Source organism: Hypanus sabinus, chromosome 22 (genome assembly GCF_030144855.1).
Source record: "Hypanus sabinus isolate sHypSab1 chromosome 22, sHypSab1.hap1, whole genome shotgun sequence".
Lineage (NCBI taxonomy): Eukaryota > Metazoa > Chordata > Chondrichthyes > Myliobatiformes > Dasyatidae > Hypanus > Hypanus sabinus.
In genome coordinates, this window is record NC_082727.1 from 35,535,837 (window position 1) to 35,680,015 (window position 144,179).

Sequence of the window (144,179 nt, forward strand, 5' to 3'; positions counted from 1 at the left end):
GAGATTAAGAATATCAGTAAACACACCTGCCAGTTGTGCTGCACACATCCTGAGTACTCGCCCTGGGATGCCGTCTGAAAATGCTGTCCTGAAACTGGTAGTGTGGGTCCTGAGGCTCCTGTACCTCCTTCCTGGTGGCAGAAGTGAGAAGCGAGCATGGACGGTGGAGGGAGTCATGGGCGATGGATGCTGCTTTCCTACGGCAACGCACTTTTTGTTCGAACTAGTGTCAATGTCTTTCAAAACTTCATTTGCTTGAGAACAGCTGTTCTTCAGTGTTTTAGGAGATTCATTGTACCTTGAAGCCAGATTTAAAATATTTAATGTATTTCTCTGCTTATTCCCCAGTGTATCTGCTTGCTCAGTCTGGAAGGGAACTTCTGCTAATCTTTTCTTATTCACCTTGAAAGCGTCAGTAGAAACTTTCAAACTTTATTTTTTTTCTTGCTCAATGACTGCCAAATTCCACTTGCACTTTCTTTCTCTATTTCTTAGTTGCCTTTTGCTGATTTCTGAAACGTTCTCAATCATAGCTGAACAGATCATGGAAAATCATTGGAGGTGGTGTATTTGGACAAACAGAAGACCTTTGATATGTTATTATACAAGTTCTTATTAACCAGAGGTAACTGAGGTATGCACTGATGTGGAATGAGAACTGTTCAATGAAAACCAAGAAGAATTCTCTTCTTTTTTCGCAACAGTGACGGCCTTTTCCTTCAATTTATTACTACCTTTAAGTTTTTTTATAGCCATGGTTTATGCACTTTTACTGTTGGATTTTTTGTGCCTCAATTGGATCTGTTCATTTGTTGTAAACTCTGTATTAATTATTTAAAAGTTAGTCATTATTTGGTTCTGTCATTTCTTATAATGAATATGATATCTTATCTTAATGCTGCTATTTAGCACCCATAGAAAAATCCTGCCATTGTTTTCCTCTCTTTGTGTTTGCCTTTGGCTCCACCCAATCTGATACCGCTTTTTGATTTTCTAAGCAGCAGTCCTTTTTCCCATATATTATTATCAAGACAACCTGTCCTTTTTGTCTTTTCTAAAGGTTGAGTATCCTGGAATAATTCATTCTCAACCCTTTTCGCTCTGTAACCATGTCTCTGTTAGTCTATTCGTGCATTAATTTGCGTATCTTGTTACAAGTGCTGGATGCATTCAGATAAAAGGCCTTCTGTGGGAATTTTACCATTTTGTTTTGCAGCTCCAATTCTCAGTGGAAGAATACTCTTACATCTATCTGTGCAGTCTGTCCCTTGATGGCGGGCTCTGGTTATCATAATGTATGTATATCAATATCCTGCACTGTCAGTGTGCCTCCCTTGTCAGCTTTCTAAATTCAAGATACAGGATCCAAGTTTATTTATCACACATACATCAAAACTTAGTGAAGTGCATTGGATGGGTTAACAACCAGCTCACATGAGGGTGCGCTGGGGGCAGCCCGCAAATGTCTCCTCGCATTCTGGTGACAACATAGCATGCCCACAATGCTCAGCAGAACAGTGCAGAACACAAGAAGCAACAAAACAACAACAGCAAAAAAAAAACCCCATTCCTCCCTCACACTTACGCACCCACATTGTCCTTTAACCCCAGGACAGGTCTCCAGAGGACTCCGGCCTGTAGACCTTACGTTTCACTTCCCTAGCGGTCTTGACTCTAACAAAAGGGCCTGGACTTCCTTTCTTTTCTTTCTCAATCTTTTTATTATCAATAGTAATATGGACAAAATACAAATGATATATTAATAAAAAAATTACAAACATGCAAATTCCATTATAGATGAAAAAAGACATAAACAATGGTTACAGTATAAATGGGTTTACCAAGACATGAACCATACAGTATATGTATGAACATGGTAAGTCTAGATATTTCATAATATATGATATAAAAAAACAGAAAAAAGAAAAAGAAAAAATATATAATGCAAAATTAACTAATCTACTAATCTAATGACTAATAAAGAAGAAAAAGAAGCAAAAAAAAGGAAAAAAAAGTTGGAAGAAAAAAAAAGGGCTGTTTATAATATCTCACAAGAATAAATAATCATCAATGCCATCACCTCCGGTCCTCTCAACATACATAAGCTAAAAGCTGGAAAGTCAAATGAACTTGGAACGGGGTCATATTACATCATATGAAAATGTTGAATAAATGGTCTCCATAACTTTTCAAATTTCATAGAAGTATCAAAAACACCACTTCTAATTTTTTCTAAATTTAAACATTACATAGTTTGAGAGAACCAATTAAATACAGTGGGAGGGTTAATTTCCTTCCAATTCAACAATATAGATCTTCTAGCCATCAGAGTTAGAAATGCAATCATTCGACGGGCGGAAGAAGATAAATGAAATGAGTCCATCATTGGTAAACCAAAAATTGCGGTAATAGGATGAGGTTGTAAGTCAATATTCAAAACCGCAGAGATAATGTCAAAAATATCTTTCCAATATTTTTTCAAAAACGGACATGACCAAAACATATGAGTTAAAGACGCGATTTCAAATTGACATCTATCACAAATAGGATTTATATAAGAGTAAAAATGAGCTGATTTATCCTTGGACATATGGGTCCTATGTACGACCTTAAATTGTATTAATGAATGTTTGGCACATATCGAAGATGTATTAACTAATTGAAGAATTCTATCCCAATTCTCATTAGGAATAATAAGATTAAGCTCTCTTTCCCAATCCTTTTTGGTCTAATAAAGGGGCTCTGAACGTATCTTCATAATTATATTATAAAGTTTTGAAATAAGCGCTTTTTGAAAAGTGTCTAATTCAAACAAGCTCTCCAAAATATCTGAAGGCACAAAATTTGGAAACGTAGGGAGTACAGTACTTAAAAAATGTCTAATCTGTAAATATCTAAAAAAATGAAATCTAGGCAAGTTATATTTGTTGGATAATTGCTCAAAAGACATAAAACAATTGTCCAAAAATAAATCAGAAAATCCTAGCAACCCCTTAGTTTTCCAAGCCGAATAAGCTTGATCTATAATGGAAGGGTGGAGAAAGCAATTAGATACAATAGGACTATTTAAAACGAATTGAGTCAACCTGAAAAATTTCCGAAATTGAAACCATATACGTAAAGTATGTTTAACTATTGGGTTGTCAATTCGTTTCGGCAATTTAGAAACAGCAAAAGGGAGAGAAGTTCCTAAAATAGAACCCAGAGCATAACCTGATACAGATTTAATTTCTAAACTCACCCAATGAGGGCCGAAAGATCCACCCCAGTCTTTCAACCAACATGATAAATATCTAATATTAACTGCCCAATAATAAAATATGAAATTAGGTAATGCTAACCCACCTTCCTTCTTTGTCTTCTGCAAATATATTTTACCTAACCTGGGATTTTTATTCTGCCATATATATGAGGAAATTTTTGAATCAACATTAGTAAAAAAAGATTTCGGAATAAAAATTGGTACCGCTTGAAAAATATATAAAAACTTAGGTAAAATAACCACCTTAATAGCATTAATCCTGCCTATTAGAGATAAAGATAATGGTGACCACTTAGTAAACAAGCCTTTAATCTGATCAATTCAGGGTAAACAATTAAACCTAAATAAATCTTTCTGGTTTTTTGTGATTTTGATCCCTAAATAAATAAAAGAGTCATTAACTAATTTAAAAGGTAAATTTCCATATGTTGGGACCTGTCTATTCAAAGGAAACAATTCACTCTTATTAAGATTTAACTTATACCTAGAAAACTCACTAAATTGAGCCAACAATGATAAAACTGTTGGAATAGATTTCTCAGGGTTAGAAATGAATAATAATAAATCATCTGCATACAAAGATAACTTATGAATGTCTGTCCCACGATTAATACCCAAAATATCCTGTGATTCTCTGATGGCAATTGCCAAAGGTTCTAAGGCAATGTTAAATAGTAATGGACTAAGAGGACATCCTTGTCTAGTGCTCCGAAATAGGCGAAAAAAGGGAAATCTTTGATTATTGGTATACACTGAGGCTACTGGAGTGTGATAAATCAATTTAATCCAAGAAATGAATGTCGGACTAAAATTAAACTTCTCCAACACATTAAATAAGTAAGGCCATTCAACTCTATCAAATGCTTTCTCCGCATCTAATGAAATCACGCATTCTGAAGTGCCATGTGAGGGAGTATAAACAATATTCAGTAATCTCCTAATGTTGAAAAAAGAATAGCAATTTTTAATAAAACCAGTTTGATCTTCTTAAATAATTTTGGGTAATACCAGGGCCTGGACTTCCTAACTTGTGATTCAACCCTCAGCATCAATTCCAGCACACGACGATCACCAAACACTAGGCTTCAAATTTTTTATTTGTCAGTGATGAGACACCAAACACTAGGCCTCGCATTCCAGTCTCACGGATTCATGCACCTAAAGGGGTCAATGGAACTCTCCTTCTCACTGACAATCAACACGGTACACCTCAAGAATGAATGCTTAGTCCGCTGCTCTACTCTCTCTATACTATTGTTGGCAGAATTTCAGATTGTAACAAGGAGGCATATCAAAGCGAGATACATCGATTAGCTGAATGAGTGGTGTCGCAGCGATAACCTTGCTCTTAACGTCAGTAAGACCAAGCAATTGATTGTGCACTTTAGGAAGGGTAAGTCAAGGGAACACATGCCAATTCTCATTGAGGGATCAGTAGTGAAAAAGGTCAGCAGCTTCAAGTTCCTGGGTGTCAATTTCTCTGAGGATCTAACCTGGTCCCAACATATTGATGCGGTTATAAAGAAGGCAAGACAGTGTCTATACTTCATTAGGAGCTTGAAGAGATTTGGTATGTCAACAAATACACTCAAAGGCTTCTATTGGTATACAGTGAAGAGCATTCTGACAAGCTACATCACTGGTATGGGTGGGGTTGGGGGCTACTGCATAGGACTGAAAGATGCTGTGGAGGTTCATAAATTTAGTCGGCTCCATCTTGAGTACTAGCCTGCAAACTACCCAGGATATCTTCAAGGAGTGGTGTCTCAGAAAGGTCCATTACTAAGGACCTCCAGCACCCAGGGCATGCCCTTTTCTCACTGTTACCATCACGTAGGAGGTACAGAAGCCTGAAGGCACACACAGAGCAATTCAGGAACAGCTTCTTCCCCTCTGCCATCCAGTTCCTAAATGGATATTGAACCCTTGAACACTATCTCACTTTTTAAATATATATTACTTCTGCTTTTTACATGATTTTTAATCTATTCAATATACGTATACTGCTATTTATTTATTTCTATATAATGCTTTGCATTGAACTGCTGCTGCTAAGTTAACAAATTTCACGACACATGCCTGTGATAATAAACCTGATTCTGATTCTGAAAGATGTCCCATGTCTGCATTGCTAACCTTTAAGCGTGGAGTAGAGACCTGGACTCTGGCCTGACCTCTTATTCCTCCACACCCCTGTCTCTAAACCCTAACCTGCCTCCCTAACTCTCCACTCTGTCCCCAATACCACTTAAAAACCAAAAAAACTTTCAAAAAAACTAAATCTGAGCTACAACTCAACAGATCCCTTCCACTACTTATTTTAAGCCCAGGTGAGTGAACCCCCTCCCAATGGAACAGTTCCTTTACTCCTCAATAGTGGTGTCAATATCCCATTACTGAAACCCACTTCTCCCACACCAACCAATGACTGAGTCACAAACTTACCCATTTTGATCAGGGTCTGGGGTCATTGTGCAGGTAAGCTCATTATTCCCCATATCTATTGCCTCTTGACCTGAGTGACTTTCTGAGCAGTTCTGAGGTATAAAGTCCATAATATTGCTGGGCATGGAGTCACATATACATCAAATCATATGAGGTTAGCAGATTTCCTCCCCTGCACAGCAATCATGAACCATATCCAATTTTAATAATCCAGTTATTTCATCAATCAAAGGGACAGTATCGAGGTTCATCCCCAGCAGCTGTGTAACAGAGGACTCTCTGAGATACGGGCTGTTCCCGGGGACGCACACCGAGACCAACATCCGGTGCGGCTGGCAGATCATCAACTCGGTGAAAGATGCTCTTTGGTCGGCCTGAAACTTGATGGTGTACCAGCACACGGAGATGTCCGTGAGGGAATGCTGCCAACTGGCACATTCTCGGCTGCAGGAGTACGTGCTGAGGGACGCAAACTCAGTGCAGCCACCGCAAAGGCCCGGTGGGGAAGGACCACAGTCTAGGGTCCTTCTCCCGTGGGAGTTGAGGGGTGGGTGGCGGGGTGTATACCCCTAAACCACTGTATGTAAATATGAAGTAACTGAGTGCCACCTGGGTGGCAAAAGTGTGGGAATGTAAAGACTGTAATGGAAACATTTTTTAAAGGACTGAGAGTCATGGAATGGTTTATTGTACATAATTTTATTTTTGAATAAAGTATATTTTGATTTAAAAAAATATATGTTTTTCAATTCCAGGTTATTAACCAAATTTAAATTCCCAGCTGACATGATGGGATTTGAATCCATTTCTTTGGATTGTTAATCCAGTTTCTGGATATGTAGGCCGGCATTTTAACTGTAAAATGGTGGTATACCCTTGTATACACTGGTCTAATATTCAATGAAATGCACAAAGAGACAATTATCTTTTGTGGTTCTGCATATTAATTTGAGCCCAGCAACTTGTACTTCCTCAGGCGGCTCCCATTTGAGACCTTTAACCAGAGTTGGCATTGTCAGCGAGCTGTTCATTACATTAAGGCATGTCTCAAAAATCTCCTGAAGTTCTCTCACCCATAGACTAATCTGTTGCACTATCTCCTGCTGATGTTATACATCTTGAACTGGAGATAATAACATAATGACATAAATCTCTTTCCTGGCTTTGGGTTACAATGCGTGGACACGATCTGCTTGGAACAAGTTGAGTAAAAGCAATCTAGCTGCTTAACACACACACCAGTCGTCAGGCTTGTTTGCAGACTGTCACTTTACAAATTGCCATCACAATGATCCTGCTGCCACAGCAAGATGGCAGTGTGGTGAACTACGTGTGCCTGTCTGGACACGCCCCCGCTGACTGCTCCTGTGGCTCCTCCCACAGGCCCCTGTATAAAGGTGATCTGAGGCCTGCTGCTCGGCCTCAGTCTCCAGGATGTAGTATGGTGGTCACTCACTGCTGGTTCCTCCTTCCAGTCAATAAAAGCCGATATCTCACCTTTACGTCTCAGAGTGAGTTATTGATGGTGCATCAATTTTATTGACTGGAAGTTTTAAAACATGGAAACCGTTTTACGTCCAGAAAGGTTGGATTTGGACCCTCAAGACCCTGACGCAGTTCTTGCTTTTGAACACTGGCTTGCATGCTTCCAATCATACTTGGAGGAGGTTCGTGCGACTGACCCTGCCGTTATGCACAGAATTCTCCTCTCGAGGGTCACCCCAAAAGTTTATTCCATTATCCGGGACCTGCCGACCTACGAAGGGGCACTGGACACCCTCAAAAGACAGTACCTGCGGCCAGTGAACACCGTCTACGCAAGACATCGTTTAGCTACCCGGCGACAGCAGCCTGGCGAATCGAGCGCCGAGTTTCTTCGAGCACTACAGACACTCGTCCAAGCTTGTGACTGCAAGACGCTCATGGCAGAACAGCATGCGGAACTGCTGGAGCGAGACGCCTTTGTGACGGGACTGAGGTCAGTGTACGTGCGCCAGCGGCTGCTGGAAAACGCCAATCTGACCTTACGCTCGGTGATCGAGACGGCCAACACTCTGGAAGCTGCTCTGCACAACGCTGTCGCTGTCCAGTCGCGCGATTCCCCGCCGGTTCCGTGGACACCTCAGACCCTGCCACCGCCGGCTCCCGGGAGCGAATTCACCAACGCCGCTACCAGTCCCGATTCCACGAGCTCCCTGAACCCAACCACGGCTGCGGCCCGTCAGAAGCCCATGCTTTGTTATTTATGCGGACTCAAAAAGCACCCCCAAAAACGCTGCCCAGCGTGAGAAGCGACCTGCTCCAGCTGCGGAAAGCGGGGCCATTTCGCCAAGGTCTGTAAGTCTAAACTACGAGCGGAGTGCAGCGCTGCGGGTGAGATGTGGAGGCCACCATCTTGCATGCCCGGATGTGGGCGGCCATCTTTGTCAGCACCAGCACGCCCCGCCCCTGACCCTCCGATGCTTACCGGGTACCCCGGATGTGGGCGGCCATCTTTGTTGGCGTCAGCATGCCCCGCCCCCGACCCTCCGATGCTTACCGGGTACCCTGACGGCTCAACTCTGGCCACTGTAACCCTCGACCAAAGCGCCCCACACCAGCTTGCAAGGTCCATTATGGACATCCTGGTGGAGGGGCACAGGACTAGATGCCTGTTTGACATGGGCAGCACTTAAGAGTTTTATTCACCCGGACACAGTGCAACGCTGCGGACTCGCAACACGGCCGGTAAGTCGGAGGATCAATTTGGCTTCTGGGTCGCATTCCGCAGACATCCGGGCGGGTTGTGTAGCGACATTGGTGGCACAGAATATTGGAACTTTGCGCTACTGGTCATGCCTAAATTGTGCGCACCTGTGCTATTGGGGCTGGACTTCCAGAGCCATCTTGAAAGTGTGACTATGGTATGACGGGCCCCTCCCACCACTCGCTGTCCGGAATCCTCAGTTTTGTGGGACTTCATCATTACTGACCACACACACACACATGGGCCCACACATCCCATCCAGCACCATGCCGACAGCTGCGCTACCGACACCACTTGCAGTCTCTCCACCCTCAAGGTCCCTTCCCCACCGCAGTTCACCAACCTGACCCCCGATTGTAAGCCTGTGGCAACTAAAAGCAGGATGTACAGCGCGGGGGGACAGGGCCTTCATTCAGTCGGAGGTGCAGCGGCTGCTCAGGGAGGGGATCATTGAACCAAGCACAAGCCCTTGGAGGACCCAGGTGGTTGTTGTTTGGACTGGGCAGAAAAATAGGATGGTGGTGGACTATAGTCAAACCATCAATAGGTTCACGCAGCTTGACGCGTACCCCCTACCCCGCATCGCGGATATGGTCAACCAGATAGCTCAGTACAAGGTGTACTTGACCATAGATCTGAAATCCGTCTACCACCAGCTCCCCATCCGCCCAGAGGATCGCCCCTACACCACCTTCGAGGCGGGCGGCAGGCTCTATCACTTCCTGCGCGTCCCTTTCGGTGTCACGAATGGTGTCTGTCTTCCAGAGGGAAATGGACTGGATAGTGGACCAGTACCAACTGCAGGCCACATTTCCCTATCTGGATAACATCACCATCTGTGGTCATGACAGGCCAGATCACGACGCCAACCTCCAACGATTTCTCCAAGTGGCCGCAGCTCTGAACCTTACTTATAACAGGGACAAGTGTGTGTTCGGAACCACCCGACTCGCTATCCTTGGGTATGTCGTGGAAAACGGGGTCATTGGCCCTGATCCCGACCGTATGCGCCCCCTGTTAGAACTCCCTCTTCCCACCACCTTCAGACGGTGCCTGGGTTTTTTTTCCTATTACGCCCAATGGGTCCCCCATTACGCAGACAAGGCACGCCCCCTGGTCAAGTCTACCACTTTTCCCCTCTCTGCCGAGGCCTGCGCGGCCGTCAGCCGCATTAAAGGGAACATTGCCAAAGCAACGATGCATGCGGTGGACGAGACCATTCCCTTCCAAGTGGAGTGTGATGCCTCCGATTTCGCTCTGGCTGCTACCCTCAATCAGGAAGGCAGGCCAGTAGCATTCTTTTCTCGTACCCTCCAAGGCTCTGAAATTCGGCACTCTGCGGTGGAGAAAGAAGCCCAGGCCATAGTGGAGGCTGTTAGGCACTGGAGGCACTATCTCGCTGGCAAAAGGTTCACCTTGCTGACTGACCAGCGCTCAGTTGTGTTCATGTTCAGCAACCAACAGCGGGGCAAAATCAAAAATGACAAGATTTTGCGGTGGAGAATAGAACTCTCCACCTACAACTATGATATCCTGTACCGGCCTGGCAGACTCAATGAGCCCCCTGATGCCCTATCCCGGGGAACGTGTGCTAGCACACAGCTCGACCAGCTATACGGCCTTCATGCACATCTTTGCCACCCAGGGGTCACCCGATTTTACCATTTCGTGAAAGCCCGGAACCTGCCGTACTCCCTGGAGGACATCAGGACGATGACCAGGGACTGCCAAATTTGCGCTGAGTGCAAACCGCACTTCTACCGTCCTGACACGGCGCAACTTGTCAAGGCCACCCACCCCTTTGAGTGACTGAGTGTTGACTTTAAGGGCCCCCTTCCCTCCACCGACCGCAATATCTACTTTCTCAACATTATCGACGAGTACTCGCGGTTCCCCTTTGCCATCCCCTGCACCGAAGCCACTACTACGTCTGTCATAAAAGCCCTGCGCCAGCTCTTCACTCTGTTCGGGTATCCCTGCTATATCCACAGTGATAGAGGGTCCTCCTTTATGAGTGACGAGCTGCGCCAGTACCTGCTAGCTAGGGGCATTGCTACTAGTCGGACCACGAGTTATAATCCCCGGGGTAATGGACAGGTGGAGCGGGAGAATGCCACGGTGTGGAAGGCCACACTTTTAGCCCTTAAGTCAAAAGGGTTGCCAGTCTCTCGATGGTAGGAGGTCCTCCCCGAGGCACTCCACTCTATCCGCTCTCTGTTATGTACGTTCACCAATGCCACCCCTCACGAACGCCTATTCTCTTTTCCCAGGAAGTCTGTCACTGTGACCACCCTACCAGTTTGGCTGACGTCCCCGGGGCCAGTGCTGCTCCGGAAACATGTGAGGAGTAATAAATACTCCCCGCTGGTGGAGAGGGTTCACCTTCTACATGCGAACCCCCAGTATGCCTACGTGGTCTTACCTGATGGGCCGGAGGACACGGTCTCCATCCGCGACCTGGCGCCTGCAGGTGCAGCAGACCACTACCCTGAACACTCTCCGGTAACTATGAACCCTGTACCTGAGGTGACACCGTGCTCACCAGGCCCTACACAGACTCCTCACGACACTTATATACCGGGCGTTTCGTATGCATATATACCAGGCGCCTCGCACATGCGTGAGCTGGAACCAGCACAACCTCCGTCTCCTGTGCAATCACCAATGTCGCCGGCATCTGTGCAATCACAGCCGGTGCTACGTAGATCGCAGCGACTGATTCGACCACCTGATAGACTTAACCTGTAAGAAACTTCACCACATGGGGACTCTTTTTAAAACAAAGGGGGGGGGTGAATGTGGTGAACTGCGTGTGCCTGTCTGGACATGCCCCCTGCTGACTGCTCCTGTGGCTCCTCCCAGAGGCCCCTGTATAAAGGCGATCGAGGCCTGATGCTCGGCCTCAGTCTCCAGGATGTAGTATGATGGTCACTCACTGCTGGTTCCTTCTTCCAGTCAATAAAAGCCAATATCACGCCTTTGCGTCTCAGAGTGGGTTATTGATGGTGCATCAGGCAGCTACAAACCTAACCTGGGAAAAGAATTACTTAACACCTAATACATGCCAAAATATTTCTAGTCTGAAATCTAAATCCTCAAAACTAATGAAAAAGCTTCAAGACCTTGCCCTGAATACCTCCTTGTGCAATTGGATCCTCAATTTCCCCATCTGCAGACCCCAGTCAGTTTGGATTGGTAACAACATCGCCTCCTTGATCTCCATCAGCACCGGTGTACCACAAGGCTGTGTGTTTAGCCCCCTGCTCTACTCATTTTACAATAATGATTGTGTGGCTAAGCACAGTTCCAATTCCATTTTCAAGTGATGACACCACTGCTGTGGGCTAAGTCAAAGGAAGTGACAAATCAGCATGTAGAAGGAAGATTGAAAATCTGGCTGACTGGTGCCACAACAGCAACCTCTCTCTCAACGTCAGCAAAACCAAAGAGCTCATTATTGATTTCATGACGAGGAAATCTGTGGTCCATGAGCCAGACCTCATCAGCAGATCAGAGGTGGAGAGGGTCAACAACTTTAAATTCCTAGGTATTATCATTTCAGATTATTTCTTCTGGGCACAACACGTAAGTACAATTACGAAGAAAGCATGCAACACCTGTACTCCCTTAGAAGTTTGTGAAGATTCAGCATGACATCTAAAACTTTGGCAAACTTCTATAGATGTGTGGTGCAACACAGCCTTTTATGGAAACACCAATGCCCTTGTATAGAAAATCCTACAAAAGTAGTGGATACAGCCCATTCCATCGTGGATAAAGCCCTCCCCACCATTGAGCACATTTACATGGAGTGCTGTTGCAGGAAATAAGTGTCCATCATCAGGGACTCCCACCACCCAGGTCATGCTCTCTTTACATGACTGCCATCAAGGAGAAGGTACAGGAGCCTCAGGACTCTCACCACCAGGTTCAGGAACAACTATAACTCCTCAACCATCGTGCTCTTGAACCAGTCGGGATAACTTATCTCAACTTCACTTGTCCCATCACCCAACAGTTCGCACAGCCTATGGACTCACTTTCAAGGACACGTCATCTCATGTTCTCAGATTGATTGATTACTTATTCTAGCACAGTTTGGCTTCTTTTCATGTTGGTTGCCTTGTGAGTCTTTGTGTGTAGATTTTCACTGATTCTATTGTATCTATCTGTTCTCCTGTGAATGCCTGCAAGAAAGTTAACCTTTGGGCACCATTTGGTAGCATATACAAACTGTGACAATAATAAATTTACTTTGAACTTTGAGCTTTGAACATTGAAATTCGGGAAAGTGAACCATTTGCAGATCATTTGCTCAACAATCTCCACCTGTGCGCCCCATCAGTCCTATCGCAACTGCGCAACTGAGTTGGATGGTTGAGACTGTAAGAAGTCCATCACCAATAATCTCATTGAAAGCTACTATGAACTTTTTGAACATTGCACTCAAGCATATCTGCGTAGATGAATTTACAAGGCTTCTTCATCTATAACTGGCTTGTGATCTCGGATGGAAATGATCAAAGCACTAGATGGCACTCCATTCCATGTTTTGACCCAAATGGAAGAAGTGATCCCTAATATACACTTCTCTGGCATTTCCTCAATATTGAAATGCTGGTCCTTATAAACAAAATTTAGAATAATTTTCAAAAAAGCTGCTCTTTGGAGTTTTATCCAATTAAGGAAAAGTCCCAGTGGGTGGACCACAATAGATCAGAACAAAGAGCAGAAAAGCTGAATTTGAGTGGAGTTGCAGGACAAGTAAGGAAATGGTGGAAGGGGCAGGTTGGGGGTTGGGCCTCTGTTCAAAGCTGAACTGAGGAATCCAGGCCTTCCTGGTCTGGAAAGGGTGGCACAGAAAACAGTGTTGCTGCCTCACAGTTTCAAGGATTTGGATCACTCCCACCTTGGCTGCTGTCTGTGTGGAGTATGCACGTTCTCACCTCGACCATGGTCCACCAGGTGCTCTTGTTTCCTCCCTCTAGTTAGCTGGTGACTGTAGATTACCTCTTAGTATCAGTAATTTTCATAAGAACCAAAAGCAAATTAATTGACGTGTGAGGGAGCATGATCTGCAGGTCTACAGAAGAAAAGGGAAGGGAAGTGAGACTGTTGAGAATGCACGGCTGGGGCTAGTCATGAACTCGATGGGCTTAATGACCTCATTCTGTGCCAGAATAAGTAAGTGTAAACAGCCTTGCTTATTAGAATAATCAAATTGCAGTGGGGTTAACATTATAGTGGTCCCAGTGAAATTGCTAATGCCAGGATTCTTTTGCCGGGAAACACATTGGCAACCTGAGGAAGAATTTCAAAAAAGAATATTATTGTTCATTTCTTATGTTAGCACTGAGAATGTACTTATCTGGGCACAGCTCTACTGAGGTAACTTTGGAAACCCAGTGAAAAACTGGGAGAAATGCAGTTGAGAATCTGACAATCTGGTGCATTTTTCATCTCATTTTTACTTTTACTGCACCTTCAATTGCAGGCAAGGGTAAGAAGGAAAAACGGCTTGTTTAGTTAAGAAAATAAAATGCTCAAATTACCCATTGTAGAAATGAAGTAAGTACCTTCTCGCAGGCCTCTCTCTATGTCTCATGCTAGTGATTTGAGTAATGCTTTATTCTGCATCTTATACTCTTTAACTGGAGCAAGAATCAAGCTCTATGCATGAGAGAATGAACTGTGACATTCACCAGAACAATCTGTATCACAGGGCAACCAAACATATAAGCAGCAGAAAGTAATCATCAAAAATATTCTGTGGTAGCACTCTATCCAGATGTTTAACTTCAAAAAGACCACAGTGTAATAGGAATAAATGCAGATCACCTGGCTTCAATCCAGGTAGAGGATCTCATATTTCAAAGCCAAGCAGATTCTGTAATATCCTTCTCATGAACACTAGGAACCTAGGCCAAAGTTGAGAAGGAAATATTCTGACATGGGACAGAATGGCACATTCAGTAAGCTCTCGCTAGTTTGAAATAAAAATGTTTGGTGAAGTTAATTTTTGTTTGCAGTTTTGCAGTACCAACGGACTGAGCCAATGTTTAAAGCTTCTCCCTCCCAGTCTCGGGGTAACTCCTCTGCTGTCAGCAGGACAGATAAGATGGCAGCACAAGGACCCCTCTTGCCATTCTGGGAGAACAAGATGTTTCATGGCATCAGGTCAAACTTACGTTAGAGCAAACAAAAACAAAAGAGATTTTACTGTGTTACGAACCCCGTAACTGGGTCACTTACCAGCAAAGATAGAGAGGTCCGTTGAAGTCTGATGGTACTATTTTTAAAAGTATTTATTGAGAAAGGGGCATAAAAGTAAGATTAATGCAAACATACAGATAATATACTTTAGTAATAATTTAGATAATTTAGTCATCAATACTAAATCTAAAAGCGCGGGTATAATAATAATCAATAAGAAATAGCTCGATCGTTGTCTGGGGATAATGTATTGTCCGATAGAAATATAAAAGTCACTGTTAGTTCGTTCAAGCTGCAGCATTTTGGGTTTAAGAGAGAGACAGTTTAACTTGCCCAGGTCTTTTATGATGCCAATCCTTTGAGTCAGGGAGTTGGTTTTCCCGTTGTTAGCTAAAAGCCATTTTCCGTGTTACCAGCCACCAGTCCCAGGCAACGGAACTGAACGCACGTGGCCTTCTTCAAATGGCTTCCTGCTATCACGGGAGTGCTAGCATTCTTCTGGTGCGTCTGAGGGGCTGTTTCCCCAGACCCTCTTTTATCCTGACTCGCAGGGTTGCAGATGTCAATCAGGTTGGTGGTGATGCAATCCCTCCCTCAACCAGCCCACTTTGCCTGAGGGCGTTCACGTAGCAAAGTATCTCCAATCCACAAATTCGCCTTCCGGAGACAATGGCCAAGTCCCGTAGCTTTATATCGCCGGGGGAACGAGACATTCCGCATGTCTCTCTCTCATTTCCTGGGCCCCCTGACCCAACCCAACAGTGATCTTGCGATTCTCACAAAGGAGGGGGCTGCAGGCATAACAACTGTGAAGTAGTCAAAGTGGTCATAGTATTGATGTAGTGATGAGGGCTGTGCCAGTTGGTTCAAGAACCGAATGACTAAAGGGGAATAGTTGTTCTTGAACCTGGTGCAGTGGGACTTCAGGATTCTGTACCTTCTGCCTGATTTTAATGTCAGATACAGAAGCCTGAAGTCCCACTGCACCAGGTTCATGAACAACTATTCTCCTTTAGTCATTCGGTTCTCGAACCAACTGGCACAGCCCTGCATTACTTCTAACTGACTTAGTTCTTATCTGCACTACATGCATGTTCCCCACACCAGCATAAAACTGGGGTGAAGCCAAACTCTGAGTTTTGCACTTGCTATTATGCTGTACCTGCATCATTCCGAGCAGGACGTCCAGCCAGTTCCTGGAGAACAATGCTGCCCCTCTGGAAAGAGCAAGATGAGAAAGTAACCTTCTCAGACCTCACCCTTTCCTGCAGCATACGGGTGTACTCATACAGGCATTTGTGACAGTGACTGTTACATAATCTATATGGAAACAAGGTTACTGCCTCACGTTGCGTATTGCTGTAAATGGATTCGGTACAGATCTCTCAGCAAGACCTTGTGGAGTTGTTGTTGTTGAGTAGCAGGGTTGGAAGTGGTCACTGCAGCACCAGGTGAGGCTGTCTGAGATATGAGGACCGGATAAAGGGTCTAGAATGCCACCGGAAACCCAGCAGGCTGTCAGTAAAAGCTTGTGACAATCTGTTGGCTCCTTTTTCACGAGACATAGGATGCAATTACTGAATGGAAACAAATAACAAAACACCAGGGAGCACCGTGGGAACTAATACTGTCAAGGAATGCATGTGTTAGAGGAAATCAAGGCCTTTATCTGCTTGTGGTGTTGATTATGTCTTGTCATAAGTTGCCATGTCACAATAACACAGAATAACATGGTTACGGACAGCTTCTAAAAAACTCACTATCATGTGACTGGGTTGATTCAAAGCAATTGATGGGCAGAAAGAAATTGACCGAAAACTTAGAAGTTGTATTATTTGGCTGTGTTTGAAAAGCACCTGGATTTAGTTCCTTGCGTGTAATGTCGGTTGCAGCATCTCTTGTACCATCACTACATCCACAGCATCTGTATCTCTTGATTTCCAATGGCATGACTGCCGGGTACTGATCTATAAACCGAGATTGCTTTATAAGTTACGGAAGAATCAGTAATGACAAGTAGGCTGAAAGATGATATTATAAGATAATGTAATGGGTGACAGAAGACAAATATTGTTCATAATAGAAATTGTTCTACATAATTCACAAACACCATCACTGAGTTCTAGTGACTTTAAGAGATGGCGTCTGATGTAAAGACATCTGTGTAAGCTGACTGTTTTTCTTTGTTGGCAATGGAAGTAAAGGCTTGCAGCTTTTGTTCGCACATACAGTGCCTATAAAAGGCATTCACCCCCTCTCCCTTGGAAGTCTTCATGTTTTATTGTTTTACAGCATTGAATCACAGTGGATTTAATCTGGCTTTGGTTGACACTGATCAACAGAAAAACTCTTTCATGTCAAAGTGAAAGCTGATCCCTACAAAGTGATATAAACTAATTACAAATATAAAACGATAAATAATTGATTGCATAAATATTCACCCCCTTTAATATGGGACACTAAATCATCACTGGTGCAGCCAATTGGTTTTAGAAGTCACGTAACTAGTTAAATGAAGATCTGCTTTTGGGGACCTGTGTGCAGTCAAGGTGTTTCAATTGTAAAAACGCACCTATATCTGGAAGGTCCAACTACTGTGAGTCAGTATCCTGCCAAAATAAAATCATGTAGACACAAAAAACACTCCAAGCAATTCTGCAAAATGGTTAATCCAACTGCACGGGCATCAGGTTCAGAGTAACATTTATTTATCATGTGTACATTATACAGAGAAATGCATCATTTGCATTAACAACCAACACAAATAAGGATTGTTGGGGGCAGCCTACAAGCGTCACCACTCATTCCAGTGCCAACATAGAATGCCCAGAGTGCTTGGCAGAACAAAACAGAACTCATAAGTAATAAAACAGCAACAACGAAACAAGCCTCTTTCCTCCCTACCACATACACACACGCTCAGTTCTCCAACTCCTGGACTGGTCCCTGGGCCTCCAGGCTTTGCCCATTGGGCTATGACTCCTTCGTCTACTAAATGACCTCTGGGCTCATCCTTCAGTATCAACCCCTGGACTAGCTGAGAACACAACCCTGTGACTTAAACACCAAGCATTCCATCTAACCGGCTCCCCTTTGTCCCCGTGTCCACATTACTGGCCTTCGGGCGCGAAGTGGAGGCCTCAGTTCAGGATGTCCTTAATTTCACATGTGCATCCAAGGCCTTTGAGCATAGAGCAGAGGCCTGACCACTAACACCCCACATCACTGTCCCTAACCCTTAACCAGACACCTAACTCCCCTCTCTGACCCCAAAATCACCCCTATGAGCTTAAAAAAAACAACTAAATCTGAGCCATGACCTTGACAGAGACTGCAGCTTGGTGCCATTTTGATACACATGCTTGCATTTGCACGTTTCTACTGCTTGTGACTGGTGTGTGCATGCCATCAGGCATGACTAGAGTGGCAGACTGTCTCGTACAATCCATCCCTTGTCCATTTGTAGCCCCTTGGGTATGCTTTGACAAAGAAATGGATGCTCTGCTCAAAAAATCTGTACTGTTTACATATATTCAAATCCAAGCCTCTGGGTGGGGAGCTGTCACAAATGAGCTCCAGTCTCATAATACTGTTTCTGAAACAAAAGCAGGGGACATGTAAATACTGAGCAAGTCAGGCAACAATGATGGAAATTACAGCAGTCAAAGATTGAGGTCATTAATCTCTCATCAGAGCTCAAACATTGGCTGTTACTCCCTCCCTAGATGCTGCCTGACTTATGAATGTTTTTAGACTTGTTTTGGTTATTATGTTGGTTTCTTAACAGACTTGGATTCTGCTTTTGGACTTCATTCATGGAATGAAGTTTAAGTCAGAATGCCTTCCTCACGGGGATATGAAAGACCCAATGGGTCACATTCGAAGATATTGTTGTCAGCCTTCATTAACATCCCCAAAACACATTCTTTGTCTGAACATTAACATATTTTGTGTGATTTTGCACAGGGAAACCATCCGGCCCCTTTGCTACATTGCAATTGTTACTAAACCTTGTATTGTGCGAATGGGAAAAATATGATATAACTGAAGGGTTTTCTTTAACTATTAATTTGACTCTATATTGTTGGGGTAGTAGCTGTAAAAATGTTTAATGACCCTTCTTGCTATCCTATTAATGAGATACCCATTGGAAAGAGGGTGGAAAAACAAAGACAGAAACAAACCAAAATCACAAAATAATTCCTTTCAGGAAGGAGATTAAACATTTGGTTGAAATGGTGCCACAGCAACAACCTCTCACTCAATGACAATAAAACTAAAGAAATGATAATCATCTGCTGGAAGCAGAAATTGAAGGTACATGAGCCAGTCCTTATTAGGGGATCAGTGGTGGAGAGGGTCAGTAACTTAAAATTACTTGGCATTTTCATATCAGGCGATCTGTGCTGGGATCATCAAGGAAATGCCGTCACTAAAAAGGCACAATGGCACTTCTCCTTTCTTAGAAGTTAGCATAGATTTGGCATGTCACCTAAACCTTTGACAAACTTCAATAGATGCACAGTGAACAGAATTGTTCACTGCAATGTTGTGCCAAACCAATTAAATTAGTAATGAAATGGCCAAATAAACTGATCTCTTCTGCCTTCACAATGTCCACCTCCTGCGATTTCCTTCACATATATCTGCCTATCTAAACATTACTTAAAAGTCCCTGATGTATCAGATTCCATCACCCCAGGCACCCACCACATTCTATGCCCCTCACGGCTTCTCTGAACTTACCCCACCTCACCTTAAATGCTAGTCCTCTGATATTGGATATTTCCACCCAGGGAAAACGATAACCCCTGTCTGCTTTATCTAATCTTACAGACCTCTCTTATATCTCCCCTCAGTCTCCTCCGCTCCAGAGAAAACAACACAAGTTTGTCCATCCTCGTTATAGCATGTGCCTTCTAATCCATGTAGAATCCTGGGAAACCTAAACTGCACCCTCTCCAAATCCCCAACATCCTTCCTATTATGGGGCAAGCAGAATTGTTTGCAAAACTTCAGATGTGGTCTAACTAGAGTTTAATAAAGCTACAACATAACTTCCTGATTTTGAACTCAAAGCCTCAACTAACAAAGGCAAGCATTTCGTATACCTTCTTAACCACCCTATCAACCTATGTAGATATTTTCAAGGAGCTTTGAACTTGAACCCCAAGATCCTTCTGTTCATCAGCACTGTTAAGGATCTTGCCCTTACCAGTGTACTGTCTCTTTACGTTTCACCTGTCGAGGTACAACACTTCCCACTTGGTTGGGTTAAACCCCATCTGCCATTTCCCTGCCTAAATCTGCAACTGATCTATACCTTGCTGTATTCTTTGCCAGTCTTCCATGCTATCAACAATGCAACCAAATTTTGTATTATCTACAAACTTACTTATTCACCCAGCTACATTTTCATTAGGTCATTTATGTACTCACAGATAGCAGAAGTCCCAGTTCAGATCCTTGTGGAACATGACTAATCACAAACCAGAATAAGTCTCTTCAACCACTACCCTCTGTCATCTATGGGCAGGCCAGTTCTGAACCCAATCGACCAGTTCACCATGGATCCCATGCATTCTAATCTTCTGGATGAGCCTCCCATGAGGGATCTTGTCAAACGTCTTACTAACATTCATGCAGACATTTTTACCTTCATCAATCACCCTCGTCACTTTGTCAAAAAACTCATTCAAGTTAGTAAGACACGACTTGCCCTGCATAAAGCCCTGCTGGCTGTCCATAATTAAGCCATGGTTTTCTTGATGTATGTACAGTATAGAATGCCTTGGGATACTCTTTAATCCTACTTGCCAAGACATTTCATGGCCCCTAATGGCAAGTTCATTAACCAACACTAGGTCCGGTACAGTCTCTCCTCTTGTTGGACTATCTATATACTGATTTAAGAAACCCTTTGGATGCACCAAACAAATCTTGCCCCATCGAAACCTCTTGCACTAAGAAGGTCCCAGTTTATATTATGGAAGTTGAAGTCCCCCTAGACAACAGCCCTATTGCTTTTACACCTTTCCTTAGCTGCCTGCATATCTGTTTCTCATTGTCCTGGTGGCTATAGGTGGTCTGTAGTACAATCCCATCAGAGTGATTGCATCATTCCTATTTTTGAATTCTACCCATATAGGCTCACTGGATGAGTCCTCCATTATGTCCCCTCTGAGCGCAGATGTGATATTGCCCTGGATTAGTTGTGTAACTTCCCCCCACCCTTTTACCCCACTCTGTCTTTTCTAAAACATCGAAACTCTGGGACATTCAGCACCCATTCCTGTCCTTCTCTCAACCAAGTCTCTGTAATAGCCACAACTTCATAGTTCCATGTACTGATGCATGCTCTAAGCTCATCACCTTTACATATAATACCCCTAGCATTAAATACACACACTTTGAACTATCTGTCCCAGTATATCTACTACTTTGCTCCTACCTGTTTTTACTGTTGCTAACATCTACCTTCCTCTCCATCCCTCCAATATCTGACCTTGTACTCTGGTTCCCATCAGCCTGACAAACTAGTTTAAACTTTCCTGAGTAGCATGAGTGAACCTTCCAGCTAGGATACCAGTTCTCTCAAGTTCTAGTGCAACCTGCCCGTTGTGTACAGGTCACCCCTGGAGGGAGGGTCCAATAATGCAAGAACCTGAAACCCTGTCCCCTGCACCACTTTCTCAGGCATTTATTCAAATTTACTATTATTCTCTTCCTGCCCTTACTAGCATGTGACATTGGGAGTAATCCAGAGATTACCACCTTGGAGGTCGTACTCTTCAACCGCTCTCCTAACTCCCTGTACTTACTGCACAGGACCTGTCTCCCTTCCTACCTATGTCATTGGTACCAATGTGCACCACAGCTTTTGGCTACTTATCTCCCCTCCCCCCGGAGAATATTCTGAGTCATCCTAGACTCCAGCACCTGGGAGAGAATGCTCCATCCTAGTGTCTTTTATGGCACAGTGTCTCCTGTCCATCCAACTATCAATTCTTCCATTGCTATCACTCTGCCTGACTTTACCCCTCCCTGCTGAGCCTCAAAATCTGCCAATCCTAATTGGTTGCATCATGACCGGGCATGGGAACACCAATGCTCATGAATAGACACATCCACAGAAAGTGGTGAATGCACCCCAGTCCATCATAGGAAAACCCTATCTACCCCCCCCCCAACCGTTGAGCACATTTACATGGAATGCTGTCACAAGAAAGCAGCATCCATCATCAGGAACCCCCACCTTCCAGGCCTGCTCTCTTCCCACTGCTACCATTGGGCAGGAGGCACAGGAGCCTGATTTTCAACAGCACCAGATTCAGGATCCGTTGTTGCCCTACAACCACCTGTCTCCTACACAGCATGGATAACTTCACTAACCAAAACTCCACAACCTGCAGGCTCACTTTCAAGGACTCTACACCTCATGTTCTCAATAAAAATTTTTTAATTTTTGCACAATTTGTCTTCTGCGCATTGGTTGTTTGTCAGTCTTTGTTTCTGTATAGTTTTCATAAACTATTATATTTCCTTACTTTCCTGTAAATGCCTACAAGGAAAAAGAATCTCAATATATTATATGGCAACAAATAAGCACTTTGACAATAAATTTACTTTGATGTGCTTTGAGGTCATAGTGAACACAGCACCATACACAACAACCCTATGATAATGTGTATTAACAAACAAGAGAAAATTAGCAGAGAAATTTTTCACTCTACCCCTCATCTTTTTTTCTCCAGTCCTGCTGAAGGTTCTCGGCGCTAAACGTCGACTGTACTCTTTTCCATTGATGCTGCCTGGCCTGCTGAGTTCCTCCAGCCCTTTGTGATAATGTGTCATAAATCCTTGTGACTGTAACCTGTGACTCACTGGACAACTGTGAGTTCTGATGTCACCTCACATTGCTGGTGCTGTTCAGTGGCAAAGCAATGAATTCATTGGCCCTACTTAATAATGCCTCAGACTGTAAGATATCAGAGTAGAATTAGGCCATTTGGCCCATCTGATCAGCTCCACCATCTCATCCTGGCTGATCCAGTTTTCCTATCAGCCCCGATCTCTTGCCTTCCCCCTGTATCCCTTCATGCCCTGACCAATCAAGAATCTAGCAACCTCTTTCTTAAATATATGTAAAAGATTTGGGCCTCTACAGCTGCCTGTGGAAAAGAATTCCACAGATTCACCACCCTCCAGCTAAAGAAATTCCTCCTCGTTTCCATTCTAAAAGGACTCCCCGCTATTCTGTGTCTGTGTCTTCTGGTCTTAGACTCTCCCACCAGAGGAAACATCCTCTCCACATCCACTCTATCAAGGCCTTTCACCATTCAGTAGGTTTCAATTAGGTCAAGCCTTGGTCGCCCCAGGACCCTCCTTGGGTCAGCAGGTTTCCCTGCACTCATCAAGGCGAGCCTGGAAGGGACATATACACAAAATATGCAGCCTTTGATGAGCAACAAACCATACTAAATGCCAAAGAAACTAAGAAGGCCAGGCAGCATCAATGGAGGGAATTAAGCAGTTGACGTTTCAAGCTGAGACCGTTTATCAGGTCTGGAAAAGAAGAGAATGAACAGTGTCAGAACTGTCTGGAAGCAGCATGGTTTTGAAAGACACAGTTCTTATAAAATGCCTCCACCAAACTATAAATTCCTCAAGCATATAAATTTTACTGATTATGTTCCAATTTGCAGCTGTATGGGGAGCAGAGTGATTCATTCAAAAGCCTTGCACGCCACAAGGAAACGGGAATAGTCCTGACCCAGGAATGTTCTGTGCGGGGTTTGTACATTGCCCAGTGACTGTTTTGATTTTCCCTGAGTCCTGTGGTTTCCTCCCACTTCCTAAAGAAACGCTGAGGGGTTAGAATGCTGTTGTAACTTATCCATCAGTGTAGGTGAAAGGCAAAATGGATGAGAGGGACACTGATGTGTGAGAAAGATAAAGTTGGAGGGGTACAGGAAAATAAGGAGAGAGGAAATGGAATTGATTGCTACCAGAAAGGAGGTACCGGGTCCTGAAGACATACATGCAACACTTTAGGAACAGCTTCTTCCCCCTGCAATGAACCCATGAACAGTTCCCCACTATTCTTTTGTTCTCCTCTTGCACTATCCATTTAATTTCTAAATAGATTTCTTATCATATTTATGTGTTGCCCTCTACTGGTGCTGTAAAACAATAAACTTCATACATACTTTTCAGTTTATATGTCAGAGATAATAAACCTGATTTTGATTCTGTAAATGAACAATAGACATGACGAAGCAAATCGCCAGCTTCTGTACTGTAAGATAAGTTAAATATAGCTGTGCCATTAAATGTACGACAGGTAGAGTAATTTCTGGTGCAATAGCAAGATGTCGGAGGTTGGATCTGATGCATTGGCTATGGAATAACAAAGCTCTTTTCCACATGACGACACTTCTGCTTTCAGTATTCACATCATCATGTGCCTGGAATCTGATTAGATTAACTTGGTGCAGCTCCTCTTAGTCCTACACACCTCCTTGAACCACTTTAGTCCCACTCGTCTTGGAATAGTTCTGCTGATCCTGATGGCCAATCGTTCCACGGGTTGTTAGATTTGTTTTGAATTTCTGCTTCTTACAGTAGCAATCAGGTAATAAGATGTGAAGCTAGAACTTTATTTCCTAAAGGAATGTGTGCTATTTGTTGTACCAACATACTCTGAGAGAGGAACATCTGCGTCAGGTTTAATTGATTCACTTACCATCTGCTGAGGGGCCAGCCTGGTGTCTCTCTAGCCTATAACCATATAACAATCACAGCACGGAAACAGGCCATCTCGGTCCTCCTAGTCCGTGCCGAACTCTTAATCTCACCTAGCCCCACCTGCCCGCACTCAGCCCATAACCCTCCACTCCTTTCCTGTCCATATACCTATCCAATTTTACCTTAAATGACACAACTGAACTGGCCTCTACTACTTCTACAGGAAGCTCATTCCACACAGCTATCACTCTTTGAGTAAAGAAATACTCCCTCGTGTTTCCCTTAAACTTCTGCCCCCTAACTCTCAAATCATGTCCTCTCGTTTGAATATATTCCAGACTCATTTATACTTGGCTCTTCTGAAACGCTCTTTGGATAGACATTGAAGGCCTCAATACAACATATATTCATGCTTAATTTTCTCAGCACTTCTTCTAAATGAACTTTAATGTTCACGTTCTTCTGATGCTGACAGTGTTGGTAGGTATTTCATAACAATATAACGGGATTTAAGAAGGGATCGTAATACTAGAGTCTAGCATGTTGGCCTACCAGGATAACTCCATGAGTACGTGTGTCAGACCATTGCTTGACTGAGCCATGGGGTGGCTCTTCCAGTATTGGCATGTCCTCAGCCAAGTGTCTGTGGGGAGCACTTTGCAGGATGAACTGCTCTGGCTGTTATTCTCCTCTTCTTCATCTTCTTAAGCTCATCACTGGGGCACTGGCCACTGACTGCAGCTTGCTGGAGTCCTCTGTCCAAGTTGTCACCAGTAGGTGATAGGCAAAATCAGGGGAGGGTACTTTCATCATTCACCATTCCCATTTCCCTCTCTCACCTTATCTCCTCACCTCCCTCTGGTGCTCCTCCTCCTCCCCTTTCTTCCATGGACTATCAGATTCCTCCTTCTCTAACCCTTTATCTCTTTCACCGATCAACTTCCCAGCTCTTTACTTCACCCCTCTTGGTTTCACCTATCACCTACTACCTTGTATTTCTTCATCCCAAAACCCCACCTTCTTACTCTGACTTCTCAGTCCTGATGAAGGCTCAGCCTGAAACATCGACTGTTTACTTTTTTCCACAGATACTGCCTGGCCTGCTGAGTTCCTCCAGCATTTGCAGATGTTCTCTTGTTTGTAACATATAGGCTAGGACAGATATGGATAACAATTGTTCATACCTAAAGGACGTTAATTAACCAGATGGTAGTTTATAATTACCTACAGCCACTGAACCAGACTTCTAACCACTCTGGCTAGCATTGTGCATTATTCATTCTTTGGTGACCACAAGTGCCAGAAAGGATGGCAGCCAAAGACTTTGATCATGACTGAGATGAAAAGCGGTGTCACATGATCTGATGTAATTTACTCATCAATCAAAATGGAAGACAAAGACCTGTGGAGAAGCTCGATCACTTCAAGCGTCTAATACCATGCTGTCAGTTAAGGCAGATTAATCCTATGGGTGACTTAAATTGCACATATGGTGATAATGGTTGGGTTAAAGCTTAAACATGTGTGATCCAACAGATGTTAGATCCACATTCCACCCACCATAGTCTTGCTAGATCCTCGAGACTTCATCTTCAAATTATGAAATATTGAGAGGCAGCGATTATTTCGTAAAGATGCAATGTGTTATTTAAAGAACAGTGTTCTTTATTTTTAAACAAGGATATATCTGCAATTGTTTAAAAAGTCTTTCACATGTACTCTGACTAAGACAGGTCCATGATTTCAAGCCTCCTTGTGTGGCATTTAAGCCAACTAATTTTAAACTTAACAGAAATACAACTACCCCTTGCAATTATCTATCTCCATCAAATCTTATAATTGATAGTTACCTCAGGATTAACATTTTCAGATGACATGGATCATTTAAATATTATTTCAAATTTTGTGATTGCCAATTTCAGGCGATTATTGGTGGATTATTAATGATCTACTAAGTGATCTTTCATTATAATCTATTTTCTGCGGCAGTACAAAATTAGTCTGGTGTTACTCTATTGGTCCACACCAGAATAGTGTGCCTCATTTTGATATATTATCCAAGCATGTACATCATATAACCATATAACAATCACAGCACGGAAACAGGCCATCTTGTCCCTCCTAGTCCGTGCCGAACCCTTAATCTCACCTAGTCCCACCTACCCGCACTCAGCCCATAACCCTCCACTCCTTTCCTGTCCATATACCTATCCAATTTTACCTTAAATGACACAACTGAAGTGGCCTCTACTACTTCTACAGGAAGCTCATTCCACACAGCTATCACTCTCCGAGTAAAGAAATACCCCCTCGTGTTTCCCTTAAACTTCTGCCCCCTAACTCTCAAATCATGTCCTCTCGTTTGAATCTCCCCTACTCTCAATGGAAACAGCCTATTCACGTCAACTCTATCTATCCCTCTCAAAATTTTAAATACCTCGATCAAATCCCCCCTCAACCTTCTACGCTCCAATGAATAGAGACCTAACTTGTTCAACATTTCTCTGTAACTTAATTGCTGAAACCCAGGTAACATCCTAGTAAATCGTCTCTGCACTCTCTCTAATTTATTGATATCATGGACTGATTATGTTTCACTTTGGTTTGTCTTTCATTTTATCATCCAAGTGTCTGCAGTACAGAAACCTTGCTTGAACCAAATTACTAAGGAGCCACGAAGTTGTGTTCCACTTAGTCGAAAAGGCTTGTGAACAAGCTTGTGAAGGCTTGTGAAGGCTTGAACAAAGTTCATTCACACCATAGAGTTGTGGGTTGGGAAGAGTCAAAGCACCAGGTCTCTCAGAAGTGACGAGTGATACAGCTAAAGTTTGACTAACAAAATGGAAATGCAGTAGGCATTAGAAAATCAAAATTAAAGCATAAAATGCTGGAATTACTCGGCAGGTCAAAGAGAATCTGTGGAGAGAGGAGTTGAATTAACATTTCACCAGAACCAGAAACTATTAGAATCAGAATCAGTTTTATTTTCAGTGAGACATGTTATAAAATTTGTTGTTTTGTGGCACAATACAGTGCAATGCATACGATATACAATATACAAGACCATAAGATTATAAGGCACAGGAACATATAGGCCATTTGGTCCTTTGAGTCTGCTCTGCCATTCCATCTTGTCTAACTTATTATCGCTTTCAATCCAATTCTCCTGCTAGCTCCCTTTAACCTTTGACATGCTTACTACTCAAGAACCAATTGAGAGTTTACTGTATATAGTAAATAGATTAACAACTATTAGAAATGAAACAAGTTTTATGTTAAGGAGGAGGTTTGTGTAGGGGAAAGATAAGTGTTTTGTGTTAAGAGAACAAAAGCTTTCAGTGATAATGTGGATACCGGGGAAAAGTTGAGTGATATATCAGGCTGAAGGGGGTAAACGTGTGTCTGCGGGAGGTGTTAAGTCGAAGGGGTGAACAAACTAGGATATATTTGAAGAGAAAGGACAGTGGTGCAGTTTGGCAGAACTACTGCTCTACATTGGGTTCAATCAATGTTATCTGTGTGAAGTTTGCATGTTCTCGCTGTGATTCATAGGTTTGTTTCTTCCAAGTGCTCAGGGTTCCTCCCACTTCCCAATGGACTATAAATTGCCCCTCATATGTAGGCGAATGATAGAATCGGAGGGAGTTGAAAGTAATGTAGGGGGAATTAAAAAATGAATAAATAAGAATAGCCAGTGCAGACTTTATAGCCTTAAGGGGCTGTTTCTGCGCTGTATTTTTATCTGACTGAAGCCAGTGTGACCTCATCCATATGCATTGGATTGTTGGGTTTCCCAAGTGAATCTCAGTCCCAATGGCGTTTTCCTAACAAATCCCGTGGAGAAGACAGTCTGGTTGTTTAATCAAATCCAGAAAACTCTGGTATGGTAACTCCTAAATTGCTATTCCTGGTTCAGAAGATAAATTCAGAAACTGCTTCTCGACACACATTCCCTCCTGGAAAGTTACCCATGTTTACATAGGTAATACACACAAAATGCAGGCCAGGCTGCATGTATGGAAAAGAGTACAGTCAATGTCAATTTTGCCTCCAGCTTTCACCCTGCCCTCAAACTTACCTGGTCCATTTCTGACACCTCCCTCCCCTTTCTTGATCTCTCTGTCTCTATCTCTGGAGACAGCTTATCTATTGATATTTATTATAAACCCACTGACTCTCACAGCTACCTGGACTATACCTCTTCCCACCCTGTCTCTTGCAAAAATGTCATCCCCTCCTCTCAATTCCTCCGTCTCTGCCACATTTGCTCTCAGGATCAGGCTTTAATTCTGTCGACATCCCATCCTTCCGCCAAGCTACCAGGGATAGGGTTTCTTTTGTCCTCACCTACCAGCCCACCAACCTCTGCATCCAGCACAAAATTCTGCCATCTCCAACGGGATCCCACCACCAAGCACGTCTTTCCCACCCCCACTTTCCACTTTCTACTGGGACTGCTCCCTATGGGGTTCCCTTGTCCATTCGTCCCTCCCCACTGATCTCCCTCCTGACACTTTTCCTTGCAAGCAGAACAAGCGCTACACCTGCCTCTACACCTCCTCCCTCACTACTATTCAGTTGCCTCACCAGTCCCTCCAGGCGAGGTGACTCTTCACCTGTGAGTTTGCTGGGGTCGTTTACGGTGTTCGGTGCTCCTAGTGCAGCCTCCTGTGTATCAGTGAGACCCGACATAGATTGGGAGACTGAGTCACCGAGCACCTGTGCTCTGACCACCAGAACAAGCAGGATCTCCCAGTGACCACCCATTTTAATTCCCATTCCCATTCTGACATGTCAGTCCATGGCCTCCTCTACTGTTGCGATCACTCAGGTTGGAGGAACAACACCTTATATTCTGTCTGGCTAGCCTCCAACCCGGTGGCATGAACATCCATTTCTCAAACTTCCAGTAATTCCCACTCTCCCTCTCCTTCACCATTCCCCATCTCCCTTTCCCTCTCTCACTTTATCTACCTGCCCATCACCTCCCTCTGGTGCTCCTCCCCCCGTTTCTTTCTTCCATGGCCTTCTGTCCTCTCGCATCAGATTCGCTCTTCACCAGCCCTGTATCTCTTTCACCAACTTCCCAGATACCCCTTCCTGCCACCTCGTGTTTCTTCCTCCCCTGCCCCCACCTTCTTTCTCTGCCTCCATTTATTTTCTCCAGTTCTGATGAAGGGCCTCGGCTTTATACGTCGACTGTGCTCATTTCCACAGACGCTGCCTGATCTGCTGAGTTCCTCCAGCAATTTGTGTGTGGAACTTGGCTTTCCAGCATCGGCAGATTTCCTCTGGTTTGTGATTGGACTATATTACATAGGCTTTTTTTTAAAAGACTGCTCACTGCTTCAGTGTTTTGGAAACGTTTCCCTCCCTTTCCCTGGAAACCCGGTCTAGTCTTACTCGACTGGGAACTTTTTGAATCCTGGTGTTTTGAATCATTGGCGCTATGGCCTCAGTTGTTCAATACTTTTCGGGACCTTGCAGCCAAGTGATACTAACTTACTGACGAAGACAGTAACAGGATTGCAAAGTATTCGCTACGATTTAAAAAAAAAGATATGACAGAGGTCAATTTTTAAAGTCGTTGTAAACAGAAAGGAACACGACAATGGATAGAAAGCAGGCCCCGAGAAAAAAAAAACGGGGGAATAAACTGCATACGTATGAAAGCTGAACATTGTGGGAAATTACTGGATGTGAGGTGAACTGAACCGAGAAAACCCCTCCGCATCCCGGGGATTGGCACCGCCCGCGGTGTCAATCACGGATCGCAGCGGGTTCAGTAGGAGGGGAAGCGGGCCGGCGGCCGCATCTGTTCCGCTGCTGGGGAAGGGGAAGGGGGAATGGAGCTGCCGGTGCGGCTCTCGAAGAATCTGAACGGGACGGTCGCTGAATAACCCGGCCCGTATCGGCCCCGCCGGGCAGATGCCAACCTCGTGCCCGCAGTCCGTCCACGTTTGTTCGAAGAGAACAGTGCCAGGTGGCGGGATGAGTGGCAGATCGCAGTTTGCACGTTTACTTGCGGTGTAGTATGATACCGTTCAACCGCAACAAGCAGTTAACAAATAAAAGCCAAAACAGTTCCACAGCTGGCCAGGAAACGCCGGGAACGCTTGGTTTTGATTCAGTGATACAGCAAACTCATGCTGTGTGGCAGTTTTAACCTGCGGCAATTTTGTTTGTTTCTGTGCACAGAGGAAATAGCCTACATTTATTTCAAGGCGTAGCTACAGCCAGCGAGCAGAAAAATCAACTCCAAGCAAAGAATCTTTTGTTGATGTCGTTTTCGTATCGATTGGGTTACCGCATTCAGTGACGCGAACTGTGATTGCGCTAAGTCCGTGCATTTTCAATAGATTTACAAAAATATGCACTATCTTATTGGGATGGTTAGATGCATTCGGTCACTCAACCTCCCGTGTCAGCACTTGGTTACACATCGTAGGTATTGGTGTTACATTGGGTAGGCGAGATCAATAACAAAAGAATTAGAGGCGCTAGGTGCGTCACGTGACTTCCAGCAGGAAACTATTGTGAGTTTTGTATCTCAAATGTTCTGGACTGGATGTTTAGCCAGCAGTCAGCGTGTGTTACACCGACACTCTAGCAACATTCCTCTAAACTGGTTTTAATCTTCGTCCCGAGGCGTGAGCGCATTAAAGGAGCAGCAAGCTCTCAAATAGTAAGTGTCTTGCGTGCGATGACCTTTGCTTTCGAACAGGAGCGGCAAGCATGCGTCGCCCTTCCGTTTGTTTGCCGAGGGAGAGCTGTGATGTGCTGCTGATTGTTAGATTACCGGGCGAGGAAAGTCGATTGCGCTCCGCGCTGTACCTTAAGCCGACTCCACGCAGGGAGAAGCAGCGTGCGGATTTCAAACTCTTGATGCTCGTTTTGTTTCTGCAATGTAAGCTGCTAACGCTTGTTCAAGTGTGAGTCTGCATAAGTGACGTTCAGATTGATACATCCAAGGTAGGTGAGGCGGCCCTTTTGTACGTTCCCGGAGGGGGGGGGGGGGAAGAAGCAATGAAGTGAGTATGTAATAGTGTTAGATCTGAAATGCTTTAGCAAAGAAAACAATACAGATAAGATTGAATTAATCAGGTAGATTCAGAATGGCCTTGTGTTACTGCAATCGAATTAATGTTATATATATGATAATACCATATGGGGGTAGTGTGGTGATTAGCGTAACACCTAACAGCTCCAGCAATCGGGGTCCAATTCCTGCTGCTGTCTGTAAGTAGCTTGTACGTTCCCAGCCCACCCAGCCGACCACCTGGGTTTCCTCTGGTGGGCATGCTGCAGTGAGCTTGCGGGCACATCCTCAAGCTGCTTGTCGTTGACGCAAATGAGTCATTTATATGTATGCTTTGATGTTCATGTAAACAATAAGGCAAACCTTTTAAATCTTTAAATCCTTCTGGATTTGTACAGGGGATGATTCAAAACCAATGCTGAATTAGTTCTACTTAGAAATTCTCAGTGGTACCGTTCAGGAGTGATTGATGCCACAAGCATATTTTATAATTGATTCAAAAAATGTACAGATCTAATGGGAGTTACTGCAGGCATGAAATGGTACTTTAGGTTCAATAATTGCATATACAGCTACTTTGGATGGCTTTGTGCACAATTTAGTGGGTATCAGGATTTTACTGCATATCAGGATCAGAATTTTATTGCATATTGAGTTTGAACATTACATTAGCATTGTTCTCCAGCTGATTTTAAACGTGTTGTGGCATTAACCACCCAAATGCATTTATATTTCTGTTAGAATGTGAGTGATGGGAATCGGAATACTGGTTGAACTTGGATGTAGTTTTGAAGAAGTTAACAGTGTTGAATCTGGGCGTGAGCATACCCAGTTTTTTTTTCAAAGTATTTGAAAAAAAATAAATGAAATTATTTCACAAGAGTTTATATACATAAAATTGTTGTGATTTCAAGAATCATTTCAAGTGCAGCTTGTCATTATCAAAAGCATTTTTTTTGTGAAAATAGGATTTTTAAAAAAGTGATCTTCTGGTTAAGTTTGTAGTTGAGATCACTTCATGTCAACCTCAGTCAAGCCCTCCAGCCGCCAAGTGCTCAAATATAGAATGTATTGGGGTATGAGGTGCCTCACAGTTATGAAGAGTGTCACTAGTTGTGCATACTGAGGTTGATTAATTATGGTCTGGTGCTTGTTGGGCTGAGGTAGAGTTGATTCATGCTTCTGTAGTCTTCCTTCTACTCTTTGTTGTCTTTTCATTTCTCTTAAAGGTGTCAATTTGTGAGCTGTTGTCATGGCAGCTCTTCAGTACATCATTGAAGTGTCCATTTTGCAATGGAGGACCTGAATGTGGTGTCTCCGTCAGCCTTTATGCATGGAAATGGTGGTGCTCTGAATGCTTGAACTCATTTTAGTGAGTTCACTGAACATCAATAAGAAGCAAGAACTTCACATGATTGTTCTAATCCTCTAGGAGGCCACCCTTGTTGAATTCAGCACTTGATGTGATCTTCTGGTGCAGCACTGAAGGAACTTAGTGTATGTACCTTGGAAGAGGGAATCCTCAGAGGAACTTGAATAAAATTGTTTCAAGTTGCAAAGATGTATTTAAATAAGGATGGCTTAGAATACGTGACTGAAGAGGAATCATTTCTGGTGGCAAAACAATTTGCTATCAGGATGACAGATTTACGATAACTGACATAAGAACCAGAGACAAATATTGCACCGATAGTTGTTATGAAATTACTGCCTTTAAGTATTTTTTTTGAAGTACTCTGTATATTTTAGTGCAGTCTGGTACTGGGGCCCTGTGGTCTCCAAGACCTATACTTCCTGGACTTGGGGAAAATGAATGAGGATCTCACTGAAACATTGTAAACTCTCATGGGGCTTGACAGGCCAAACATTTGATGTTTACCCTGATTTTGGTGTCTGGATTGAGTAGCACCAACCTTTGGGTGGAAAAAAAAGGGTTAGATATTCAGGACAGCGAGGAGATTTTCTTTGTGTGAGTGGTACTGAACCCTTGGAGCTTCCTGGCTGGCTGTGGAGGCCTTTCTGCTTAGCCTGTTCATTTGGATGTTAAGGGTTAATGCAGGAACTTTGGTTCTGAGCTTAAAGATTGCTGCAATTTTTTTGAATGCTGAAGGGGTTGAATGACTATTTTCTACTTCTATTTCTTGTGAGTTAATCCACATGCTGATCAAACATTTTTTAAATTGATTTTTTTAATGATTTCTGTCTCCAGAAATGTCAGTATCGTCACTTGGTTGTGCGCATTCTGCTGAAATTACCCTGCCACCCAGGCTGTTAATAATCCCTTTACAGCTGCAGCATTTCTACCGGTCAGAGACAATCTAAATAGCCCTTGGGTGACCTTCTAATGCAGCATTTCAGAAACGCTCACCAATTCCTTGTTCTTATCCAGTCAGGGTTAAACTGATATTATTTGCCTTTGTCAAAGGTGTGAGTGCACTTTATGTAGATTTGATAGTCAATAGTGTGTTTTAAACCTATTTAATCTTGGTCTTTCTGTACTATATCTTGTTTAATTCTTCACTGTCATCTTGTTTAGAAGGATTACCCAATTCAGTGAGCCTTGGGTCAAGCATCACCTAGATAGAGTGCAGTTTAGCACAGGAGTGCATGCTATTGTGAGGGGAGTCCTTTTTCAGATGTAAGCCACTTTCTCTGCTTTTAAAGATGGATGTCATGGATTCTGTGATGGTATTTGAAGTGAACTCTCCCGCACTCTGATCAACACTCTTAGCCAACCAGTGCCACAAAAACTGGCTTGCTCATTTGCCGGTTTTGGCTATTCGAGTCATACAGGAAATAACACACAACCCTTTGACCTTGCTGACTATTAAATACCATCTATATAATTCCATTTACCAGCGCTTATCTGCTGCCTGCTGTGCCTTGGCATGATGGTAATTGGACCATTCAAGATTTAAAGTTATTTTAATTCTTCTGAGATACAAAGTCTGAGTAGTGCATTCTAGTTAACCATAAAACCATAACACATAGGTGCAGAGTTAGGCCATTTGGCCCATTGAGTCTGCTTTGCCACGGTTGATCCTTTTTCCCCTCCTCAGCCACACTCCCCAACCATCCCCCCCACCCCCCATAACCTTTAATGCCATGTCCAATCAAGAACCTATCAAGCTCTACCTTAAATACACCAAATGTCCTATAGTAATAGATTCCACAAATTCGGCACCCTCTGGTTGAAGAAATTTCTCCACATTGCTGTTTTAAATAGACACCCATCTATCCTGAGGCTATGCCCAATATCTCCATAATTGAAAATTTTGCTGAGTGGTGTCATAGCAACGACCTCTCATTCAATGTCAGTAAGACCAATGAATTGACTGTAGACTTAAGGAGAGGGAAACCAGGCGTCCACGATCCAGTCCTCCTAGGAGGATCAGAGGTGTAGAGGGTCAGCAACTTTAAATTCCTAAGTGTCCTGGACCCAGCACCTAAGCACAATTGTTAAGAAAGCACTGCAGTGCCTTTACTTCCTTAGAAGTCTGTGGTGATTCAACATGATGTATAAAACTTTGACAGACTTCTATTTAGTATGCAGAGTATATTCACTGGCTGCATCACAGCCTGGTATGGAAACATCGATGCCTTTGAATGGAAAATGCTACTAAAGGTTGTGGGTTCAGTATATCATCAGTGAAGCTCTACCAAACATTAAGCACATCAACATGAAACGCTGTTATAGGAAAGAAGCATTCATCATCAGAGATCTCCTCCAACCTGATCATACTCTATTCTTACTGCTGCCATCACAAGGTACAAAAGCCTTCGGACTTGTACCACCAGGTTCAAGAACAATTACTACCCCACAACCATCAGGCTCTTGAACAAAGGGGATAAGTACACTAATTTGCCCATCCATTGAGATGTTCCCACAACCAATGATCTCACTTTAATGACTCTTGTTATCTCATGTTCTAGCTATTTGCTCGAAGGGCCGAATGGCCCACTCCAGCACCTATTTTCTATGTTTCTATTTGTTGCTATTTATTTATATTTGGATTTGCACAATTTGTTGTCTTCTGTACTCTGGCTGATCTTTTATTGATCCTGTTAGAGACCGTACATCTTTGGAATATGGAGGAAACCAGAGCACCGGAAGGAAACCCACACAGTCACGGGGAGAATATACAAACTCCTTACAGGCGGCATCGGATTTGAACCCGACTCCAGGTTGTCGACCTGTAATTGTGTTATGTTAACCTCTGTGGAACCATGCTGCTGTTAAGGCATTGAAAAAGGTGTAAAGTAGGCTTACTAGAAAGTCCCAGAACTGAGAGATGTGTTCCACAGATCCTCTCTAGGTTCTGTGTCCCTGATTTAACAAACAAGGCTTGGGAGACTGGCAAGATGGACAAGGGTGGATTTGCAGGCTGTTGCGGCACTGTGGGCATCTTCTGGGTGAGAACGGGACACTTCCCTCTCCCTTCTCCCGTAGAAGCCACACCAATGAAGATATGGGTGAAGCTGATCAGAGCTGCTGGTGCTGAGCAGATTCACTCACTGAGTCAGTGGACTCAGCTGACAATTGCTCACCCCACGCTTGTTCATTCTGTCCCAGCTGTTTCTGTTCCACTCCAACTTGTGGAAAGTTTAAGTAATGAACATATCTTAGGAACTAAACCCCATGACATCCTGTGAACTACCAGGGAAAATTGAAGACATTGGGACTTTCCCCACCAGATAACGGTGGAGCTTTTTAAAAGTTTTTTATTTTATTTAGAGAAACAGCAAGGAATAGGCCTTTCTCGCCTTTTGAGCCTTGCCCCTGACAGCACCAATTTAACCCTAGCCTAATCACAGGACTATTTACAATGATAAATTAACCTATTAACTGGTACGTCTTTGGATTGTGGGAGAAAACCATAGCACCTGGGTAAAACTTATGTGAACATGGGGAAAAAAGTGTAAACTTTCTTACACAGGAGGCTGAAGTTAAACTCTGAACTTATAACAGCGTCGCACTAACCACTGTGCAACCGTGGATCGTGAATGGACTGATGAGGAAGAAGTAGAAGAGATGTTTCAAATTGTAAATGGAACCAAAATTAGAGTTTAAATATAAGATGATCGTTAGTAGCAAACTCCTCTTCCAGAAAATTTGAGCGTGACGGGGGGCAGAAGTGGGTGTAGTTGCTATTACTGAGGAGAAGGTTCATGGGAAGATGAAAGCTCTAAAGGTAGATAAGAGAAAGAGGTGACTGAAGAGATTGTGGAAGCATTAGTAGTGATCTTTCAAGAATCTCTAGATCCTGGAATGGTTCTGGGGGACCGTAACATTGCAAATGTCACCTCACTCTTTAGGAAGGGAGGGAGAAAGGAACGGAAATGATAGGCCAGTTAGCCTGACTTCAGTGGTAGGGAAGATGTTGGAGTTCATTAAGGATGAAGTTTCGGGCTACTTGGAGGCAGGTGATAAAATAGGCTAAAGTCAGCATGGTTTCATTAAGGGGAAATCTTGGCTGACAAATCTGCTGGAATTCTTTGAGAATTCCAAGAGAGTTCCACACGGTAGGCTTATTCAGAAAGTCAGAAGGCGTGGGATCCTGGGAAGTTTGGCCAGGTGGATTCAGAATTGGCTTGCCTGCAGAAAGCAGAGGGTCATGCTGGAGGGAATACATTCAGATTGGAGGGTTGTGACTAGTGGTGCCCCACAAGGATCGGTTCTGGGACCTCTACTTTTCATGATTTTTATTAACGACCTGGATGTGAGGGTAGAAGGGTGGGTTGGCAAGTTTGCAGACAACACAAAGGTTGGTGGTGTTGTGTTGTAGAGGATTGTCAAAGATTGCAGAGAGACATTGATAGGATGCAGAAGTGGCAGATGGAGTTCAACCTGGAGAAGTGTGAGGTGGTACACTTCGGAAGGACAAACTCCAAGGCAGAGTACAAAGTAAATGGCAGGATACTTGGTAGTGTGGAGGAGCAGAGGGATCTGGGGTTACATGAACACAGATCCCTAAAAGTTGCCTCACAGGTATATAGAGTAGTTAAGAAAGGTTATGGAGTGTTAGCTTTCATATGTTGAGGGATAGAGTTTAAGAGTCGTGAGGTAATGATGCAGCTCTATAAAACTCTAGTTAGGCCACACTTGGAGTACTGTGTCCAGTTCTGGTCGTCTCACTATAGGAAGCAAGTGGAAGCATTGGAAAAGATACAGAGGAGATTTACCAGGATGCTGCCTGGTTTAGAGAGTATGGATTATGATCAGAGATTAAGGGAGCTAAGGCTTTACTCTTTGGAGAGAAGGAGAATGAGAGGAGACATGATAGAGGTATACAAGATATTAAGAGGAATAGATAGAATGGACAGCCAGTGCCTCTTCCCCAGGGCACCACTACTCAGTACAAGAGGACATGGCTTTTAAGGTAAGGGGAGGGAAGTTCAAGGGGGATATTAGAGGAAGGTTTTTCACTCAGAGAGTGGGTGGTGTGTGGAATGCACTGCCTGAGTCAGTTATGGAGGCATACACACTAGTGAAGTTTAAGAGACTACTAGACAGGTATATGGAGGAATTTAAGGTTGGGGGTTATATAGGAGACAGGGTTTAAGGGTCAGCCCAACTTTCAGGTCGAAGGGCCTGTACTGCGCTGTACTATTCTATGTTCTATATAACAGGTAGGGTAGACAAAAGAGAGCCAGTGGATCCAAGAGGAAATCTGCAGATGCTGGAAATTCAAACAACACACACAAAATGCAGCAGGCCAGGCAGCATCTATAGGGAGAAGCAGAGTGGATGTCGTTTCTTTGGATTTTCACAAACAAGGTACTGCACGTGAGGCCAGGAAACAAGACAAGAGCCCGTGGTATTACAGGAATGATACTAGCATGGATGGAAAATTGACAGGCAGGAGGCATCGATGGGAATAAAGGGGGCTTCTCTGCTGGTGACAGGTGTTTTGCAGGGGTTGGTGTTGGAGCTGCTTTTCACATTACGCATTTGGACGATGGAATTGAAGGCTTTGTGGCCACGTTGTGGATGGTACAAAGGTAGGGGGAGGGGCAGGTGGTGTTGAGGAAGCAGGAGCCTGCAGAAGGACTCGGACAGATTGGCAGAATGAGTAAAGAAGTGGCAGATGGACTATCGTATAGAGAAGTCTATGGTCATGCACTTTGGTGGAAGAAATAAAAGGGTAAACTGTTTTCTAAACTGGGAGCAAATTTAAAAATCAGAGGTGCAAAGGGACTTGGGAGCCATTGTGCAGGATTCCTTAAAGGTTAACTTTCAGGTTGAGTTGCTAGTAAGGAAAGCAAGTGCAATGTTAACATTTATTTTGAGAGGACAAGAAAATAAAATCAAGTATGCAATGCTGAGGCTTTTAAGGCATTTGTCAGACTGCAGGACTGAGCAGCTTTGGGCCCCCTATCTAAGGTCCTGGATTTGAGGTGGGTTCTGTGGAGATTCACAAGAGTGATTCCAGGAATGAAAGGATTAATGTATGGGGAGCCTTTGATGGTTCTAGGCATGTATTTGCTGGCGTTTAGAAGAATAAGGGGCGATCTCATTGAAACCTATCAAATATTGAAAGGCCAAGGTAGAGTGGACGTTGAGAGGATGTTTCCTGCAGTGGGGGAGTCTAGGACCAAAGGACACAGCCTCAGCACAGAAGGATGCCCCTTAAAGAACAGATAAGGAGGAATCTCTTTAGCCAGAGGGTGGTGAATCTGTGGAAATCATTACCATGGGTGGCTGTGGAGACCAAGCCACTGGGTATACTTAAAGCGGAGATTGATAAGTTCTTGATTAGTATGGGCATCAAAGGTTACACGTAGATGGCTGGAGAATGGGGTTGAGAGATATAATAAACCTGCCATGACGGAATGGCGGCACAGACTCAAATTGGCCGAATGGTCTAACTCTGCTGCTATGTCTTATGGTCTAAAATGGTCAAATTACAGATCTTCTTGTCACAGGTGCACTTTAGGGGAAGCAAGGTAAACGTAAATGGGTGAAGAATAGAATATGATATGGGGTTTGATAAGGAAAGATGAATGGGTTATTAATAAAGGCATGAATCAGTAGAGACGAATATTTCTGGGCTGTGGAGAATACTGTGTAATAGCATGATCCAAACCTCAAGTATCTGTTTTAGCTCTGGGAATGTGTTTATTATTGGGGGAGGAGGTGGAGAGATGTGATCTCACAGGCACTTGGGCAATGCATTATTTTGTTTGCACTTACTGGGTCCTATGTAGTGATGTCAAGCTGATAATTTGCTTCAGTAATATGGGTTGAGTGATGAATATCACCTAGAGAACATGACCAGATGGAATAATTTCAGTGTTTGAAGTTGATAAGCCAAACTTCAAATTTAACAGCATTAGCAGAATCAAAATTATGACCCTTTCCCTTGTGTCTTTTTTATTTTGAAGTTGAAACACGGTCTCAAGAAGTAAACTAACATTTATTTGTCTGGAGACGTGATAATTTTGTTCCTGAGTGGTCCTATTGCAAAGATGTTTGTCGAGTCATTTCAGGACATGTCTAGGGTTTGTATCCAGCTAACAGAGTAGTGCTTGTAGATCACCAAATGGAGTGTGGTACGCAGCTGTTTGGAGGGCATTTGTGCCAGTTGGTTTGCCAATCCATTACTCTGGCTCCTTCACTCGCTCAACATTTCGAGGTACCTTAACCAATGGGTACAAGGTGATCCAGGTGTTCCCCAACCCCTTCTTTGCCCAGGCAGACTTTCTGATCGAGTTCAAGAGTAAAAAGTGTTGTGAGATGATTTTTTTACCTTTCTGAAGTCCAGATTTCCGAGGCAAACTCTTAATTTTGCCGTTGCTGTTTTCCGTTAATTTTTCCATTGATTCATGGAGAAGTCCAGTGCTGATGGTGCGGAGTGAGGTGAGTCGCTCAGGGGATATACCGGTGGGCTAGCCAAGATGACCATTCAGCAGATAGTCAGGGGCTCTGCCTGAGCTGACTGCCTTCCCCACTTCCGGGGTTACATTCGTGCTTGAGTGTCCCTAGAGAGGGAGCATGCGATTGCTCTGAGCACAGTGGTGTGCTGAGAACAAATGGTGGGCCCCATGGGGAATTGGGTATTGTGTGGATGATAGTAAATATATTTCAATTTTCAATTGTAAAAGGTTTTGAAAAATCACTTATTGCGTGTTTTTTGTGAGTGAAGAAACTTCTGTAGTTTTGTAAGTAGTTTAAAAAAAGAAGTCCTTCAGGGACCAAGTGCTCATCCATACACTAATCCTTCTCTAACCCATTCTGTTACTCCCACATTCCCATGAATGTGACCAACTGAACTATCATTCTGCAATATTTGGTCACAGGGAAAGCAAACTTCAGGCAGAACGCATCAGAGGTCATAATCGAACATCGGCCAACTGACGCTGTGAGGCCTTGGGCCTAAGTTGTGCTTTATTTGATTCTTTTAAACTTATTCACTGGACACCACAGGAGCATCAGGAAATGGTTATTATATTTAAGTCAAGATTTGTTTTTTTTTGTATTTCACTTGGTCTCCACCTGCAAATTCATCACAGGCTTGTTTTGTTTAATTTCAACTTTGTGGAAAATTTTATTTTTATCCCATGTGTTAATCTTTAAGTGGCGTGCCACTTGGGAATTTATTTGCTCAGCCCTTTGTTATTGTGATTTTTCAGGCCACATGTGGGGAACTTGAAACAAAAGCCAGCTATTATATTACAGCAGTTTCATTTTAAACAAAACATCTATTCTGGTTGGGGAAAAAAATCCATGTTCCTTTGTTCATCATAGTGTGAAAAATGGCAGCACTTTTCATCATTATCATTGAATAAAGTTGAGCTGTTCGGGAAATGAGAACTTAAAACAGTTTCACTTTGACTGCAGTCTTTATAAATATAAGAAGATTTTACGGTCTGGAGTCAAAGTGGTACACAAAAGTATACTGAAAGATTGAAGCAAATGTTACAAGTAGGCTGTTAGGAGAAAATACGGAGTTTCTTTTTTAAGTAGATAGCCCATCTTTTTATAAACTTGCAGTGAAAGTGGAAAATTCAAGCATTTTTTGTCATATCAGATGTCGAAATTATGCCCTTGAAGCTTCTCTTATCTCGTATTAATATACTTTGAAGGTTTTTAGATATGTGCTGGTAAAGATTATATTTCAGAGGTGAGACAGCTGACTCGGTGCATATTGCAAAGACTCGAGCACTGAGTCTGCACCCTCATGTTATTTTCCCCTGGTTTGTTCTTTGTATTGTGAGCTAATCAGGGACAAAGAGCAACAAAATGTACAGCACAGGAACAGGCCCTTCAGCCCATCGTGTGTGTCACACTAAGTGGACTAATGACCTACAATCCCCTTTGTCTGCTTCTGGTCCATACCCCTTCATTCTTTGCATTTCCCTTGTGTCTCAGAGCCCCTTAAATACATCTGTTGTATCTGCCTCCACCTTCATCCCTGGCACACTCGGCACCTTGTTTCTAAAGAAATTGGCCTTGCACATCTCGTTTGAATTTACATTGTCACCTGAAATGCATGCCTCCCAGTATTTACGCTGGGAGAAAGATACTGGATGTCCCAGTGTTGCTTGGCTCATTACAGTAGCATTTTCAAATCTCCTCGAAGTTGAACTTCTTTTAATGCTATATAATGAGAGAGATGTTTTGCATTGTGTGTATGCACGCATGCTTTCAGGTAACAAGGTGGGCGCGGAACGTTGGCCCTGATCCATTTTGTCAGTAGTGTGAAGCAGTAAGTCTCTCAAGAGGACCACAGCCATGTCTTGGTTTGGTGACCAGGAGAGCTGGGTTGCTGGAGTTGTGGCCTTGTGCTTTGGCTCTTGGTAGGGTCCCTCATGCCAAACAGGTCAAAGGGTAGAGGCCAGACCAAATCATCCACCTCGTTGGACTAACTATCCTGACTGGTAAAAACAAAATTGTTATGAAGAATCCTTTTACATCTGCGTGTGACAGTGTAACGGAGTATCCACCCACGTCTTGTATGGCTGACAGTGCTGAAAACCAGGAGGAAGCTACTGGCACGATGAACACTGCCAGAGATGGGTCCTGAAATGCCAGCAGTGTAATGGGCAGTAAGTAAGCATGCAGCAAAAAGGCTGTTTAACAAAGCTCCCAGTTTATTCCTTTCATTCACTTAAGTCTGGAGTTAAATTCTAAAGTAGAGAAGATGCCCATTTAGACTTGAAGCAGTGATGTACTTGCAGTGCACAAAGTCCGCAGGGTAGAGTTAAAAACTAAAGATATAGGAAAGGATGTATAGGGATGACTGCTGGTGACAAATCAGGATGATACATGGCTAAACCAGGTCATGATATTAGTGGATGAAGAGTATGTGCAGTGGATGATTCTGAACTCTATGTACAAAAGAAATAGAAGCAGAAGTTGGCCATGGTAGCCTTTCAAACCTTTTTAAGTAGTTTTTTGGGACCAAGATATTACTGCTGAGCTCAACATGTGTTTGCACCTTCCCGGTGCCTCTTGAAGTGGGTGGTATGCTAGGGCATTTCTGAGGACGTTTAGGTCGAGTCAGATGAGGATAGCTGATTTCCACCACATCGTCCAGTCAAGATGGCGCCAGCGAACAACGCTACCTTAGCCGACATCTTCTAGGTACTCCACAAAACTGTTTCTTTTGCTTCTTCTCTTTTAATTTTTAATTGTTTTTCTGGTATTATAAGAGCCTGTGATCACCGGTTTGAAGGTCGATTGCGCGACTTGGAATCTTGACTCTGAGAAGATTCTCGAGGGCGAGAGGCACGAGGCCAAGAAACTTAGAGACAGGACAGGAGCTCATGATCAACTCCATTTCTCACCGATTAAAGCATTGAGGAAGATTGAAGTATTGAGGCGAGCGAGTGTTCTACTGGCCTCTTGCTCACTGCTGCCGGAGGAAGGTATCTGCGTTTGATGGTCTCTCACGGGGGTGGTTGATTTTGTTTGTACAGCCTCCACGGTTTTCTTTGATTCACGGCTGTCTAGAGAAGACGACTCTCAGAGTTGTATATTGCATACATACTTTCATAATAAATATACCTTGAACTTTGAAACACTAGTGTAGTCAGTACATTTTTAGAACATGTTATTGGTTTTATTATTACTAAAGATTACTTTGTTTTTAAAATCCAGAATATAAATTCCACAACTACAACAGTGGATGTGAAATTGGGTCTCTTAATTATTAATCTTGGTTCACTTGACTACCAGGCCTCTGGATTACTGTCCCAGTGATGTATTTATTGCACCATCATTCAATAAAATTATTGTTAGTCTGATCTTGGCAACCTTTCTATGTAGTCCACAGATCCTATTGTCTCCGTTTTGCTTCGGGTCTCTGAGAAAGAGAATTCCAAAGATTCATGATCCTCCTTAAAGCTTTCTTATCTCTATGCAAAATGCAGGTTGTTTTTTATTATGAAATTGTGCCCCCTGTGCAGGAGTCTCCCTTCAGCGGAAATAACCTCTCACCTCTGATCCATCAAAGTTCTCTTCCACCCCCCACCCCCCCCCCCCCCAAACTGAGAATTTTCAGTACAGTCAACTTTCACTCTTTTTCAGCTTCAGCGAGTACTGGCCTGACTGCTCAGATTTTCCTCATAAGGCAGTCCCTTTGTTGGCAGTTTGAACTGCCGGAATAAAGTATATCCTTTAAACAGTGAGAACAAGCCCCACATGTACTCTCTCTAGTACATTGTATTGTTGTAGCAAGACTTCACTGGTTTTATACATCTACTGTCACTTGATTTACCTAGTGTATTTTTGATAGACTCGCCCTTTGCAATAAAGATGACATTTATCTTGCTGCTGTTGTGTGCAAACTTTCTTTGCTTCATCAAGTCAAGTCACTTTTATTGTCATTTCGACCATAACTGCTAGTACAGTACATAGTAAAAATGAGACAATGTTTTTCAGGACCATGGTGTTACATGACACAGTACAAAAAACTAGACTGAGCTACGTAATAAAAAAAAAACACAGAGAAAGCTACACTAGACTACAGACCTACACAGGACTGCATAAAGTGCACAAAAAAAGTGCAGGCATTTACAGTAAATAATAAACAGGACAGTAGGGCAGTAGGGTGTCAGTCCAGGCTTCAGGTATTGAGGAGTCTGATAGCTTGGGGGAAGAAACATAGTCTGGTCATGAGAGCCCAAATGCTTCCGAGCCTTTTCCCAGACGGCAGGCGGGAGAAGAGATTGTATGAGGGGTGCATGGGGTCCTTCATAATGCTGTTTCCTTTGCGAATGCAGTGTGTAATGTAAATGTCCGTGATGGCTGGAAGAGAGACCCTGATGATCTTCTCAGCTGACCTCACTATCTGCTGCAGGGTCTTGTGATCCGAGATGGTACAATTTCTGAACCAGGCAGTGATGCAGCTGCTCAGGATGCTCTCAATACAACCCCTGTAGAATGTGATGAGGATGGGGGGTGGGAGATGGACTTTCCTCAGCCTTCGCAAAAAGTAGAGACGCTGCTGGGCTTTCTTTGCTAAGGAGCTGGTGTTCGGGGACCAGGTGAGATTCTCCACCAGGTGAACACCAAGAAATTTGATGCACTTAATGATCTCTACCGAGGAGCCGTCGATGTTCAGCGGGGAGTGGTCACTCCGTGCCCTCCTGAAGTCAACAACCATCTCTTTTGTGTCAAGACATGCAAATGCCTCTGGTCAGCATGTTGTCTCCAGTTAAACAGAGAACAGTACAGTACAGGCCCTTCGGCCCATGATGTACCTACCTTTTAACCTACTCGAGGATCAATCTAACTGTCCCTCCTACATAGACCTCCATTTTACTGTCATCCATGTGTCTTTCTGAGTTTCATAAATGTCTCTAATGTATCTGCCTTTGCTATCACCTCCTGGAAGGTTGTTTCTGTGTAGAAACAACCTGCCTCTGCCATCCTCCCCCTACTATACTTCCCTCCAATCACCTCCCCCCCCTCCCACACCTGCTCCTGGTACTGTATTAGTTGTATCTGCCCTGGGGAAAAGTCTGTGGCTATCTACTTGATCTGTCTGTCTTATCATCTTGTACACCTCCATCAAGTCACCTCTTATCCTCTGCTCTAAGGGGAAAAGCCCTAGTTTACTCAACCTTTCCTCAAAAGACATGCTCTCTATTCCAGGCAGCATGCTGGTAGATCTCTGCACCCAAACCTTTCACATCTTTCCTGCAGTGTAAGAGAATCTGCAGATGCTGGAAATCCAGAGCAACACACCTCAAAATGCTGGAGGAACTCAGCAGGTCAGGCAGCATCTGTGGAGATGAATAAACAGTCGACATTTCAGGCCAACACCTTTCATCTTGGCCCTGAAACATTGCCCCTTTTCCACAGGTGCTGCCTGACCTGCTGAATTCCTCCAGCATTTTTGTGTGTGGTATATTCTTCCTATAATGAGGCGACCAGGACTGCTCCCAATATTCAAAATGTGATTGAAATGCTGTTTTATTTTTCTTCTTCCTAAAATGGATAGCATCATGTTTCCCCCATCTATTAACATTTTACCCACTCATTTGAGCTATCCGAAGGGCTGGGTGCTCTGTCTTTATTCTATCTTGATTTATAAGATACGGTATGTTTGACTTTCACTAAAACTCTGGTTACTTATAATGTAGGCAACATGGCATCACTGTGGGCCAACAGTATTTGCGTGGCTGGAAAACTAACGTTTGGAATAGAGTAACTGATTGTAGCTCCAAGGCTGTATTCACAGGCACCTTTTTATATTGCTGAGGTAGTCTTGTTTGGCAAAAGAGCTGTCAGACATCACCTTAAATTGTGACGAGATTGCTATTCACAGTCGCATATACTATCTTGTGTTTTTGATACCCTTTCCACAGGTGTTTTAATTGTAAAAATGGGCATTTTAGTTAGTATCAGTTGTAAACAATTTATACAATATATTTTTAGTTTTGCCATTTGTTATTAAAGTCTTTGAGAGTGTGATAGGCATTACTACAAGAATAATCCTTCGATTTTTTTAGTGCCGTGCAGTTTTTGGTACTTGGGGCATTTGGATGTTGATGAGATACTGACTGTATTGACTCAATTATTCATGCTTGCAGACCCATTTCAGGTTTAAGGGAATAATCTTTCTCACTGGCATTTTGTCTTGAGCAGCAGATGGTTCTGCAGCTGTGCTGTGACTTCCATTGACTGATGGGTGGAAAGAATTTTTAAATTTTGCAGACTGCAGGTTTCCTGTCATCTTCTAATGCTGGTACCTTAATCTAATTATCTACACCCTTCTGTGCAATAACTACACAGCCACAGAGTTTCCTCTAACTTTTAAGTTATTACTTCCTTTTTTTTTCTGAAACTTTTTTGCCCAAATCAGTAAAACCAGATTTAATGATATCTGTAGACAGTCTTTCAGTACTGATCACCTTAATTTTGTCAGTTAAGGTTAAAGTTTCGCTTTGTCACGTATATTAAAGTATATAGTGAAATGTGTTGTTTGCGTCAAATCAAAATTCGTGAGAATTTCGCTGAGCTGCCTGCAGTGTTGCCATGCTTCTGGCGCCAGCTTAGTACGCCCAAAATTCACACCTGTTGGGTATGTGAGAGAACCAGTGCCGCTTGAGGAAACACGTTCAGTCGCAGGGTGAACACATAAACTCCTTAGAGACAATGGCAGGAATTGAACTCTGATCTTACAGCTGGTGCTGTAAAGCATTGAGCTTACAGCAACGACACTGCGCCACCCTACTTAAAATACTTAAAGCAGGGTTTCAACCTTTTTAATGCCATGGATCCCTATCATTAACTGAGAGGTCCGTGGACCCCAGGTTGGGAACCCCTGACTTAAAAGATCTGCAGAACTTTCTCCCCTCAGGTGATGAGAACTTTTAAATGTTATTGGTCTTTCCAAGTTTCTCTTTACTTTTCGTTTCTGTTTTGCATGTACTTGTTGCTTTCTTATGTGTGTGGAGAGGCGCTCTCTCCCACTCTTTCTTTGTCTCGTAAGTTCCTTTATTATTCCATTAATTATTTTCAAACACAGGTTCATAGCATACAGGTGCTGCATCAATTTTTTTCCTGAATATTTAGCCCATTTTCTGATTTTAAGAGCATGTAGTAGATAGGGTACCTAAGACTTTTGCAGATTGTAAATCTGCCAGAAGCAAAGAAAATTGGGAATGGCGAGGGTGGGATGCCGTTAGAGGGGTGCGGGATAGGTGGCAGAGAAGGAGTGCTTGGGGGAGCGGGGGGGGGGGGGGTACCACTGATGCAGACGCACCCAGCCCTGACACAGGTGAGGTCATTTGATTTTAAACAACTCGTTTATTAATTATCGCAGAATGTCTCTCTGGTGTTTCCCGCACCCTCCCCTCTCCCTGCCCCTTCCCACTCTCAGTCTACAGGAGACCCTGATCAGAATTAGGTTTATTATTACCTGCGTCATGAAATTTGTTTTTTTTTTATGGCAGCAGTACAGCACAATACATAAAATTACTACAGTACTGTGCAAAAATCTTACACTCCCTCACTGTATGTAAGTGCCTAAGACTAAGGGGGTGGGGTTGGTGGTGGTAGGAGTGCAGTGTGTTAGTGCAAACACTAATACAGGGTGCAATGACAGGATTAGTGTGTGAATGCCTACTCTTAGTCCAGGTGGTGCATTGAGGGTCTTGATGCAGACACTGGCCTTGGGGGCAGTGAGGATCTCAATATACACACTGGCCTTGGTGTGTTAGGGTGGACTCTGATCCTGGGTGCAATGGTGGTGGGGTTTTAGTACAGACATTATTCCAGGAGTAGAGGGGAGGCATTGGTGCAGACACTGTTCCTGGTGTTAGGTGTGTTCGTATAGACACTTGTCCCAGTTTGGTGAATGTTGGGCAGGTGTTTGGGGTTAGTGAAGACACTGGTCCAAATTATGTAGCGCATATTCGTGCAGACACAGGTCCCGGCTGGTGCACTGGGAGGTTTAGTAAAGGTGGGGTGTATGCAGTGGGCGCCCAGTACTCACACCAGCAGCAGAGCAGCTTGGCTAGAATCGAGTTTCGAACCCCGCTTCCTGGCGCTGGAATCACGAGGGTTATTTTTGGAAAGTAAAGCGGGCGACCGGCGTCTGACGTGAGTGAAGGTCACAGGCTTTGTGGCAGGAAACAGCCTCCCTCTTCCTTCACTCCCCCTCCGTGTCCCGGCTCGCTGCAGGACTGGGACCCGCCAGTTGGCTCTGCTCGGTCCTGGACTCAGGTCGGTGCCGTAGAAGGATGTTTTCTTTAAAATCATTTTTAAGGATCTGAGCAATAGGGCCAGCCTGTGCTGACTGCCGAAGAGAAGGTGCAAGTAAGCCAGTATCTTGAACTACTACGTACAGTCCTTCTCATAAAGGGACTCTGACTGTCTGCTGTTAGACAGGCAGTTCCAGGATTTAGACCTAGTAAGGATGAAAAACTGGTAAAGTTGGTAACACAATAATTACACTCTAGCTGCCCTCATTATCCCAATTTACCTGCCTTACTCTTATGACAGACATTCTCATTGTCCTATCCATCTTTTCAGTCTCCTTCTCTGTAAGTTTACAAATGACATTTTTCACAGTTTTGATGAGTGCACTTTGATTTCATTTTCCAGAGTTGCTGCCTAACTTGCCGAGTATTTCTGGTGTTTTGAATTTATCTCAGTGTTCCAGCATCCGCAGTTTTGATTTTCCTTAGTTTAGATGTTATTTTCAAAATTTACATTTGATTCCATTTTCATTTGTTTTGCTCAGTTTTTAAAAAAAATAGTTCAATTGTAATGATGCAAAAGCAAATCGCCACAAATGTTGAGCATCTGGTATAAAACAGAAAATGCTGGAAGAGTTCAGCATATCAGGTAGCACCTTTGAATGGAGAAAGAGTTTATGTTTCAGAACTTAGATATTCGAGATAAAAACAGGTTTTAAGCTGCAGAGTATGGGTGATGACTGAGATGGCAAAAGGGAAAGTCAGTATTTCTTTGTTATTTTTAAGATTGCTCATGTGAGGGATAGCCCGCAATACAATTTAATCTTATCATTACATTATCTTCTCTAGGTTGAATAGCCAGAATTTAGGTTAACATGTCTTGAGACACAACTGTGCTTCTGCCGAACCTTGTTTTTCAGAAATAACTTTGACCTTGTATGAAGTACATCTCTTCTCTTTGTGAATGAGAGATCCTACACTGATTCAGTTTACCCTCTGACATCACTTTGATCTTGTACTTTGTGATTGATGGCTTCCATCAGGAATTGATTATGCCTTGAGGCATCTCTCAAAATGTGCCAGTTGTTCCACATAAGTCACGTAACTTTTTGAGGCGGTATTGATTATTAAGCTGAGAAATGCGGTGCACATCAAGGTTTCATACTCAGTATTGAGGTGAAAGAGTGTTAATAGTTTCTGGTACTCCAGTCGATTAGGCTTCTGTTGCCTTGAGACCTTTAACCTCTATTTGAAAGCTGAAGTAATCAGTTTAACATAGCAACCAAATTCTAGAACCTTCAAGAGTACAAGGCTCTCTTCTGCATTACAGTGGTTTCAGATCAAGTCAGGAGTTTTTGGGTCCATTGTTACCTTGCTGAAAATATTTGCTTCTCCGGTGGGCTTGCCGCTGGTCATGTGGCAAAGAGGTCAGTTGCCTTTAGTGGTTTAGCCTCTTTCCACGAGTTACGAGGAGGTCTCTGCAACTTGAACAAAAGTGATCAGCACACGGGAGTACACTAGCAGCAGAGGAGCCCACAATATTAAGCTTGCCAGCCTGACTGGACTTAAAGAGCAGGTAATATGGACTTGCACAAGATTCATTATGTCCTCAGTGGCTGCCCTGATTCAGAGGAGGTGAGCACAAGGGCCCTTCTCAGCCAGGTGAATTGAAGGGGATCTTCCTCCACGTGGGTGCCGCTTATGACAGCTCAAGGACTCACTTGGAGTTCCTTTGAATTTTTTATTATGCTATGATATTATTAAACTCGAAGGAGTCTAGAGAAGATTTATGAAATGCTGCCAGGGCTGAAGGACCTGAATTATAGGAAGATAATGGCAGACTTGGACTTCATTGCATGGAGCATAGGAGACAGAGGGACAGCTAAAGTCATGAGGGGTGTAGATAGGGTGAAAAAGGAGTTAGCAACCAGAGGACATGGGTTAAGAGAGGGGAAAGATTTAAACAGGACCTGAGGGGCAACTTCTTCACACAGATGGTAGTGATGAGCTTCTGGAGAAAGGTACAATAATAAACATTTAAAGATGTTCGGATAGGTAGATGTCTCAGAGGAGAATAAGCATCAAATGTGGACAAATGGGACTAGTTTGCTGGGCACCATAATCTGCATCGACACGTTGGGCTGACTGGTCTGTTTCTATGCTATGCACCTCTGTGTCTCTACGACTTGCCATGGAGTTCCATTGACACCCTTTCAACCAGGAGTTACATGGCCAAGCTGGGCTGAAACCTTTTATAAAGTTGACTAAAATTGGTTATAACGAGGCTTAAAATTGACCCTGATGAGAGGAACATTCAACAGCACGAAAGGTCTGGGTGATAGAGGGAAGTGGTAACTCAGTGTGGCAGCCAGAGAGGAAACAAAATTCTTAAGACCCATGAACGTGTTTCCTAAGCCTTTTATTTTGTTTCCAAATTCATTATAATATTGTCACATGGTGCCTTGCGGATTATTTACACAAAACACTGTACTGTTTATACATAGCATATTGTTTGACTAAAGGGTGCCAGGTTTTTGTTGTGTTCTGATGATTCAGGCAGTTCACGGTCCATGTTTGTTGTGTTCACTAGGGGGAGAAGGTGCTTGGGTACTCTCCTGCATTGGCTCTGTTCTTGTTCATTGGCCACACAATGTTCCTTTAGCTGTCAGCTAACATTTATAAGCCCGTTGTTTCTGATTTGTGCGTTTAATACTATTAAGAACATCTGTATTGCAAAGTCCAGTGTTTGTACCCCTTCACCTAGCGTCACCTATCATTTTCCAGCTTGTACTCATTTCCCTGACCCCCCCCCCACCTTCTTATTCTAGCATCTTCCCCCTTCCCCCATCCTGATGAAGGGTCTCAGCCGAAAACATCGACAGTTTATTCCCCTCCATAGATGTTGCCTGACCTACTGAGTTCCTCCAGCATGTTGTTTGTGTGTTACTGTGGACTTCCAGCATCTGCAGAATCTCTTGTCTTTATGTTGATGTACTGATGCGGTAATAGAGCTATATCAGGAGGTTTAATATTTCTGATGATTAGTCTACCATTTTGATGTTGTTGTTTACGAGAGATTACCTTGGCAACGTTGACTAGTCAGTATTGCACACCACTGTTTTACTTGTAATATATTGTTTTTTTTAATACTTCCCATTGGTTCAATGTCTTATAAATTCCCATGTCACATTTTAATGTGAACTGCCCAATTAAAGCCTATCTTGCTGTAAATACATATTCCACCCCAGTTGAAGTGTTGTGGGGTGTTTGAAGAATATATAGAGGAGAAGAATAAGACCTATAGGGGGTATGAGAAGATAAGTATCCAGATGTTCTCACCAGTGGGAGAACGTCAAATGAAGGGACACAACTGGGAATCAAAGAGGTTGGCATTCAAATTTGAGGTCTTCTCTTAGTGGCTGGTGAAATGTGAAAAGATGTTGAATCTTAGAAATGATCTACTCCAGTGGGTTATAATGGTGAGATCATTAGTGGTTTAAAAGAGGAAGTATTTATCCTTTTGAAAGTGGTTGAGGGCAAGGGGAGCTGGCACAATTGGGACAAGATCCTGGGGTAGGTCAGCCGTGATCATGTTGAACGACAGAGCTGACTTGAGTGGTTGAGTAGTCTACTCCTGTTTTCCTCAGTTCCTGCAGCCAGTTTGCATTCTTCACTTCTGTCTGATTATTTCTGACATTGAAAAGCACTCATAACTATTATAGCTGAAACAAAAACTATAAAATCACAATTCAACTACTTATGCAACAGATTAGGAGCTTCTCTAATGCATGGAGTGCATGTTCTTTTTATTGTCTGTGTTTTTTGCATAATTAGTTGAATTGTGTTTTAATAAGAAAATGTTTTGCATATCTTGATGTTAGTGTGATCATGATTTAGAACAATTCTTTGCCTCTGTCTAAACAGAATGACAACAGAACTGTTTGAAGATGGGAATGTGCTAACTTTTGCTTTCTTCCTCATAGGTGAGGTGAGGAATCGAAACATAAGAGGGAGCTCAGAACCTAATTCACGTGCAGATATGGAGTTTGATCAGCCTTTTACATTCATCTCTCTGGTATTACTTATGTATTAATAATCATAGAATTAAAATTCACCAAGGTTGGCATCTGTAGCATTCTTTTGGAAGTCTTACAAGCTGCCTTGACAGGATTGGTTGGGAAAGTTTCCTCCTAGCAGAAATATTGCTGTGACAGTTTTTCTCCTTGAATGTAATGATCTTGATCAAATTGCACTGGATTGTCTGGTTTCCTGTTGATCTTCATCTACATGGTGGAACTTTTAGAAGTGGATTTAGGGCAAGATGTAATTGGATGACATTTGGCTTCAAAGATTGAAAACAAACTGTGCATCGTTAAAAGATGGAAGTAATAGAATTGGAGAAAAAATTTTTTACAAGTCTAGCTTAATTCAAATAAACAAATATTTTGGAAAGAGCTTTCAAAATTTTCAATTCACCGTTGTATTTTTTTTAAAAGGACAATACATCTGATGTTGTTGACAATTGTTTCAGTAGCTTAGAGAGTTTGTGAGGGAAAAATTCCATTTATCTGCTGTTTGATGAAAAATTTGAGAAATTTCCTGTGCAGTAAATTTCTAATAGTCTGCTGTCTGGGAATTCAGAATTCCTAAAGGCTGTGTATCTGACTGGCTAGATTATGTTTACCGCTGTCTCTTCCTCTCGCCAGAGACACAGTTCCAGTGCATCGTTTCTACTCACCTGTGCATCAATTCCTCTGTTCTCTTGAATGTAATTGAAGGGAATATTTTCACTTCCATGGCATTACTGTGACTAATTGTTTAACTTGGCAAAAAATATTTTTTCCATCACTTCTTTCCACAAAGAGCAGGTTTCTCTGCTTCCTCCTAGCTCTAATCTTTTGCTTCAGGAATTAGCCTCTTGGCTTCTCCCAGCATTGCTTTCAGTACACTGTTTCCCTCGTTCTTTTGCTATCTGGAGAGAGCAACATATTTCAGATGAGCTCTGACTAGATTACTCCAGTTTAATTGCAAACTTTTGCCAGTGTTTTCCTGTCCAATCCACTTAATTTAATATTTGGTTTGCTTTGTTGTTGTTACTCTGCTTTGATGCTGGATTTTCTGAAGGTCTTTAGCACTCCTATTGATTCAAAGTTCAAAGTAAATTTATTATCAAAGTACAGTGTGTGTGTGTGTGTATATATGTGTGTATATGTATGTGTATGTGTATATATATTTACACACACACACATCACCATATACAACCCTAAGATTTAATTTTTTTGGGACATACTCAATAAATCAAATATCCATAATAGAATCAATGAAAGATCATGCCAACGGAGTGTGCAGAAGATAATAAACTGTACAAATACTAACAGAAAGAAATAATAATAATAATAATAATAATTAAGCAATAAATATCAAGAACATGTCACGGAGAGTCCTTGAAAGTGAGTTCATAAAGTTGTGGGAACAGTTCCGTGGTGCAGCAAGTGAAGTTGAGTGAAGTTATCCCCTCTGGTTTAAGATCCTGATGTTTGAGGGGTAATAGCTGTTCTTGAACCTGGTGGTGAGAGTCCTGAGGTTTCTGTACCGCCTTCATGATGTTAGCAGTCAGAAGAGAGCTTGACCTGGATGGTGGGGTCTCTGTTGATGGGTGCTGATTTCCTGTGACAATGCTGCATGTAGATGTGCTCAGTGGTGGAGAGGGCTTTAACGGTGATGGACTGGGTCGTATCCACTTCTTTTTCGTAGGATTTTCTGTTCAAGGACATTGGTGTTTCCGTTAGTGATGCAGCCAGTCAATATACTATCCACATCTATAAAAGTTTCTCAGAGTTTTAGATGTCATGCTGAATCTTCTTTCAGAGTTCTGCTGTTCTTCGCTTTCTCTTGATTTGCAGATTATTTTAGACTTGTCTGCATTAAATTAATTCTGCCCTTTTCCTGTTATTTTGCCCTAAGACAATCTTATAAGATTTAAGAGCAGTAGCAAGCCATATGGCCCATTAATTCTACTCCACCGTTAAGTAAGATCAAGGCTGATCTTGCCCTGGACTCAGCTCTACCTATTTACTACTTCCCCGTAACCCTTAATTCCCCTACTATGGAATAATCTATTTAACAGTATCTTAAATATATTAAATGAGGTAGCCTGTACTGCTACCTCATTCTCAATTTCTCAGCTTTTCCCCTTTGACACCACTGCCTTCGTTTCTGTGGAAGCAGTAAGTAGGCCAAGTTTGCAGGGATTTCTTTTAGTGAATCAGCTATGTGAAGGAGAGGCCTGCATAGTCCAGAGGATGTCAGTCTCCTCAGGAAGTAGAGGGGACTCTGGCCCTTCTTGTACACAGCCTCTGTGTTGGTGCTCCACTCAAGTCTGTCATCCAGCTGCACTCCCGGGTACCTGTAGGTCCTCACCTCATCCACGTCCTCACTGCCAGTAGTAACAGGGAGCAGTGTCAGTTTAGTCTTCCTAAAGTCCATCACCATCTCCTTTGCCTTACTGATGTTGAGCTGCAGATGATTCAGCTTGCACCATTCGACAAAACCTCCACCAGGGCCCTGTGTTCATCCTCCCATCCTCCCTTTATACACCCAGCTATTGCTGAGTCATCAGGGAATTTCTGCAGATGACGTGACTCGGTGTTGTATCTGAAGTCCGAGGTATGCAGGATAAACGGGACAGGAGCCAATACAGTCCCCTTTGGCACCCCAGTGTTGCTTATAATATATGGAAAATAAGATTCCAGTAGGAAAATATTTCTCCCTCCATGTATTTTTTCCTCTACTGGCTAGTCCTTGTCATCAGTCATGCGTCAACCTAGAAGATCAATCTTTTCAGCTAAGTTTATAACTTATCAGCTGAGTCATGAACGGAGTTATTTGTGAAAGGTACAATCCAGTTGTGAAAGTCAGAAAAAGATTACAACATCTTGTTGATTATACTAGTGGTATTTGACATCTTGAACTGCTTATACAGAATCGGAGTTGTTTTGCTTGAAGAGGGATGGGCGCATTTGTTGTCAGCAAGAGCAGAACGAATACTTCTGTAAGTTACTGAACTTACTACAGATGATTTGGCCTTCAAGTCACTTGCACTAGTTAGTCTGGATGAGTTAACGGGAAATACCCTGCTGTGTTGCCAGTGCTCAAACATTTATAGTTAAAATGTCTCTGTCTGTGATAGTAAACGCACAAGGTTGGAATTCTGTGTCAGATGGAGTGCCTGTACTCCACACTGAGCCAAATACAAACTTCAAATGCAACGCCATTCTGGGTGATTTTGTTTTTTGGGTCTGACTTCAATGTTTCATCTTGCACTTGGATCATAGAACATAGAATTATACAGCACAGATCAGGTCTTTCGGTTCATGCTCTTATGTTAAACTGACTAAAGTAGTAATTAAATGCCGAACTGAATTAATCCCTTCTGCCTACAGAGTCCTCATCCTGCCTTTCTCACCTTAACTGCAGGCTCTCACACATTAGACATTTCAACCCGGGGGGAAAGAATGATACCGGATATCCATGGAAGAGAAATACCACCCCACCTTGATCTCCTCCCTGCTCTGGATCTTGTCAGTGCCAACTGCTGACGGGACATCAACTGTTTTGACTTCATTTCTCTCTCAAATTCCAGCCTCACTCCTTCCAAACACTCTGCTCTCCACTTCTCCCGTATTAAGCCTAAACTTACCATCAAACCTGCAGATAAGGGGGTGCTGTAGTAGTCTGGCAGACTGACCTCTACCTTGCGGAGGCCCAGCGACAACTCACAGACTCCTCCTCTTACTTACCCCTCGAATAGGATCCCACTGAAGAGCACCAGGCCATTGTCTCCCACACCATCACTGACCTTATTAGCTCTGGGGGGTGTCTCCCATCGAGTGCCACGAACCTCATAGTTCCCGCACCCCGCACCTCCCATTTCTATCTCCTACCCAAGATCTGCAAACCTTCCAATCCAGTTAGAGCCATTATATAGCTTATTTCTGACTCATTGAATGCATATCTTGACTCAATTTTATCCCCCCCCCCCCCCCCCCGGTTCAATCCCTTTCTACTTACTTCAAACGCTCCTGTTCTTTTCAATGATTTCCAGTTCCCTGGCCCTGAGTGTCTTACTTTCACCATGGATGTCCAGTCCCTATACACCTCCAGCCCCCACCTGGAAGGTCTCAAAACTCTCCGTTTCTTTCTGGATGCCAGAACCAACCAGTTCCCCTCCACCACCACTTGCCTCCATCTAACGGAACTTGTTCTCACTCTCAATAATTTCTCATTTTGGCTGCTCCCACTTCCTTCAAACAAAAGGTGTAGCCATGGTCACTTGCGTGGGTCCCAGCCTGTCGGCAGTGTGGAACAATCTATGTTCCAAGCCTACACTGGTGTCACTCTCTAACTTTTCCTATGCTACATCGACAAATGCATTGGTGCTGCTTCCTGCACCCATGTGGAGCTTGTTGACTCATCACCTTTGCCTCCAACTTCCCTGCCCTCAAATTTACCTGGTGCATCTCCCAACACCTCCGTCCCATTTCTCAATCTCTCTGTCTCTATCTCAGCAGACAGCTTATCTACTGATGTCTATTATAAACCTACAGATTCTCAAAGCTACCTGGATTATACCGCTTCTCACTCCGTTACTCTGTAAAAATGCCATCCACTTCTCTGAGTTCCTCTGTCTCTGCCGCATCTGCTCGCAGGGTGAGGTTTTTCATTCCAGAATGACAGAGATGTCCTCTTCCTTCAAAGAAAGGGCGTCCCTTCCTCCGCCATCAATTCTGCCCTCAACCACATCTCTTCCAATTTGCGCAAGTCTACTCTCGGTCCATCCTCCCGCCGCCCCAACAGGGATAGTGTTCGTCTTGTCCTTACCTACTACCTCACTACCCTCCGCGTTCAGTACACAATTCTCCTAAACTTCCACCACCTCCAATGGGATCCCGCCACCAAGCACGTCTTTCCCTTCCGCTCCCCACCCCCACTTTCTACTTTCTGCAGGGAACTCCCTTGTCCGTTCATCCCTGGCACTTATCTTTGCAAGTGGAACAAGTGCTACATGTGACCCTACACCTCCAACCTCACTACCACTCGGGACTCCAAACAATGGCGACACTTCACCTGTGAGTCTGTTGGGGTCTTGTATCTGGTGCTCCCAGTGTGGCCTCCTGTGTGTCAGTAAGACCAGGTGTAGATTGGGAGACCACTTCGCTAAGCACCTACGCTCCAACTGCAAGGACTCTTTCCATCCTGCTCATGGACTGTTTGAACTGCTTCTGTCTGGTGGGCGCTTCAGATCCCTCCAGACTAAGACTAATAGGCACTGGAGAAGTTTTTTCCCTACTGCGGTCACTTTGCTGAACAGTTAACTGCCGGTTAATTGTTGGCTAACTATTACTTGGATTGCACTACCTGTATGTATAATCTATATTTTCATTTATATTTATCATTATTATTATTATGAGCAGAGAGACAACATCTGCCGGAAGTAAATTCCTTGTATGTGTACAGGTACTTGGTGATTAAAGTCTGATTCTGATTCTGATCTCCCAGTGGCCACCCATTTTAATTCCACTTCCCATTCCGATATGTTTATCCATGGCCTCCTTTACTGTTGCGATGAGGGTGCACTCAGGCTGGAGAAACAACACCTTATATTCAGTCTGGGTAGCCTCCAACCTGATGGCATGAACATCGAATTCTCAAACGTCTGGTAATGCCGCTTCCCTCCTTTACCATTCCTCATCCCTATTTACCTCTCTCACCTTATCTCCTCATTTGCCCATCACCTCACTCTGGTTCTCCTCCCCCTTTTCTTTCTTCCATGGCCTTCTGTCCTCTCCTCTCAGAGTCTCCCTTCTCCAGCCCTGTATCTCTCTCACCAAACAACTTCCCAGCTTCTTACTTCCCTCCCACCTCCCGGGTTTCACCTTTCACTTTGAGTTTCTCCCTCCCCTCACCCCCATCTAACTTTGACTTCTCGTCTTTTTTTTCTCCAGTCCTGCTGAAGGGTTTTTGCCCAGAACGTCAACTGTACTCTTTTCCCATAGATGCTGCCCGGCCTGCTTAGTCCCTCCAGCATTCTGTGTGTGTTACCAGATATCCATTCTATCTATACCTCTCATAATCTGATAAATTTTGTTCAAGCCTCCTCCACTCCAGAGAAGACAACCCAGTTCTGTCCAATCTTGCCTCTCCGTTCGTTCTGGTAAACCTCTTCTGCACTCTCTCCAAAGCCTCCAAATACTCCCTGTAATGGAGTGACCGGAAATGAATGTGAGGGATCTGAGACATCTTGGGGTCCGTGTCCATAGGACACTCAAAGCTGCTGCGCACGTTGACAGTGTTGTTAATGTGTGTTGGCATTCATCAACAATGGGATTGAGTTCAAGAGCTATGAGGAGAGAGTGCAGAAGAGATTTACAAGGATGTTGCCTGGATTGGAGGGAATACCCTATGAGAATAGGTTGAGTGAACTCGGAGTTTTTTGCTTGGAGTGACAGAGGATGAGAGCTGTCCTGATAGAGGTGTATAAGATGATGAGGGCATTGATCGTTTGGATAGCCAGAGGCTTTTTCACAGGGCTGAAATGGCTAACATGAGCGAGCATAGTTTTAAGGTGCTTGGAAATGGGTACCAAGAGGACGTCAGGGGTAAGTTTTTCACGCAGAGTGGTGGGTGCGTGGAATGCACTGCCAGTGGTGGTGGTGGAAGCAGATGCAATAGAGTCTTTTAAGAGCCTCTTGGATAGTTACATGGAGCTTGGAGAAATAGAGGGCTCTGCGCTGGGGAAATTCTAGGCAGTCTCTAGAATAGGTTACACGGTCAGCACAAAATTGTAGGCTAAATGGCCTGTAATGTGCTGTAGATTTCTATGTTCTATGAATGTAATTAATCAGATTCAGCCTAACCAGACTTTCAATGAACCATTCAAAAGGTATGAAATAGATGGAAAAAAGAAACGCAAGAAAATTTAAAATTTTATGGAAGGTCCCAACAGCACTGTAACGTTGCCGTGTGATTCTTCAATAGATATGGTGGCACCACTCAAATGCAGTATTTCCTCATTGGGTGCATATCTTTCTTTATCAGATTTGTCTGGGTTTGTTTAGTCTCTTTGTATAGTGTATATTAATTGTTTCGATGTAATCTACTCTGGCCAACACTTGAAGCTGGGATTCTTGGTCTCAGCTCCACAATTGGATAAAAGATGTTTAGATCATTGGGGCAAATACTGTACCCTTGCAGGCTAATGATGTCTTGGTAGCTGGGCTAAGAATACTTTTCAAGTTGGGCAAATAGGAGAAAATCTGCAGATGCTGGAAATCCCAATACACACAGAATGCTGGAGGAACTCAGCAGGCCAGGCAGCTTCAATGGAAAAAAGTAAGGGAGTTAACCTGCATTTGAATTTCCATAATGGGGTGCTTTGATCATGTCAAAGCAGACGTTGGGTGAATTTTTCATTTCCAATGGGATGGCCACGTGAGAGGATAAAATTGACAAGACTGTTCAGTAACTTGCTGTGAAATTACCAAGTGGACAATAAAGGGGAGCCCCACCTGCTGGCCAAGCATTGCACTTCATTCAGGAGGGAAGTGCATAGGATTTAATGAGAAATGGTTTTAAATCATGATTTTAGTGTCATTGTTTAGTAAAATGCATTATTTAAATAAGATAATCTATATTCAGTAAAATGAATTATTAGGGCAGGGATTAAAATCCCTGGCATTTCAGCCTGATGCAGCTAAAAAGCATAACTGCTTTCCAGGTCAGAACAGTAAACAAATATGTCTTAATGCGTTTAAACGAACTATTGCTGCTTAAAACTGATGGAAACAACTCTGACTGGACAGGAGTGCCCATGGAGGAAGCATGGCTGTAGGTTGGGTTTACAAGTCTGTTTAAGGAAATGGGGTTTTAGCCTCCCAGTACTGACTACCTTGCTGGCAAACGTACAGTCTCTGGTGAATAAAATCGATGATCTCAGAAATCAGAGGGACATTAGGACTGTGCGCATCCTTCGTTTCATGGAATGATGGTTAACTCCTTCCGTACCGGATGCAGCGATCCAGATCAATGGGTTTACTATACACCGTCAGGGTAGATCTACAGAGTCTCTCAAAAGCAGAGGTGGAGGAGTACGCCTCATGATCAGCCTTTCTTGGTGCACAAATATATCAATGCTGTCCCAATTCTGCTCACCAGACCTGGAACATCTAGCAATAAAGTGCCGTCCTTTTTACGTGCTACAGTTCTCTGGGATCTTCTTGATAGCAGTATACATTCCACCTCAAGCCAATGTCAATTAGCCTTGAGATGATCTGAGCAATGGGATCAACATGCATGAAGCAGCGCGTCCCAGCGCCTTCACCATCGTTTTAGGAGATTTTAACTAGGCCAATCTGAAAAAAATCACTAAGCAATTACCATCAACAGATCACTTGCAATACTAGAGGAAACAACACACTGGACCATTGCTACCGTGCTATTCCATTCCCTCACTTCAGGAAGTCTGATCACCTAGCTGTACTACTACTCCCTGAGTATAGGTAGAGACTGAAGACTGCTGCGCCTACAGTGAGGACCAAGAAGGTATGGACAGGGGAAGCACAGGATCACTTACAGGACTGCTTTGAATCTGTATTCAGGGCTTCATCTTCGAACCTGGATGAGAATGCTGCAGTTGTTATCGACTTCATTAAAATCTGTGATGACGAGAGTGTGCTGACAAAGACTTACTGTACAATCCCAAGCCAAAAGCCTTGGATGAACCAGGAGGTACGTCTTCTGCTGAAGGCTAGATCTGTGACATTCAGGTCTGTCGATCCAGGCCTGTACCAGAAAACCAGGTATGATTTGCGGAGGCCTATTTCAAGGGCGAAGGAACAATTTTGAATGAGGTTGGAGGCAACATTGGATGCATGACAACTCTGGCAGGGCTTGCAAGACGTTACTTCCTATAAAGCAAAACCCAATAGCATGAATAGAAACATAGAAAGCCAACAGAACAATACAGGCCCTTCAGCCCACAAAGCTGTGCCAAACATGTCCTTAGAAATTATCTAGACTTACCTATAGCCCTCTATTTTTCTGAGCTCCATGTACCTAGTGGCAGCGATGCTTCACTACCAGATGAACATAAAGCCTTCTATGCCCGCTTTGAAAGGGAGAACACAACTGCAACTGTGAAGATCCCTGCTACACCTGAGGACCCTGTGATCTCTGTCTCAGAGGCCGATGTTAGACTGTCTTTAAAGAGAGTGAATCCTCACAAGTCAGAAGGTCCCGATGGAGTACCTGGTAAGGCTCTGAAAACCAGTGCCAACCAACTGGCGGGAGTATTCAAGGACATTTTCAACCTCTCACTGCTATGGGCGGAAGGTCCCTCTTGCTTCAAAAAGGCAACAATTATACCTGTGCCTAAGAAGAAAAACGTTACCTGCTTTAATGACTATCACCCAGTAGGGCTCACATTGACAGTGATGAAATGCTTTGAGAGGTTGGTCATGACTAGACTGAACTCCTGCCTCAGCAAGAATCTGGACTTGTTGCAATTTGCCTATTGTCACAATAGGTCAATGCAGACGCAATCTCAATGGCTCTCCTCAGGGTTTTAGACCACCTGGACAACGGAAACACGGATGTCAGGATGCTGTTCATTGACTATAGCTCAGCATTTAACATCATCATTCCCACAATCCTGATTGAGAAGTTGCAGAATCTGGGCCTCTGTTCCTCTCTCTGCAACTGGATCCTCAACTTCCTAATGGAAGACTGCAATCAGTGCCGATTGGTGACAATGTCTCCGCCTTGCTGATGGTCAGCACTGGTGCACCTCGGGTGTGTGCTTATCCCACTGCTCTACTCTTTATATACCCATGACTGTGTGGCTAGGTATAGTTCAAATACCATCTATAAATTTGCTAATGATATAACCATTGTTGGTAGAATCTCAGGTGGTAATGAGAGGGCATACAGGAGTGAGATATGCCAACTAGTGGAGTGGTGCCACAACAACAATCTGGCACACAATGTCAGTAAGATGAAAGAGCTGACTGTGGACTTCAGGAAGGGTAAGACGAAGGAACACATACCAATCCTCATAGAGGGATCAGAAGTGGAGACTGTGGGTGGTTTTTCAAGTTCCAGGGTATCAAAATCTCTGAGGATCTAACCTGGTCACAATATATTGATGCAGTTATAAAGAAGGCAAGACAGCAGCTATACTTCATTGGGAGCTTGAAGAGATTTGATATGTCAACAAATACACTCAAAAACTTCTATAGATGTACTGTGGAGAGCATTCTGACAGGCTGCATCACTGTCTGGTATGGGGGTGGGGGCGGTGCTACTGTACAGGATGGAAAGAAGCTGCATAAGGTGTAAATTTAGTCAGCTCCATTTTGGGCACTAGCCTACAAAGTATCCAGGATATCTACAGGGAGCGGTGTCTCAGAAAGGCAGCGTCCATTATTAAGGATCTCCAGCACCCAGGGCATGCCCTTTTCTCACTGTTACCATCAGGTAGGAGATACAGAAGCCTGAAGGCACACACTCAGCGATTCAGGAATAGCTTCTTCCCCTCTGCCATTGGATTCCTAAATGGACATTGGACACGACCTCACTTTTAAAAAAAAATGTAATATTTCTGGTTTTTTTTGCCAGTTTATTAATCTATTTAATATATGTATACTGTATAAAGTATACGGAATAAGATTTATTTATTATTATTATTATTTTATTTCTTTCTTCTATGTTATGTATTGCACTGAACTGCTGCTAAGTTAACAAATTTCCCGTCACATGCTGGTGATAATAAACCTGATTCTTATTCTGATAAGATTAAAATGTCTTAAGTTATTTTAGATTTCAAGATTCTTTTATTAGAAGTGTCTATTTAGCAATTTCTCACTAAAAGAATGTTGATTGTTCCACAGAAAAAGCTGTCTGTTGCCCCCAGCCACATGGATGTTACCCTAACTCCACAAGAGCGAGTGAGGGCCCTCACCAAAATGGGATGTAATGTAGAGATCAGTGAGGTCATTACCCCGCGTCGCTACTTCAGATCTGGAGTGGAGATGGTCCAAATGGCATCAGTCTACTTGGAAGAAGGAAATCTTGAAAACGCCTTTGTCCTTTATAACAAGTTTATAACGTAAGAAACATTTTACTAAAACCCTTGCTGTTATTGCAACCCTTGCAAGCTGTGATTGAAAGAAAATTATAAGATAAGTTCCAATTTGGTTTAATGTACTGTAAAATCTGAGGGCTCTGCTGTCATCGTAATGAGATATTAATTTGTTTTTACAGTTTGTTTGTCGAAAAATTGCCAAAGCATCGGGATTACCAATCATGTGCAATTCCAGAAAAGCAGGATATTCTGAAAGTATGTATGCTGCTTATTCAACAATGTGATTATGATGTCAATTAGAATGCAGAGGCTGTATGTTCCTTTGCAAACCATCTCTATAACCTTTCTTTCTACGCTAGCTCAATGCTTTTCTATCACAGTCAACACGCATACCACCACTCAGCAAATGTTGAGTGAGCGAGGGCTTTTTTTCTTTGGAGTGAAGGAGGGTGAGAGGTGACTTGATAGAGGTGTTCAAGAGGCATAGATCGAGTGGACAGCCAGCACCTTTTTCCAGGGGCAGAAATGGCTAATACGAGCGGGCATAATTTTAATGTGATGGGGAGAAGTATAGGGTGGGATGTCAGAGGTTGGTGTAGGAGCTATATATCTATCTTTGTATTTTGTGTTGTATATTTATTATGGTAGTTAGTCACAAGGGTGTGGGTGTGATAGAAACAAGTTTATTTAAATTTTGATGCTTTGTCTTGAGTTCAGTTGAACTAAGGGACTGTGCAAAGGTGATACCTTTTTGTTGACCGCTTAGTTACATTTAAAATAGTTTTTTGCTTAAGTTCACTTAATTATGCTTAATTACATTGAAGCAAACTTAATTATATTTAATACGCTAAGACTATTTGTTATCGCTAGTTTTAGTTTCATTTAATTTTTATTGCTTCAAGATTGATTTGCTAGTTTCTTAATGAAGATTGAACATATTCTTCAATTTTGGAGCATTATAATTGGATTGGAGTGTATCATACAGGATCAAAGCCCCCTCACCCCCGTGTTTAATAATTATGATAGCAATCATAAGTACTTTATTGATCCTGAATGGGAAATTCTTTCATTACAGCAGCAACATTTAAACTTAGAGTGCAAACTTCACTAATAATAAAGTACAGAATAATAATATGCACTGTAATAATTTACCAATGTGCAATAATAATGAACAAAATAAAGCAGAAACTATTGTACAGTGACGTGTGTTCTCCTGTCGCACAGAGTTTAGTCTCTAAGCTGTGTTGGTTGGTTTGATTAGCAGCTACAGTTGGTTTTATACACAGAGTGATGGGCGTGTGGAACGTGCTGCCAGGCGTGGTGGCAGAGATAGATACTTATGGACATTTAAAAGACTCTTAGCTGGGCACATGGATGAAAGAAAAATTGAGGGAAGTTTTAGAATGATCTTTGAGTAGGTTAAAATGTCAGCACAAGCTCATGGGCTGAGCGACCAGTACTGTTCCATAGTCCATGTTCTACAGACTAGTTTATGATCAAGTTAGTTTATGATCAGGTCAACAGGTTAACACTCGTGTGTTTTTAATGCTGCCATGGAGAGAGCTAATGTAATGGCTGATGTTAGCACTCAAACTCGGATGCTCTGAATGGGAAATCCAGTCTTGCAGCACTGAATCTGTGAGGACGTTTGGTGCCTGTGCTGGATGTTTACAAGGCTTGAACATGAACATTCATCTCTGAGCCAGAAAGGTTTTAAGTCCAGGTTCTAATCCAGAAGCTTGAGCTTAAAATGTTGGCTGCCTCTCCCAGTTAATGCTAAGGGAGCAAAGCACAAATGGAGAATGTCATCTTACAGAGGTATTATGAAAACAAGTTCTATTTTCACTTCAGGTGGCATTTATATTTATCATTATTATTGTTATGAGCAGAGAGACAACATCTGCCGGAAGTAAATTCCTTGTATGTGCACAGGTACTTGGCGATTAAAGTCTGATTCTGATTCTGATTAAAAGGTCCTGAAGGACAGGAAGATTTGCATGTTTTCATTTTTTTAAACATTTTCCACAATATAAAAATAATCAAGCTTCCATCAATTTCATCAGATTCAGTTGCCTGCTTGTTTCTGTATAACCAGTGCAGTCCCACATGCACATCCACATCACTTCCTAGTTCTCCAGCCAGCTACCTAAACGAGGCTCATTAGCTAATTAATCGAACAGCACTGTCTTTTGGATGAGGGAAGAAATCTAAGGACCTGGGGGATATGGGGAGAACATGCAAATTTCTTACTGATAGCACTGGAGGTCAGGATTGAAACCAGGTCACTGGGGTAATGAGAGCCTCTTGCTTAAATTGACTGCTTTATTTCAGACACTACAATAATGACTACATTTCAAAATATCTCATTTGTTTTAAATTTTGAGACACTGCAATTTTTTTTTTTTAATGACCAAATCCTCTGTCTCTTAAGCTAAAAGAACAAAGCTGTTAGCTTTCTTTAGATTGACTCTTATGCTTCAACAGGTCAGGCAGCATCTATGGAAAAGAGTGCACAGTCATAGTGTCGGGCCGAGACCCGTCACCAGTCCTGACACAGGGTCTCGGCCCGAAACTTCGACTGTTTATTCTTTTCCATTGATGCTGCCTGACCTGCTGAGTTTCTCCAGCATTTTGTGTGTGTGTTGCTTTGGATTTCCAGCATCGGTGGATTTTTTTGTCTTGGCGACTTTTGTGTCTGATGTTCAAAGTCTGCAGTTTATTTTTAACCGTTGTGATGGTGGGTGCTTACTACCTCCCTCTCACATCAAGATAGCCACCAGGTGGTGACTGTTACTGTTCATTTATTTGCTAGTTGGTCAATGCATGAACTGGCGACGTATCCTTATTACAGCTGGCTGGGAGATCATGCCATATCCCGTCAGCAAGCCCTGCAGACCAGTTGTGCTGCTGCTGGTCACGTTTTGAGCTCGTATGTTTGCTTTCAGGGCCTGGCTCTTCATAAGAATAGTACAGCACATTACAGGCCCTTCGGCCCACAATGTTGTGCCGACCCTCAAACCCTGCCTCCCTGCCTCAAACCCCTCACCTTAAATTCCTCCATATACCTGTCTGGTAGTCTGTTAAATTTCACTCGTGTATTTGCCTCCACCACTGACTCAGGCAGTGCATTCCACGCACCACCCACTCTCTGAGTGAAAACCTTCCTCTAATATCCCCCTTGAACTTCCCACCCCTTACCTTAAAGCCATATCTTCTTGTACTGAGCAGTGGTGCCCTGGGGAAGAGGCGCTGGCTGTCCACTCTGTCTACTCCTCTTAATATTTTGTGCACCTCAATCATGTCTCCTCTCATCCTCCTTGTCTCCAAAGAGTAAAGCCCTAGCTCCCTTAATTTCTGATCATAATCCATACTCTCTAAACCAGGCAGCATCCTGGTAAATATCCTCTGTACCCTTTCCAATGCTTCCACATCCTTCCTCTAGTGAGGCGACCAGAACTGGACCCAGTACTCCAAGTGTGGCCTAACCAGAGTTTTATAGAGCTGCATCATTACATTGAGTCTCTTAAACTCTATTCCTCGACTTATGAAAGCTAACACCCCATAAGCTTTCTTAACTACCCTATCTACCTGTGAGGCAACTTTCAGGGATCCGTGGACGTGTACCCCCAGATCCCTCTGCTCCTCCACACTTCATTAACAAAAAGGATGCACTTCCTATGGCAGTTGGTACAATTACAACTTCCCCAGAATATATTGATGCAATTCTACACCGTCGTCAGGGAGCATCCTGACGTCAGCCATTACTGTCTGGTTTGGTGCAGCATCCTCTCACGATGTATAAAAACTACAGTGAACTGTCAGGAGAGCAGCAATGCCCTTAGCTGTAGCTGACTATCATTGTAGGACTTCTATGTGTCCAGGAAAAATCATTGTGGACACTACACACCCAGCCAACTGCCTTTTCCAAAAGCTCCCTTCTGGAAAATGTTGTAGGCCAGTAAAACAAAAACTTCATACCATCTTGAGTGTTTCTCCCCCAGGCAGTTGATTGGATCATTTTAGTTAGGCACCCCTCCCTCCTCTGTTGTCTATCACCTCAGTCACTGCTCAATGCTGTTAGCACTTTACACCGCTCTTCATGATGCTGTTTACATTGTAAGTACATGCTGGTATTTATGTACTTGTGCACATTTTATTCCATATCCATCCTGTAACTTCTGTTGCTTTTATATAATTCTTTATAAATGTTGAATGTTGCCTGTCACACCAGCACACCACAGCAAATTCCTAATATATGTAAATATATACGGTGAATAAAGTTGATCCTAGAGTTACCATGACGCCAAAGGAAGCCAGTAGACCCATAGGTCCATGCTGACTCCCAGTGGACCTGCAGTTCCATCCCTTGCTTGTCTGTGACTTTTCTCGCTCAAAATGCTCATCAGTTCCTCCTCTGTCACTTCCCTACACTGGGTAGTTTACAGCCAGGAAGCTCATATGTTCGTCTCCTGGGGAGTTTGAGGAGTCCAGGGATTGGAGACCCAGTCACAGGCAGAGCCATGCATGGAGAGCAGTAGAGGCCAGGATCAAATCTGGGTCCTAGGAGCCATAGAGTGACAGCACTGACTCGGTGCTGCCATGCCGTGTGTCCATTCAATTGAAAATGATTATATTTTTAGTTTATTTTTACCAAAAAAAATAATAACAATTTATTTGTTTAATCCAAGAAATTAAAGGAGGTTGCATTTCCAAGGGCTGAGGAGTTGAAGGCACAGCTTATTGCCAAATATGATGCTGAATACAAAGAATTTATAACTGCTCAGGTAAATTAAGAGGTTAATTTCTTCCTGTCTATATTTTTCTTGCCTGCTGGTAATGTGTCCCTCTCTGGGGGTGACTGCCATCTCACTGATCCTCTCCGTGCCTATGCTGGTTGCTGGAGGTACTGTGGGTATTTGTCTGGGTTGTTTTTCTCTTTTTAGCAGCTCCTGCAGATCCAGTGCAGTCATTTGGTTTATCAAATCACAGGGAAATTCTCCTGGTCTCCACATCAATATTTATCGCTCAAGAACACCTAAAGCTGATTTTCTCTGTGTGGCCACATTGCTGTTTGTGGTATTTAGTTCTTCACAAGCCATGCATTCTAGGTTTTAAATCGGCTGTAAGTTGCTTTAGGTTACGTTTGCATTCCTTCAAGCACCAAGGAGACATTGTAAACAGAAGATCAGATCTATATGGTAATACCATACCACTGATCCTTGCCAGTAAACTCTCTTGTTACAGCTCTCTGCCAGGATAACAGTTTAGTGAATGTTCTCTTGCATTATATTCAAAAAAAGAGTAAGTTTTGGGTCTTTATACCACATTGCATCAGGGTGTTTGCAGAACTGAATATTTGTTGGCCTTGGGAAGGACTCACACGTGCATATTTAATGTTTTGACTGGGGCTCTGTAACTTCAGTTTATGCATGTTTATTTTGAATGATTGTTAGAGGGCCTGTGCCTTTGCCTTGTGCTTCCCCGCCTTTCCTCCTTGTGCCTCCCCCCCAAACTCCCTACAACTTTACGCACATCCCTTTTACAGTCTCAGGATGTCTCAAAGCTAATGACAAACCTCTGAAGTGTAGGTAGTGTTGTAAATTACAGATTAAAGCAGTGGTAATACAGAGTTGACAGCCTCTTACACAAAAATCATCAATTCTTTTTGTGGGGGTTTAAAATATCCAAATAATTATATGCAGTCATGCTTCTCCAAATACCCAAAATGATTCTACACCTTCCGCTCCGATGTCACTTCTTTCTAAGGATTTGATTTAATTTTTTACCAACAAGACCACCCTATCCCCTCTGCCTACCTACCTGGCCTTTCTATACAATGTGTATCTTTGGATGTTAAGCTCCCAACTACGATCTCCTTTCAGCTATGACTAGTGATGTCCATAATGTCATATTTACCAATCTAACTGTGCTGCGAGATCACCTTCCTTATTCCGTATACTGTGTGCATTCAAATATAACACCTTCAGTCCTGTATTCGTCACCCTTTTTGATTTCACCCCCATGTTCCAGTCGTTCCACTGACTGGAATTTTGCCCTGTCGTCTGTCTGTCCTTCCCCACAGTCTCATTACACACTGCATCTACTTGTATACCAACTGCCCCATCCTTAGCCCGAACATTCTGGATCCCATCCCCCTGCCAACTTAGTCTAAATGCTGTAGCAGCCGTGCCCAGCCAGTTGTTTATTATGTCTCCCCGCTCACTGGAAAATGGAGACATTTTTTTCTCCCTTATTAGGGGGAGAGAGGATTTGTGGTATGTCGAGTGCTGGCTGAAAGGCAAAGTCTTTGGGGTAACCGTAAGTTTGTGTCTTTGCTATCGCCCAGCTTACGCTTGAGTGCTCGGTGGCAGTGCCAATGCTTGCTTTTTCCTTCGCCGGTGGAGGGAGAGGGAATTGCTGCTTGCTGCCGCTTATGCACGGGAGGGAGGGGAGCTGGACATTTAACTGTCGTACATTTCTTGGGGCACTTCTCTGTTTTCGTGGATGTTTGTGGAAAAAAAAAAGCATTTCAGGATTTATATTGTATACGTTTCTCTGACATTAAATTGGACCTTCGAACAGGGATATTGGTCCCCTCAGGTTCGGGATTAACCCATCCTTTTTGTACTGGTCAACCCTTCCGCAGGAGAGATCCCAATGTTTCAGAAATCTGAACCCGTGCCCCCTGCACCAATATCTCAGCCCCACGTTCATTGTATTACTCTCATTGGCCTATGGCTTTGGCAGCAATCCAGAGATTACTGCTGATTTTCAGCTTCCTACCTAACTCCCTACGTTCTCTCTCAGGACCTGCTACCGTTTCCTACCTCTGTTCTTGATAGCAAAAGTACCATAACTTCCAGCTGGTCACCTGCCCCCTTCAGAATGCTGTGGACCCGATCAGAGACATCCCTGACCCTGGCACATGGGAGGCAAAATACCGCCTAGGTGGTCTTTTTCATGTCCACAGAATCTCCTCTCTGTTCCTCTAACTATGGGATCTCTTATCAGCACTACAGTCCTCTTCTTCCCCTTCTCTCCTTAGCCGCAGACCCAGATTCAATGCCAGAGACCTGATGGCTGTGGCTTCCCCCAGTAGGTCGTCCTCCCCAACATTATCTAAAGTGGTATACTTGTTATTGAGGGTACGACCGCAGGGGTTCTCTACATTGACCACCTATTCCTTTTCCCTTTCCTGGCAGTTACCCAGGTACTTGTTATTGAGGGTATGACCACAGGGGTTCTCTACACTGACCACCTATTCCTTTTCCCTTTCCTGGCAGTCACCCAGGTACTTGCCTCCTGTAACATAGGGGTGACTACCTTCCTGTAGCTTCTGTCTCTCAGCTCGTCATGCTCCTGTGTGAGCCAAAGGTCATCGAGTTGCAGCTCCAGCTCCTTAACACAGTCTCTAAGGAGCAGCTGCTTCATGCAGATGTACAAACGTTTGTAGTTGTCAGGGAGAATGGCCCTCTGGCAGGCGGGATAAGAACCTGCCTTGTCCTGGTCCCGTGTCTGCACATGAGTACTGATCCTAGGTTCCTATTTCATCACCAAATAGTATCATCTTCCCTGCTTTCCGCAGGGTATCTTTCCCTCTCCCTCACCACCCCCCCAGGCACTCAACCCGACTCCCTTGTCTATTCGTACCTGCCTGCAATCTCCCTCCTGTCACTGATCCCTGCAAGCGGGTGAAGTGTTACAGCTGTTCCTTCCCTTTCGCCTTCTCCACTGCTCAGGGCCCCAAGCAGGCCTCCAGCTGAGATGACACTTAGGATCATCATCTGTATCTGGTGTTCCCAGTGTGGCCTCCTCTACATCAGCGTCACCTAATGTAGATAGGGGGACTGCTTCACTGAGCACCTTTAATCCGACCATCACAAATGGCGTGTTTTCCCAGTGGCCACCCATTTTAATTCTACTTCCCATTCCCATTCTGGCACGTCAGTCCATAGCCTTCTGTGCTACCACAATGAGGCTGCTCAGTTTGGAGGAGTAACACCTCATATTCAGTTTCTCTAACTTCTGGGAATTTATATCTCCTTTCTCTCTTTTTCTATCCCCCATTCTATCCCCCATTCCCCCCCTCCCCTTCTTTGCTTCTCGCCTGAACATCACCTCTAGTGCCCCTCCTCCTTCCCTTTCTCCTAAGATCTGCTCTCCTATCAGATTCCTTCTTCTTGAGCCCTTCACCTCTTCCACCTATCACCTTTCAGTGTCGTATGTCATATCCCCTCCCCCACCCACCTACCTTTGCCCCGCACCTAGTTTCACTTATCAGCTGCTAACTTGTACTCCCCCTGCCCCCCTTATTTCAGAAACATAGAAAACCTGCAGCATTATACAGGCCCTTTGGCCCACAATGCTAAATGCTGTGCTGAACATGTTCTTATCTTAGGAATTACCTAGAGTTACCTGTAGCCCTCTATTTTTCTCAGCTCCATGTACCTGTCCAGGAGTCCCTATCGTTTCTGCCTCCACCACCTTGGCTGGCAGCTCATTCCATGCACTCACCACTCTGTGTAAAAGAAAACTTACCCCTGATACGTCCTCTGCATCTAATTCCAAGCACCTTAAAACTGTGTCCTCTTGTGACAACCCTGGGAAAAAGCCTCTGACTATCCACACGATCAATGCCTCTCATCATCTTATACACCTCTATCAGGTCACCTCTCACTCTCCGTCGCTCCATCTATCATTCTGGCCTGCTTGTTTTCCAGTCCTATTAAAAATCTTAGCCTGAAACGTTGGCTGTTCATTCCTCTCAGTGGGCGCTGTCCAACCTGCTGAGTTCTCCTAGCATTTTGTGTGTGTTGCTCAACTTTTTCAGCATCTGCAGAATCTCTTGTGTTTAGTGCCTAAGGGCTTTTAAAAATGATTTTTATAATGCTTTTCAGTGGATGGATTGAGATCTCACAGGGATACCAGGGTCTGCTCAGGTTTTTCATTTTTATCCTAATTTGTGTTGTTTTGACTGGAATACACAGCTCCCCCTGGTGTCCTGATGCACAGTTTCATGGCAACGCCCCTGAGGGTTATTGATCTAGCAAACTTCCTAGATTACTATCTCCTCCACACTAATTCAAGAGCACTGAGAACTCCTGCATTCCAATTAAACTACATCCTAATATATTAATATCAACTACCCCTGACCAGCAATCGTATCACCTTGGCTCAATAAATCAGTCTGTTCCCCTGTAATCTACTAGTCTATCATGCCATGTATTAAATAGCTACTAGATCAGATAGAATAGGCTCTTCCCGTCTTGAGTCACGTTGCTGATTTAGGTCACGAGCACTGTGGTTGTAACTTGTGCCAATATCATTTGAAAAGTGAAACCCAACACTAAAATACTTCCCGTTAACTTTTTTTGAATGTTTGTTACTGGAAAAGTTGTCCCTGCACATTCCTGTCTGAGGCACACTTAAACTAAGTAGTGTTTCTGTTTTCCCAATAACTATTTAGGAAGGTGGACTAAAATCACGCTCAAGTCGAAACACTTCTTTCATTAAAACACCACTGAATGGTATCACAGCACTTTGCTGCAGGGTGGATAACTTCGCTGCTAGGCAACTTTCCTCATGGATAATGATGGGATTACATGACTCCAAAAAGTTTATCCTTGCTCAGTAGCTATAGAGAAATACAGTACTGTGCTGTTTTCTTGTTTTCTCAGAACAAATCTAGAGAGGCTAAATTGGAAAAGGAGCAGCAAAGTAAGTTGTTTGAGGAGGAGAAAATGCGCGTTGCTCGGATTCGTCAGCAGCAGTTGGAGGTGCAGCAGTTCCGTATCTTTGAAGAGCAGCTTAAGAAGCAGGACCTGGTGAAGGAAAAGCAGAAAGAGATAAAGTCACACATGACGGAACGGAGCGATGGAGGGATGTTGACATGCACCGCTGCTGCCTATGGAAGTTCTGAACCTTCCCTTCTTCCCCCGATGGGAGCTAATGCTGCCGGACAGATGCCAGGTGATGCCCAGCCAGGATGGTGCCCTCCTGTGGACAGGTCCCTCAAGCCACAGAGCACCCCGAGTAGTAAGTGAGCCTTCTCTGATTTTCAGATGGACTATTTCCGACTGCCCCCTTAACTCTGCTTGTCTGTCTTGCAACCATACTTGCCCATCATCAATCAGGGCAGAAGTTTGTGCAGAGCAAGAATGACAACAGAGTAGTATGATTAAATGTTTTTACTCAGTCGTGTTAGTAGCAGTACATGCTGGGCAATGTCCAGAGTTGCACGTTGTATTGGAGGGATAGGAAAGTAGGCAGAGGGGGTGGCGTGGCTCTGCTGGTAAAGATGTGACATAGGATTGGAAGATGTTAAATCCTTGTGGGTTGAGTTAAGAAACAGCAAAGGTAATAGGACCCTGATGGTAGTTATGTACAGGCCTTCCAACAGTAGGTGGGATGTGGACCACAGATTACAACGGGATATAGAAAAGACATGTCAAAAGGGCAATGTTAAGATATTCATGGGAGATTTTAACATGCAGTTTGATTTGGAAAATCAGATTGGTAATATATCTCAAGAAAGTGATTTTGTTGAATTCCTTCATTGATCTTTCATGAAGCATGGCATGGTGTCAGAAGACTGGAAAATTGTAAATGTCACTCCACCCTTTAAGAAAGGAGGAAGGCAGCAGAAAGGAGATTATAGACCAGCTAGCCTGATCTCAGTGGCTGGGAAAAAGTTGGAGTCAATTGATAAGGATGAGGTTATGGAGTTCTTGGTGACACAGGACAAGAGAAGTCAAACTTAGTGTGGCTTCCTTAAGGGAATATCTTGCCTGATGAACCTGTTGGAATTTTTTGAGGGGATTACTAGTAGGGTAGGTAAAGGGGATGCAGTGGATGTTGTATATTTGGAAGTTCAGAAGGCCTTTGACAAGGTGTCACACATGAATCAACTTAAGAGCCCATGGTATTATAGGAAAGTTACTGGCATGGTTAGAACATTGGCTGATTGGTAGGAGGCAGCTAGTAGGAATAAAAAGATCCTTTTCTGGTTGGCTGCCAGTGACTAAGTGTTATTCAACAGGGGTTGGTGTTAAGAATCTTTTTATGCTGTATATAGTTGATGGAATAGATGGCTGTGTTGCCAGTTTTGAAGATGATACGAAGATTGGTGGAGGGGCACGTTGTACTGAGGAAACAGGAAGGCTGAAGAAGGACTTAGACAGATTTGGAAATTGGGGAGAAAATCCAAAATTCTGAGATGCAAAGGGACTTGGGAGTCATTGTGCAGAACACCCTAAGGTTTAACTTGCAGGTCGAGTCGGTGGTGAGGAAGCCAAATGCAACGTTAGTATTTATTTCAAGAGTTCTAGAATATAAGAGCAGGAATGTGATGCTGAGGCTTGTACAAGCCTCACCTTGAGTATTGTGAACAGTTTTTGGCTCCTGGTCTAAGAAAAGATGTGCTGGCATTGGAGAGGATTCAGAGGAGGCTCACAAGGGTGATTCTGAGAATGAAAGTGCGATTACATGAGGAATGTTTGATGGCTTTGGGTCTGTGCTAGCTTTAGATAGGGGGGTATCTCAATGAAATCTTTTCAATGTTGAAGGGCCTAGGCAGAGTAGATGTGGAAAATATGTCTCCCATGGTAAGGGATTCTAGGACAAGTGAGCAGGCACAGCCTCAGGATAGAGGGGCATCCATTTAAAACAGAAATGCAGAGAAATTTCTTTATCCAGAGATTGGTGGATTTGTGGAATTTGTTACTACAGTCATCTGTGGAGGCTGGGTCATTGGGTGTATTTAAGGCAGAGCTTGATAAGTTCTTGATTGGACACGGCATCAAAGGTTACCAGGAGAAGACAGGGGAGTGATCGTATCAATTAGTAATAGTCGCTATGAAAAATATTACTGATGACTCTAACTCTGCCTAGAGCAGGGCAGATGTTAATATTACTCAAGCAGCTCCCAGATGTTCCTTTTGAGGGTTTGTAATTCACCTGTTTCCCCACCACGACCAGGCAGTGCAGTCTACATTACAACTGGCTGCATGAGAGAATGACTTCTCAACCCCCTCCTCACTTCCTACCAGTTCCTTTATTGATTACCTTAAATCTTGGTCCAATCTCTCTCTCAGAGAGGAGGTAGAGTGACAAGACTCAGCAGATTCTGGAAATCCAGAGCAGTGCAGGCAAAATGCTGGAGGAACTCAGCAAGTCAGGCAGCATCTATGGAGATGAATGATCAGTCAACATTTTGATCCAAGACCCTTCAGCAGTACTGGAAAGAAGCCAAAATTTAAAAAGTGGGAGGTTGGGCGATGGTAAGGAGTACAAGCTGGATGTAGTAGGTGAAACCAGGTGAGGGGGAAGGTGGGTGGACCAGGAAAGGGGTATGTGAGAAGTTGGGAGGTGATATATGGAAGAGGTAAGGGCTGAAAATGTAAGAATCTGAAAAGGAAGGAGAAGAGGCACCAGAGGGAGTTGATTGCAGGTGAGGAGAAAAGAAGGAGTAGGAGGGGAGTCAGAATTTGGAATGGTAAGAGAGGGAAGGGGAAAGAAATTACCGGAAGTTCAGGAATTCAGTTTTTATGCCTTCAGATTGGGTGCTATCCAAGCGGAATATGAGGCATTGGTCGTCCAACCTGAGAGGGGCCTCACTCTGGTAGTAGAAAAGGCCATGGATCAACATGTTGGAATGAACACAGAACATAGAAATTTACAGCACATTACAGCCCTTCGGCCCACAATGTTGTGCCGACCATGTAACCTATTCTAGAAACTGCCCAGAATTTCCCTAGCGCATAGCCACTATTTTCTTAAGCTCCATGTACCTATCTAAGAGGCTCTTAAAAGGCCCTATTGTATCCACTTCCACCACTGCCACTGGCAGTGAATTCCACGCACCCACCACTCACTGTGTGAAAAAACTTGCCCCTGAGATCCCCTCAATACCTATTTCCAAGCACCATAAAACTATGCCCCCTTGTGTTAGCCATTTCAGCCCTGTGAAAAAGCCTCTGGCTATCCACATGATCCACACGGAATGGAAATGGAAGTCGAATTAAAATGGGTGGCCATCAGGAAATCCCGCCTGTTGTGGCAGACGGAACAAAGGTGCTGGACCGAGTGATCCAATCTCAGTTGGATGTCACCGATATCGAGGAGGCCACATCGGGGCACCAGATACAGTAGATGACCCCAAAAAAACGTGCAGGCGAAGTGTTGCCTCTCCAGGAAGTGCAGGTGAGGTGTGATTGGGTGCAAGAGATTTTCGACGAAGATGAGAGGTGTCATTCAGAATGTTCCACTTCCACAGAAAACTGTAGAGGCCAAGTATCTGACTATATTTAAAAACAAAGGATGTAGAAGGATTTCTAGATAAAAAGATATCAGCTGGGATATTGATTACAAAGGATCAGCCAGGACTCTAAAGAAGAGTGGAACTGGAGCAAAGGGCTGAATGACTTGTTGCCTGCTCCTGTTTTCTGTGTTCCCTCTGGTCTTGTCAGAACTGAACACAATTTTCATGAGTGAAATTACTGACTTCTGCACGATCAGCAGCTGAACGCTAAGCCCGGTTCGCACTAATGTGCTCAGTAAGTCTCAGCAGGGTAGTGTGCCAAAACTCCAAGTACAGGCATCAATGTGGGCAAAGTTATCAGTCAGTCTCCATCCACAAGAAGTATACATGCTTTGCTGTTTTGTTGCCTGTTGTGCTCTGTGTTGCTCTACTGAGCATCGTAGGCACACTATGTTGGCGCTGGAATTTATGGCAACATTTGCAGGTTGCTGCCAGCATACCTTTGGGTGTTAACACAAACGAGTTTGAGTCTTGAATCTTGAAGATCGGCGAGATGTGGTCAAAGTTACCACATTCCCAACAAAATCCATAGAAATTACACCAGTTATGATCGATGGCCTGAATGGCCTGTTAATCTTTTATTGGTTTGTTAATATCACATGCACTGAAATACAGGGATACTCTTTTGTTTGCATACATCCAGTCGCATCTTTCCATGCATAAGTGCATCACCATACAAAAATACATCCTCTTTATGAAATGGGTACTTTATGAAGTATAAATATGAAATCATTCTTTCATACACATTGAAAACATTTGAACACCATAGAACTCCATTGTTGGTCTTTGTTAAAGGTAGTAGTTACTGATAAATACATGTGCAGCACATTTTGATTTTTTTTTCTGTTTTAGCTCAGAGTTATCCTGAGTTTTGAGTATTGATGAAGAATGGAAATAACTACATCATTTTTCCTCTTATGAGGATTATTTGAGTGAGCTAAGGCTTTTCTCTTTGGAGCGAAGGGGGATGAGAGCTGATTTGATAGATGATAGATGATCGGTGGTGTAGATTAAGTAGACAGTCAGAGACTCCCCACCTCCCCCTCCACCCCCCCCCCCCCCCCGAGGCTGAGGGAGCAAAATTTTAAGGTGATTGAAGGAAATCATAGGGGGAGATATCTGAAGTAAGGTTTTTTTTTAATACAGACCTTAAGACTATAAAACATAGGAGCAGAATTAGGCCATTCAGCCCATCAAGTCTGCTCTGCCATTCCATCATGGCTGATCATGGATCCCACTTAACTCCATACACCTGCCTTCTCACTATATCCTTTGATGCCCTGACCAATCAGGAAACCATCAACTTGCACCTTAAGTATAAGCACGGAATTAGAGAAGACGCGAGTTTACCAATGAAAAGATGTTCAACGTTCAAAGTACATTTATTATCAAAGTATGTATGCATTATACAACCTTGAGATTTTAGCTCCTTACAGGCAGCCACAAAAGAAAGAAACCTCAAAAGAGCCCATTTTGAAAAAAGACCATCAAACACCCAATGCTCGGAGAGAATTTAAAAGAAGTGCAAACAAGGAAAGTAAGCGAGTAGCTTCAGAGCCGAAACACAAAGTCAGATGTCACTGCAGCTGGAGCAGGCCGCAGTCTCGTTTCACCGCAAAGCCGAGTAAGTGTTGCAGAGTAGCAAGTGGAATCGAGTAAAGCTGGCCCTTGCCTGGCCTGCGGTTCCAGCAATCTAGCCTGGTGTTTAAACCATCCAAACATCGTGCCATTCCTCACTCTCGGGGATGCCACGACTCTGCTTTGACCCGGCCTCTGCCTTCTCTTGTCTTGTCCACGCCTTTCTTGCACCTCCAACTCTGCCACGGCTGGGCACCACCCGGGCCATCTTAAACCAGAAACTGCATTTTCTAGTGGACATTATGGATACATTAAACTGATAATGTGAAAGTAATCATTCCATTTTAAAAGTGCTGCAACCAAGGTCTTTAAAATTCTATTGTTACGTTGCTAGAACATAGGGCCTTTCCTACTGTTCTGTGTTCTATGGCCCAAAATGTTGTGACAGACCAGTTAAATTAGTAATTCATTCTGCCTAGACAATTTATATCCTTCTATTCCCTGCAGTCTTGCGACCACCTTTGTTGCATATGCCTCCATTGCTATTCCAGGTAATAAAGTCCAGAAACCCACCACTCCTTGTGTAAAGAAACATGGCTGGCACATCTCCTTTGAACTTACTCTCCTTGCACCTGGATTGAGGTATTTCAACTCTGGGGAAAAGTTTTATAAAACTACAATATAACTTACAGGCTCATGAACTCAATTCCTTCACTACCCAATAGCCATGTTCCATTGCTTTCTGAAAGTGCAGTCACTTTCAGGAAGCTAGAATTGGACGCCAATATCTCTGGATATCAACACTGCCAAAAGATCTTCCCATCAACGAAGTATTCTCTCTTTATGTTTGACCTCCAAAATTCCAACACCTCATATTTGACAGAGTCAAACGCTATCTGCCATTTCTTCACCTGCATCTATAACTGATCTATATCCCACTGTATCCTTTACTAAGTTTCTACACTATCCACAGCACCACCGATCTTCATATTGTCTGCAAGCATACTAAACTCATTCAGCCGCATTTATATCCGTACAATTTACATATATAGAGTCCTGTCCAGCAGGTGACTGTAGATGGATCGGTCACTTCATTGGTCGATTTTACGGGCTTGTCCTTTAATCACCGTTGACCCACTAATCTCGTGCATGTAAGCGTGCATGTTCATTGTTTCCAGGTGACTGAGTCAAGCAAGGACCAAAAAAGTTTAGAGTGGTGGGTGATTGGGAAGTACTGCCAGCAGTAGTGGTAGAGGCAGATGCATCGGGGCCATTTAAGAAACTCTTAGTCATGGATGATAGTGAATTGAGGGCTGTGTGGGAGAGAAAGCTTGGATTGATCTTAGAGTTGATTAAAGGTTGGAACAATGTCATGGGTCGAAGGGCTTGTACTGAGGCTACATCCACACTACGCCAGATAAATCCATAACCGAAGCTTTTTTTCTTCGATTTTACCCTCCGTCCACACTGAAACGGCGTTTTCGTCTCCTGAAACGGGAGCTTTTCAAAAACGCTTTCCAAGGTGGATATTTTTGAAAACGCTACTCTGGCAGATCAGTGTGGATGGCGTAACCGGAGACTTTTGAAAATGTTATCAGACGGCAGCGCGCTATTTCAGTGTTTTCTTGAACGCAACCTAACAATTTTTAGAAGATGGCAACGGGACTGAAGCCAGAAGAGTTAGAAATGTACTCACCAAATACTTTGACCCATAACTTACTGAATAAATAAGTATACTGTACTCACTTTGCCATTTTCTGCCCTTGCTCGTATGAAGGTGGTTTACCTATTTCTGCAAGTACTTCTCTGACAATAGATGTGTAACAGCCTAATGTAATATTGTATGGAAATACAAGATAATACTGATGCAGACATGTTTTATACACTTAACAAGGTGCTTTATTAATGCAACAGAGTTAGTCAGTTTTACAATGTTCGTCGTCAGCCAGGTCAATCTGTCCGTGAACTCCCTGTCAGTTTCCGCTGTACTTTCCAGCGTTTGTTTCTTTTTTAGTTATAAGTTCTCCTGCACGAGAGCCAACAGCTGTCTGTCGTTTTAAGTTTTTCTAGTCTGTAGCTACACAAACGCGAACTTTTACGGCGAGATTCGACACCAAACGTCGCTTGTTTTCGGTAGATGTGTCCTGCCAATGTGCAGGAGGAGGAGATTCACCGAAATCTCCGTTTCAGTGTGGATAGAGATATTTTCAAAAACACACAGTGTGGACGCCTATCGTTTTTACGTGAAACTGGCGTTTTCAAAATGATCTGGTCTAGTGTGGATGTTGCCTGAACTGTACTATTGTATATAATCATTTGTTTTCAAAGCGTTGCTGAATTGAATTGAATGATCTGTATTGTCATTATACATAGGTACAATGAAACTCTGTTTGGCTTCCTCTCAGGCAATCAAGCAAAGCAGTAGATAAAAACAAGATAGTAATAGAAAAACAGTGTTAAATAGATCAGTAGCAGAAAATAAGTTGCAACAGCACCAGAATATCACAGTAATGCACAAAGTGCCGTTAGTGCAAGTATTTGAGTCCTTGTGTGTGCTCACAGTTTCAGTCACTGTTCTATGGGAGTGGTGTGATGGAGGCCACAGCTCTGGGGTAGAAGCTGTTCCTCAGTCTATCTGTTCTGGCTTTTAGTGTCCTGAACCTTGTGCTGGACGGCAGCGAGTCAAACAGGGAGTGGCCGGGGTGTGTGGTGTCTCTGGTTATGCTGATTGCTTTCCAACTGAGCCTGCTGGAATAGATGGTGTCCAGTCCTGGGTGCTCCATCCTGACAGTTCGCTGGGCCGCCTTCACCATGCGATGCAGGTCTTGTCGCTCAGCGGCTGTGCAGCTGGCATACCACACTGTGGCACTGTTGGTCTGGATGGTTTCAACAGCTTCTGTGAGAGTTTGGCCTGTGTCAGCTTTCTGAGGAAGAAGAGTCTGAGCTGAGCTGAGCTCTCCAGAATGGTGTTGACAGTAGAGTGGTGTGTATGCACTGTACTGCTACTGCAAGACAACACGTTTCACATCATACGGGAGAGTGATAATAAACCTGATTCTGGCATCGCACTGAGCTCTTCAAAACACAGCTGCTCACATTGTTCTGAATCCATGTTGCATGGGCCATTCTAGCCAAAGAGGGTTTCACTGTTATAAATAAAATTAGTATCGCCAGAACTATCATTCACCATTCCGCATTGAATTGAAAGCATGCCAGACTTGGCATGATCACTTCTAAACCCCCTCCAATGCATGCTGAACAAATGGAAGTCATTGTTTTATTGGAAGTGTACAGCTGTTTGCTACTTAATGTTTTCCAGAGCAAAATGTCGATGGGCTTCAGCATGTGGTTCTACCAAAGAATCTTTGCCAACAGTTTTTGATGCAGGCTGATTCAAATACAGCGCGAGGAATAGAAACCTGTGGTATTCTTTGTGGGAAACTGGTAAGATTTAAAAAAAAATTATACCATTGGCTTCTGGTGCTGCTTTCCCCTCTTCCCTTTGATTTGTATCTGTGTATGTTTAGTTACACTGAATTCTGCAACCTGTCCAGAACAAAAGAACAACGTTAGACAGTAGAGTGAGGCGTATGTCATTCGGCCCCTCCAGCTTTCCACGCTGTCACTCATGGCTGATTGGCCGCTAGCCTTGTCTTCTACGCCTGTTACCTCTCAATTCTCTGACATTTCAAATATTTCTCTTTAAATACCTCCCATGATTAAGCCGTCATATTCCTCCAGGGTAGAGAATTTCATTGTTGTAACCTGTTCTGCATTGATGGGGTAGAGTTTCTTTAGAGTTAGAGAGTGAGAGAGAAGGTGTTAAAGAGGGAGACTGTGTGTGCCCTTTGACCCATTGAGTCTATGCTGATCATTAGCCACCCATTTACAATAATCCTCCATTAATCCTTTTATTTTCTTTCTCCTCTGCCGTGCACCAACACACTAAAGGCAGTTTTCCATGGCCAATTACTCTACCAACCTGCGTGTATGTGGGATGTGGAGTACCTGGAGGAAACTGGTACAGTCACATGGAGAATGTGCAAATTCCACACAGACAGGGTTGAATGCAGTTCTTGACTCAACTAGCTGAGCCGCCATGTCACCTTAGGTTCTCACTGTGGCCTTACAGCACTGGGCTCTGCTAAAGGCATGTGCTTGCCATCCAAGATCTGTACACTGGCAAAGAAACTGTGGTGAAGTAAGTGCTGAGGCAGGAAAGTTGGTTGTGGAGCTTTAGACTAGTTCTTGATCAACTCTGAATGACCATTGTAATGTTTTTTTTAAAATTCACTTTGCATACAGCCTACGGGTAAAAAAAGATTGCTGTAAATTCTGTGATGCTTTGCAAGCCCCATGAACACAGTGATTCACAATGAGTGTGTGGCTACAGCTGAATCCTCAACAGTAATGAGCTGATCTAGACTCATTGAAATATGAGCTCCCACTACACTATCCAGATGCTGGGTGGCTTCTGCACCTGCTGCATCTGATAGCATAACGGGTGCTAATAGAGTTGCCCAAAACTTAAATACTGAAAAGAATGGTTTCACAAGCTGTGCAGTGTTAGTGTTGCACTAGTGAATACATCCCACACTGGTGATCAGGTAGGTTTTTGAGCATTTCATGATTCTTGCCCATCAATGACACAAAAGTTGGTTGTATTGTGGATAGTGTAGAAGGTTGTCATAGGTTACAATGGGACGTTGATAGCATGCAGAGCTGTGGAGGGAAGTTCAATTCAGAAAGATGTGAAGTCGAGCTTGAAGGCAGAGTACAAGATTGACCATGTGAAGGAACAGAAGGATCTAGGGATCCATGTCCTTAGATTGCTCAAAGTTGCTACACAAGTTGATTAAGAATGCACATGGAGTGTTGGCCTTCATTAGTCAGGGGATTAAGTTCAAGAGCCACAAGGTAATGTCGCAGTTGAATGGAACTTTGACATTCTTGGTGTATTGTGCTCAGTTCTGGTCATCTCATTATAGGAAGGATGTGGAAGCTTTAGAGAGGGTGCAGAGCAGATTTACCAGGTGCTGCCTGGATTAGTGGCGACTTGATAAAGGTGCACAAGATGATAATGAGCAGTCAGAGATTTTTTACCAGGGTAGAAATGGCTAATATGAGGGGCATAATTTTAAGGTGATTTTAAGAGGAAACTATAGGAGGGATATCAGCTGTAGATTTCTTACACAGAAAGTTGTAGATGTGTGAAAAATATTGCCAGGGCTGACACATTAGGGAGATTTAAAGACTATTAGATAGGGATGTGAATGAAAGGAAAATGGAGGGCTATGGGTGAGGGAGGGTTTGGATTGATTTTAGTTGGGTAAGGGGTCAATACAAAATCATGTACTATAGGCCCTGTATTGTGCTGTAATGTTCTCTGTTTATCAGTCTTCATGAAGTTGGTGTGCAGCCTACACTGGAATTAATAATCTTGTGTGTCATGATTCCTGGGATCTATTTCATTTAGGCCTAAACCATCTAGACTGTTGTAACTTGGATTTGTCATGTCACTGGACTGCTTTAGTAAAATTGTTTTAATATTGATGCTGATTGCTCCAATATTCCACTTGCAGACGCATGACGAGTTTATGGTTACACATGTGATAATACCTAAGCAATCAGGGGGACCGGATTACTGTGACACAGAGAATGAAGAGGAACTATTTACTATTCAGAATAAACATGGCCTTATCACTCTGGGTTGGATCCACGTAAGTACATAAAATGAATGCTTTGGGAATAGTAGGGGATTTCAACTCTGCTAATATTATCTCTGACACAATCAGATTAAAAATTTCTGCATTCTAAACGTATTCAGGAAGAGTTCTTTAGCCTGTAGTAAGCTTAAGGAGTGCACAAGTGAGGCTGCTGGATGGAAGGGTTATCAGTGGGAAGGGAAGGAGGGCACAGTTCAGGGTTTTGGATTTTTCTCACAAGAGCATTTTGCTTTTTGAATTAAATGTGTTTAAAACCTACTTATAGACCCATCCAACACAGACTGCATTTCTTTCAAGTGTGGATCTTCATACTCATTGCTCCTATCAGCTGATGTTGCCGGAGTCCATTGCAATTGTTTGTGCTCCCAAACACAATGAGTAAGTATACATATAAATATGAAGCCAGTGGTTATTTATGCCTTTACGCTCATGCTAGTGGTTGTGATTTGGAAACCGAGACAGGTTTTGCAAACGTTGCCTGCCGGTGTAGAGCCTTTGCCTGCTGGTGGCAAGTCTTGCCGATTGGATTGTGCTGCCTCTGGTTGCAGTGACACTCTCACTTCAAGTGTTGATGTTAGGAGTGCAAAATGCACCATGGAATTGTTTATGATATTGGATGAGCTGTCATCGTCTGGTTTTCCTCTTGAATGGTTATAAAGGGACATGATTTCAAAGGAAGCACCCGAGGCCCCTCCATTTAAGCAGGTGATTTGGCTCTTCAACACTGAGAGATTGCCCAATCACAGTACTGCCTATGCTTTGAAAGTACTTCATTGTTACAGTGTAATTTTGGGCAACCTGAACATAACAGATGCTAAATAAACACATATTCTTTCAACCATAAATTTGCTTGATTTGAAGCGTGGGTAGCCATCAGATTTATGATGTATGCTGTTGCCAGCAGACTTTTCTTTCAACAGTTAGGACCTATGGAATAACACCGAGAGTGGCTCAAATAAAGAATAAGCTGTGGCCTTTGTACCCCTCTTCCTCCCGTCCACTGCTACCCCAATTATAGTTTCTGAGAGAGAGAGTCCTCTCCTTCCCTTCAGGGCCAGCTTCCAGGGTGGTCTGGAAGTGTTGGGACAGGAAAAGTTATTTTTTTTTTAAATGGTGGCAATATCCATAATTACATTCACTGTATGCCCGGTAATGCGACAGGCCAGCACTGGAAGGTAGGACTCGGTAGCGTAGCCCTTTGTTGATCAGCATGGACAAGTTGGCCTGTATGGCCTCCTTCCGTGTCTCAAAACAATCACGTCAAACTGTGCTGATGCTTAGGATCCAATTGAACTCCCTCCACTTTTCCCTCTTCTGTTGAGCAGTTTGTACTTTATTCCTTTCTGCTTAGTTTACCTAACCTTTCCTTAAACTATCTGTGCTATTTGACCCAACTGTTTACATTCCAAGTATTTTTTTCACCATTCTCTGGAGGTGAATATTTCTTGTAGAAACCCTAGTTAATTTTGGGTTCCTATTGTATATTAATGACAAGTTTTGCTCTTCCCACCAGTGAGGAATGCTCTCCCACGCCCCAGTACTACACCCTCTCCTTCCCGGCCTCTCCCTTTTGTTTATAACATTGTCCTTCCCTCCACCTCTCTCTTTTCATAACTTCCTCCCTCTCTTCATTTTCTGTTTTTGTATCTTTCTCTCTCTCTGTTTTTGCCTGCATTCCTTTCTGAGTCATCTGGACAAGCACTTGAATCGCCAAATGGGAACTTGATGAACCAAATGCGTTAGGTTTTTGCTGGATGTCTGGGTTACAGGCACTGAGCATGGGTCCGTGCTGCAGAAGGAAAAAAAGAAAGAAGGGAGAGATAGTGATAGGGGACTTGATAGTGAGGGGAACAGACAGAAGATTCTGTGGACGTGAACGAGACAGCCGGATGGTGTGTTGCCTCCCAGGTGCGTCAGGGACATCTCTGATCACGTCCACAACATTTTGGAGAGGGAGGGAGAGCAGCCAGATGTCCTAGTGCATATTGATACCAGTGACCTAGGAAGGAAAAGCAATGAGGTCCTGAAAGGTAACTTAGAGAGGTGGAAAGCTGAGAAGCAAGACATCCCGGGTAGTAATTTCTGGATTGCTGCCTGTGCCATGCACTAGTAAGGGTAGAAAAAGGATGATTTGGCAGATAAACGTGTGGCTGAGAAGCTGGTGCAGGGGCAGGGCTTCAGGTTCTTGGATAATTGGGATCTCTTCTGGGGAGGGTATGCCCTGTTCAGAAGTGACAGGTTGCACCTGAACCCGAGGGGGACCAATATTCTTGCGGGCAGGTTTGTTAGAACTGTTTTTTGGGGAGGGTTTAAACTAACTTGGCAGCGGGGGGTGGAAACTGGAGTGAAGGGGCTCAGGAAGGGATGGATGGTAAAAAAGTGAAGATGGTGTGTGGTCAGACTGTCAGGAAGGGCAGGCAGGTGATGGGACTCAGTTGCAGCCAACAGGGTGAGTATCAAGTCATTAGGGATGCAGAGTCAGAAAGGATAGCAAATACAACACTCAAGGTGTTGTAGCTAAATGCATGTAGTATGAGAAATAAGGTGGACGATCTTGTTGCAATATTATAGATTGCCAGGTATGATGTTGTGGCCATCACTAAATCATGGCTAAAGGATGGTTGTAGTTGGGAGCTGAGTGTCCAAGGTCTGGGATGTGGACCACAGGTTAAAGAGGGAAATGGAAAAGGTGAGTCAAAAGGGCAATATTATGGTAGTTATGGAAGTCTTTAACATGCAGGTTGATTGGGAAAATCAAGTTGGTAATGGATCTCAAGAGAGTGAGTTTGTTGAATGCCTAAGAGATAGCTTTTTAGAGCAGTTTGCCATTGAGCCTACTAGGGGATCAGCTATGCTGGATTGGGTGTTATGTAATAAAACAGAAGTGATTAGGGAGCTTGAACACTTAGGAACCAATGGTCACAATATGATTGTGTTCAACTTGAAATTTGATAGTGAGAAATTAAAGTCCAATGTAGCAGTATTTCAGTGGAGTGAGGGAAATTTCAGTGCTATGAGAGAGGAGTTGGCCAAAGTCAGTTGGAAGGAGCTGCTGACAGGGATATCAGTAGAGCAGGATTGGTGTGCGTTTCTGGGAAAGATGACGTGTATTCCAAAAGTGAAGAAATACTCAAATGGTAAAATAGTACAATCATGGTTGACAAGGGAAGTGAAAGCTAAATGCAAAAGCAAGGGCATACAACAAAGCAAAAATTAGCGGGAAGATAGAGTGGGAAGTCTTTAAACCCCTACAGAGAGGAACTAAAAAAATCATTTGAAAGTAAAAGATGAAATATGAAAGCAAGCTAGTAAATAATGTCAAAATGGATCGTAAAAGTTTTTTCAAGTATGTTAAAAATAAAAGAGAAATGAGAGTGGCTATAGGACCGCTAGAAAATGAGGCAGGAGAAATAATAACAGGGGACAAGGAGATGGCTGATGAACTAAATGTATATTTTGCGTTAGTCTTCACTGTGGAAGACACCAGCTGTATGCCTGATGTTGTAGTGTGTGAAGTGGGTGCAGTTACTGTTAAAAGAGAGAAGGTGCTCAAAAAGCTGAAAGACCTAAAGGTACACAAGTCACCCAGACCAGAGGAACTGCACCCTAAGGTTCTGAAAGAGGTGGCTTTAGAGATTGTGGTGGCTCTGGGTCTGAACTCGCTGGAATTCAGAAGTAGGGGATCTCAATGAAAACTTTTGGATGTTGAAAGGCCTAGTCAGAGTGGATGTGGAAAGGATGTTTCCCATGGTGGGAGAGTCTAGGACAAGAGGGCCCAGACTCAGGATAGAAGGGCACCCTTTCAAAACAGAGCTGCAGAGAAATTTCTTTAGCCAAGGGGTGGTGAATTTGTGGAATTTGTTGCCAGATGCAGCTGTGGAGGCCAGGTCGTTGGGTGTATTTAAGGCAGAGATCAGTAGGTTCTTGATTGGGCATGGCATCAATGGTTACGGGGGGAAGACTGGGAAATGGGGTTGAGGAGACAGGAAAAAAAGGATCAGCCATGATTGAATGGCGGAGCGGACTTGATGGACCAGATGGCCCAGTTCTGCTCCTATGTCTTATGGTCTATGTCATGACCATGATAGGCAGAAAGAGCTACTTTGGTGCTGTATAACTGACTATTTGCTCTGCAAGGTTCCAAAGCTGATTTGTGTATTGATCCTTATTTCCTGTGTAGAATGGGATTACGGGTTATTACAATAGACCAAGGTAACTACTGGCCTTGCAGACTAGCAGTTATTGTTTTAATTGCAAATTTGTAGACTGTATGCATTTACTTTTCAAGTGACTGATGCTTTCCATTCTGACATTGTTAACTTGAATTGTTATCAATAATTAATTACTTCACTTGGTCTTGAAGAATACCTTCATTTCTTTTTGACCAGTGTTTGATACTTTCTAGGACTGCAGCCTTCCGCCTTACTCCTGCAGGGATGCTGGAAATTTCCTCCTGCCGAAAGAAAGGGTTTCATCCACATTCTAAAGAGCCAGCTCTATACCAAGTATGTGTTTAATATTATCATATAGAATTACTATTTCTTGCTGTGAGCAGTTGTAAAAAGAAGAGGTAACCATAAGACCATAGGAGCAGAATTTGGCCATTCAGCCCATCAAGTTTGCTTCAACATTTCGTCATGTCTGATTCATTTTGCACTCAGTCCCAGTCTCCTGCCTTCTGCCCATATCCCTTCAAGAATCTGTCCCCCTCTGCCTTTAATATGCCCAATGACTTGGCCTCCACAGCTGCTTGTGGCAACAAATTCCCCAGGTTCACTGCTCTCTGGCTAAAGAAATGCCTCCTCATCTCCATTGCAAATGGACATCCTTCTATTCTGAGACTTTGTTTTCTGATCTTAGACTCCCCCACCATAAGAAACATCCCCTCTCCATCCACTCTTTGAGGCCTTTCAACATTCAATAGGTTTCAATGAGATCTCCCCTCATAATTCTGAATTCCAGTGACTATAGGCCCAAGAGCCATCAAGTGCTGCTCATATGATAAGCCTTTCAATCCTGGAGTCATTTGGAAACAGTAAAGCCATTTTACTACTTTTGCTTACTATGTCTTTCAACAAGATCATGGCAGATTTTTAACCTCTGTGTCACTTTGCTGCTCTATTCCCATGTCCTTCATGTTAGTATACAGATAACTATTGATCCCTGTCTTAAATTGCTCAATGACTTTCTTTCTTAGTTTGAGAATTTCAAAGATTCACCATTCTCTAGGTGAACTGACACTTCCCTCTGTTCCCTAGTACTAGACACCCCAGTAAAGAGTAAACAAGTCCCTGTATCCTCTCCATTTTACCCAATAAGAATTTAATATATTTTAATCAATTTTAATTCAATAACTGAGGTTGGAATGTTATCTTCCAAAGGTTTCTTTGAGTTAAAAAAAAGACTATATAGAGCTGTGTATATCTGACTTGCCTAATCTTCTTAGCATGGTGGGCCTTCTTGTGCTGGGTGTGGCTCTCAGACTCCTTCCTTCCTCAGTGACCAGTCAAAGTGTCAGACTAGCAGCCTTTTGTTGGCTCTTTCAAATGCATTACCAGCCGTGGAGCGGAGTGTAAATTTGCTGCATGTCCCCTGACATTAGACTTTGGTGTTCATTTAGACCTGTGATTTAAGGCTTGACTTAGTCCAGAACATGTCATGGCATTCCATTCAACAGGGATTTTCCCTGTGTTACACAGAAGGGACGTATTATGTAGATTCTGCACCAGCTCAGAAATTGGGATCTGAAGCCATATGGATTAAAATGGGTATTAATGTTGCATATTAAGAGGCAAAGGGCAAATTGAGCTTCTTAGTCTGAATTGTTTTGATTTAGATTATGCCATTAATCATTTCTGTTTTCCTCTTAAAATTTATTGAAGTATTATTATCTATTACTACAATTTTAATATTTTTGATTTTAAATGTCTGCACAGTGGTAACTTAACACAGGAAAATGTTGTATGGAACATGACACTGGGATAGGAACTTGCTGGCAAATGTTAGCAAATCTGAATTGACTTGTTGACATGTGCATACCCATAAGTATAGGAAAGATTGAGGATCTGTTGAAATACCAAGTCCTGCAACTTGCAGTGTGTTTTTTTTTTGGGCTCTTCCAAATGCATTGCCAACTGTGGAGTGGAGCGTAAATTTGCTGCATGTCCCCCGACGTTAGACTTTGCTGTTCATATAGACCTGGCAGGGGGGAAGCAAGTCCACTGAAGGAGAAGAATGAGTCTGATGGAAGGATAAATAATGGCTACAATTATTATTTTAAAGACTTGCATTTTCAGTAATTTAGAAATAGATTTTATGGAAGCCAGAGGCAGTCAGAAACAATAATTTATGATGGATTTGGCATCCAGTTAGGCAATGCTCTCTAAGATTGTGGGTGTAGTTTCCCCTGGCTCATATATGTGATGACATACTGTGCAAGACTCTGCCACTGAACATCACAATGGCTTCAGGCAGCAAATCAATGCTAGGAATCTTGAATAGCTAAGACTGTATTCAACCTTATTGATCAACGCAAATTGACAGGATTAATTCTGAATAGTCCAATTTATACGTGACCTGGTATCTATCTAATGGGCTCAGGATTAGAGAAGTCAAGGGACCTGATCAAAAAGGCTACTCTGGACAAATCAGATTGGCCCAAAGCATGGATTGTTTATATTACACTCCATAAGTGCTGCCTGTCCTGCTGAGTTCCTCCAGCATTTTGTGCAGTGTTATGCACCTTTCGGTGTCTTAACTTACTAAAAGTGTTGCATGGCTGGCTACGCCTGCTAGTCAACAGTTGGAAATCCTGATGTTGGTTCTCACTGCCTGCCAATGTTTATTTAAATAGAATTTTAAAATCTAGCGAATGAGTTAGTGAATTCCTGAGTTCAGAACCAAGATGGTTGATATCATGGTATTAATAGTGGGTCAGAGGCAGTGAAGGAGGCACAAGACACCAGACTGAAGATTGTAACAAAGATATAGAAAATAGAAACCAGGAAATCCTCATATTATTAACAATAAAACTGAGCAGTTAAGAGTGAAATGTTGAAGAAATGCACCATATTCAATTGAGGATTGCTTCTGGGTCTTGCTTGTTTAATACAGTGCTCTGAATGGAACAATAAATATCAATCTTGTGCTCAATTCTCTTTCAGACTTGCAAACACATCATTATAAAAGATATGAATATAATCATCTTGGACATGAGGTGATAACGTGAGACTACCACAGACATGAAATCGGAATAAGTTATTTCTATCGTAAGGACACAAATGTTACTTTCAAATTTCAATGGCCAATTTTGGCCAACTGGATTATTTAAAGCCTTTTTGTATATTCATGTTACAAAAAATGTATACCAATGATTAATATTTTTGAAATGCACCAAATATTTCACAGGTATAATGTGAGATGACAAATGCTAGTTATCCTCAAGAGCGTTTCTAAAGTTGAACTTGGACTTCAACTAGAAACCAATAAATATGAATTTCTTTGGTACATGCATTTTTCTTAATTTTTTTTGAGTTTGGAACTATGGCCTATAATGAAAATAGACTTAAAAAGGGGAAACGATTCTATATTACAATGTGTAAAACTCCTGTTGGAGTTAACATTACTCCATTGATTTTTATGATGCAGATTTGCTGGCCACCAGCGACGTCAGTATTTCCAGTTGGACATTCCCAGGCATTGTTTACATGGATGTTGGACACCATTAAGAGAACAGGCCACAACTGAATTCAGAAATCTACTGGACTGCTTTAAACAAGCATCTTGTACAACAGTTTCTGAAACCATTTTCTTTAATAGCAATATATTCAAGACAATTGTATCCCCAAATGATGTAAAAGCAGAACACATCTTAGTGAAAAGAAATACAGGAAAATGTGGATGGGTTATAAGGGTAGCAATGGGAGACCTTTTAATCTGAAGTCAAAAGCTTCAAAGTAATTTTAAAATGAAACTAGTGCCACTGAACCATTGACATTTTGAAATAAATAAACCAAGGTGCAGGTTTAAATTTTATCTGGTATTCTTGCTCTGTTTATGTCAAAGTAGTTAGACATTAACTAAATAAATAGGTATCAAATATATTTCAGGAAACGAGTCAATTTGTGAAAATACTGGCGGCACATTCTGACTTTATTTAAAAAACTCCCATTTGTTCAGTTAAAGCTACAGGTAATGTTTGGTGACAGAGCAATGGAATGAAAACAGACAAATGTTTCTCTTGTTGCACCTTCACAGTTTTTTTGTTGCAACAAGGTACGGAAGAGGGAAAAAGAGAGGGAGGCGGGGGAGAGAAGAGACAACAGTTTAAAAGCATTTGCGGTGTACAATAGATGGACCGGCCTCGTCATATTCGGGCTTGCTAATCCACATCTGCTGGAAGGTGGAGAGTGAGGCAAGAATGGAGCCACCAATCCATACTGAATACTTGCGCTCAGGAGGAGCAATTATCTGTTAATAAAGCAACATAACAAAGTATTAACTAATTTATGCTTGTACTTTTCAGTCACAGCATAGTTAATTAATGTTTGCTTTGTATTTGACTCTCGGGTGTTGACTTGTTGAAATTCTCATTTAACTTAAACTTTTGCTTCCCATCACTGATCGGACACAGACTGCCTTTAGATCATCCCCACTAAAATGTTTACCCCCTGACGTTGAGCAGCAGCACACCCCCATTGTTGGTTGCAATCAAAAACTGTGTGAATTATCAAGATTTCCTAGTTATCCATAATGTGATTCAGGTCAGACTTTTAAAGTGTATTCAACATTAATTTTATCAGATCTGGGATATAAAAATACTTAACTATAGTAGAGCTGTCTCTCTTGTCATTAAGTAAATAAATAGAGTAGGTATCAAATAAAGGGAATTGCATCCCAGCAGTGGAGAGGGGGGGAAAGAAAGGCTCATGTTAGCTTTTAACAGGTCATAAAATACATTCACTATTCAATTTTTCCAAGTTAAGCTTTGTACCTGTGTTATATGAAACTGAAAATAATACGGTAATATGAGACTTAGAACTGATAGCAGTGTTAAATACTTCACAGTTTTGAATGCAAACTCTTAAAAACTTATGCTATGGCAAATGAACCAATTCTGTAACCCTAGGGTCTATATACAGTTATATTTTGTTTCATTAGTTATTAAGTTGCATAAAGATGCCAAAGAAACTGCAAAACCTAATGCAAAATCAAACTCAATACAAGAGAAAAGTCAATTTTCTCCATGGCAGTTGTTTGACTATAGCAAAATTCGGGTTGGTTTTGAAAAGTTCTGGCTTAAGCATGCCTAGGAAAAAATCTATCCATTCCCACATCAAGCTGCCCATCTGCAATTAACTGCCACAGATAAGGTTGAACTGGCAGGAGCTCCTAACACTTTTTATGCCATGCACCAACACCAATAAGCAAAGGGTCTGAACCGCAGGTTGGGAATTCCTAGTTTAAGTATTGTTTTTCTGGGAGATCATCAGAATTGATGGTATCACGAGATCAATAGTGACAAAGCATGAAATAACACTGCTGTTTCTTTTCCTTAAAAGTCCATTCAACTGACCTTGATTTTCATGGTACTGGGAGCCAATGCAGTGATTTCTTTCTGCATACGGTCAGCGATACCAGGGTACATGGTGGTACCTCCAGACAGTACGTTGTTGGCGTATAAATCCTTCCTGATGTCGATATCACACTTCATGATACTGTTGTATGTGGTCTCATGAATACCTGCAGACTCCATCCCTATCAAATAAGTGCTACAGTTAACCCATGGAAAATATAAAAATTGAGAAGTCTCATATAAAAAAAGATTGTTTGTAAAACGTACCTCGGCATTCTGATTTGCCTCTGTAAAGATCTGAGCAACTCAGCATTTGGTGTAGGCTGTAAACACCAATGAATGAAGTGGCTACCAAACGGGTAATTCCCTTGTTTATACATTGGCACCCCACCCACTGTTTTGCAAAGCAGTGTTTCCAGTATTCTTGTGCACTTACACGTTGAAGACCTACAACATTATTGATTTGGCGAGAGAGCTATCAACAACTGACCACAAGAATTTCAGTGTAGTAGCTTGAAGCAAGAGTAAACTTTGGGTCCCTCAGGAAGTCTGTTCTATCAGCCATCGTTTAGGATTTGGTTGGACCCAGAGTGTGTTTATCGCAGTCTTTGGAACACAGTCTGGCCTTTGGCTGAGAAGAACTCTTTTGTTCAGTCATGAAATCCAATATTGTCTCAATTTCCAGTATTTCATTTATATGTGCAACAACTAAAATTAACTGTAAAGTAAATTGAGTTTGCATCTGTGATAGGGTTATGTGATCATCCCCTAATCAATTTTGAAGCAGAGCTAGACAGTGTGTATGTTTAGATCCTTCTAAGGAAATTGAAGTAGCAAATGTTTGTAATTATAAAATCAACTCACCAATGAAAGAAGGTTGGAAGAGAGTCTCAGGGCATCTGAAACGTTCATTGCCAATGGTGATGACCTGGCCATCAGGCAGCTCATAACTCTTCTCCAAAGAGGAAGAGGAGGCTGCAGTGGCCATTTCATTCTCAAAGTCGAGAGCCACATAGCAGAGCTTCTCTTTAATGTCACGGACAATCTCGCGTTCAGCTGTGAAACAGAGGAATCGCACATAAGCTCTCTCTTAAATATCGTTTGCCGTGAAACAAAGGAACAGAATGTTGTCATTTGGCCCATCGTCTCTGTTCCATCATTTGATCATCCTTGAGATCCAATAAAGGGTTTATTTGATCTGGTGGTCCGGCTAATTTTTAAACTGCAGAGGCTACCGTCTGTGCGGAGGGCGACTTCACTAAAGTGAAATTGGTAAAAGTGTGATCTAAAAAAAATTGGAACTATTGTAACCAGTTAAATGTTAAAATCGAGATGTTTTGCAGTTGGGGGAGTTGGAAGGACTGCATCCACCATCAGCAGAGCATTGGCATTATAGAGTTATAGAACAGAAACAGGCCCTTTGGCCCATCCAGTCCATGCTAACCAGTTTTTTCTGACTATCCCATTTATCCCACCCAGACCATAGACCTCCAACTGCTCTCATCCATGTACCTATCCAAATTTCTCTTAAATGCTACATCTAAACCCATATCCTCCACTTCTGCGGGCATTTTGTATTTATTTACTTATTGCAATGTAGAAAGCAATTTGGCCCATCAGATCTAGCCCGCCCTCAGCACAGCAATGCCCATCCTGCAACCCTCTTGCATACCTGCCTTATCTTTGATTCTTCTGCCTGACTTGGGGATAACTTACAATAATCAACTGGTCTTTGAGATGTGTAAGGAAGCCATGCAGCTGAAGGAAAACTAGCAAATTCTGCACACAGAACATCTGAGGTTAGGATTGAACCTGGGTCACTGAGTTGTAAAGCAGCAAAATTAATTACATCATCCATATTTACCCCATTGCTGGTCAGTATCCTGCTGTAGGCGCAGGTTGCTGTTTAATTGCCTAGGCTCTTCAAAGGGGAAAGGTTGGACTTGTGTTGGAGTTCAGTCAAGAACTCCCGGCCTGCAGAATGGGATTTAAAGTGGGCGAAGTTCTACCTCTGTTTTATTTTCCAAATTCTTGGTGGGGTGGGAGTTGAAAAAGCTTGAGGGCAAATAAAATTTTAGCCGCTTACATCTGAAGCTAAAAAAAAAATAACTGGAATTGTGCTTCTAAAAAGAGTGATTTGAAATTAATGTTAAAATATCTTCGTTGGGAGTCTTGTGGCCCTGCTGTTAATGTGAGTTCGTAGCAATCGGAGAGCAGGTTGTTAAATTAAAGACGGCCTATTACCTGTAGTGACGAATGAATAGCCGCGCTCAGTGAGGATTTTCATGAGGTAGTCTGTGAGATCTCGGCCAGCCAGGTCTAGACGCATGATGGCATGGGGTAGGGCGTAGCCTTCGTAGATTGGCACATTGTGGGTGACACCATCTCCGGAATCCAGCACTATACCTGCATACGGGCACAAACACTGGGTCAGAAGCAGCCAGGGGTGATTCCATCTCCCCACTGACGGTTCAGGAAACGCTGCTCCCACTTACCGGTTGTACGGCCGGAGGCGTAAAGGGATAGAACGGCTTGGATTGCAACATACATGGCTGGCACGTTAAATGTCTCGAACATGATCTGGAAAACAACCAGATGTAAGAGTAATTACAAAAATCTGTTGCATGGCTGGTCAGTCGAAAATCCTGATGTAGGTTCACATTACCCGCCAATGTTTACTTAATGGGGTTTTTAAAATCTAGCGAACGAGTTAGTCATATAGAACACAGTATAAGACCCTTCGGCCCGCTGCGTTTCGCCAATCTTTTACTAAAATCTATCTAACCCTTCCCTCCTATTAATTATATAATCGATGTACCTATCTAAAGGTTTCTTAAATGTATGTGATGTATCTGCTGCTATCTCGTTAAAAAAAGTACTTAGCTCTGACATTCCCTCTGTACTTTCCTCTAATCACATTAAAATTGTGCCCCCCAGTATTAGCTGTTTCCGTCCTGGGAAAAAAAGCCCCTGGCTGCCACTCCGTCTATGCGTTTCATCATCTTGTACACCTCTTTCAGTCACCTCTCATCCCCCTTCGCAAAGAGAAAAGCCCTAGTCAGCCTCTCCTTATAAAACTTGCTCCCTGAAGCTCTGGTACACGGTAGAAGGAACATGGTTGTATTAGGCGATGGTCGAAGATTGACTGAGCTACCTGGGTCATCTTCTCGCGGTTGGCCTTGGGGTTGAGGGGAGCCTCGGTGAGCAGAGTTGGATGTTCTTCGGGAGCCACTCGAAGCTCATTATAGAAAGTGTGGTGCCAGATCTGCAGAAAGAGTGACCACAGTTTCAAAATACTGCTCCGCCCAAGCGTACTTCACATTTTGACACCGATTACAACATTACATGTTCAGAATTGTGCTCAGCTGAGCTGGTTTAATGGCTCAAGAAGCATGCAAATAATCCCTTGCCTTCTCCATATCGTCCCAGTTTGTGATGATTCCGTGCTCGATGGGATATTTCAGGGTTAGGATACCTCTCTTACTTTGAGCCTCGTCACCTACATAGCTGTCTTTCTGGCCCATCCCGACCATGACGCCCTGTGGGATTAAACGGAACAGGTATGATGCATGTGCTTAATTGAGGAGTCTATGCACCTACTGTCCTAGCAGTCACAACACGAATAGGTGAAATCAGAATCAAATGAATATGCTTTAATGCATTTAGCAGCTTGTCCTTGATCCCCAGTTTGCAACGTTCTCCATTCTTTCCAGTTCTAGATATATTCATCCCTTCTTACAGATGGCATGTTAAGCACAGAAAAGCCAGGTTACAAAACGCAGGGAAGTGCCGGGAATAACAAGCAGATCATTTTCTGTTTCCATTTCACAACCGCATCAGCTTCAAATTTTTAATTATGGGGATCTATCGCCCGGTCCCAAGTCGTCTCTGAGCCTTGTTCTTTTCCCTACGTTTCTTTTCCAAGATTTTATTGCAATTCCCTCCACAAATCTACCGTTCAGTCTGTTTTCATCCTCTCTCAGTCTCTTGGTCTTACAGAACCACACGACACTGTTTTAGCTCGTTGCTTAGCCCCACCACTCATCTCTTCCAACACCAGTCACCGACCTCCTCTACACAGCCTACTTGGTCTCTCCTTGCTTCCCTGGGCCCTCTGCAACTCAGTGGAAGTTCTAGTCACCACACCCCCCGCCATTCTAATCCTCAGAACTCTCCTGCGACAACGTCAACTGAATTCAGTACATCCAGTAAAATATAATCTTTCAATTATGCCTCTAGGATCTCGCTGCTCTTTCAGCCTCGCGGCCGAGACCCTAGGAAGGCTGAGGACGGCTAACCTGGTGGCGGGGGCGGCCCACGATGGAAGGGAAAACCGCGCGAGGAGCGTCATCCCCGGCGAAGCCAGCCTTACACAGTCCGGAGCCGTTGTCGCAAACCAGCGCTGTGCTTTCCTCCTCGTCACACATGGTCGTCCTGCTGAATCTAATGGAATAAAGGGTAGAAGTAACCAATAGTCCGACTCAGAAACTACTGTTTAGCCAGCGGGTTCGTATGTCTGATGGGCATAGTTATCTCCCCCCATAAACTCCTTAAATTAATATAATCCTGGTTCCACAATCATAATCTATCAAGAATGGGATAGGGATAAACTGGAACTTGGAGGTAATAAGCTTTGCATAAAATTGTATTCGAATGCCATTGTCTCTTTTAACGTTGTTTGAAATCGAGCAGTCCTTGGATAATTTAAAAAATCCATCAGAAATTCTGAGGAAGTGCTCGTTCCATTGTACAGGTCCTTCAGTGTGTTAAAGTCGGACTTTGCATTCCTCAAGTAGCCAGTAAGTCCCCTGCTCAGACTGGAAGTCCAAATACATGGAAGGGCCCTTCTTTAAACGTGTTTTTTCCTAATTAGGAAATCCCTGCAACCCTGCAAAAAAATTCTCTTTAAGTGTGTGTTTTTGGAACTTGGCTCACAGCGCCTGTTGCCTTTTCTCTGCACTGACTCCAGGCTTGCAGTGCTAACAGTGACCAGAGAGGCGCTGGAGACGGCTGAGAAAGAACCATATTTAGTAAAAGAGTAACCCTAGAATCCACAACACCGAGCGAAGCCAGGCTAATATATTTCAACAATCGGGTACGAGACAAGCTAGTCCAAAGTGATCCTCCGCCAGATCCTGTCCCGACTGGGCACATTTACCAGATATGGGAAACACTACTAAGAAAATTAACCGATTCCTGTTAAAAATGCACACGCCCACACAGTGGAATTCTGACGTTCGAAAGAAAATAGTTTTTTAAACATTAAATTGCCACTGCTGGGCATCCAGCTACCTGATCGAGGCCACACACTTGCACCGTTACATAAGGAGCCTGGAATAAAATTAACATCGACTCTGTGGCAATCTTTGAAAGGAGCGAACCCCCACCCAGGGTACCGAAACTCTACATAGGCAATTGCGGGGGAACCAAGTGCTATTTGGAGAATCAGAAAAGGTAACGCATCGGTGCCTCTAACAAATTCAGCGCACGCCAGAAAAAAAACTTACTTCGGACAAATGTTTTCAAACATTAGTATTTATCAGTAAAAGCAAGACCAAATTCTTTCTTTCTCAACCCAAGTCATGCATTGTCGTTTGAAATCACCCATGCTGCTTCAGAAGCTAGGCTGTACTTTAAATCCTTCTACTAATGTTAGTAACCAAGATCAGCAAACAAAAAACATTGAACTTCCAATTTACATTTAAATTATTACAACGAACTAGGTGATGGTTTCAATTTATAAGCACACAGTTCTTCGACAAGCCCTCTGCTACTAGCATTTGCCCAATTAATAAAACTGTTAATTGCTTGAAAGTGAGTAATGTACAACTGCAGATTAACCCTTGCCTGGGACTCACCCTGTCGGTGCTTTGCCGGGGTCCTTTTACTCTGGGATGGTGCACTCTCCCTCCCTGGTTTGTTAAGTTTTATAGCCCGTGGGTCTCGTCACCCATTGCCTCCACCCACAGCAGCCCCAAAAAAGGACCAGACCCCAAGCCTGTTTGCACGGACTCCTACAGCCATATACGGTTCTTGCACAAAAGCACTTAGCTGGGTGGCCGAGGAGTTTCGGTGCATTTTATTGCATTCCAAGTGCTCAGCCCCATCAAACTAACGGGAGTATCAGCGCCTAATATAAACAGTTTCGAAACGCAGGAACAACTACAAATATACATTGACAGGCGCTGATATATTCACCCCTGGAAACGCTCAATTATTCTCTGTAACCAAAAAGGCAAAATAACGCCCCAATGGAAACAGGTTAAACTCTCGTTATATTTTAAACTCGGAAATGGGAATTGAGATTTTTGCACATTAACTAACTTGGGCAGATGTTGCGGCAACGTGAAGTTTAAGTTCAGTGAATAGGGTTCAATGCAATATAGTTCGTAGGGAGATCAAAATATCCATAGATGGTAAAGACGAAGTGATGGCTACATCACTTTTAATGGAAGATTTCAGTTTTGGGGATTTAAAGTGGTAACACTGTAAAGGACATATATCAGCAGTTGTGTTTCCTGAGGACCATTGCCTCGTTGGTGTTTTGACTTTAAAGATCATTGCTTAATGGTTTTGATGTCATTTAGTACACCGAAGCAGCTGTCAATCAGTGAGATTGGTGATAGTTAATTTGATCCAAATTTCACCTACCCACACCAGATGCTGGATAAACAGAGAATGCAGCTTTGGAAGGCTGCAGCCAGATTTCATGGCCATCATGCTTTCCAACAAGAGAGAAGTTAGGTGCTTCTCCTGACTTTTAATGCCACTGCTTTTGCTCAGCGGCCCAACATCAACACTTGGGCTGGTGGGGAGGGAATGCAAGGTCAGAATCTCAGGTGGAATAGGCAGACAACTAGTGAGGCTTCCAGGCCAGAAACTGGGTACTTTGTGTAGCTCATCCCGAATGTCTATAAAAACTCCCCACCACTCAGATAGTATGCAGTCTAGGAATTCTTTCATTGTTGCTAGTACTAAAAACACTATATACTACCATCAGCACATTGTACTTCGCCCTGAATTTTGAAGGCCACGTACACAGTGACCATTAGACCAGAAGACATGGCTGCAGAATTAGGCCATTTGGCCCACTGAATCTGTTCTGATACTCCGTCATGGCAGATTTATTGTCCCTCTGACCCCTATTCTCCTGCCTTCTCCCTACCTTTGATGCCTTACTAACCAACCTCCCCTTTAAATATATTTGATATATTGCTCTTACTATATAGCACAGTTAATATTACTATTGATGGATTCATTCCCTCACCATTTACTGAGTTAAGTATTTATTGGGTTTATCACCTGTTGTTTTGTGGCAGCAGAGAGTACAACATACGGGAAGAACTGTAGCAAGTCATCAATACTTCTTCAGTATCACCTCCCAATCCATCAGGTCTCTATCAATATTACTGGGTCAAAGTTCCAGTTGCCCCATTACAGGAAGGATGGAAAGGGTTTGCCAGATTTACCAGCTGCAGAAGTTTACCAGGTTTACCTTGGGTGAACTGTAAGGATAGATAGGACAAAGTTGCTTTTATTTCTCTCTGGAGTATAGGAGGCTGAAGGGAAACCTGATAGAAGTTTATAAAATTATGATAGAAATGATAAATTTCTGAGGAAACTTGGAATGAAATTTTAAAATTGGTTAATACCTCATCGTTGTGTGCCGTCACTCCCTCCTACAATTTAAAGTGGTCCATAGGGCCCACATGACTAAAGGTAAGCTATCTCATTTTTATTTGGATATATCTCCCTATTGTGACAGATGTAACAATGGAGAGGTTTCATCAGTTCATATGTTCTGCACATGCCTGAGTCTTGAAAAATACTGGGAGGAAGTATTTCAGATTTTTTCTGTACTTTTTAAAGTAAAATTTAAATGAAACCCTTTGACTGCCTTATTTGGTATTGTTGGAGGAAAAGATAATACCTTGGAGACACCTGATTTGCACATTTTAGCTTTTATTTCTCTTATAGTTAGGAGGGCGTTGTTGCTTAGGTGGAATGGTGTTGCTCCGCCTACCCATGCTCAATAGCTAAGTGATGTTATGTCATGCGTAAATTTAGAGAAGATTCGTTGTTCAGTTTCTGAATCAAGATAAAATTATGAGATGCATAGATAGGATTGCCATCACTATAAAACATCAGAGGTTTATATATACTTTTGTTTTATACAGATATTTTATTTTCTGGCAGCTAGATTGAGACATTTATACTAATGCGACAACTAAGATTTGAAGTCCATTATACGTGCTTTTCATGTTCACAATAAATGCTGGGCCATGGCAGGTTTTGTAGAACAAAGGGACCTAGCACATAGATACATGAATGTGGAGACCAGGTAGTTAATGTGGTGAAGAAGGGGTTTGCTGTGCTTGCATTGTTCAGTCAATACAAGAGTTGTGTTGTCACCTTAGCTGTACAAGATGTTGTTGAGGCTGCTGTACATAGTACAGGCGTCCTCCCCTTTACAAAGGTAGAGCATTCCTATGGAACATTTCTTAAGCCGAAGTGGCATAAAGCGAAGTGCCAATAATTTACATGGGAAAAATGTTCGTAACAGCAAAAATCCTCTTTGTAATGTGAAAACAGGTTGTTAATGTGAGGTCTTTTGTAAACGTGAAGTGGCGTAAACCGGAGGACATCTGTTTGCCATTCTAGTCACAGGATGTAGGAAGGATGACATTTATCCGGACAGAGCATGAGAAGATTCTTGGGGATATTACTGGGACTTGATAATAAGCCAAGACTGGATAGGCTAGGACTTCTTTCCCCTGGAGTTTGAGAGGTTGAGAATTGACCTTAAAGATGATTATAAGACCATGAGGGATGGAAATAAAATGAATGGGCACTGTCTTTCACAGAATAGGGGAGTCTAAAACTAAAGGGCAATGTAGGTAAGACAGGTAAGATTCAAAAAGGATTGGAGAGCCAACATTTTAATGCAAAGGTGGTGAGTATATGGAACAAGCTGTCAAAGGACGTGGTAGTGATAGGCACAATTATAATATTTAACATAAATTTAGACAAGTTCATGACTTAGAAGTGATAGATGTAGGTATGTTACTCTGTTTAATTTACATTTAGAGGAACTTCAGCCACCTGCAGGGAAATGTCAGCTCAGTTAGTCAATATGGTCGGCATGGACGATTAGGACTGAATGTTGTTTACATGCTGTGTAATTCTGTGACTCTCTGACTCTAATTTAGTGAATTCAAATCACCAGCTGACATCCTGTGTGCAGAATCATACAGCCTAGTTAGCTAAACCAGTGTGATTCTATAGAATATCATACTGTACATGGCACAAAGTGACTGGTTCTGCTCCCTGCTTTTCTCTTGGAATTCCTGAATGGTGAAGATCATATCCACTATTCCATTAAATAGATGGAATCCACACTAATTTGGGAAACAGACTCTGGCAATGACTTACCCAGCAACGGAAGTACTGGAGACCCCTCTGCAGTGATCTTAAGAAGGTCACAAATATGGCAGTTCTGACCACACACGGCATGTCCCCCTCATCCCAAATGTAGAAGATGAAGTAATGGATTTGTAATATCAGTTCCTTGTTCACACGTTTTAGGACTCCTGAAAGGAAACCACATGTTCCTGAGGACTTCTGCGTTTCATTTGGCATGTAGCCTTTTGGAACAGAGGTGCTCATATCAAAAGCAGAGTCACATTTGAGATGATATTTGAAGCATTTCTTTCAGTGAGTGCTGACTGCCTCTGTTCTTGATAAGTTCATCTCCATCATGGCTGCTCTATAAGACCTAGGACACTGGAACAGAATTAGGCCATTTGGACCATCATTTCTGCTTCGCTATTCCATCTTGGCTAAGATAAGGGGCCCAAAATTACTGACAATACTCCAAATGAGGCCCCACCAGTGCTTTATAAAATTTCAACATTGCATCCTTGTTTTTATATGTTAGTCCTTTTGAAATCAAAGCTAGCATTGCATTTGCCTTCCTCACCACAAATTCAACCTACAAATTAACCTTTAGTAGATCTTGCACAAGGACTCCCAAGTCCCTTTGTTCATTAGATTTTTGTATTTTCTCTCCACTTAGAAAATAGTCAACCCTTTCACTTCTTCTACCAAAGTGCATGACCAACACTTCCCAACACTGTAATCCATCTGCCATGTCTTTGGCCATTCTTCTAATCTAAGTCCTTCTGTAACCACTCTGCTTCCTCAAAACTATCTGTCCTTTCATCTATCTTCATATTATCAGCAAACCTGGCAACAAAGCCATCAATTCCATCATCCAAATCATTGACAGATAACGTAAAAAGAATTGGTTCCAACACAGACTCCTGCGGAACACCACTGGCCACCAGCAGCCAGCCAGAAAAGGCTCCCTTTATTCCCACTCTTTACCTCCTGCTAATCAGCCTCTGCTTTATACAGACAAGAATTTTTCCTGTAATACCATGTGCTCGTAGCTTGTTATGCAGCTTCATGTGTGACACCTTGTCAAAGGCCTTCTGAAAATCCAAGTACACAACATCGACCAATTCTCCTTTGACTATCCTGCTTGATATTTCTTCAAAGAATTCCAACAGATTTGTCAGGCAAGATTTTCCCTTGAGGAAATCATGTTCTATGGTCTATTTTATCATGTGCCTCCAAGTACCCTGAGACTTCATTCTTAATAATTGACTCCAACAACTTCCCAATCTCAGAGGTCAGACTAATTGGCCTATAGTTTACCTTTCTTCTGCCCCTCTCCCTTCTTGAAGAGTAGAGTGACATTTGCAATTTTCCAATCTTCTGAAACTATTCCAGAATCTAGTGATTCTTGAAAGATCATTACTAATGCCTCCACGATCTCTTCAGCTACCTTTTTGTTGGAGGTTTGTGTAGAACTCCCATCAGCATCTTTTTACTCTTGCAATTCCTTAGTTGTGTCCACAATGATTCATCATCTTCTGACCCTATGTCATCTCTTTCTAATGATTTGATTTCATTTATTACCAACAGAGCAATGCTGCCCCTTCTGCCTTCCTGCCTATCTTTTCGATACAATGTTTATCCTTGGCAATTAAACTCTGAGCTATAATCTTTCATCCATGATTCAATGATGCATACACCACACCTACCGATCTGTAACTGTGCTGAAAGTTCACCTACTTATTCTGTATACTGCGTGCCCTCAGATACAGCACTTTCAGTTCTGTATTTACCCTATTAGATTTTGTCCACATTTCAAGGCAAGTCAAGTCAAGTCACTTTTATTGTTATTTCAAACATAACTGCTGGTACAGTACAGAGTAAAAATGAAACAACCTTTCTCCAGGAGCATGGTGCTACATGAAACAACACAAAAATACACTAGACTACGTGAAACAACACAAAACTACATTAGACTTCAGACCTACACGGGACTGCATAAAGTGCACAAAACAGTGCAAGACAGTACAATAATTAATAAACAAGACAATATGCACAGTTATGGGCAAATTACAATATAATAATAAATGATGTAAATGTAAACAATGTAAACAATGTTTTAGCAGGAATTTAGTTGAATTACATTGCAACTCATCCTGTTGACTGAAATATTGCCTTGTCAACAGCCTCTCCTCACTATACATTGCCTCTTTTTGTAAACCAATTACCTCATCTTCAGCACTATTATCCAATGCCCTGTGTTATTTCTTGCATTGAAATATTTGCAGCAAAGTACATTAGTCACACTATGTTCAACCTTTTGATTCCTGATTTTGTCTGAGGTCTTACCAACATTTGCCTCCCCAACCACTCTACTAACTTTTCTGGCACTCTCATTCCATCCCCCTGCAACTCTGGTTTAAACCCCACCATGCAGCATTACCAAACCTTCTTGCTAGGATATTAGTCCTAGTCCTTTGGAACCATTCCATAATGTAGTAATTCATGAAAGATCACTAATAATGCCTTCACAATCTCTTCAGCAACCCCTTTCAGAACCTTGGGATGTAGTCCATCTGGTCCAGGAGACTTACCTACCTTCATACCTTTCACCTTGTGAAAGACCTTCTCCTTAGTGGAGATATTAAGTGTTGGAGCCATGGATTATCTTGACAGCACTAAAGAGTTCTGGCATATCATGGTTATTAGTGATGTTCTGAAGATCTGGTGATCTTGTCACCTGTTCTTTAGGTCTATGATTTCCATTGGATCTCCATCTTCAGGTGTCTGTAGAGATGTTTCATTTCCTTTGAATGGCAGAAGAGCTTCTAATACAGGAAAGCTTTGCATTTGTGGTTAATCATTTTCTGGATTTCTCGGTCATTCTCAAGAAAATTGCTCTAAGCTCAAGCATCCCCTTAAAGTGAAAATTATGGTGGACTTCAGGGCAGTTTAAACTCTATTTGGAGATACAGCATGGTGGTAGCCCAATGACTGCACAGCCAAATAATTAAACCCAAATGACAAATGCATGTCTTTGCAATGTGGGAGGAAACCGGAGCACCTGGAGGAAACCCATGCTTTCACAGGGAGAAGTATAAAGTCATTAAGGACAATACTGGAATTTAACCTAGGTCACTGGTGAGGTAATAGCATTATACTTGCAGTGCCGCCACTGTGCCGTCCCTTGGGAAATCTGTAGAGACTGTGGTAAACTATGTATACCTGTCTGGACATGCCCCTCTGCTGACTGCTCCTGTGGCTCCTCCCAGAGACCCCTGTATAAAGGCGATTGGAGGCACTGCTCCCCACCCCCCCAGTCTCCGAGATGCTGTGCTCCATTTTGCTGCTAATAAAAGCCTATCGTTCGCCTCCCGTCTCTGAGAGTTATTGATGGTGCATCAGAGACTTTAACATATTTGTGTTTAGGGATCATCAAGTTGTGAGCCTCTCTTTAGGAACAGATATTCCTGCAGGGACCTTGACAGTTTCAGTGTTAATTTTCTTACAGCAATGGGTTTATCTTTGTTGGTTTAGGGCAAGGTTGGTGGAGACAACAGGGTGGATGAGGTGGGAGGGAGCCTTCAGAAATTTATCTCTATCTTACTCATGATGGCATGCAGATATGTTGTCATATACTACCTTGAGATACATTTTCTTGCAGATGTTTACAGGAAAATAAAGAAATTCAGTAGAATTTATACAGAACTATACATAAACAAAGACTGACAAACAACCAATGCACAATACAAAATGTGCAAAAAAAGTACTGAGAACATGGGGTGTAGAGTCCCTGAAAGTGAGTCTGTGTGTCAGACCATGATCAAAGTGAATTCATTTACAAGGAGTAAAATAGTTTAAAATAGCAAGACATGAGGGCTGACATCAGGGGATTCCAATGTAGTAACAGAGGATTATCCTTCCTTGGAAGATGTAGCATTCAACTTGGTTAAGTCTACTTTATAATATTATTCACTTTCACCAGTCATTTGTTTTAGGGTGTTATACTTAAATTATTTTACCATTTATGTAATTATTCTATTCTCCTAGGCAGAACTTCCATCATGATTCAATGAATGTTTATGCCTTTAAAAAAAATCATTATTTTACTCTTTTGAGTAAAACAGGAGATAATTTAAGTAGTCTGGAAATGCTCAGCAGGTCAACTGGCATCCATGAGGAGAGAAACAGAGTCAACCTTTTAAGGCCTGCTGTTATCTTTTGTACCTTCAAAACATTAAATTAATTAAATGGAAGACACGGGAGTCTGAAAAGAAGACAATGGAGTCTGAAATGCAGGTCTAACTTCATGTTTATTTTAAGCAAGGCATGCACGTATCATATGGTTATGTGATGATAAATGCAATTAACCTATTTTTACATATAGACAATAGGTGCAGAAGTAGACCATTCGGCCCCTCGAGTCTGCACCGCCATTCTGAGATCATGGCTGATCATTCACTATCAATACCCAGTCCCTGCCTTGTCCCCATATCCCTTGATTCCCCTATCCATCAGATATCTATCTAGCTCCTTCTTGAAAGCATCCAGAGAATTGGCCTCCACCGTCTTCCGAGGCAGTGCATTCCACATCTCCACAACTCTCTGGGAGAAGAAGCTCTTCCTCAACTCTGTTTTAAATAACTGACCTCTTATTCTCAATCCATGCCCTCTGGTACTGGACTCTCCCAACATCTGGAACATATTTCCTGCCTCAATCCTATCAAATCCTTTAATTATCTTAAACGTTTCAATCAGATCCCCTCTCAATCTCCTCAATTCCAGCGTGTACAAGCCCAATCTCTCCAATCTCTCTGCGTAAGACAGCCCTGCCATCCCAGGAATCAACCTAGTGAATCTACGCTGCACTTTCTCAATTGCCAGAATGTCCTTCCTTAAACCTGGAGACCAAAACTGTACACAATATTCCAGGTGTGGTCTCACCAGGGCCCTGTACAAATGTAAAAGGACATCCTTGCTCTTGTACTCAATTCCCCTTGTAACAATGGCCAACATTCCATTTGCCCTCTTCACTGCCTGTTGCACTTGCTCATTCACCTTCATTGACTGGTGAACTAGGACTCCTAGGTCTCTTTGCATTTCTCCCTTACCTAACTCTACACCGTTCAGACAATTCTCTGCCCTCTTGTTCCTGCTTCCAAAGTGGATAACTTCACATTTATATAGCCCATAATTAATTATTTAAATGAACAAGAATACTCAATCAAACTGATGCACCATCAATAACTCTCCGAGACGTGAGGCGAGATATAGGCTTTTATTGGCTGGAAGAAAGAACAAGCAGCAATTGACCACCACACTGCATCCTGGAGACTGAGCTGGGGTGGAGTCCCCAATCGCCTTTATACCGGGGTCCATGGGAGGAGCCACAGGAGCAGTCAGCAGGGGGGGGGGGGGCCATGTCCAGACAGGTATATGTAGTTCACCACACAAACTATGTATACATACAAGATTACTCAAATGTTATTGAAATATTAAATACACAACACTCCTCATTACTTAGTTATAAACTCCAACACCATATAGAATGCATCTCAACTATATACACTGTATATTTTATAATACAACTAAAATACGCAGACATCCACTGCATAGTAAATTTTTAAATTGTCCCATTCAAGCCTGAAAAGTTTAATTGCTGTGGAGCAGTTCTTACTCTTGTGGGGTAAAGTCTTTCATGACTGCTTGATGGGTAAGACTTGTGGCTGTGATGGATTTGGGTTTCAGGTTCTGGGGCCTCTCCGTGGTGGTTGTAGGAATTGACTTGGGGACTGCAGCAAGTGGTTCTGACAGCAGTAGCCAACATTAATCTTTAACAATTGACTCTGCTCTCTTCAACTGATCGGTGTCATCTCCAGACGATATCAGATGCAATCTCTACTGTGTAGGAGAGTCGTCCAGTTCTGTTCTTAACCTTTATGAGTGCCCAAATTCGATCACTTCGGTGGTCCCTTGCTAGGACTGCTTGTCCAGCAGTGAAACATGGAGCCTCTTTGTTTGAGGAGCTTTCAGTTTTGTGGGAGATCCAAACATGAATGCAAGGGACGGGCCTGGAACAGCACAGTTGGTTATGGAGTGTGTTGGATTATGATGCACAAGGGAGAAATTGGTGAGCTTCTGGTTGTTCATTAGTGTTCTGCTGATATTGTTCATAGTGTGTTCTTTAGACTCTGGACAAACCTTTCCGCCTTGCCGTTTGTAGCTGGATGGTATGATACAGATATAATGTGTAGTACTTCATTCCTTTGTAGGAATGATTGAAACTGCTCCCCTCCCCCCCCCCCAACAAACTGTAGTCCATTGTCACTGACTAAGTTTTCTGGAGCAGCAATTCTTGAGAAGAGGCTTCTCAACACGTTACCAGTGCATGAGGCTATTGGAAACACTTCTGGCCATCTTGTAACCACATCCACCACTACCAAGAAATTTGTGCCCATATTTCTTTGTGCCCGGCAAAATCCACATGAATCCTCTGCAAGAACAGTGCAGGCCATTCCTTGGGATGGAGAGGTGCTGCTCTTGGCATCTTTTGGACATGTTGGCATCCTGAACTGTGCGTGGTGAGCTGCTCGATCTGCTAATCTATCCCAGGCCACCAGACAAAGATTCAAGCCAATGCTTTCATTTTAACCACACCTAGATGACTAGCATGTAGCTCTTTCAACACTTTAGCTCTCAGCTTGGATGTTATAACCACCCGCTGTCCCCACGTAAGGCAACCTCTGTCAAGGGCAAGCTCATCTTGGTGCTGGTAAAAATAGGGAAACTGAAGCTTTTATTGCACATTTCAGCCATTATGGGAGATCATGTAGACCAGAGACAGTGTGGAGTCTTTTCTGATTTTCCTTTGGATCATCTCTGCCGTAATAGGGAGACTTTCAATTTGTGTTAGGGAGAATACATCAAGGGGAACATTTTTTTTAGTAAATTTTTCTGATACTTCCTTTTCCAAGGGCAAACAGGAGATCTTGAGTTTGAATCCCATGCCAGTCGCCCATATTATGTTTTGTACCTTCAAAATATTGAAATAATTTGAAATGCAGGTCTAACTTCTTGTTTACTTTAAGTGAGTCATTCATTTATCATGTGGTAGCATGATTTTTGCATATAATCCAAAATTAATTATTTAAGCAAACATGAATGGTTAATCAAACAATGTGTGTATATATATACACACACACACACAAGATTATTCAAATACTATTGAAATATTAATTACTCAACACCTATGATCTTACTTCAGAACATTTGAGGACATTGGTTCCTAGAGATGCAGCAGAGGAAGCAGAAAGTCTATTCAGTGAGACATTGTAATAACCGGAGGAAGTAATATTTCAAACGTGGTTGCAATTAACATAGAAGTGGCCTATTCCCTACTTTAACGGAAGGAGACTATATGGTTGATACAAACCTGCTTTAGAAAACCATTTTACAGATACTTCCATTCAGTTTGCAATCAGGATCTGAAACTTCTCATTGATTGTAATTCCCCATTTTACCTCCCTGCCCTCATGCTCCAACCCTGTTCCAACTCAGGTGGAAGTAAGTTCCAAGAACAGCACCTTGTCTTATGACTGGGCATATTTTGTCCAACTTCAGCGCTAACAATTTCTGATAACCTGCTATTCTGCCCCACATTTCCAGATTCTTTTCCTTCTGATAATTTAAGATAATTCTTTAGCTTCCTGAAAACTGACCTGCTGCTGTTCACTAATCTCTTTACTATTATATTTCACCCTATCCTTTTACATTTTTTTGCTATTTAGTCTCTTGAGTCTTTCTGAGCTGTCATAAACCATTTCTTGCCCCTCAGCTGCTTCTTAAAAGGGTCCTTTTGTGAAGCCTGAGTTTGAATCTACACCCATTCCTTGGCACCTTTCTGTAAATATTGATGCAATTGTGCTTCTATTAGCTCTTTGCTAAATTAATCCTGCACATCATTGCTTTAAGATGAGAGGGGAAATCTTAAGTGGGATGTGCATCGCAAGTATTTTTTCCACAGAGAGCTGTGCTGCAAATGTTCTGTGTTCTACGTCCTCTTCACTCTCCTCATTCACACTCCAGTTTCTTATATTTTTATTGCTTAACAATTATTCTCATTAAAAACTGGAGTAAGATTCTCCAAAAATATCTACATTCTGAGCATTAATTTTAAATTTAGCTCCCTGGATGTGTTTGACTGGAATAGCTAGCATTTAGTTCTCATCCCAATTTACCTTGAACATGGTCCCTTTCTTTGTGACATGCTGGTGTCTGTGGTTTAACTCTCAAATTTCAATAACACTTTGTGACAAAGCACTCAGTGTTTTAATAACTGTCTGCATGGATGAATCATTTCCAATTACCCTTTATACTAATGCCTCTGAAGTCATTCTAATCTTGGCATATATTTCTATGAGAGATCTCTCCCACTCCTTGGTTTAGCAGATCAAGCCTCTCTTTGTCCTGCAGAAAATAAATCAATATTGTGGTGGTTTTAGTTTTGAATTATTTAGGATTGGATAAATTAAGAATGTGAAAGGATCAGCAATACTGAGAAAACCCTGAAGAGCTGTTACATTCTGCTGGCTCGCTGTTCAAAGCATAAAGTGACCGATACCTTTTTAAGGAAATTTGGTTTCTGTGGACCCAATAAGTAAGTTCTGTTCACCCAGGTACAGAGAGGGGCGGAATCACATCCATTCTTTTGTAACTCATCATTAACTTGCCTACAAAATGAAAACTGAAAAAAAAACCAAAGAATGGCTTTTGTCAAGATGGCTGGAAAAGGTTTGATCCATCTTGATTCACTTGTGTTTTTGACACTTTCCAGAGAAAAATTGCAAAGTATCTCTATTCAGAGGTCAGGTCTGTGCTTAGATTGATAGTGGAGAATTATTGGTTAACCTGAGTCCTTTCATTCTGCTCTAGAGTTTTCAAACCATTGTGGGTGTGGCTGACTGACTTCAGGGGACCACGAAACGAGTTGGATAATTATAAATACACCATAATTTCTAATTAGAGAGTAAGAGACACAATAAAGAATAAACTACCTTGAAGCAAGATGCAATGAAAATGTTGTGAATTTCTTCTTGATTAGTAAGTTTGTAGATGACACGAAAGTTAGTGGCATTGTGGAAAACTAGAGAAGGTTGTTCAAGGCTACAGTAGGATAAAGTTCAAATGGAAAGTTGGGCAGAGCATTGCTGGATGGAATAATCCTGATAAGTGGAAAGTGACGCACTTTGGGAAATCGAAGAGGGCTAGGACAGTAGTTGTGTGCTAAGGAATGTTGATGAACAGAGACCTTAGAATTCAGTTGCATAGTTTCAGAGGTGAGGAAGTCATGCAATCATAGAGTCACAGAACACTACAGCAGAGAATCATGACTTTCAGCCCATCTAATATGTGCCAAACTATTATTCTTCCTAGTCCCATCAAACTACACCAGACTACAGACCTCCATATGCTTACCATCCATGTACCTATCCAAGTTTCTTTTAAATACTGAAATCAAAATCGCATTCACCAGCTTCTGAGTGAGGAAGTTCTGCCTTATGTTCTCCTTAAGCCTTTCACCTTTCCCACTTAATCCATAACCTCTAGTCCTAGTCTCATCCAACTTCAGTGGAAAAAGCCCACTTGAATTTACCCCATCTATACTGCTCATATATCTGTATAACTCTATTAAATCTCCCCTCATTCTCCTATGTTCTAGGAAATAAAGTTCTAATCTATTCAACCTTTCCCTATAACTCAGGTCCTCAAGTCCTGGTAACATCCTTGTAAATTTTCTCTGCATTCTTTTAATCTTATTGACAACTTTCCTGTAAGTAGGTGCACACAATACTCCAAATAAACATCTTATACAAGTTCAACATAACATATCAAATCCTGTAGTCAATACTTCGATTTATTTTGAACAAGATGCCAAAAGTTCGCTTTACAATCCCATCTATCTGTGAAAATTGTGAAGTCTTGTGGCATGCTTGCCTTTATAGGTTAGAACATGGAATATAAGATTTGGGATGTTGCAATTTTACAAAACATATTTCAGGCAACTTAGAGTACTATGTGCTATCCTTGTTCTCTCACTATAGGAGTGATGTGACTGTGCTGGAGAGAATACAGAGGAGATTCACTAGGATGTTGCCTGGATTGAAATATTTTAGTTATGGAGGGAATTTGATAGGCTCGATTTGTTTTCTATGGAGAAAATGAGCCTGAGGGATGACCTAGTAGGTATGACCTGAGGGACATAGTAGGTAGTCAAAGTCTTTTCACCTTGGTAGAGGTAGCAGAAACAAGATGGCATAGGTTTAAGGTGAGAGGAAGTTTTAGTGGGGATCTGAGGGGGACTATTTTTATGGAGAGAATGGTTGGATCTGGAATGTACTTCTTGAGAAAGTGGTGGAATCAGATATTTTTGTTACATTTAAGAGATGTTTAGGCAGACACTAAACTTGGCAAGGCATAGGAAGGTAGGGTACCAATAAAGACAAATGTAATTGGTGCAGACTGGCAAAAAGGTTGCCATTAACGCAGTTGGCCAAAGGGCCCATTTCTGAGCTGTACAACTTGTTCACTCTAGGACTAAATGATTCTACACCATTATGGTCTTTCACGAGAGCTAGGCTGGATGTTTTCATTCACAAAAATCATTGGTACTAAAGCACTAAAATGGTCAAATAAATTCTAACATCTGTCATGTTTCATTCTGTGTTGTTGCCTACTGGTTATTATGAGTCAATTATGTTCAGACTCCATTTTTGCAGCCAAGATTGCATCGTGAAATATTTGTTTTAGCAAATTGCCAGCTGCAGGGAGCAAAGAGTGCCTGATGTAACATGTTGACAGATCAGGTAAAACGGAGTTAAGCATTGTGTTCATGTGAAAAATTCCTGCTTGGTAAACTGCTGCAAATTAAAATAAGATAGGATTAATAAAATAAAATACTATAACATAAGCAAAATATGGTGAGCATTATGGAGATAGAATGAAGGTGGAGTGGACAGGGTGAATGAAGAGTCTTGGTATGAAAAGTTAATGGTTTATTTCCCTCCATAGATACTGCATGACCAGCAGAGGAGCTCAGTCAGTTGAGCAGCATCTGTGTGTTGGGTCAGGGAAAGAAAGCGAAGAAATTGTCAGCATCTCAGGTCAAAACCCTGCACTTAATTAATTTAAAAATTCATACATTCGAGTTACTAAGATAATAAGTTACTCACCTATGAATTGAGGTGTTTCCTGCACTCAGTTAGCAATGCCTGCAGTTGTCAGCTTTATTCCATCTCACTGCACTTCTGGCATACAGTTTTTAATCTTAATTTGCCAAGTTAGCACAAAGTGCATAGTCCCGCTGTGGTGAACTACATATACCTGTCTGGACACGCCCCCCCCCCCCCCCCCTGCTGACTGCTCCTGTGGCTCCTCCCACAGACCCCAGTATAAAGGCAATTGGAGGCACAGCCCCTTCCTCAGTCTCCAGAATGTTGTGTGGTGGTCGCTTGCTGCTTGTTCTTTCTTCCAGCCAATAAAAGCCTACCTTAACTCACGTCTCCGAGAGTTATTGATGTACATCACCCACACACAAAAAAAAATCTGAAAATTATTTCATAGTTTTGAATGGCTGAGAAGCGAAAAGGGTACTAAAGTAACTGCAGTTGTAGAGTGAATCAGGCAGTATTTATGGAGAGTGGATTAGAATCAATGAGCTGAAATGTCGTATCTGTTTCACTCACTACAGAACTGAATATTTTCATCATTCTCTGTTCCTAATTAAAATTTATGGCATCTGTAATATTTTGATTTTGCAGTAACTGGAACTTGTTGCTTTATCTTAAGAAATGTATGCTTTCCAGTGTCTAACTTGCTTCATATGTGGGTTAAATAATTGGGTCAAAAGGATTAACTTAAAACTAGAAATGCAACAAGTTTGGAGCAAAAAATAAAATAATTAATAAATAAAATATAAATTGCATGGTTTCTGTGTACATAACATGTACAGGTAAAAGGTCGTCATTCCCCTCAATATTTCACCAGTATAAATGTCCAAAGGAAAATATTGAGCACAACGAAATTTGTATGTACCAATTTTTGGATGGTTGGGAAGCATCAGTATATCCACTGAAATATGAGCCCAATTGTCCTACATACTGTTTTAATGAACCAGTGTGGCCTCAGAATATCCCAGTGAACGGTTGAAATAAAACGGACACTATTAATTTAAGTTTAAGGTTGGTGGGCTTGTGCAGCAGAAACAAGGAGAGCCAGAGAAAATTTAAATAAGGCAAGGCAATAAGACTTATGATGGATCAGATGTTTACATTTTACCTTGATAAGGACAAGAAGTGGCCTCTGCAAGTCTTAGTTTGAAGATAGATCTACTTTTGATAGATCACTTTTGAGGCAGTGGATCATGCATCCATACCTCTCCTTTATCTTTCAGTCCAGGTAGACGTTCTTGACCCAAAGTGTTGATTGCCCATCTCCCTTCATAGATGCCACCCTAACCTGCTGAGATCCTCCAGTGCTTCGTATGTTGCTCCAGATTCCAGCATCTGCTTTCCCTTGTATCTCCACCTTTGACCATAAGCCATCAGATAATGGTCTTCTGAACAGAACATCCTTGAGGCCCCTCTGTGTTGCAGATCATGTAGATGGTCTCAGAGCTGATTATCAAGCCAATTTTGCAGAATGCCTCATTGTTGGAACTTTCAACAAGCATGATGGCATTGTTTGTGTGGTGGTGAAGCATTCATTTATAGTCAACATTTTAGCAGCATCCCACAGGGAGGCACAGCAGAACAAAACCATCATCTAACTTTCTGGAATGAACTTTTGTTTAGAAAATCTGAAAAGTGATGCATTTTTTCTCTCATGGGTCATCTTGAGCAGGTGTATAACAGTGGATTTGTGTTCTATGGGTTGTCCCCACTGAGAGAAATATTGACTGCAATGACCAGCTGAAAGATGCACATTGGTCTGGCTAAAGCCTAGATACAGAGTCGCACAGAATAGAAGCATGTCTTCAGCCAAATGCATCCATGCCAACCTTCAAATGATATCATCTTTCAAGTAACAATTATTGTTCACAACCAATATCACAGTGAGGCCTCCATTGCACAGGGTTGACCACAAATGTTGTGTCCTAGCTGTCTAGATACGCAAGCCTAGGCAGTGCAACATGGAGAGCAGACTGTCAGCCATGTAGCAAGCCCCCCCTCTCCGCGTATCTGATAAACCCAAAGGAATGGCAGACAGACACCAATACAGTGTGGCACCAGCAGCATCATAGGAATTGGCATTCAGCATTGAACTCAACCGTTTTAGGGACACCAGCCCTAGATTTTCCCCTTGCGGTTTGCTCCCAAAGCCTTCCCCATGAATGAGTATAGCTGCAAGGCACCAGAGGTTTGAGATCAGAGTTTTCCTTCTCCTAGGTGAGCTGCCAACTACAGCTGATGAGACATATCTGCCCAAAGTGACTGGGCTTAGTAGCTAAGTCATATGTGAAGGCCAGGAGCTGGACTTGGTTGACTGAGGCTATTTGAGACATGCACCATTGGAAGCATTTAATAGGCAGTGGGAGCTTGTCCCCATTACCACCCCCAGCTATAACGACCTTAAGGAGCCAACCAATATCACATATAACACAGTAACACAGAACCATTTTAGTTTTACTTGAAGTATTATTTATTTATTTGCTAAGGTAGCTAGATGTAGTGTAGATTTTCAATATGGATCAATGTTCACTAGTTAGACTGAGTCACAGAATAGACCAAAAAAGGAGAAGGGATGACCGAGGCTTATCCAAATAGGCTGTTGAGTGAAGAACTGTCCAAACTCCAATCAGCAATTCCAAACTTCCACAGCAGATGCTGTGTTTGGCTGCAAAACAATGATGTCAGAGACAAAGTGCAGAGGAAGATTTATACTGCTTCTTCAAAAGGAAAATACTTTTGCAGTTCAGCACAAGTTTGGAAAACCAATCCAATAGGCCAGAGCAGTGGACCTTTTAGAACATTGAGTTAAAGAGCACTGCATAGAAATGGGTTACCTTTGGCTCACCGTGTGCATGAGGACCTTTTAGCCCATTTGCATCAATCCTATTGGATGAAATTAGGAGCGTATGATTTGATGGCCGGCCTATTTATGCACCTGCCAAATGTTCCTTAAACATAATGATTGTAGCTGATACCACCACCTCCTCTACAACACATTCCAGATGTCAACCACTCTGTAAAAAACTTACCTCCCAGATCCCCTTTAAAATCTCTTCCTCTCACTTTGAACCTATGCCCTGATGTTTTTGATACCACAGCCGTGGGGAAAAGATTTTGACAATTGATCTTATCATAATCTTATATATTTCTAAGAGGTCACTCCTCAGCCTCCTTTGTTCCAGGGTAAACAAGCTCTGCCTATCAAATCTTCCCACATGACCCAAGTCCTCCAATTCATGCTGTTGATCCTCCAATGCAATCACATCCTTCCTATTGTGCAATAACTAGAGTCGTGCATAATACCCCAAGTGTGACCAACTCTTTAACCTATTCCAAGATTAATCCAAGCCTTCCCTCTCACATAGTCCTCCATTTTTATTTTATCCATCTGCCTGTCTAAAAGTCTCTTAAAGGTCCCTTAAATGTCTCCTAAATTTGGATTCTATACTGAGTTAGAATTAACTTCTTAGGAAACCCATATCCTTAACTCATTATAGGCAGAATGAATTCAACATATGGATTATATTCAGGAATTAAACCAGGTTTAATGAAATATTCTAAGGCTTATTTAAAGCAGGAATAGTTTAATGTGAAAACAGAAAATCATAGAAACTCTCAGCAGATCAGGCAGCCTCAGTGGAAGGAGAAACAAAGTTAAGTTTTCAGGCTGATGAATTTTCATCATAATTTTCATCAGTTAAAAATTAAACATAAATACAAGAAAGTCTGCAGATGCTGGAAATCCAAAGCAACACACACAAAATGTTGGAGGAACTCAGCAGGTCAAGTAGCATCTATGGAAATGAATAAATAGTTGATGTTTCAGGACAAGACATTCCTTCAAGATTGGAAAGGAAGAGAGAGGATGCCAGAATGAAAAGGTGGGTTGGGGGAGGGGAAGGAGGATAGCTAGAAGGTGACAGGGTAAGGAAAAAGTGCTGGAGATGAAGGAAGCTGATAGGACAGGAGAGTGGACCACAGGAGAAAGTGAAGGAGGAGGGGACTCAGAGGGAGGTGATAGCCAGGTGAGAAGAGGTAAAAGATCAGCATGCTGAATTGAGGAAGTGGTGCAGGAGAAATTTGTTTACCGGAAGGGGAAATCGATGTTGATGTCATCAGGTTGGAGGCTACACAGACTGAATATAAGGTGTTGCTCCTCCATCCTGAGGTGATCTCATCTTGGCCCCCCCAATTTACAATGGTTTTTACCAAGGTAGAGGAGGCCACATAGGGATCGCCGGAAGATTTGCAGGTGAGGTGTTGCCTCATCTGCCAAGACTGTTTGGGCCCTGAATGGAGGTAAGGGAGGAGGTGAGTGGGCAGGTGTAGCACTTAGGCCACTTGCAAGGATACGTGCCAGAAGGGAGGTTAGTGGGGAGGGACGAATGAACAAGGGAATCACGGTGGGAGTGATCTCTGTGGAAAGCAGAAGGGGAAAGGAGGTAAAGATACGTTTGGTGGTAGGGTCCCTTTGGAGATGGTGGAGGTTGCGGAGGACAATGTAGTAGATATGGATGTTTATGGGGTGGTAGGTAAGGACAAGAGGAACTCTATCATTGTTAAGGCGATGGGAAGACTGGGTGAGCACGGATGAATTTGAAACATCTTTTAAGGTGCAGAGAAGAAGGTGGGGCAGGGAGCATAATGGGCAAGTTTGTGATATGAGGAGGGATCTGAAAGAGGTGTGAGAAAACAGTTCTGGTGCCACTGAGTGAGGATGGTGACAACTTGTTAACATGCCTTCAGAGGTGTTCCTTTTCTACCGTTCATATTCCCTCCCTGTTAATGCTAACTCCGCTCCTCATCCCACAGACGCTGCCTGGTCAGCTGAGTATTTCCAGTATTCTCTTATTTTATTCCTGAATTCCGGCATCTGCTGAATTCTGCTTTTCCTTAGATCTCCGGCAGAGATACTTTACCATGCGCTTTAAAATCCTGGGAGGAATTTCCATGGCATTTTAAAGGTTCCCTGCCGATTGAGGCTGGACGTAGATTTCCAGTAACAGCTGGATGGAGCCTTGCGCCCTGTGATGCTGACCGCCCCGTTACATGTCGGCGTTCGCCTTATTTGGATGGTTAACCCGGGCTATAGTAAGCCAGATCTTTTCCTGCGTCGGTTTCAGCGGTATGTGCGATCTAAAAAAAACAGACAATTCATTTGTATTTGTCACTCTCCGAATATTCACTCGGTTGCAACCGATTTTGTCGGAGATCTTTCAGTGTGTGTGTGTGTGTGTGTGTGTGTGTGTGTGTGTGTGTGTGTGTGTGTGTGTGTGTGTGTGTGTGTGTGTGTGTGTGTGTGTGTGTGTGTGTGTGTGTGTGTGTGTGTGTGTGTGTGTGTGTGAACTGTTATTTCCAATAACTAGGAGGGGTGTAGGGCACTCCCTTTCTGGCTGGGATGCCTCTTTGGTTATGATCGCCATCCCATCTTGGGTAAAACAAGCGGCAGGGTACGGCGGTTTACTCAGGCATCCTATAGACCATGTGTAATCTGTTTGTGTTAGTTTAAACATATCCCTGTATGGGATCATTCGGCAGAGCTGTGCAGCGCCAAGGCATCCGCTTAGTGCGAGGCGATCCAGCCTGCTACTCTGGGCTCTAAGCGTTCTGCAGTTCGGAATAGGTGAAAAAATAGTTCGTTGACGTGTTTCCAAAACTGCCCGGTGCCGTGGTTTTGTTTTTTCAGTGTCTGACCAGGAAAATATGACATAAACACACACACACACACACACACACACGTACAAACACGTACACACACACACACACACACAAACGCACGTACACACACACATGCACGTACAAACACGCACACACACACGTACACACACACAAACACGTACACACACATACACGTACAAATACACGCACACACAAACACAAACATACACACACACACACACACACACACATACACGAGCACACACACACAACTGGTTTAAAACATGTAAATTGAATATTTATACAAAATGAAACACAAATCTCCAAACTGGTCTGTCTGATTGCCCGTTCATTGTCATCACTCAAATTAACTACTTCTAAAATTCACTTCTTTGAGTGAATATAACTTTTCCGTGGACTTTTTTTTGGAACAATTTGATATTTGAAAATACGTTTAACTTTTCTCGGGACTATACAGTAGATGTGGTGATTACACAATACAGCTAAAATTCCTCGCTAAAGTGAGAGCGTCGGTCTTCCTCGTCAGAGTATAATGCCCAGGTTAAAATAATCTCCTTCCCATATGCATCATATAAGGAATGCATCAACGCTGATGACTTAATCCGTAAACAAAATCCAAGGAATTAAAATCATTTCTGACATTCTCTTCCTTATTTAGCCATTATAGTGCAAAGAATGTGCAGGCTGCGGAATTCAGTAGTTGCACAATTCGAGTTATACGAGGGCAGCTATCTTGAACGATCCTTTCCGTATCCAACACTGAAAAAAAAACATATTTCAATGTTGCACGCTTTTCCTCGTTATAGGATCCTTAAGCAAGCGGTCTTACCTAAATTGGAAGAGCAACAGCCACACTTCGCACATCGACGAAATCAACCGACTAATAGCAGGGGTTAAAAGCGCCGCGGAGAGCGGACAATTTACAACCGTAGTTGTAGCCACCTACTTGTGATCGGAGAAGATTCTCCATAAAAAAATAAGTGATTATATTTTCCATAAATAGTCATCTGAGAGCTTTGGCTACATCAGCCCATTAGAAAATCCTTAAAGCACCGCGGAGCTTTACCCACGGAGCAAGCCAAGTCTGGTGGCGAAACGAATACATACACTTCATTCACAGCAGGAAATAAAATTCCGGTGGAAGTTTTACGTGTTAGAAGAAGCAATGCACCTTTCTTAATTAGCAGTTTTAAACTGAAGGAGGGAACAATACTATAGAACTCTGGACATTTTGAGTTTCCCCAACCAATGGATCATCAGAAAGCCCCTTCCCTCCCCCCCTATTTGCAGGACTCCCTGTCTGATCTCTTGCTGTACTACTGTGGGGAGGTGGAGCCTGGAGCACCTTGCCTGTCTAATAAATGTAGAAATGTCAGTGAATCCCAAGGTGAGGGCAGGAGTCTAGTTGTAATGGAGTGAGGAGGAGTACAAACCCACCTGCACAAAATAAAGGAGAGAAAACCGCCTGTAATGCCACAGATAATTGCCTTTGATGGGGTAGGAGGAATTTTGGAACAATGGAAACTGATCATGGCAACGGATCACCATGAGTCTCAAGCAAAGCACTTCTTTCTTTCTGGCTACTCCAGGATCTCCTGACAATAGTCAGAAATATGTAACCCTACTCAAGGTGCTGGAGCAACTCAGCCAGGCCAGGAGAGGAATGGAGTAAGGAGACGATAATTCAGGCTTCATCGAGCCTGGGAAGGAAGGGGGAAGAATCCAGAAAAAGGAGGGGACGGGAGGGGAAGGAGCACACGCTGGCCGATGATAGGTGAAGCCGAGTGAGAGAGGAGGTGGGGAAGGGAAAGGATCATGGGATGGGAGGCCTAAGGGGAAAGAAAGAGGGAGGGGAGCACCAGAGGGAGATGGAGAACAGGCAAGGAGTGATTGTGAGAGGGACAGAGAGAGAGTAAAGAAGAAAAAAGGAAAACATAATTAATAAATAAATAAATAGATAGATAAGGGGTGAGGTACCCTCCCCTTTTTTATTTATTAGTTTGTTTGCTTGTTTATTGTTTTTTCCTTTTTTTCATCTTTTCTCTCTTTTTTCTCTCTCTCCCCTCTCACAGTCACTCCTTGCCTGCTCTCCATCTCCCTCTGGTGCTCCCCTCCCCCTTTCTTTCTCCCTAGGCCTCTTGTCCCTTGATCCTTTCCCTTCTCCGGATGTGTATCCCTTTTGCCAATCAACTTTCCAGCTCTTAGCTTCATCCCTCCCCGTCCTGTCTTCTCCTATCATTTCACATCTCCCCCTCCCCTCCCACTTTCAAATCTTGTACTATCTTTTCTTTCAGTTAGTCCTGACGAAGGGTCTCGGCCTGAAATGCCGACTGTACTTCTTCCTATAGATGCTGTCTGGCCTGCTGGGTTCCACCAGCATTTTGTGTGCGTTGCTTAAATGGACAACCCCTTATTCTGCAATGATGCCACCTAATGTTAAATTCCCCAACCAAGAGAAGTATCCTCTCAGAAACTATCTTGTAAAATCCCCTCAAAAAATTACCTTATTCAGTGAAATTAGCTTTCGTTTCTCTAAACTCCAAACAATCAGATATGGTCAACACATGCAAACAAGCTGGATGAACTCAGCAGGTCGGGCAGCATCCGTTGAAATGAGCAGTCAATGTTTCGGGCTGAGACCCTTCGTCAGGACTGAAGAAGGAGGGGGCAGGGGCCCTATAAAGAAGGTGGGGGGAAGGGTGGAAGGTGCCAGGTGAAAATAATAAGTTAATCATGCCAAGTGGAAATAAGTCCAGGACCAGCCTATTGGCACAGGGTGTCTGACACTCTGAGGGAGGAGTTATAAAGTTTGATGGCCACAGGTAGGAATGACTTCCTAAGCAGGGAGGGGATAGGTAGGAAAGGTGAAGAAGGAATGTAAGGGGAAAACATTATGGGTAGTAGAAGGAGGCGGAATCATGAGAGAGGTGATAGGCAGCTGGAAGAGGAGGCAGAGAGAAAGTGGGATGGGGGAAGGGAGAGGGAGGGAATTACTGAAAGTTGGAGAATTCGATTTTCATACCAAAGGGCTGGATACCCAGACGGTACGTGAGGTGTTGCACCTCCAACCTGAGTTTGGCCTATATGGTATTATTATTAATGTTTTATGATATTGTATATCCTTGAGATTCCTGTGATCTTTTCACAACCTGCCTTCTTGGATACCAGCAAATATGATGATGACTCTTATTAGTCTTTTCAGCTAACTAATTCTTGTAGCAAAAAAAAACATTGTGGAAAGAATTCAAAGGGTCAGGCAGCCTCTACGGAGGCAGAGGGATAGACAATAGACAATAGGTGCAGAAGTAGACCATTCGGCCCCTCGAGTCTGCATCGAGTCTGGATAGTTGATGCTTTAGGTCAGGATCCTTCATCAAGATTGAGAGGGAAGATTGTCAGTATGAAGGTGTAAGATGGAGGGGTGAAGTAGAAGATGACAAGCTGTAGATGGAACCAGATGAAGCGGGAGTTGAATGGGGGGGGGGGGGGTGGAGACAGAGACAGAGGCTACATGGCCATAAGTGGACACTACGAGGGCTACAGATTTTGGAATCTGGTGGGAAGGGAAGATAATGAGTGGAAACAAGTAAGGGAGTGATGGTGGGCAGATGGAATCGGTGGTAGGAAGATGGGTCGGAGACAGATTAGGCTTTGTGTGTGGTGATAGGCAGAAGAAATGAGGTGGGGAAGGGAAAAAGAAACAAACAGGGCCTGATGTGGGTTAAAATGGGGGAGCAACTGATGTAAATATTTGTCAACCATGTGTTGTTCAACTAGTTACATCTTGTTATCTGTAAGAACTCATTTATCACAACTCTGTCTTCTGTCAACTGGCCAAAAGTCTCTCAATGCTGAATGTCACTCCCAGTGATATGACTTCTTAGCTTGTGTCATACCCTTTTATGTGGTATCCACTGAATTCCTTTTATCAATGAACGTCATAAAGAAAATTATCAAACACAATTTCTATTTCATGAAACCTTGTTGGCGGCTGGTTGCATCATGGCCTTGTAGGGAAACACCAAAGCCCAGGAACGGAAAAGCCTGTAAAAAGTGGTGGATGCAGCCCAGTCCATCACAGGCAAAGCCCTCCACTGAGCACATCTACAAGGACTGCTGCCACAAGAAAGCAGCATCCTTATTAAGAGCCTCCACTATCGCCACTATCCAGACCATACTCTCTTCTCTCTGCTGCCATTGGGAAGGAGATACAGGCACCTAGGTCCTATAGCACCAGCTTCAGGGACAGTTATTACCCTTTTGCATTTAGGTTCCTAAACCAGCATGGATAACTCACCTCAGTTCTGAATTGATTCTACAACTTATGTTCTGAGTATGTATGTATGTATGTATTTATCTATCTATGCATCTGTTTATTTATTTAGTTATCTATCTATCTATCTATCTATCTATCTATTAACTACTTTTGTATTTGTACAGATTATCTTCTTTTGCGCATTGGTTGTCAGTCCTTCTGTGTAGTTTTTCATTGATTCTATTGTATTTGTATTGAGAGCATCCTGAGCAGCTGCATCACTGCCTGGTTCGGAAATTGCTCTGTCTCGGATTGCAAGACCCTGCAGCGGATAGTGAGGTCAGCTGAGAAGATCATCGGGGTCTCTCTTCCCGCATTACAGAATTTACACCACACGCCGCATCCACAAAGCTAACAGCATTGTGAAGGACCCCATGCACCCCTCACACAAACTCTTCTCCCTCCTGCCATCTGGCAAAAGGTACCGAAGCGTTCGGGCTCTCACGACCAGACTGTGCAACAGTTTCTTCCCCCCAAGCCATCAGACTCCTCAATACCCAGAGTTTAGTCTGACACCAACTTGCACACACACACACCACACTCAACTGTACATTTATATTTACATAATTTATTATTATATTGTAATTTACCCTTTACTGTGCCTATTGTCTTGTTTATTAATTATTGTACTGTCTTGCACAGTTTTGTACACTTTATGTAGTCCTGTGTAGCTCTGAAGTCTAATGTAGTTTTGTGTTGTTTCATGTAGCACCATGGTTCTGGAGGAACGTTGTTTCATTTTTACTGTGTACTGTACCAGCAGTTATGGTTGAAATGACAATAAAAGCGACTTGACTTGATTTCTCTGCTCCTTTGTGAATGCCTGCAAGAAAATGAATCTCAAGGCGGTATACGGTGACATACTGTATATGTACTTGACAACAAATTTACTTTGAACATTGAACTTGTTTAATTATACTATGCTTTTCAAAATCATCTGCTCTTCATTCATAATAAATTCCAGCATTTCTCAATTACAGATGATGTGTACTTTCCTGATTTCTATCTTAATCTTTCTTTGAGTATGAATATACTTCATTTGCAGTTTTCGAGCCAGCTGGGTTCTTTCCAAAATCTGGAAAGTTTTGGAAGATCACAAGCCCTGCTGCTGCTATGTTTGCAGTCCCTTACTTTATGACACAAGGATCACAGATTTCACATTCTTTAGTCCTATTGATTGACTGTTAACTTTTCTTTTGTGATAGCACTTTTCTTAAAGTTACTTCCCCTTTCCCTCTTGATTTTCTACTATTAGATGCCCCACAGCAAGGCTTCCCTGCATTTGTGTTGCATTCCTCATGTAATAAAGGGATTGCCCCAATCATTCTCTAAAGAATCAGTATGGATTTTTGCATTTACTCATTGACCTGTCCCATACTTGTAGAAGCGTTACTGTCTGCTTTATTTGCATTGTTTGTTTACTCTATTTATAAAGTTTGTCTCTTCACTTCGCTCTCTGTTTTTTTAAGCATCCTTTTATGGTTTCTGCTTATTTTTTTTGCAGTTTTATGATCCCATGTTAATCTTCATAACGTAATCTTCCTGAATGGACTGAACTGCAGCTGGCAGTTCTGTAGAGACACTTTGGCTAAAGGCACTGCACAGGCCTGTTCATTACAGGCTTCCACACCCATGCCCTACATTCTGCAAGCCAGGAATCAGCTGCATTTTGTTCTTGCTGCTGGAAGTTGGAGCTCAGCCAAACTTCGCTAATGGGCTTTACTGGCCAATGGCTGGTATATGTCACGTAGTTCCTTTTGTTTGAATGGTGTAACAAATTTGGACTAATGAAGTAAGTACAGGTAAGTATAAAATATAAAAGACAATGTTGGAAATACTCATTGGGTCAAGCTGAATCTGTGGGAGGAGAGCCAGAGTTGACTTTTCAGTCCTAAGACCCTCCCTGCAGTCTTTTCCCTCATGATCTCAGGCTGCAAGAATCCTGCTACGGTATGGGCCATGTTCCTCCAAAGAGGCTGTAGCAGCAAAATTGATCCAAAATCAAAACAAAACAATTCCTGCCAGCCTGCAACCTCAGACAGAGTTGTTTTACCTGCTCACAGTTCCAATGATTGCTTTAAAGATTTGAATTCCCTATTGCGATCTTTTATTAGCAATTAATAAACATACAATTAAGCATTATTAAGTGTTATTTCAGCAGTCAGCAAAGATATGACCTCTGCTAGCCCAAGCTACAAACTGTCACAAAATAAACATGAATACATAACTTATCCCCTTTATTTATACTATGCCCCCACTAATGTGACTACACAGAGATTGACATATAGATACTTTATTGGTCCCAAAGGAAATGTCAGTGTCACAGTAGCATTACAAGTACACAGATATAAATATTAGGGAGAAGTAGAAAGAATAGAAAATGAGTTGCCACTAACAGTCCAGCAGGAGGGGGTCATCACTTCCCTGTCTATAGGTTGACTCATTATAGAACCAAATGGCCGAGGGTAAGAATGACCTCATATAGCGCTCTTTGGAGCAGTGCATTTGTCTTAGTCCATTACTAAAAGTGCTCCTTTGTTCAGCCAAGGTGGCATGTAGAGAGTGAGAAATATTGTCCAGAATTGCCAGGATTTTCCATAGGGTCATTTGTTCTACCACAGCCTCCAGTGTGTCCAGCTTGACTCCTATTATAGAGCCAGCCTTTCTGATTGGTTTATTGAGCCTGCTGGCAACACCCATGCTGATGTCATTGCCTTAGCACACTACCGCATAGAAGATCATACTGGCGACAATAGACTGGTAGAACATATGAAGGGGAGGCCTGCATACTCCAAAGGACCTCAGTCTCCTCAGGAAGTAGAGGTGACTCTGGCCCTTTTTGTACACAGCCTCTGTGATGGTGCTCCACTCAAGTCTGTCATCCAGGTGCACCCCCAGGTACTTGTAGGTGCTCACAGCATCCACGTCCTCACCATTAATAGTAACAGGGAGCAGTGCAGGCTTAGTCTTCCTAAAGTCCATCATCACCATCCCCTTTGTCTTACTGATGTTGAGCTGCAGATGATTCATATGGGCCCGTTTGACAAAACCTCCACCAGGGCCCTGTATTCATCCTCCCTTTATACACTGAATTATTGCTGAGTCATCCGAGAAGTTCTGCAGAGGACATGATGCAGTGTGGTATCTGAAGTCAGAGGTATACAGGGGAAACAGGAAGGGAGCCAGTACAGTGCTGCCTATAGCCATGTCTGACACACAGCTCTGAAGCAGCACATACTGTGGTCTGCCAGTCAGGCAGTCCACTATCCAGGATACAATGGAAGTGCCACTCTGCATTGTACGCTCATCCAATTGCAAAACTGAAGTCCCATTAACTGTCGGCTCTAGCCGGGAAATAGACTTTTCTACCATCACGGTCTCCTTTCAATAGTCCAGTTAACAGTCCAACCTAGCATTGTTCTGATTGCATAGGGTCCATCATTAACACTGCGAATCACTTGCAACAGCTCATACACCATAGACACACTCATCCCTATCAACAGCTCAATTTTTGAATCAAGTTCCAGCTAATAAACATGCTTCACATGAGACCATTCCTCTCTGATGAGGAAAGTTGCCTTTGTGGACAGGCATACATTCCTGTGTATAGAAGTTAGGCAGTTCACAATAGCCTTCACTATCCAAGCCAACCACTTCCAATTCTGAAAAAAATACATAGCTACTCACACTGTTCTCTTGGCCTATTGTGCATATGAGAATGCGTGCTCCTTTTCCTGTCAATTTGAGCTTGTTCATGAGGCTCTCTGTGCAGAACATTGCTGTACTTCTCTGATCTAGCAAACCATAAGTAACCACTGTCTTGTTACTCTTCATAGACTTCACTTGAACTGGCATTATAGGAATTTTACAATCATGATCACCAGCCTCCGTAAGACCGCTAGATACCAGGGCAGTGTTCGCTTCATTTATGGCTTGTTCCAAATCTGCACCCTTTTCATCAGCTCTGGGCTCAGTTTCACTTTCCACAGTAGTGGCAGAGCGGTTTCCTTTAACATGAGAGCTCATTTGTGACCCAGTTTTGTTCACACTCTTACTTACTGCCGGCAATGTAGCTTTGCATACTTTCCCAAACACTGGGTGTGTAATAATCTTCACTTGCCTTTCAATAAAGTGAACAGCATTCCCAAAACTAACCTTACAGTTGTGCAGCCTATGCACCGCCGATCTCCATTCTTTTCTAAGTTCAGTGGGAAATTTATCTGTGATAATTGATATATTAGCAGGCATGTTCAACTGATGCATGCTCTCTGCATGTCTTCCATGGCACTGAAAATGTTTGAGAAAAAGACTGATGTCTTGAAGGGCTTTCACATCTTCTGATTGAACATGCCACCAAGAAAGAGCCTTTTCTGTGTAGGCCGCAGTGATTATATGCTCATCACCAATATGTTCCTGTAGTAAAGCATAGACCTTTAGATAATCCTTGCTCCGGTCTGGCCTGCTGGCAACTTTTGACAACAAAAGCATGCATTTATCAAAAACACATTTTTGGTTCCTTAAAGGTAGTCATAGCTGGGTGAGGTAGAGAGGATAAGCTCCCGCCACCCATTAATTGCTTCCAATGGTGGGCACCTGAAATAGCCTCTGACAACCAGCTTCTGCCCTTCACATATGCTTATTAGGAATTGTTTCTGTTGACAGAAGAAGAGGCAAAGGCAAGTTACTGGTGCCTTAAAACCAGTCGCTTTGGGCAGATGGGCTTGTCATCTGTGCTTGGCAGCTCATCTAGAAGAAGTAAAGTTCTGATCTCAAACCTCCTCGGCCTTGCAGCTATCCCCACTCATGGGGAAGACTTCAGATGTAAACCCCGAGGAAAAAAATCCAGAGCCGGAATCCCCAAGGCAGTCCAATGTTGAGTTCAATGCTGACTGGCAATGGCTGTGACACCGCTGGTGCCAAACTGTATCAGTCTCTGCCATCCCTTTGGACTCATCAGTTGCATGGAGAGGGGTAGCCTGCTGCTTGCTCTCCATATCATACTTCCCTGGCTTGCATACCAGCTTGCGTATCACGTGGAGAACTAGGATACGATATCCATGGTTGGCCCTGACCAACAGAGGTCCAGTCATTTTTGAAAACAAATTTATTGACAATACATTTATCCCAGTAGTTTCAGTCTCTGAGGCTGATAAGAGAGTGTCCTTCTGGAGGGTAATTATATGGAAAGCAACAGGTCCAGATGGTGTACCTGGTGAAATACTGACGACTGTGCTAAGCAACTGGCTGAAGTGTTCACTGACACCTTTAACCTCTTGCTTCAGCAGTCTGAGGTGTTCACCTGCTTCCAATAGGCTTCAATCATACCGGCACCTAAGAAGAATGTGGTAACCTGCCTCAAAGACTATATCATCAAATAGCACTGTGATGAAATACTTTGAGGTTGGTCATGAAACATATCAACTTGAATCTGTTCCAATTTAACTCCCATCACAGCAGAACAACAGGTCACTCAGGCCTGGAATGTTTGGACAGTGGGGATGCACACATCAGGATGCTCTTCACTGATGACAGCTCAGCATTCAACACTATCATCCTCTCAAGACTAGTCTGGGGCTCTTTGGAAGACCCTGCCTGGAGTTACACTTTAGCTTTGGTTCTTTGCAGGAAAGGGACCTGCTCTCAAGGCCCCTCAACTGGCTGCTTTTTGATATCCCAAGAACGCAGCCTGGAAGATGAGCGCACCTTCAGATTTTGTAGCTCCGGGGACATGCTGGGTCTAGGCTGGTGCCGCTGACTGAAGCATCACAGGAGAACACTGAACATCAGGAGCAGCTTGTTAGATGCTGGAGGTTGTGAGTCCAGAGATCTGCGTCTTTTTGCTGCCATCTCTTTGGGCACAGAGCTTGGAGAAAGCGACGCCACAGACTTTTAACATCATAAACCAGCGAGCTGTTTGTTACATCACCCCTCTCGCTGTGAAATGGGTTACTCCTCTGTTTTCGTGGATATTGGTGAAGAAAAAGAATTTCAGGATGGATATTGTATACATTCTCTGACATCAAACATGCCTATTGAAATGCTCTACAACTCATGCTCAGTAGTTATCATTATTATTTTTATATTTGTACAGTTTATCTTCTTTTGCTAAACAGTTGTTTGTCAGTCTTTGTTGTGTGTAGTTTTTCATTGATTTTATTGTGTTTCTTTGTATCTACTGTGAAAGGCTGCTGGAAAATGAATCTCAATGTAATGTTTGATGACATATATATATATTAATAATAAATTTATTTTGAATTTATATGAAGTAAATTTGAGCTGGAGGTCTGTAGTTAGTGGTGTTCCGCATGGATCTGTGCTGGAACTTCGGCTGTGTGTGATGTATATAAGTATAGGTTAGTAAGTTTGTGGATGATACCCAAGATTGCTGGAATTGTGGATATTGTAGAGGAGTGGCAAAGAATACAGCACCATATAGATCAGTTGCAGATAAATGACAGATGGAGCTTAATCCAGATAAATGTCAGGTGTTTCACCTTGGTAGGGCAAATGTAAGGAGACAATACACTGATAAGTGCAAGACCCTTTATAGTATTGCTGAGCAGAGAGATCTTGGGGTCCAAGTTTATTGCTCCTGGAACGTGGCTACACAGGTCAATTGGAAGGTTAAGAAGGGTCGCTTTTATTAGACGAGGTGTTGAGTTCAAAAGTCAAGAGGTTATGTTGCAACTTTATAGAACTCTGGTTCAGCTACATTTAGAGTATTGCATACAGCTCTGGTCACCCCATTACAGAAAGGATGTTGAGGCTACTGAGGGGGTGCAGAGGAGTTTTAGCAGGATGCTATCTGGTTTAGAGGGCATATGCTAACATGAGAAGCTGGACAAACTTGGGTTTAGTTCTCTGGAGTGGTGGAGGCTCAGGAGAGAGCTGCTAATGGTTTGTACAAGTATTACGAATATATACGAGGGGTGATTGATAAGTTCGTGGCCTAAGGTGGAAGGAGTCAATTTTAGAAAACCTAGCACATTTATTTTTCCTACATTTACACACTTAGTCCAGCAGTTGTGGAGCATATGGATCCCTTCTTTGTAGAAGTTGGTGTCTTGGACGTCTAGAAGTGGTCCACAGCATGGGTGATTGATAAGTTTGTGGCCCAAGGTAGTTATTAACTTCAAACTTTCTGCATTTTCACTCAAAGTGCTGAACTGCACGTGCATGTAATGAGCGCTGTATAACTTAACTTATCTTAACTTAAGCCACTAACTTATCAACCTCTGCTGTGGACCACCTGGAGGTCCAAGACTCTCTCATTACATGCACGTGCAGTTCAACTCTTTGACTCATCTCCTTGTACCTTAGGTCACAAATTATCAATCACCCCTGCTGCAGACAACTTCTACAAAGAAGGGATCCACATGCTCCATGACTGCTGGACTAAGTGTGTATGTGTAGGAAGGGACAATGTTGAAAAATAAATGTGCTAGGTTTTCTAAAATTGATTCCTTCTAACTTAGGCCACGAACTTATCAATCACCCCTCATATAGAGAGACAGGGAGTAGCTTTTTCCCAGGGTTGAAATGTCTAATACGTGCATTGAAGGTGAGAGGGGGTAGGTTTGAAGGGGATGTGATCGGTAAGTTTTTTTTACTCAGAGAGAGGTGGATGCCTGGAATGTGCTGCCTGATATGGTGGTGGGGGCAAATACATTAGGGGCTTTTAAGAGATGTTTAGATAGACAGTTGATTTTAAGGAAGGTAGAGGGATATGGACTTTGTGCAGGTAGGAGAGAGGGATTTGCTTTTGGGTTTTTAAAGAAGTTACTTTTTAGCTGGTACAGTGCAACATTGTGGGCTGAAGGGCCTGTTCCTGTGCTGTAATGTTCTAAACCTTTGGTGACCCTCCTTCCTATCTGCATCAGATTGAAAGGCATTTATTTATGATAAAAATAGAACTGTTTCCACTTCACGTGTAATTGCCAATCTGTGCCACCTCATGTGCAAACTAAACTCATTATGAGAAATGCTTTCTTCTTCCAAAATCACAATGAGGGAAATAGAAAATGTTTTTCTGAGCTGTGCAAACAGGGATTTACCAAATAATACATATTTGGTACTTGCACATAAGGACAACATATATACATTTTTCTTAATATAGCTACAAGTGGCAATCAGATTGATATGACAACTGAAAGTGGACAGTGGTTTTTAAAGCTAAAGAAGGAAATACTCTTAATCAGTATTTCACAAACCATCTGCCATAACCTTTATTTTAGTTTCCAAAAATTACATACAAAAACATACAAGTTAATTTCCTGGCAATAGACAGGTAAGATAGTAAGCTTCTTAATCAATGTAAATATAAAATAAATCTCCTAGCATTTTTAAGGCATGAAGACCCAGTTTCAGTTTTAGATACTTTATTGGAGATTTCACGTATATATGAGGTTGGTGGAAACTCCCTGCAACTGATAATTTATCAAGAAGATGTCCCCAGATTTCTGGGCAGGAAAGGGTCCAAAATACTCGAATGTGTTCTTAAGCACAAAAGATTATGAAAATTTAGTTGTCCCCAATGTAAGCTGCACTTAATTTTCTTGAATTTTTACATTGATTCTGAGTGAAGAAATCAGCACGACTGATCATTATCTCTATCTACGTTTATAGTTGTTCTGTTGCACAGTGTCTCTTCACTAAACATCGGTGGGGGACATTTGATTCTTGTTTCGGACATAATTACTTTTCTCTCCATATGCAAATATTTGCCTTTCAGGCACCTAATTGATCTTTTCCGCATCTGGACTGGCCATCCACATCTCCAATACCCCTCAATCGCCTTCCCATTTCTATTTCTTAAAGGGATGGTTTACACCCTCAAAAAGGACAACCCGAACTGCAGTCAGTTTTGCTAGATCTGTTGGGGACAGTTTAAACTAATTTGGCAGGGGTATGGAAACTGGAATGATAGGGCAGTTGTTATATAAGTCTGTAGTGAGGTTGTAAGGAAGGATAGGTAAACGATGGGGCAAAGAAACAATCCGTGGATTGGGTTGAAGTGTGCCTTTAAACTAAATAGTATGATCACCAGTTCAACAGTTTGGAAAAGTGAGGATAATGTAAAAGGGAAGCAGAGTGCAGAAGGGGATATGAAAATCTCCAGAGAAGATATGAAAATCTCCAGAATAAATAAAAAGACAAAAAGTTTAGAAAGGAATAAGAATTTAACTTCTGCTAGCGTAGGGGAAAAATTAAAAAGGGTGATCTCACCTGGTCCAAGAACACCACTGGGATTGTGAAACGAGCCCAGCAGAGATTGCACTTTCTGAGGAAGCTTAAACAAGCATCACTCCCCACTAACATCTTAGCTACATTCTACGGAGGCGTGGTTGAGAGTGTGCTGACCTTTTGCATTACAACCTGGTACTTCAGCTGCAGTGCTGCTGACAAAAAAGTCTTGCAGGGGGTGGTTAGGGGAGCAGAGAAGGTTATTGGGGTCTCCCTACCTTCTGTCCAAGACCTCTTTCAGAGTCGATGCCTCCAGAAGACACGGTACATCATTAAATACCCCTCACACCCTCTCCATGAACTGTTTGTTCTTCTGCCATCAGGTTAACATTACAGGAGCATCAAAACTAAAACCACAAGGCTACTAAACAGCTTCCTCCCACAGGCAGTCAGACTGCGAGATAGCTGCTCTACCTGACTCTGCTTTGGACTCTGCACTGGACACTGATAACTTGTTTTTGACTGACATGTGGCTGTTGTGCTTTACTATTTATTGTTATGTTTATTATTTACAGTTGCGTTTGTTATGTTATGATTGCACTGCTCCTGGGAAACACTGTCTCATTCTGCCCTGCAGAGCTGACGTATGGTTAGAATGACAATAAAGTTCTTGAGTCTTGAATCTTGAATACAAGATGGAAGGTGTAATATTTGAATGCAGGCAACATATGGAATAAGGTAGATGATCTTGTAGTGTTGTTAGAGATTGGCAGGTGTGATGTTAACATCCATAGATGCGCATTGTATCAAAAGGACAGGCACATAGGCAGACATGGTTGAGGTGGGTCTATTGCTGGATCCCAAGAAAAGGAATTTGCAGAATCCCTATGAGATGGCTTTTTAGAGTAGCTTGTGGTTGAGCCCACTAGGGAAAAGGGCAATTCTGGATTGGGTGTTGTGTAATGAACCAGATTTGATTAGGGAACTTAAGGCAAAAGAACCCTTAGGAGGTAGTAATCATAATATGATAGAATTCACCCTGCACTTTGAGAAGAAGAAACTAATACTATCAGTACTATAGTGGAGTAAAGGGAACAACAGAGGCATGAGAGAGGAGCTGGCCAAAGTTGATTGGAAGGGACACTCATGAGCAGGAATGATGGCAGAACAACAATGGCTCGTATTTTTGGGTGCAATTTGGAAGGTACAGGGTGGATACATTCCAAAGATGAAGAAGTTATGTAAAGGAAAGATGAGGCAACAGTGGCTGATAAGAGAAATCAAACACAGCTTAAAAGCAAAAGAGCGGGCATCCAATATCACAAAAATTACTGGGAAGTTAGAGGATTAGGAAAAAACAACAGAAGACAACTAGAAAGCAGTAAGGAGAGGAAAGATGAAATATGAAGGTATGCTAGCCAATAATATAAAATAGGATACCAAAAAGTTTTCTCAGATTTGTAGAGTAAGGAAGGGGTGACGATTGATATTGGAAAATGCTGGAAAATGACACTGGACAGGTTGTAATGGGAGACAAGGAAATGGCAGAGGAAATCAATGTTTTTCTGTTAGTCTTCACTGTGGAAGACACCAGCAAAGTGGCAAATATTTGAGAGCGTCAGGGGTCATAAGTGAATATTGTTGCCATTACTCAGGAGAAGGTGCTTGGGAAGTTGAAAGGTCTGAAGGTAGATAAGTCATCTGGACCAGATAGGCTACATCCCAGGGTTCTGAAAGAAGTAGCTGAAGAGATTGTGAAGGCATTAGCAATGATCTTTGAAGAATCACTAGATTCTGGAATGGTTCCAGAGGACTGGAAAACTGCAAATGGCACTACACTCTTTAAGAAGTGACCTCAGAGGTTGGCAAGATATTAGAGTCCATTATTAAGGATGAGGTTTCAGGATTCTTGGAGGCACTGTATAAAATAGCTTTGAGGCAGCATGTTGCCTGATGAATCAATTGGAATTCTTTGTGGAAATAACAGGCATGATTGACAAAGGAGAGTCAGTGGATATTGTTCACTTGGATTTTCAGAAGGCCTTTGACAAGGTACAGCACATGAGGCTGCTAAACAAGAAAAGAAACCATGGTATTACAGGAAAGATACTAGCACAGATGGAAGATTCACTGACTGGCAGGAGGCAAAGAGTGGGAATAAAGCAGTCAGTGACTAGTGGTGTCCTGTAGGGGCCAATGTTAGGACTGCTTCTTTTCATATTATATATTCATGATTTGGAAGACGGAATTGATGGCTTTGTGGCCAGTTTTGTGGATGATACAACGATAGGTAGAGGATTCTGCAGAAGGACTTGGACAGATTAGGAGAATGGCCAAAGAGGTGACCAAAGAAGTGGCAGATGGAATCTAGTGTATGGAAGTGTATGGTCATGCGCTTTGGTAAAAGGAATAAAAGATAGACTAGTTTCTAAATGGGGACAAATTCAGAAACTAGAAGTGCAAAGGTGCTTGGGAGTCCTTGTGCAGCATTCCCTAAAGGTTAACTTGCAGGTTGAGTCAGTGGTAAGGAAGGCAAATTTAATGTCAGCATTCAAAAGGACTAGAATTTGAAAACAAGGATGTAATGCTGAGGCTTTATACGAGGAATAGGTCAAACCAGCAGTTTTGAGCTCCTGATCTAAGAAAGGTTGTGCCGGGATTGGAGGGAATCAGAAGAGTTTCATGAGAATGATCCCAGGAATGAAAGGATTAACATCCTTACAGGAATGTAGAAGGAAGAGGTGGATTTCATTGAAACCTATCGAATATTGAAAGGCCCAAACAGTGTGGATTTGGAGAAGATGTTTCCTATATTGGAGAATCTAGGGCCAGAAGGCACAGCTTCAGAATACAAAGATGCTCCTTTTAAACTGATATGGAGAGGAATTTCTTTAGGCAAATAGTGGTGATTATGTGGAATTCATAGCCACAGATGACTGTGGAGGCCAAGTCATTGGGTATACATAATGTGGAGATTGATAAATTCTTGACTAGTAAGGGTGTCAAAGGTTACAGGGAGAATGGAAGAGAATGGGTTTAAGTAGGATAATACATAACTCAGCCGTTATGGTTTAGCAGATCAGCCTCAATGGGCCAAATGGCCTAATTCTACTCCTATTGTCTTGTGGTCTTTTATATTATCCTTTAATTGCTTTCCTACTTGAAAGTATCTCAAGAAAACATTTAATGTAATCACCTTTTTCTTCATCTGCTTCACATACCTTCCTGTCTCATGAAGTTATTTATAAGTTTTTGTGTGGGTGATAGGTTTCTATGGTATTCTTGATTAATTACCACACACAAAATAAAGCGATTTTTCTGACCTGAATGCTGATATTTATCTCTGAAATGAAAGAGATTACTTAAACTATATAACCATATAACAATTACAGCACGGAAACAGGCCATCTCGGCCCTTCTAGTCCGCGCTGAACGCTTACTCTCACCTAATCCCACCGCCCTGCTCTTAGCCTCCATTCCTTTCCTGTCCATATACCTATCCAATTTTTTTTAAATGACAAATGACAAATGGCTATGCATTTCTAATTCTGGACACTAGGTAATCTTCTCTTTAATCTTGAACATTTGGCTACGTGGGGTCTCAAACCTCTTAAACTGTTCCCAGTGTGGCACTTGATGTATACACTGTCTTAAGCACTAGCCTCCCCACCACTGCGGACATCTTTAAAAGGCGGCATCCATCATTAAGGATCCCCATCAGCCAGGGCATGCCCTCTCCTCATTACAAGCATCGGAGAGGAGGTACAGGAGCCTGAAGATACAGACTCAATGTTTTAGGAAAAACTTCTTTCTCCCCCGCCACCATGAAATTTCTGAGTAGGTAACGAGCCAATGCAGTCTGCCTCACTAGTTTTGCTCTCTTTTAGCACTACTTATTTAATTTATATATATGTGTGTTTCTTACTATAATTTATAATATATTTTATGTATTGCATTGTTGCACTGTACTGCTGCCACATAACATCCCTGTACATACGGTGTCTCAGTGATAATAAACCCATTTCTGATACCTACTCTTCACACATCTTCATAGCAAGAGCTGTGTTGATTCATCTTAAGGGAAAAGTGTTCACACTTATGCTGATAATTTCTGCAGGAAACATGCATGATTGGCAGATCATGGTGTTCATCAGTGCAAAATATTGATATGTGTGCACTACTTTTAGTGCTCAACGCCTTACCTCTGATGGTTTTAGTAAGGAGAGGGCACATTTGGGATGATGGGGGTGCTTAATGATGGACATCACTGATGCATTCTGCTCCAAGAGAAATGAGTACATTTGAGCCGCCATGTTGGAAGGCAGGAGGAGATGTGAACATCTGGCGTCATGATTCTCTGTAGTGCAGCCCTGGCAAAAAATCTAACAGGGAGCGCTTCACGCCAGTTCTGTGATGTGTTACAAAGTGGAGCAGCTGTGTGACCGTACACAGTAAGGGAGTGTTCCACATCCTATGGAGGACAAGAATCGTTTGTTTCTTGGCTGTCCCACCACCTTGCATTTTCTATTAATGTCTGTGCTGGTGCTTCCAGACAAAGCTGCTCAGGCTGTTCCAAGTGTGGTGAATACCGGTAGAGCAAACTGTAGATCCTGGCATTGAGCTACTCTAGCTCGTATCGTTTTAGCATGGTGACTGGGCTATCTGACTGACAGACAACAGGGACATTGCCAGAGTAATGGTACCGAATAATGAATTATGAAGCTCAGAATTCTGAAAAAAGACATCAATTTGGCGCTTCAAAAAGCCAACTGATAGCAGCTGAACCTTTCACTGTTGCATTCAGATATTGGGTGATTTCTTCTTGTGCTACAGAAGAAACTCAGGCATTGTCCATTGAGCTTTGTTGTCACTGGGCCCACAGTTGTGCTCACGAATTTGCTCACCTCTGTTGGAAATGATAAGAATCTAATTTCTGGGCAAAGCCCAAATTCACACTCTTTTTTATTGATGTAAATTTCCTATTAGATTGTTGCCTAGTCTGCCAACATGCAAACCATTTTTTATGTCTGTCATAATTTCTCTTTTATGCCATTTCTTTGGTTTAAATCCTTGGCTGCATTACCCTTAGGACCTCACTTGTTGCCTATTCTGTCATGCTTTTTCCTTGCCATAGATGGAAGCCCCTCTCACTCAGTAGCTCTTTATTTCTCGTATTTCTTTATTTTTCTGTAAGTATCTGCAGGAAAAAAGAATCTCAAGGTAGAATATGGTAACATATACATCAAGTGTAATCACTTTTATTGTCATTTCAACCATAACTGCTGGTACAGTACACAGTAAAAACAAAACAATGTTCCTCCATGACCATGGTGCTACATGAAACCACACAAAACTACACTAGACTACCTGAAACCACACAAAACTGCACTAGACTACCTTTAACCACACAAAACTACACTGGACTACATGAAACCACACAAAACTACACTAGACTACCTGAAACCACACAAAACTGCACTAGACTACCTGAAACCACACAAAACTACACTGGACTACATGAAACTACACAAAACTACACTAGACTACCTGAAACAACACAAAACTACACTCGGCTACCTGAAACAACACAAAACTACACTAGACTACGTGAAACAACACAAAACTACACTAGACTACATGAAATCATCCAAAACTACACTAGACTACCTGAAACGACACAAAACTACACCAGACTACATAAAACCACACAAAACTACACTAGACTACCTGAAACAACACAAAATTACACTAGACTACATGAAACAACACAAAACTACACTAGACTACATGAAACCACACAAAGCTACACTAGACTACGTGAAACGACACAAAACTACACTAGACTACCTGAAACAACACAAAACTACACTAGACTACATGAAACCACACAAAACTACCCGAGACTACCTGAAACAACACAAAACTACACTGGACTACCTGAAACAACACAAAACTACACTAGACTACCTGAAACAACACAAAACTACATTAGACTACCTGAAACAACACAAAACGACACTAGACTACATGAAACCACAAAAAACTACACTAGACTACCTGAAACAAAATAAAACTACACTAGACTACCTGAAACAACACAAAACTGCACTAGACTACATGAAACAACACAAAACTACATTAGACTTCAGAGCTACATGGGACTACATAAAGTGCACAGAACAGTGCAAGACAGTACAATAATTAATAAACAAGACAATAGGTACAGTAAAGGGCAAATTACAATATAATAATAGGTAATGGAAATGGAAATGTAAACAATGTTTTAGCAGGAATTGAGAAAGAAATTAGCAAAAATTGCAAAGGGAGTGTGTGTGTGTGTGTGTGTGTGTAAGTTGATGTCAGTCCAGGCTCTGGGTATTGAGGAGTCTGATGGCTTGGGGGAAGAAACTGTTGCACAGTCTGGTCGAGAGAGCCCAAATGCTTCGGTACCTTTTGCCAGATGGCAGGAGGGAGAAGAATTTGTATGAGGGGTGCGTGGGGTCCTTCACAATGTTCTTTGCTTTGTGGATGCAGCGTGTGGTGTAAATGTCTGTAATGGCAGGAAGAGAGACCCCGATAATCCCTTTAGCTGACCTCACTATCCGCTACAGGGTCTTACAAACAGAGACGGTGCAATTCCCAAACCAGGTAGTGATGCAACTGCTCAGGGTGCTCTCGATACATCCTCTGTAGAATGTGGTGAGGATGGTGGGTGGGAGATGGACTTTCCTCAGCCTTTGCAGAAAGTAGAGACGCTGGGGCTTTCTTGGCTATGGAGCTGGTGTTGAGGGACCAGATGAGATTCTCTGCCATGTGAACACCAAGAAATTTGGTGCTCTTAACGATCTCCACGGAGGAGCTGTCGATGTTCAGCGGAGAGTGGGATGCTCTATGCTCTCCTGAAGTCAACAACCATCTCTTTTGTTTTTTTCACATTCAGATACGGGTTGTTGGCTCTGCACCAGTCCGTTAGCCGCTGCACCTCCTCTCTGTAAGCTGATTCATCATTCTTGCAGATGAGACCCACCACAGTCGTGTCATCGGCAAATACATACTCTGATAATAAATATTACTTTGATATACATAAGAGCATGAACATTGTCATGGCAAGTTCTGTCCACAAAGAGAAGGACAAATACAAAAAGATGTTGACTTTGATTAGGAGGGGCATAATGGAAGTGGGGCAAAAATATGAAGAAAATATTAGCAAAATAAATCATTGATGTGTATTATTGACAAAATTTAACAGATACATTTCTGAATATCAATGTTTCTTTATCAGTTGCCTTGGTATCTACAAGATTAAGTATAACATGAAATATTTATGACAATAATTAATTTTTCTGTGTTTCTAATTATTTTTGTTAGATCATATTAATTATTAGCTAATAAAACACATATCAGAATCAGGTTTACTGGCATGTGTCATGAAATTTGTTAACTTAGCAGCAACAGTTCAATGCAATACATAATATAGAAGAGAAAATAATAATAATAATAAATAAACAAGTAAATCAATTACAGTATATGTATATTGAATAGATTAAAAACATGCAGAAAAACAGAAATACAGTAGTTTATTTAGGAATCAAATGGCAGACGGGAAGAAGCTGTTCCTGAATCGCTGAGTGTGTGCCTTCAGGCTTCTGTACCTCCAACCTGATGGTAACAGAGAGAAAAGGGCATGCCCTGGGTGCTGGACGTCCTCAATAATGGACGCTGCCTTTCTGAGATACCGCTCCCTGAGGATGTCCTGGGTACTTTGCAGGCTAGAAACCATGATGGAGCTGACTAGATTTACAACCTTCTGCTGTTTCTTTTGGTCCTATGCAGTAGCCTTCCTTACCAGACAGTGATGCAGCCTGTCAGAATGCTCTCCACAGTACAACTATACAAGTTTTTGAGTGTATTTGTTGACATGCCAAATTTCTTCAAACTTCTAATGAAGTATAGCTGCTGTCTTGCCTTCTTTATAACTACATCGATATGTTGGGACCAGGTTAAATCCTCAGAGATCTTGACACCCAGGAGCTTGAAACTGCTCACTCTCTCCATTTCTGATCCCTCTATGAGGATTGGTATGTGTTCCTTCGTCTTAACCTTCCTGAAGGCCACAATCAGCTCTTTCGTCTTATTGACGTTGAATGCCACGTTGTTGCTGCAGCACCACTCCACTAGTAGGCAAGTCTCACTCCTGTCTGCCCTCTCGTCACCACCTGAGATTCTACCAACAATGGTTATATCATTAGCAAATTTATAGATGGTATTTGAGCTATACCTAGCCACACAGTCATGGGTATATAAAGAGTAGAGCAGTGGGATAAGCACACACCCGAGGTGCACCAGTGCTGACCATCAGCAAGGCGGAGACATTGTCACCAATCGGCACTGATTGCAGTCTTCCATTAGGAAGTTGAGGATCCAGTTGCAGAGAGAGGAACAGAGGCCCAGATTCTGCAACTTCTCAATCAGGATTGTGGGAATGATGATGTTAAATGCTGAGCTATAGTCAATGAACAGCATCCTGACATAGGTGTTTCTGTTGTCCAGGTGGTCTAAAGTCTCACATCCTGACAATTTTATGTCCTGCAAGAAATTGCTATGCTGATAATGTTGTAAGAGGCATTTTGATATTAAATAGCAGGACCTAAAAAGTTCATTTATTAAGATGGAGAAATGTCTATAGGAGTAAATAAGATATTTTCCTTTTAAGATATAACATCTCCAAAACAGATGGTTGCTGAATGAGAAAGCTTTACCATCTGTATTAACATCTGCATAATCCCCTTGATATTCTGTGTCCCCTGTTTGGAGTTGGCCATAACAAACTCTCAAGCTTTAAAATAGGCTGTTAGTGAATAGAGCAACACACACAAAATGCTGGAGAATGTAACATCACATATTCTGTCTGCACAGCCTAATCACAGGAACATAAATTTCTCCAACTTCCACTAATTTCCCCCTCCCTTTCACTCTTCTTCAGTTCTCTACTCTGCCCCTCCATGCCCCTTATCTGTCGATCACCTCCCTTTGCTGCCCCTCCCCCTTCCCTTTCTCCCATGGTCCAGTCTCCTCTCCAATCAGATTTCTTCTTCTTCAGTCTTTACCTTTTCCACCTATCACTTTCCACCTTCTCATTTCGTACCCCTCTTCCACCCACATTTGCTTCAACTATTACCTTCTAGCTTGTACTCCTTCCCCTCCCCCACCTCCTTATGGTGGCTTCTTTCCCCTTCCTTTCCAGTCCCGATGAAGGAACTCGGCCTGAGCATTGACAGTTTATTAATTCCCATAGATGCTGCTTCCATACATGATTCCTCCAACATTTTGTGAGTGCTGCTCTGGATTTCCAGCATCTACAAAATCTCTTGCGGCTATTAATGGAATAGATTTTGATTTTACTACTTCGCCCTCAACTGGCAGGAAAGAAAACTTTTTTTCTCCTGAAGTTGCAGATGCAAGTTCTCATTTGCAAACAGTGCTTTCATTTACAGTGGCATGCGAAAGTCTGGGCACCCCGGTTAAAATTTCTGTTACTGTGAATAGTTAAGTGAGTAGAAGATGAACTGATCTCCAAAAGTCATAAAGTTAAAGATGAAACATTCTTTTCAACATTTTAAGCAAGATTAGTGTATTATTTTTGTTTTGTACAATTTTAGAGTCAAAAAACAGAAAGGAGCACCATGCAAATGTTTGGACACCCCAAGAAATTTGAGCTCTTAAATAACTTTTACCAAGGTCTCAGACCTTAATTAGCTTGTTACAGCTATGGCTTGTTTATGGTCATCGTTAGGAAAGGCCAGGTGATGCAAATTTCAAAGCTTTATAAATACCCTGACTCCTCAAACCTTGTTCCAACAATCAGCAGCCATGGCCTCCTCTAAGCAGCTGCCTAGAACTCTGAAAATTAAAATAAATGATGCCCACAAAGCAGGAGAAGGCTATAAGAAGATAGCAAAGTGTTTTCAGGTAGCTGTTTCCTCAGTTCATAATGTAATTAAAAAATGGCAATTAAAAGGAACGGTGGAGGTCAAGTTGAGGTCTGGAAGACCAAGAAAACTTTCTGAGAGAACTGCTTGTAGGATTGCTAGAAAGGCAAATCAAAAACCCCCGTTTGACTGTAAAAGACCTTCTGGAAGATTTAGCAGACTCTGGAGTGGTGGTGCATTGTTCTACTGTGCAGCAACACCTGCACAAATATGACCTTCATGGAAGAAAACCTTTCCTGCATCCTCACCACAAAATTCAGTGTCAGAGGTTTGCAAAGGAACATCTAAACAAGCCTGATGCATTTTGGAAACAAGTCCTGTGGATTGATGAAGTTAAAATAGAACCTTTTGGCCGCAATGAGCAAAGGTATGTTTGGAGAAAAAAGGGTGCAGAATTTCATGAAAAGAACTGTTAAGCACAGGGGTGGATCAATCATGCCTTGGGCTT

General features: G+C 42.6%; 2 protein-coding genes across 9 annotated transcripts; one reads left to right on the forward strand and one right to left on the reverse strand.

Annotated features, from left to right (window-relative positions):
- Positions 1-30,243: 30,243 nt before the first annotated feature.
- stambpl1 (STAM binding protein-like 1) lies at positions 30,244-92,665 on the forward strand. Of its 7 annotated transcripts, XM_059947471.1 has the most exons (12): positions 30,244-31,320; positions 52,590-52,681; positions 63,552-63,769; positions 63,925-64,000; positions 68,434-68,529; positions 73,423-73,780; positions 81,961-82,085; positions 84,224-84,361; positions 84,633-84,745; positions 88,773-88,872; positions 91,531-91,635; positions 92,015-92,665. In XM_059947471.1, the coding sequence occupies exons 1-11, from the start codon at positions 31,149-31,151 to the stop codon at positions 91,585-91,587; spliced, it is 1,545 nt and encodes a 514-aa protein (XP_059803454.1). In that variant the 5' UTR covers positions 30,244-31,148; the 3' UTR covers positions 91,588-91,635; positions 92,015-92,665. The 7 variants fall into 7 exon arrangements, with proteins under 7 accessions (XP_059803454.1, XP_059803453.1, XP_059803457.1 ...); XM_059947470.1 differs by having other exon boundaries at positions 91,531-92,665; XM_059947474.1 differs by having other exon boundaries at positions 30,244-31,098; positions 91,531-92,665.
- Positions 92,498-99,882, reverse strand: acta2 (actin alpha 2, smooth muscle). 2 transcript variants are annotated; one of them, XM_059947477.1, is made up of 9 exons: positions 99,800-99,882; positions 98,240-98,384; positions 97,352-97,480; positions 97,096-97,206; positions 96,437-96,521; positions 96,186-96,347; positions 94,806-94,997; positions 93,942-94,123; positions 92,498-92,836 (listed from the first exon to the last, which is right to left on the reverse strand). In XM_059947477.1, the coding sequence occupies exons 2-9, from the start codon at positions 98,366-98,368 to the stop codon at positions 92,693-92,695; spliced, it is 1,134 nt and encodes a 377-aa protein (XP_059803460.1). In that variant the 5' UTR covers positions 98,369-98,384; positions 99,800-99,882; the 3' UTR covers positions 92,498-92,692. The 2 variants fall into 2 exon arrangements, with proteins under 2 accessions (XP_059803460.1, XP_059803461.1); XM_059947478.1 differs by having other exon boundaries at positions 98,314-98,384; positions 99,800-99,839.
- Between the last annotated feature and the right edge of the window lie 44,297 nt (positions 99,883-144,179).

Coding starts and splice junctions, on each gene's coding strand:
- stambpl1 (XM_059947470.1), top strand. CDS start 31,149: ATGCGTCGCCCTTCCGTTTGTTTGCCGAGGGAGAGCTGTGATGTGCTG. Junction 63,770..63,924: donor CTTTATAACAAGTTTATAAC/GTAAGAAACATT, acceptor TTGTTTTTACAG/TTTGTTTGTCGAAAAATTGC. Junction 82,086..84,223: donor GTATTCTTTGTGGGAAACTG/GTAAGATTTAAA, acceptor TTCCACTTGCAG/ACGCATGACGAGTTTATGGT.
- acta2 (XM_059947477.1), bottom strand. CDS start 98,368: ATGTGTGACGAGGAGGAAAGCACAGCGCTGGTTTGCGACAACGGCTCC. Junction 96,522..97,095: donor ACCGCGAGAAGATGACCCAG/GTAGCTCAGTCA, acceptor GTTGTTTTCCAG/ATCATGTTCGAGACATTTAA. Junction 94,124..94,805: donor CTTCCAACCTTCTTTCATTG/GTGAGTTGATTT, acceptor CTTATTTGATAG/GGATGGAGTCTGCAGGTATT.